The sequence below is a fragment of the Microcaecilia unicolor genome, chromosome 12, assembly GCF_901765095.1.
Source record: "Microcaecilia unicolor chromosome 12, aMicUni1.1, whole genome shotgun sequence".
In the NCBI taxonomy this organism is placed as follows: Eukaryota; Metazoa; Chordata; class Amphibia; order Gymnophiona; family Siphonopidae; genus Microcaecilia; species Microcaecilia unicolor.
In genome coordinates this window covers 36,273,746-36,375,731 of record NC_044042.1, presented here as the reverse complement: position 1 = coordinate 36,375,731, position 101,986 = coordinate 36,273,746, and the positions used below count along the sequence as shown (strand labels likewise).

The following is a 101,986-nucleotide window of genomic DNA, read 5'->3' as shown; positions in this document are numbered from 1 at the left end:
AGAATCAAATTAACTTTGAAACGTATAGTGTGCCTGCTGATGCACTTAAGGACACAATAGCTTTCTTACCTATGTGTAACTACGAAGACCACATTCCTTACACACTACATTTCCAGACCTACTGTGTCTCTAACCTGGGCCATTTTAAATGAAAGCAGTAAACTATCATTGTTACACACAAATATACATACTGATATGCAACGCTCCTGCAGTTTTAAATCTGATGTCTATAAAGATTATATATATATATATTCACCCCCTGTTAACTATTGTTTAATCACTGACCTCAGAGGTGCCACTCACTGAATCAAACTTCTAATCAGAAAAATTTATGCACTCATTGTTCTGTGATATAGTTTCTGATTTGTAATAGTTTTAATAATTTTACATTTTCTATTCCATTTTTCTTTTCTTTACTTTATAATCCACAATTTATCATTGCCGTTATTCATTAATGCCATTTTACACAAAAATACTCATCTTTAGATGAATGTCAGGTCTCTCAGTCAGGGGATTCTGTAGTCCAACACAGGCTATATTTCGCCTTAGGCTGTTTCAATTAACTCCCCCTGAAATAACAACAATAGGGTTAAATACTGATTAGAAATTTGATTCAGTGAGTGGCACCACTGAGGTCAGTGATTAAACAATAGTTAACAGGGGGTGAATATATATATATATTGCATGATTAAGACCTCCAGACAGAGACTAGTGGCACGTGTGAAGTCTATAAAGATTCAACATTTACCAGACGAAAAGCTGCTTCCTATCTAGTTTTGTTTCCGTGGGGCCTTTCAAGTAATGAAAGGCATAAATACAGCACAACTTTTATGCCACCATGATATCAATTACAAAAGAGCAGACCACACAAATGATCTTATTACAGGAGCATTATTAAGATCACTGGGTTGTCCTAATTTCGTGCAAAAGCTTGACTTGTATTTAATTACTATACTCCTTAGTGGAGCTGAAGGCCTAAGGGACAGCCAGAGACCAGCTGCCAACAAATGATCCCCTTACATCCCCAAAGGCATTATTTGTTTTATGCAATTTGTTCATGATTTCAAAAGTAAATCAGTGGAACAGGACCTACTCATGATGCCCTGATCCAGCCAATTGCACTGCTTGGGATCAAACTGAATATTTTGGGGCAGATTTACTAAATGCCTTTGTAAACCTGAGTCAGTTTTGACTTATACCACTGCATAATTTTCTCCCTTCAGATGCATTCAACGTGAGTAAAACACAGACAGGGTGAAGAATAAAATCAGAAATGCTTCAATGCGTTGGTGCTGATATGCAAGAATAAAATGTTTAAGAACAAAACATAGCTCATAGTTATTTTAAGAAAAGTTGTTTTGTTTCTCTGGAAATGAGATTCAGCTGAAAGTGAGCCTTTTGCTCCCCAATGGATAGTGCTGGGTAGACTTATACGGTCTGTGCCAGAGCCAGTGGTAGGAGGAGGGGCTGGTGGTTAGGAGGCGGGGATAGTGCTGGGCAGACTTACACGCAGTGTTGCCAGGTGGGCGGTTTTACCGCCCAATTGGGCGGTTTTCCGCGACCCGCCGCGGGAAATTTTTGCCCGCGGCGGGTTGCGGTTTTTTGGGCGGCTTTTTGGGTTTCTGTGCAGTTTTTTGGGCGGCTTTTTGCCTTTTTCGGCCGCGGGGGGGCGGGGTTAGTGACGTTTTTTGGACGGGGTTAGTGACGTTTTGGGCGGGCCGATGACGTGGGAGGCGGGGCCGATGACGTGGGAGGCGGGGCCGATGACGGGGAGGCGGGGCCGATGACGGGGAGGCGGGGCCGGTGACGGCGGGGGTGATGACGCGGGGGTGGGGGTGTCAGGGGCGGGGTTTGTGTTTGGGCGGGTTTTGGGCTGGTTTTTGGGCTGGATTGGGCTAGAAAAAAATTTTCCACCTGGCAACCCTACACGGTCTGTGCCCTGAAAAAGACAGGTACAAATCAAGGTAAGGTATACACAAAAAGTAGCATAGGTTTCTATGGAACTTTGGAAGGCTAAGTGCTTTGAAAATATGCCTGTATGTTACTGAAACATAAGGGATAGAATCAGAGAGAGAAACAAAAGATGCGCAGGAAAGACTCTGCTGTTCCTGGCACCAGCTTTGATTGTATAATCTGGTTAATCAATGGAGACCCTTTATATATGCTGTGCATATCATTCAATTGTTTGTTTGTTTTCTACAACTGTAACTTTTTTTCAGAAATATATTTATATAACTGTACAGTTTAATAAATAGATTGTATATATGGAATGATTTGATATTTTGTCTGTAATTTTATATTCTCATGATTCATTTTTATTTGGATTTTACTCCCACCTTTTCAGTAGAAGCTCAGGTACACTAGGTGCTTCTCTGTCCCAAGAGATTGCAAAGAGTTTGCAATGTAAGGGGCTTTTTTACCAAAACTTAGGGGTCCTTTTACTAAGCCGTGCTAAAAAGTGGCCAGCGCTGCTGTCAGCGTGTGGGTTTCCCACGGCAGTAAAATGGCCACATGCTAATTTCCCCATTAGCATGTGGTCCTTACTGCCATCTATTTAGGAGGCGGTAAGAGCTCCAGCACTACTCCCGCGCTAATCAAGTAGCATGTGGCAATGTGTCCATGCTACCCGATTAATGCAGGCACGCCAACGCTCCACCCCTAGCCAGGCCTCCTGCAGCAAAAAATAAAAAATATTTTTTACTGAAAGGAGTAGCGCATGCTGATGGTGAAACTTCCCATGGTAGTGCTGTTTTACTGTGCGGTAGGCCCGTGTTAGGCCACTGTGCATTCATAACAGGGCCCCTTAGTGTGCACTAAATACTAAGAAGCCCATAGGTATAAAATGGACTTCTTAGCATTTAGCGCATGCTAATTGCATTAGCACACACTACACTTTAATAAAAGGGCCCCTAAGTTTTTATATGGAGGCAATGGAAGATGTGAGCGACTTGTTCAAGATCACGTGGAGGGGCATTGTCGAAAGGGACGTCCAAGTTTTGACTTGAACGCCCTCGCAAAACATCCCGATCCAGGGGCGGGGAAACCCGTATTTTCGAAACAAGATGGACATCCATCTTTCATTTCAAAAATACCGTCAGGGACGTCCAAATCCTTAAATTTGGTCATCCCTAGATTTGGTCGTTGCTGATTTTCGGCGATAATCAAAACCAAGGACGTCCATCTTAGAAACGACCAAATGCAAGCCAGGACATCAACCGGGCACCCTAGGGGGCACTGCAGTGGACTTCATAAATTGCTCCCAGGTATATAGCTCCCTTACCTTGTGTGCTGAGCCCCCCAAAACCCACTACCCCCAACTGTACAACACTACCATAGCCCTTATGGGTGAAGGGGGGGGGGCACCAAGATGTGGGTACAGTGGGTTTCAGGTGGGTTTTGGAGGGCTCGCTGTTTCCTCCACAAACATAACAGGTGGGGGGAGGGATGGTGCTGGGTCCGCCATTCTGAAGTGCACTCACCCATTAAAACTGCTCCAGGGACCTGAGTATGACATCTGGCATAGAGGCTGGCACAAAACAGTTTTAAAGATACGTTTTGAGGGTGGGAGGGGGTTAGTGACCACTGGGGGAGTAAGGGAAGGTCATTCCCAATTCTCTCCAGTGGTCATCTGGTCATGTCGGACACCTTTTTGTGCCTTGGCTGTAAGAAAAACACGACCAGGTAAAGTCGTCCAAGTGTTCATCAGGGACCTCCTTGTTTCTTTCGATTATGGATTGAGGACGTCCAAGTGTTAGGCACGCCCATGTCCCGCCTTCGCTACATCTCCAATATGCCCCCTTGAACTTTGGCATTCCCTGCAACGGAAAGCAGTTGGGGACATCCAAAATTGGCTTTCGATTATACCGATTTGGACGACCCTGTGAGAAGGACGCCCATCTTCCGATTTATGTTGAAAGATGGGCGTCCTTCTCTTTCGAAAATGAGCCCTATAGTGGAATTAGAAAAGGTACAGAGAAGGGCGACGAAAATGATAGAGGATGGGACGACTTCCCTAAGGCTGAAGCATCTAGGGCTCTTCAGCTTGGAGAAGAGACGGCTGAGGGGAGATATGATAGAGGTCTATAAATTAATGAGTGGAGTGGAACGGGTAGACATGAATCGTTTGCTTACTCTTTCCAAAAATACTAGGACTAGGGGGCATGTGATGAAGCTATAAAGTAGTAAATTTAATACAAATTGGAGAAAAAGTTTCTTCACTCAACGTATAATTAAACTCTGGAATTTGTTGCCAGAGAATGTGGTAAAGGCAGTTAGCTTAGCTGGGTTTAAAAAGGGTCTGGACGGCTTCCTAAAGGAAAGGTCCATAGACCATTATTACTACTACTACTACTACTACTATTTAGCATTTCTATAGCGCTACAAGGTGTACGCAGCGCTGCACAAACATAGAAGAAAGACAGTCCCTGCTCAAAGAGCTTACAATCTAATAGACAAAAAAATAAATAAAGTAAGCAAATCAAATCAATTAATGTGAACGGGAAGGAAGAGAGGAGGGTAGGTGGAGGCGAGTGGTTACAAGTGGTTACGAGTCAAAAGCAATGTTAAAGAGGTGGGCTTTCAGTCTAGATTTAAAGGTGGCCAAGGATGGGGCAAGACGTAGGGGCTCAGGAAGTTTATTCCAGGCGTAGGATGCAGTGAGACAGAAGGCGCGAAGTCTGGAGTTGGCAGTAGTGGAGAAGGGAAATGATAAGAAGGATTTATCCATGGAGCGGAGTGCACGGGAAGGGGTGTAGGGAAGGATGAGTGTGGAGAGATACTGGGGAGCAGCAGAGTGAGTATATTTATAGGTTAGTAGAAGAATTTTGAACAGGATGCGAAAACGGATAGGGAGCCGGAGAGGGGTAGTATGAGTAAAGCGACCCTGGCGGAAGACGAGACGGGCAGCAGAGTTTTGAACCGACTGGAGGGGGGAGAGGTGACTAAGTGGGAGGCCAGCAAGAAGCAGATTGCAGTAGTCTAAATGAGAAGTGACAAGGGTGTGGATGAGGGTTTTGGTAGAGTGCTTGGAAAGAAAGGGGCGGATTTTACGGATGTTGTAAAGAAAGAAACGACAGGTCTTAGCAATCTGCTGGATATGAGCAGAGAAGGAGAGAGAAGAGTCAAAGATGACCCCAAGGTTTCGAGCTGAGGAGACAGGGAGAATGAGAGAGCCATCAACAGAAATAGAAAACGGGGGGAGCGGGGAGGTGGGTTTGGGGGGGAAAATGAGAAGCACGGTTTTGGTCATATTTAATTTCAGGTGGCGTTGAGACATCCAGACAGCAATGTCAGACAAGCACGCTGAAACTTTGGTTTGGATGCAAGGTGAGATATCAGGGGTAGAAAGGTAGATTTGGGAGTCATCAGCATAGAGATGGTAGGAAAAGCCATGGGATGAGATTAATGAACCAAGGGAAAATCCACTGCTTATTTCTGGGATAACCATCATAAAATGTATTGAGCTTTTCTGGGATCTTGCCAGGTATTAGTGACCTGGATTGGCCACTGTTGGAAACAGGATACTGGGCTTGATGGACCTTTGGTCTGTCCCAATGTGGCAATACTTATGTATTTATGACAGGGTAGAGGAAGAGAGGCTGCACCACAGGGGGAGGAAGAGGGGAAATGCAAAACACCCTCTATGCCAGGAGTTCCTAAACGATTACCTGAGAGCCTCAGCAGCGTTTAGAAAGCTAACCTATGCAGAACTTTCCAAATTTATAACCCAGATGCACTGCTAGAACACCTTAATCATTATTCTTGAATTTCACTTGCTACGGTGGTGAATGGGATGGGTCTCTGTATACAACTGTTCTCTTGTTTTAAGCAACAATAACAATTCATCATCATATGTACAGATTACTTTACAGATGGAATCCATGACAAACACAAGCACCCAGTTATAATAGCCCTGATTTATCTATTTCTTTTTGTCTTTACTCCCTTTTTTTTGCAGCAGGCTGTTCTGGAGGAGCATTCCGAGATACCCCCTCAGCACCACAGTAGGTGCGATGGTCTTCCCTCCCTTCCTGAACCTGAGCACACTGCTCCTATAGCATGCCCAGATCCAAACAGCCCTGCTGGACAGGGTTCCAAACACAGATCTGCTATGCCAAAACCCACAACAATCTAGCCAGAGTGAAACCCCCTGACTCTAGCCCCATTTTTATTCAGATCCAAAGGCAGAACAGCCAAGTTGCCTGTGGCAGGACTGAATCCTGAGAAACACAGGTTCAGAGAGATGGCATTTTAGATAGCTGCTATGTTCCTTCAGGTTATAATGTAAGAGAAAAAGTGCAAAAAAAAAAAACCCCATTAGCTTTCAGAGATATTTATTGCCCAGGGAAAAGGTCTGAAAATGAGCCTCAGGCTACACTAAAAGCTGTTGGTACTGAACAGAGGCGTTTTATGTTGAGACTTCGTAATAGGAGGAGCAATTGCAATCAAGAGAGTTTGTGAAACTGTAGTTCTGCTGTGGAAAGTGGTGTGCAAAGGTTGCGGTACATAAGGTCCTAGAGCTTAAAGTTTTTATAATTCAATGCAGTTCAGAGGGGTTAAGACTAAGGGATACGTGTCAACAAGTAAAAAGAAAACCACTGTTTACAGACCTTTAGTCACTGCATTTTTTCTAGCAAAAAAGGTGCTGGTACTCAAAATGCTAGGTCACCTTTCAGGGGTGGGGTGATCACTGAGGGACCCACCCCACAATAGCCAGGCCTCCTGCAACCAGTCAAAGAATCTATGACAAGGCAGAATTGGTGTGTAGAGCCTGAGCTCTTTCATTAAAACTTGGGGTCCACAGGTCAATTTTAGCAGACAATGGAAAAGGTGCCGGTACTCAGTACCCCCTCAAAAAAAGCCCAGCCTTTAGTAGACAGCTTGCATTTTGCCAGAAACATCTGCCACATTCATGACCTTAAAGAATGATGAGCTCTGCACAAAAAAGAACCGAAATTTAACATCCTATATAATAATTTGCACCTCCAACATTCCATAGCTGTCTGGCTGCCTGGGTTCGTAACATCTCATGACGTCAGCCAGCCTCCAGCGTTCCATTCCCCCTCACTGCCCCACCCTCGTGTCAAAACGTAATGATGTCAGAGGGCGGAACAGTGAGAGGGAAGGGAATTCTGGAGGTGAGCTGGCGTCAGGATGTTACCAACGGAAGGGAAGCCAGCCAGAAAACGATGAGGTACAAAGGAAGACAGAATTGCGGCACATCGAGGGGAGGGCAGAGCAGAATCGATGGACATGGATGGGATGGGAGGAGGACAGGAGAGAAGAGAATCGCGGTACACGGATGGGAGGGCAGGGAAGAGGAGAGTCGCTGGACATGGAGGGGAGGGAAGGGAAGAATCGCTGGACATGGAGGGGAGGGCAGGACAGGGGAGAGACAAAAAAATCGCTTACAAGAGAGACTTTCTAGGGCCCGTTTCATTGTTGAGGAAACGGGCTGGGTTCCACTAGTATAAAAATATGTCCTTTCAGGCAGGAGGTGCTCTGTCCATTCCCATTGGCTACACATAAACTGTCTAGATTACACTAGTTACAGCAAACTTAGGCTAACTACAAAAGCTTCCTACAAGCTGGTAAGACTCCAGGGTGAGTGGTTCCGCTGGAGAACCAGCATGCCCTTGCTCAGTCTCCTCACCGTGGTGGCGACAGATATATCATGTTAATCTGTAACTTGACAGGAGATTTTGCACAAGTAAGGCTGAACATCCTTTAACTTTTTATAAAAACCATTGTCCAAATTCCATGCAAATGTATAATCAAACACCATTAGCTGAAACACAGTATTTTTTTTTCAAACCACCACAGTCACCATTATTAATAGAGGGCTTTGGGAAAAGGGACAAGATTCGATATACCGCCTTTCTGTGGTTATAATCAAAGTGGTTTACATATTACATATACTTGCTTTGTGCCTGGGACAATAGAGGGTTAAGTGACTTGCCAAGAGTACGATAATATTAGAGCCTAGCTAAGAAACACATTATTTTGAGTTAGTCTTCTTTCCTTGTGCCTTCACCATCCAGCTGGATAGGCAGTGCCTTAAAAGGTTGAGGATAAAGGATTTAATTTTTTGACATTTATATCCCAAGCAAACTCAGGTTCAATGTGGCTTACATTTGAAAATACAGTGAGACAGAATAATAGAATTCAGTAACATCATGTGAGCAAGTAGATGGATGTGTGTGAAACATTTAACAAAGTTGAGATTACCATATATACCCAACTGGGCATTATAAAGTCTGTCCTGTAATAATAATGCCACATGTTCAGAAATCACAGCCAGTTTATTCAAGCACACAAAATAAAACATGGAAAAGAAAATAAGATGATACCTTTTTTATTGGACATAACTTAATACATTTCTTGATTAGCTTTCGAAGGTTGCCCTTCTTCCTCAGATCGGAAATAAGCAAATGTGCTAGCTGACAGTGTATATAAGTGAAAACATTCAAGCATTACTATGACAGTCTGACAGGGTGGGAGGAGGGGGGTGGGTAGGAAGTATGCATGGGGACATCAAAGCATATCATTGATATTCTAACAGGATGGGTGTGGATAGGTGAGGGGTGGGGTGATCAACAGAGACATACAGCTTTATGGTTTATAATGGGCTAGGAACCCCAGATCCTTGTTAAGTCCTTTCTGTTGGGTGTTAAAATATTCAATCATTCTGACTTCAAAGGTCTTACGTTCTTGTTTGGTTTTAAAGTTACCTTTGAGGATTCTCACTGTGAAATCACTGGTACAGTGTCCTGGTCCTGTAAAATGTTGCCCAACAGGCGTGGGAACCCTGCTGGCACCAGTATTGTTCATATGATGTCTATGTAAATTGAATCTTGTCTTAAGCATCTGGCCTGTTTCTCCAATATAGCACACAGGCATCCATGCACACTTTGCAAAAGTAAACAACAACTTCTACAGGGTACATCCCAAACTTTTGCATTTCTTCATATCTATCTTCCAAAATTATAGACAGCAGATGTACAGATCAATAGGACCCAAAACAGTCCAAAACAAGTTAGAAACAACACAATTTATACCTAGTTGATCAACCACCCTTAGGATTCGCTCTTCTTGGGTTTAAAAAGCAATCAATCAGTACCGCAAATGCGCAGTACAGAGGCTTCCCTCTCTGTCCCGCCCCCCCGCGTCAATACGTGATGACGAGAAGGGACAGAGAGGGAAACTGCGCGAAGGGGAGGAAACTGCGCGAAGGGGAGGGAACCGCTCCCCCACCCCCCCACCCACCCACGAGGTCGCCGCTACCGCTCCCCCGACCCGGAATCGCCGCCCCCCCTCCCCCCCCCGGGCCCTCTTCACTATTGAACTTACATCGGCGAAAACGCAACAGGCAGATCAGCTGAGCTCCCGTCGGTCTTCCTTCCCTGCCTGGGTCCCGCCCTCGTCGACGTTACGTCACACGAGGGCGGGCCCCAGGCAGAGAAGGAAGGCGGACGGTAGCTCTGGTGATCTGCCTGCTGTGTTTTCGCCGATGTAAGTTCCCCGGGCCGGGTGGAGGGGGGGGGAGCGGTAGCGGCGACCTGGGGGGGAAGTAACATCAGGACATTTGGTAATTCTATCACTTAAAGAGTCATGGTGGTTTGTAAGGAAGTAAAGAGAAACCTAAAAGAGTACATGCATTGCTGAGTGATAATGTGTACATTTTCTGTTGATCTTGGCTACCGTAACTAGTCCTGCAGCCTTTGGTCTTGGATTAGCACTGCAAGAATACAGAGGGGAGATTCATGGCTAACTATGTCACTGTGGTTCTTAGTGGAAGTTCAATAGCGAAGAGAGGGCCCGGGCCCGGTGGAAGGGGGGGGGGGGAGCGGTAGTGGTGACCTGGGGGGAGGGGGCGGATTGTCCATCTTTCCTTGTCTACAGCTGTACTGCAGTCTCGGCTTGAGGGCAAGTGTTCAGCTTGTCTTGAAAAGCTTTGCCTTGGACACCTTACATCCCACCTTTTATTGGCCAACCTTCCTTTGCTTGCATATTTTCTTCAGCATGTGGTCCTCCTCCAGTTTAAGACTTATTGTGATGAATGTTCTCTTGAGAGTGGAAAATCAGTGAAAATGGCCTTGGTGCGCTAAGGCCACTTTTTACTGCAGCTTTGTAAAAGGGCCCCTCATATTACATGCCAAAATCAGGTAACTTGGATTACTTGTTGCCTAACTTCCACATAGTTTGCTGCATTTCCCATCATATAGCTATTGCAGTGGTGTACCTAGGTTTTTATCTGTTCCTGGTGGGGCTCACAATAACATATAAAGGAATTAAAGTGGGATTTGTACCTGGGTCCCATTTGCAGTACGCCGCTGGGGGGGGGGGTGCCTGTCTGCTCCGCTCGTTCCGTGCTCCCTCTGCCCCAGAACAGGTTACTTCCTGTTCCGGGTCAGAGGGAGCACGGAACGAGCGAAGCAGACAGGCGCGCGGCACCCCCCCCCCCAGCAGGATTCGCTCTTGGGTTTAAAAAGCAATCAGTACCGCAAATGCGTAGTAGAGAGACTTCCCTCTCTGCAGGTAAAAATGTACCCGGGGGGGGGGGGGGGGGCGCATTGGCGATCCACCCCGGGTTTCAGCCACCCTAGGAACGCCACTGCCCATTTGTTTAACATTCACTGCACTGACCATTAGGCTGCCCCTCTGCTCTGCAGGGACAACTGTGTGGCCTGCTTTTTTGGCGTTCATGTTTTAGAACAACCCTAAGGGATATGTTTTTCTATATTTGTATCTATCTATCTATCTATATAAAATATATGTGTGTGTGTACATTGTAAAGTACAGAATACACATGTAGATTGTTGATCCATGCAAACCATGCCCCCTTGAAATCACTGAATGGTGTGGATCTCCATATGTGTACATTCTTATTTCAGAAAGCCACTGCTTTACAAGTTTGTGTTCTGATTGTAAATGCTGCTATTTACATGTGGAGATACTACTTAAATAATCTCTACACTGTTTTTTTTTTTGTTTTTAAGAAAGAGTACTTTTTTAAAAAATTTTGTTTAGTTTTCACAATATTCTCTTAGAATTAGATGAGCACTGTTTGGGACTCTTTTTACTAAGCTGCATCAAGCAGCTAACGCAGTTTTTATCATGTGGTGGACAGTAAAATGGGCTTGCGGTAAATTGAAGGCAGATGCTGGGCATGACCCCTGCAGCTCAGTTTCCCCCCTCCTGCACATTATCAGCCCTCCTTAGCTTTTATCACATGATAGACAATAACACGGTGCTTGTGTGGTAAATGCAGAGTAGATGCTGGACATACGCTTTGCGTTTACTGTTATGGCTTTGCACTTAACCACACCTTCAATTTGGCTTTTTAACATGCAGTAAGTGCAAAATTAATTGCACTTTAGTAAAATGGCCCTTGTGTTGCTGTTTGTATATTTCATTATTGTTATCCAGAACAGTTCTAGAACTTCTATTGTAGGGTCTCTTTTTGTGATCTCTTCTGGCTGGAACTAGTGCAGAAGCCATGGGTGATCATCTTTACATGACTAAGCTTGATAACGTTTTTCTAAATTATATAAGAGCAATTGTATTAGGAATAAAAACACAATCTGTATTTTTTCTTTTTATCATAGGTGTTGTTGGTAAACCTCTTGGAGTATATGTACTGCCATGAGATATTGTTAAGTCATTCCCTTTGGAAGTGCAATTATCCAGTCATTTACTTCTGCATGTTTGAAACATGAATCAAAGTGGTCTTATGGAAAATGTTCATGACACCAAATTAAAAGGCACTCCCCAAATTAAATTTCTTTTTGACGAAGACGTTCATCTCAGTTTGCACAGTTCACACGATTCTGAGTCAGAAAGCCTTGCTGAAGAAATAAAATACCAGTCTGAACTGCAGCAGTGGATTTCTGAAAATGGGGAGCCAGTGGACCACTCTTCTGATGAGCTTTATGACAGTTTAAATGAAGATGACAATGTTGCTGAACAAGTAAAGGAATCAACGTTAAATGCTCAGAGACATGTGAAGATTTCAGTTGGCACAGATTATGCTGTCCTCCAACAAGCCAGTGACAGAAGAAGGTAAGGCTTGGCAATATATAAGCAAGTGCCATTAATCTACACAACATTGTAACTGGATTTAAAAACACTTTCATTTTAACCACTAGTTTAAAGGGGTACAATAATTTGGAAGGCAACGCATTTGGTCAAAGACATTAACAAAATCTAAACAATAAGAATAAAGGGGGGAAATGATCAAGCTGCTTTAGGGCAATAACCCATGTTATTTGGCCCTTAATGTGACTTTAAGGGCACGGGCATGGACGCAGGTTGTCTTTTCCTATCATAGCGTTGTTTAAGTCACTGCAGGGTATATAGTAATGAGATTCAAAACCTTCAAATGCTCGTTACTGTGTAAATGCTATACTGCGGGATGCAGTGTACACCTGGTGCATACAGCAAGCCATGGTATAGCATGTAAAATAACCCCACCTAAAACTGTGGGGGTATTTTACTTCACAAGAGCATCAGGCCACCATACTGCAGACTAGGGCATCTCTTTCAGATCTTACCTGGCCTTCCTTCGAGCCTATTGACGGATATATCTTCACTTTGCCTGGCTCGATCCAAAAGACTGAAAAGACCAACTGTTCTTATTTAAAACAAATCGAAGAAAATATTTCTTCACACCACGTGTAATTAAACTCTGGAATTTGTTGCCAGTAAAAGCAGTTAGCTTAGCAGGGTTTAAAAAAGGTTTGAATAAATTCCTAAAAGAAAAGTTCATAAGCCACTGGGGAAAATCCATTGCTTATTTTTTAGGATAAGTACCATAAAATGTATTCTACTGTTTTGGGATCTTGCCAGGTACTTGTGACCTGGGTTGACCACTGTTGGAACAGGATGCTGGGCTCGATGGACCTTCGGTCTGTCCCAGTATGGCAAATGCTTACGTTCCTATCTCGGTCTAGAATGGGCATCAGATTTCAGAAGACCTTTAACTCGCTATTCCCTGTAGCAGGAACTTCACTTTGGAACTCCCTTCCCATTGCTGTAAGGTCTGATAACAACTACGTCAGCTTTAGAAAGCGACTAAAAACCTTCCTATTTCCAAAGAACCATACGTAATATACCTTCTGTGTCCTGTCCATGCTTATTCCCACAGCTCCACTGCCTTTCCCTTGATAACCTTCCTCTTAACCACCCAAGAAGTCACATAACCTCAAGCTATATATCTTCATGTAAGCTAATTAATGTGACCCACACAGAACCCTAGGATAGGGATATTAGCAGTATATAAGACCTAATTTGGTTTGATTTAAAGGGCCAATACCTATAAATATTAGTAGTCTCCCGTGCGCCCCCTCCAAACTGAAAGATGTGTTGTGCCCTCCTTCCCCACAACACACAGAAGTCTACCCTGCACCCCAATACCATAAATTTTCCTGGTATCTAGCAGGCGGGAAAGAATGATTTCCAGTTCCTGCCCTAACCTTTGTCAGAATCCAAAGTGTCACCAGCGTTCCCTAGTCTCATGGTCCTACCGCTAGGGGTCATGCCTACATACAAGGCCAAAATAAAATAGTAGCAAACAGCTGCAAAACATTTACAGTGACCTTAATATTTGTCCCTTCTCAATTTGACTCCAGCCTGTTCTCTCTCTCCCTCTTTCACCCTCCCCAGATATTCTTCCTTCCTCTCTACACGCCAGTATTCTGTGTGTCTCTCTGTCTCCTCCCCCTGCACCCCCAGCTATATCTCTTTTTTCCTTTCCGTCTATCCACCTTCCCTTGCCTCCCCTCCAGTATTCTGCCTCTTTCACCCCTCCGTTCCCTCCAGACACTATCTCCCCACAAGGTGCATACACACTCGCCCTCTTTCTTCCTACCCCTCACCCATTCCCATCCCCCGCCTATGGTACACTGTTTCTCTCCCTGCTCTTGTATCCCAAGGTATTCTTGCTCTACTTCCCTTCTTATCCCTCCCGTTCCTTTGGCTTCCATGGCATGCCTGTTCCCATGGCTCTTCGTGTCTGAGCCAGGTTCTTTGGGGTGCTATGGCTTTTTGAATTTAGCTCGCAGCAGCAGTGGAATGCGCTCTGGTGATAGATCCAGCCTTCCCTACCACTATTGTATATATAAAGATAAAAGTTAAAATAAGGTTAACAAACCACATAAACCCAGTGTACACCCTTATGTCAAAATCCCCTCTATGTTTCTCTGTGCAGGTACAAGTACATTTTAAAAATAAATTACACTCTGGAATTTAGGTGCATATATTTATACCCACTCTGATGTGCGCTAATTTCATGGGTTATGCACATGGGAGGGATTCGATATATGGCACTGAAATTGGTGCCGACTAAGCGTATGCTATAATCGTTGCTTAGATTTAGGTGCCGATTATAGAATATGCTTAGTTGATACTTCAGCACCTAAATCTATGCGCATCTGTTTACACCATCGAAAACATGGCGTAAATCCCAGTGCATAGATTGAGGCACCCTGGACCATATTCTATAACGAGGTGTGTAAATTTTGGAACCCCCCCACAATACGCCCATTCCCCTGCCCATAACCATGCCCCTTTTTGCCTGCACGTGTTAGAAGTTCGGCACACATTTTTGCAGAGTACGCTTAGTGAGTTGTGTGCCTAAATTCTAATCAGTGCCAATTAGTGCTAATTATTGCTTGTTAAGTGCTGTTACCAGCTCTCGTTAGCTTGTTAAACTTGTTAAGTTATGCACACTGAATATGGCGCCGATCTCTAGACACACCATATAGAATTCGAGGGATAGGGGACAATTCTATAAGTTGTACCCTCAAGTTAGCTGCCTCGATGCCGAGTGCTCAGTGCCAATTCTATTGATTCTGTACTAGAATACCAGCCAAGTTGGCATCAATGCACCTATATTTAGGCGTGACCACTTATGTCAGATCCATGGCTAGAATAGGTTGGCGTACCTTAGTGCACCATGCAATCCAAATGTGTGTGACTTACAGTGTTCTGTAATTTGGCCACATGTCCGTAGTCCACCCATGCCCCCTCAGACTTATGAGCCACAGCACTTATGCACTACATTATAAATGGTGCTCTGTTTGGTACATTTATGTGCATAAGTGCACATGCCCAGTTGTAGAAGTGTCTTTCTAACACATATTTTATAAAGTGTGGCACTTAGATGCTATTCCTTTCCTAGTTCTTCCCCTGGAAACGCCTCCGTTCTGTCCCAGTAAGCTCATACACATACAGCTCATGCATTGACTGGGATGACTGCCATCTATTGCCTTTGCCCACTGGCTCATGTACTATCACATAACTGAAATAACCTCCAAATTGAGTACATTTCCTTTCACATCACGCTGCCAGTAGTTTAAAATCCGTTTAAACTTGTAGGTTGGGTAGATTGTTTATAGAAATAAATATATAAATTGTAAAATTAACAATGTTGGCAGACCGGATGGCTTTTGCTATTAATTTCTCATTCTTCAAAAAATGTATTCAATTAAGTCTTAATATTGAATGTGCTTTCCTATGTGTATGAGATTTAATATTGTATAGGCTGGGAATAGTTTGTTCTGACAAAAAGATTACATTAAAACCTAATCAATACTAGCATGCAATTCAATTTAACTGCCTACTTTAAATAAAGTGCTGAACAAATCAAGGCTTAATGGTTTATAGCATGTTTTGATTCGCCTGGCTCAACAAGCAAAATGGCCAGTTATTGAATATTTGGTTCTGAATGCAAAGGACATTAATTGTACTGGAAATATGTTCTAATTTTATTCATTTTTTTGACTGAGGGCCATGTTGAATGGGAGGCTCTTCATTAAATGGAAATTCGATTTTGTTTTGTTGGAAGTTATCGTGGAACACACTCCGGTACAGTCCATTAATGAGTGAATATCATATGAGCTGCTCTCCTCATCCATTAAAACCCAGGAATTTGAATAGGTGGTCTCTGCATCTGTTGGCTGTTTGGCGCAGAAGTATTGTAGATGTATTGTCCGTCTAACATTTACATTTTCAGGAAACCTTAGGCTGATTTTATTGTGTCCCAATGATTAGAGATGAATAGGGAACTTTATATTATTCCAGTGTGGTATCCTGATGTGCTAGCGTGGGCGAGTGTTGAAGCACTTGGCACTGGGAGGCCTGTGAAGAATCTTCGCACACAAAAACCCCTTTACTTTGGACATTAACAAAAACAGAGGAGCCACTGCTGAGCAACGAAAGGGTTCCTCATAACTATATAGTGGAGGCATAGTCTTGTTTTGGGCGTTTATCTTTTCCCCATCTCAGGGTTTTTGCCCTCCTGCCTGATGTGCAGTTGATCAAAAGCAAACTTGGGCGCTAGAGGCCATTAGTGCTGGACTAGCGCCCACGTTTGCTTAAGTCCCAGGATCAGAGCCTGCGAGCGATTATAACAACATGCTTGCCGGCTCTGAATGCGACTAGCATGCAAATGCGTGCTAAACAGGGTCATTGGTATTCCTTTCCAATGCTCAACGGGCAGCGTGCTAGACTAGCGCACTGCTACTACTGTAAACCCTACGCCAGCTCGGAGCTGGCATTAGAGTTTACTAAAGCATTTGGGAAGAATGCGGAGCCCTTTCCAGCATTCATTTGCATACTAGCAGGCCCCCCATCATCGCCTACAAATGGCCCGAACCATCGCAAGCCGGCAACACGGGGCTGGGGAGAGGGGGGCTGGAGGTTCGGTGGATCAACAGGCCCCCTAACCCCCTTCACACACCTCAAACTAAAAACCCTGGTGGCCCAGTGCTGTTTTGTTTACATTTAAAATGCATGCATCATCTTGTATAATTCTGAAATATTGAAGTTAAAAAGACACAAAGCAGAGTAGTAGATATTGTATAAAATTGTGATATTTGGCACCTCTCATGGCAGGCATCAAGATGTGGATCGTTATGCAGATCTGAGATATGACCCCAACTGGAAGGCAAAGAACATAGAAGCAACGTCTCCGGATCTTGAAAACTTGAGGCAGCTGGAGCTTGAGAACGGGCTGCAGGACCCATTCCAAAAATTGTCATCTTCCTCTGCTGAGGACGCAATGCCTGAGAAGCTGCAGAGGAGCCAAAAGCAGGCAGGCCAAGGACAAAGAGGAACTGGAAAAGACTTGCTTCCAGCTCCTGGAAGTGGAAACATCAATGTTACAAGTGGGCTAAACCTTCAGCAATTATTGTTTTCACCTCAGACCCTTGAAAATGAGTCCAACTCTAATTTTGACGTTGATGATTCTGATTCCAGCAATCAACTTAATGAAGCCAACCACAGATGTGTTGTGGCACACAGAGACCATAGGAAAGTTCAGAAGTCATTAATTGATTCTCAGCAGGACAAGGTTCCAGATCTGTGTAATAGTGATGATTCTTCTTCTGGGTTAATGTGTGAGCAGGGTAGTCAGTCTACAGAGGGCTCTTTTACACAAGGCAAGCTCGGTGATACAAAGGGTAAGGACCTGAAAAGGGTTTACCACAAACGCAGCATGTCGGAGAAGGACTTTATAGAAAAAAATAAACTTACACTGGGGTTAGCTGCACAGAAACAGAGTTCTTATCTTCAGATGCACAAGACAAAGAACAGAGAAACCAGTCAAGAGCAGGTGGGTATTCTCTCTTTCATTTTTACTTTTTTATTCAGCAACTCCTTTCTGTTACCCTGGGCTTCTAGCTCCTTGATGAGTACCCTGTTTCCCTGAAAGTAAGACATCCCCCGAAAATAAGACCTAGTAGAGGTTTTCCTGAATTGGATCCTGAATTGGAAGGAGAGGTCTGCCCTGCTGCTGCTTGCTGCGAAGGTGAAAGGAGGCATTTAAGGTTAGTTCCGGGAGCGACAGAGGGTGGGTGGAGGGGTGGGGGGGGGGGGGGGGGGCGGCCTTGTCCGGCTCTCGGCGGCCCTGCTTTCAAACAAAAATTTGCTAGGTCTTACTTAGATATAAGGCCTCCCCCGAAAGTAAGACCTAGCAAATTTTTGTTTGAAAGCAGGGCCGCCGAGAGCCGGACAAGGCCGCCCCCCCCCCGCCCTCCACCCACCCTCCGTCGCTCCCGGAACTAACCTTAAATGCCTCCTTTCACCTTCGCAGCAAGCAGCAGCAGGGCAGACCTCTCCTTCCGTGCCCCGCCCTCGCGGACGTTACGTCAGGCGAGGGCAGGACACGGAAGAAGGAGTGGCCTGCCCTGCTGCTGCTTGCTGCGAAGGTGAAAGGAGGCGTTTAAGGTTAGTTCCGGGAGCAACGGAGGGCGGGCCAACCCCGATCCAACCCCGATGTTTCCCCGAAAAATAAGACAGCCCCTGAAAATAAGACCTAGCGCATTTTGGGGGGCAAAAATTAATATAAGACATTGTCTTATTTTGGGGGAAACACGGTACATAAGTAAGTACATACAGTGGGGGGAAATAAGTATTTGATCCCTTGCTGATTTTGTAAGTTTGCCCACTGACAAAGACATGAGCAGCCCATAATTGAAGGGTAGGTTAAGATAGCACATCACAAATTAAATCCGGAAAATCACATTGTGGAAAGTATATGAATTTATTTGCATTCTGCAGAGGGAAATAAGTATTTGATCCCCCACCAACCAGTAAGAGATCTGGCCCCTACAGACCAGGTAGATGCTCCAAATCAACTCGTTACCTGCATGACAGACAGCTGTCGGCAATGGTCACCTGTATGAAAGACACCTGTCCACAGACTCAGTGAATCAGTCAGACTCTAACCTCTACAAAATGGCCAAGAGCAAGGAGCTGTCTAAGGATGTCAGGGACAAGATCATACACCTGCACAAGGCTGGAATGGGCTACAAAACCATCAGTAAGACGCTGGGCGAGAAGGAGACAACTGTTGGTGCCATAGTAAGAAAATGGAAGAAGTACAAAATGACTGTCAATCGACAAAGATCTGGGGCTCCAAGCAAAATCTCACCTCGTGGGGTATCCTTGATCATGAGGAAGGTTAGAAATCAGCCTACAACTACAAGGGGGGAATTTGTCAATGATCTCAAGGCAGCTGGGACCACTGTCACCACGAAAACCATTGGTAACACATTACAACATAACGGATTGCAATCCTGCAGTGCCCGCAAGATCCCCCTGCTCCGGAAGACACATGTGACGGCCCGTCTGAAGTTTGCCAGTGAACACCTGGATGATGCCGAGAGTGATTGGGAGAAGGTGCTGTGGTCAGATGAGACAAAAATTGAGCTCTTTGGCATGAACTCAACTCGCCGTGTTTGGAGGAAGAGAAATGCTGCCTATGACCCAAAGAACACCGTCCCCACTGTCAAGCATGGAGGTGGAAATGTTATGTTTTGGGGGTGTTTCTCTGCTAAGGGCACAGGACTACTTCACCGCATCAATGGGAGAATGGATGGGGCCATGTACCGTACAATTCTGAGTGACAACCTCCTTCCCTCCGCCAGGGCCTTAAAAATGGGTCGTGGCTGGGTCTTCCAGCACGACAATGACCCAAAACATACAGCCAAGGCAACAAAGGAGTGGCTCAGGAAGAAGCACATTAGGGTCATGGAGTGGCCTAGCCAGTCACCAGACCTTAATCCCATTGAAAACTTATGGAGGGAGCTGAAGCTGCGAGTTGCCAAGCGACAGCCCAGAACTCTTAATGATTTAGAGATGATCTGCAAAGAGGAGTGGACCAAAATTCCTCCTGACATGTGTGCAAACCTCATCATCAACTACAGAAGACGTCTGACCGCTGTGCTTGCCAACAAGGGTTTTGCCACCAAGTATTAGGTCTTGTTTGCCAGAGGGATTAAATACTTATTTCCCTCTGCAGAATGCAAATAAATTCATATACTTTCCACAATGTGATTTTCCGGATTTAATTTGTGATGTGCTATCTCTCACTGTTACCAATAACCTACCCTTCAATTATGGGCTGCTCATGTCTTTGTCAGTGGGCAAACTTACAAAATCAGCAAGGGATCAAATACTTATTTCCCCCACTGTAAGTAATGCCACACTGGGAAAAGACCAAGGGTCCATCGAGCCCAGCATCCTGTCCACGACAGCGGCCAATCCAGGCCAAGGGCACCTGGCAAGCTTCCCAAATGTACAAACATTCTATACATGTTATTCCTGGAATTGTGGATTTTTCCCAAGTCCATTTAGTAGTCTAACCCCTTTTTAAACTCTGTCAAGCTAACCGCCTTCACCACGTTCTCCAGCAACGAATTTCAGAGTTTAATTATGCGTTGGGTGAAGAAACATTTTCTCCGATTTGTTTTAAATTTACTACACTGTAGTTTCATCGCATGCCCTCTAGTCCTACTATTTTTGGAAAGCGTGAACAGACGCTTCACATCCACCCGTCCCACTCCACTCATTATTTTATATACTTCTATCATGTCTCCCCTCAGCCGTCTCTTATCCAAGCTGAAAAGCCCTAGCCTTCTTAGTCTTTCTTCATAGGGAAGTTGTCCCATCCCCGTTATCATTTTAGTCGCCCTTCGCTGCACCTTTTCCAATTCTGCTATATCTTTCTTGAGCTGCGGCGACCAGAATTGAACACAATACTCAAGGTGCGGTCGCACCATGGAGCGACATAATGGCATTATGACATCCTCACACCTGTTTTCCATACCTTTCCTAATAATACCCAACATTCTATTCGCTTTCCTAGCCGCAGCAGCACACTGAGCAGAAGGTTTCAGTGTATTATCGACGACGACACCCAGATCCCTTTCTTGGTCCGTAACTCCTAACGTGGAACCTTGCATGATGTAGCTATAATTCGGGTTCTTTTTTCCCACATGCATCACCTTGCACTTGCTCACATTAAACGTCATCTGCCATTTAGCCGCCCAGTCTCCCAGTCTCGTAAGGTCCTTTTGTTATTTTTCACAATCCTGTCGCGAGTTAATGACTTTGAATAACTTTGTGTCATCGGCAAATTTAATTACCTCGCTAGTTACTCCCATCTCTAAATCATTTATAAATATATTAAAAAGCAGCGGTCCTAGCACGGACCCCTGAGGAACCCCACTAACTACCCTTCTCCATTGTGAATACTGCCCATTAACCCCACTCTCTGTTTCCTATCCTTCAACCAGTTTTTAATCCACAATAGGACATTTCCTCCTATCCCATGACCCTCCAATTTCCTCTGTAGCCTTTCATGAGGTACCTTGTCAGACGCCTTTTGAAAATCCAGATACACAATATCAACCGGCTCCCCTTTGTCCACATGTTTGTTTACTCCTTCAAAGAATTGAAGTAAATTGGTCAGGCAAGATTTCCCCACACAAAAGCCATTCAGCTACTGGCGTTTTGATAGCAGCTAGTGGCGTTACAGTGCTATACGTCTTAATTTACACTTACACCAGCTTCATTCCTCTTCATTTAAAAATATTTCTCTTCCCATCTAGCCCAGTCATGGCAGACTACAATGCCCTCTGGACCCTGGCATATGTGCACGCTGAATCTGAATAATTGATTTCATTATTGTTCCCTCTCATATACTGTGAAAACTTCGTTCACATGGTGCATAATTGCTGTTGAGCCAATGGGGCTATGCAATTGTAAATATGATTGACAGAGACAGGAAAATGGAGTACTAGATATAATTGTCTATAAGTTGAGAAATTTTAGCTCTAAAGTCCATCAGAAAAAAGCAGGGTCATCTTATCTATGGGTAATGCCCCGTAGCGCTAAGAAAATTAATTCTCCTCATCCCTGACAGAAGTAGTCTGAAATCTCCCCCTCCACTTTTCTCCCTCTTGCCAGCCCATGGTTTGGCATCTCCGTCTCTCCCCGCCCCCTCTCTTCCATAGAGCAGCACCAGTAGTGCAGCAGTATACTTAGGCTGCCTGGGGTCTGCTCCAGAGTGCTCCCTCTGATCAGTCCCACTCTTGTAGAACCAGGAAGTTGTCAGAGGTAGCGCTCTGGAGCAGACTGCAGGCAGCCTAGATTTATCTGGGGTTGCCATCTAGCTTCCGATTTGCCTGAAAGGGTTGATCCTGTCCTGGGCTTTCCCCAATGCAGGCAGGGTCTTGTAGCCTGGTTTTTATTAGGGAATCCAGTGGAGAAATCGGAACCATAAGTCCCTGCATGCAATGGGGTAAGGCCAGAATTGGATCAACCCCGTCGGGTGAACCTGCATCTAGTTGGCAACCCTAGAAGGTATCATTGTATTGGTGCCCTATGGAAGAGAGGTTTGATGGTTCAAGTGGTGGTGGTGGGGGGAGAGGGTTTGAGGGAGACCAACAAAAATAACTGCTAGCTGTGTGAGAAGCCAGAGACGGAAAAGTGCTCCAGGTGGAGGGGTATGTGCCTAAGGGTTGTAGAGAGAGAAAGATGCTGTGTATAGGTGGGCAGTGAAAAAAAAAAGACATGATATGATGACTGTGTTTTATGGGGTGGGGGTCAACATAGAGATATATTGGGTGTATGTGAGGGAGCATTCTGGCTACAGTGGGGGAAATAAGTATTTGATCCCTTGCTGATTTTGTAAGTTTGCCCACTGACAAAGACATGAGCAGCCCATAATTGAAGGGTAGGTTATTGGTAACAGTGAGAGATAGCACATCACAAATTAAATCCGGAAAATCACATTGTGGAAAGTATATGAATTTATTTGCATTCTGCAGAGGGAAATAAGTATTTGATCCCTCTGGCAAACAAGACCTAATACTTGGTGGCAAAACCCTTGTTGGCAAGCACAGCGGTCATACGTCTTCTGTAGTTGATGATGAGGTTTGCACACATGTCAGGAGGAATTTTGGTCCACTCCTCTTTGCAGATCATCTCTAAATTATTAAGAGTTCTGGACTGTCGCTTGGCAACTCGCAGCTTCAGCTCCCTCCATAAGTTTTCAATGGGATTAAGGTCTGGTGACTGGCTAGGCCACTCCATGACCCTAATGTGCTTCTTCCTGAGCCACTCCTTTGTTGCCTTGGCTGTATGTTTTGGGTCATTGTCGTGCTGGAAGACCCAGCCACGACCCATTTTTAAGGCCCTGGCGGAGGGAAGGAGGTTGTCACTCAGAATTGTACGGTACATGGCCCCATCCATTCTCCCATTGATGCGGTGAAGTAGTCCTGTGCCCTTAGCAGAGAAACACCCCCAAAACATAACATTTCCACCTCCATGCTTGACAGTGGGGACGGTGTTCTTTGGGTCATAGGCAGCATTTCTCTTCCTCCAAACACGGCGAGTTGAGTTCATGCCAAAGAGCTCAATTTTTGTCTCATCTGACCACAGCACCTTCTCCCAATCACTCTCGGCATCATCCAGGTGTTCACTGGCAAACTTCAGACGGGCCGTCACATGTGCCTTCCGGAGCAGGGGGACCTTGCGGGCACTGCAGGATTGCAATCCGTTATGTCGTAATGTGTTACCAATGGTTTTCGTGGTGACAGTGGTCCCAGCTGCCTTGAGATCATTGACAAGTTCCCCCCTTGTAGTTGTAGGCTGATTTCTAACCTTCCTCATGATCAAGGATACCCCACGAGGTGAGATTTTGCGTGGAGCCCCAGATCTTTGTCGATTGACAGTCATTTTGTACTTCTTCCATTTTCTTACTATGGCACCAACAGTTGTCTCCTTCTTGCCCAGCGTCTTACTGATGGTTTTGTAGCCCATTCCAGCCTTGTGCAGGTGTATGATCTTGTCCCTGACATCCTTAGACAGCTCCTTGCTCTTGGCCATTTTGTAGAGGTTAGAGTCTGACTGATTCACTGAGTCTGTGGACAGGTGTCTTTCATACAGGTGACCATTGCCGACAGCTGTCTGTCATGCAGGTAACGAGTTGATTTGGAGCATCTACCTGGTCTGTAGGGGCCAGATCTCTTACTGGTTGGTGGGGGATCAAATACTTATTTCCCTCTGCAGAATGCAAATAAATTCATATACTTTCCACAATGTGATTTTCCGGATTTAATTTGTGATGTGCTATCTCTCACTGTTACCAATAACCTACCCTTCAATTATGGGCTGCTCATGTCTTTGTCAGTGGGCAAACTTACAAAATCAGCAAGGGATCAAATACTTATTTCCCCCACTGTATATGTGGTGAAAAGAATCAGAACATGCTGCCTGTGTTTGGGGAGTGGGAGGGGTGCAGCAAAGAGGGAAATACTTCCTGTGTGTGTTTAGGTGGGCAAAGAGAGTCAGACATGCAGAGTCTGTGTGTATGTGGGGAGTGGGGAGAGGGTGCAGCAGAAACGGCATGCTTGATCTTTGTGGTGGTGGTGGAGGCAGGGAGAAGAATATGCTGGCTGGCTGGGAAGGGGTGTGAGTGAGGCAGGGAGAAGAATATGCTGGCTGGCTGGGAAGGGGTGTGAGTGAGGCAGGGAGAAGGATGTTGTTGGCTGAGTGAGCGAGTGAAGCAGGGAGAAAGACTTGTTGGGGGGGGGGGGAGAGGTCTCTGCAGCAGGTGTGTAGCCACAGGCGGACTGGGTTGGGCCATAGTCCACCCACTTTGGGTTCAGGCCTACCGAGCAACAGCGCACCCTAAACACAAGCCAGCATCTAGTGCACACTCACTTCTCACACTGAGTATGCACAAGAAGAGAGCATGCAAGATGCTGGCACTTCCCACTGAGCCAACCGCAGAGCTCGGCAGCATGGGGGTTCTGTGCCGCTGTTCACTTTTGGAGGACTGGAGGAGGTCGTCAGTTGGTGGGGATTCCTGCAGGCTCAGGTATTTATGATGGGGTCAATATTTAAAGCGATTTAAGCAGCCAGGAGATTCTCCTGCCCACTTAAATTGCTTTGAGCCATTGACCAATATTCAGCAGCACTTAACTGGGCAGTGCTGCTGAATATTGGTACTAACTGAATATTTCGGAACCAGACCACTGAGGGGTGTTCCAGGGGCGGAGTCAAGTAGGAGCTGTGAGTATTCAATGCTGGTGCCCACATAGCTAACTGTGCAAGTAGGACAGCATAAACAGTAGTCCTAACTTTGGCTAGCTGTGTAGTGCTGGCACTGAGTATCAGCCAGCACCCACCAAAATACTGGGTAGCAGCTGGTAGCCTGCAAAGGTATTCTATTCCTCCCACCCCCCCTCCCCTTAAACTTCCGGAAATCACTAAAAAACAACCTGTTTAAAAAGGCATACCCTACCGATCCAACTTAAATGCCTAATCTCTGTAACACAACCAAACTAAAGTACGTAATGGACATACCACAACCCTTCCGTTCTCCGATTCCCTAATGTGGCTGTGCCACATGAACTTGATCTTACCACAATATCACCCTGTATTTGTTCACACCGGAGCCTGCAAAGGCCTCTCCGGTACTATATAAGCCACATTGAGCCTACAAATAGGTGGGAAAATGTGCGATACAAATGTAACAAATAAATAAATACGAAGCACTGACTCCTCTGGAACAATCTCTGATTTTGCTTCCCTAAAATTCTCTCCCTCCCCCTGCACCAAGCACTGATCCCCCTCTCTCCACCCCTCACCTGAAGAGCATTGGGCTCCTCCAATAAGAACCCCATAACCCCCATCCCTTGTAGCCCCCCCCCCCCAGCCTACCTTTAAAATTCCTGGTGGTCTAGTGTTCACAAGGCAGGAGCAATGCCCACTTGCTCCAGCCCATCGTGGCTGTGATGTCAAAATGGCTACCATGACTTCAGCTTTGTTCTCCATTCCTTTTCAAATAATCCCTAATGTTCTATTTGCCTTTTTAGCACTCATGGCACACTGTAGTGAAAAATTCAATGTATTGTCAGCGTTTTATACCTGTACTTGGGGATTATTTTTCCCTATGCGCATCACTTTGCTCTTGTCTATATATTCATGTTTCATCTGCCATTTGATACTCAGTGTCATAGTTTCACAAGCTCCTTGTGCAAATACTAAAAGTCCTTTGCCAGACGGGAAATGATGAAAGCGAGGGTGGGACCCAGCCGATGGAAGCCTGCAGGCAGCAATAATTGAATCACTGCAGGTGCCAGGGCGCCTGTAAGGTACACCAGGAAGGGATGGGGTTCAGCGACGGGCGGGCAGATGCCGGGAGGAGGAGAGATGTTGATGTGGGGTGCCACAATTGGGTGGGCCTGAGCTAAGAATGGGTGGGCCTGTTCCCACCCAGGCCCACCCATAACTACGCCACTGATCTCGCCTAAGGGTTTGTCGAGCACCTTCTGAAAATCCAAATACACTGTATAAACCTAGTCAGGTTCAGTTTTCTTTCTTTATTTATAGTGGGGTCTATATTCAAGTGATTTGACTGGCAGGAAAGGCTCTTGCCCGTTAAATTGCGCTGACTGTGCTCTAAGCCAGATATTCAGCAGCACATACTTGGATAGTGCTGCTGAATATTCGTGCAGACTGCTGCTGCGAGAAGTATCTAGTTTGCGCTGGTGCGGTCTGGGGGTGAAACTGGGAGTTGCATGTGCACCGCTGATATTCAGCACTGGTACACAATATCTATCCGGTTAACTTAGAACAGCAAAAAGGTTAATTGGGTATTTATTCAGGTACCACTGCTGAATATCGGCATTACCTGGGCAACTCCTGGCAGGCCACTGAGATAGTGGTGATACTTGGATAGGGCACTGAATATACGAAAGAAATGCTGACCGCCGGCAGCTGAATATTTTCCCAAGTGTTGTAATCTGCTTAATCTCCAAGGCATAAGGGGAGATGTTTAAAACATGCATATTAAAAACAGAACATACAAAGACATAACACAATAAAAAAAAATCTTATTCTGTTCCAAATGCATTTCTAATTAAATAGGCTTTCAAAAGTCTTTGATAGTCAAAAATATCAGTGTTAGTCTTCAACGCAAGGTGAAGCATTTTTTTTTTAAATTATTTATTTATAATTTTTTTAAGTTACAATCCAAGCAAACACGCTTGTACAGAAAGTAGTTAAATACAGATTCAATTAAAGCAAATATAGTAACATTAGCTGGGGAGTAAATACAGATCAAACAGATTCATCCCCCTATTTATATTTAAACCACTAAAGTCCACAAATACGATTCAAGATTTACAGATTTGGAGACTTAAAGGTCAATTGACATCATTATTAAAGGAAAAGCAAAGCGAAAAAATGTGAAGCGGCAAGAAATATTACTTTTCAGGACGCTTAGGTTTCTCTTTCAGTTCTCTTGGATAACAAAAAATCAGTGAGATGTTTAGGTTCAAAAAATATATACTGAAGCATTTTATAATTGTGGTGCACAAAAGAGGAATGTTCTGGAGAGAATAATTTGCAATTTACTTATTTTCAAAGAAAGTAAAGCTAGTGGGCCTGATGTTCAAAAACAAGTTGGGGTCCTAAATTAGGGAGCTCCTTGTGACTCTGGGCAAGTCACTTAACCATCCATTGCCCCAGGTACAAATAAGTACCTGTATATACTATGTAAACCGCTTTGAATGTAGTTGCAAAAACCACCGAAAGGCGGTATATCAAGTCCCATTCCCCCCCTATGTACTGAAATGAGCATAACTCTCATATGGGCCCTTTTACTAAACTGCATTAAACGCTAATGCATGCTTAATTTAGGGGGATAAAAAAGGCTTACTGCAAAATGCATTAAAGCGTTTTGCAGTAATTTGCCTGGCAGCACATGTTAATCATGCACCATTTATTTTTAAGAGGGGACGTGCCATTGGCAGGAAGCATCTGGCTGATGTGTTCTGATTAGCTCAAGTGAACTAGAATAATACAGACTTAACATGGGAGCTGCACATTAAGGTATGCCCAGGGAAGGCCGCCAGAGGCTCGGGGGATGGGGCGGCCAGCCTTTACTGCAGTACCCGTTGCCACGGTACTGCACTGCGGGAATGGGGACAACAGCAAATATTCTGCATGACAGATGTAAATTCTGCACGACTGGCAAATTCTGTGCTGCGTAGTCATGCAGAATTCTGGCAGGAATAATTATTGCATATATTTCCCCCTCATTCTAGTAAAGGAGTATTAGAAATTACCAAGAATTAAAAACCTACTTTTTCAAGAAATTTTATGGTTAATTGTATATGCTACTGATGTTCTGTACTGCTATGTAATTGTAAAACACTAATTAAAGTACCTAACGTGGTATTTTAGGTTATGGGGTGAGGAGTGGGCAGAGAGTGATATTTGCAGTTAATGCAAGTGTTGGTAGTATGCATTAACCGCAGTGCGGCTGATAATGTGGAATAGTTAACCGCACTCCAGAGATGTTGGTGACTGCGTTCTGTGTTAGAGGCCTTGCTATTAACATGCAGTAATGACTGTTGCCTCACGTTTGCAGAATAATTGCCTTCTTTCAAGTGCTGGGTACACCTCCAGCACTTACACCAGATGTTTCTTATATTTACAAGAAGAGAATAACTTTTACAGAAACTGTGCGTGTGATTATAGCTAAAGTTTGTTGACGTGCACAATTGAGATGACTAAGGACCCTGTTTACTAAGCCGTGCTGTAGGCGCCTTAACACTAGAGCCAACCATAGGAATATATGGGTGTCTCTAGCTTTAGCGCGTGCTAAAATCTCTAGTGCACCTTAGTGAACAGGGCCCTAAACGTGAGCGAGTATATTGTGAATTCACAAAAAAAAAATGGGCATGCAAGTGGCAGATGAAGTTCAATGTTGACAAGTGCAAAGTGATGCATGTGGGTAAGAGGAACCCGAATTACAGCTGTGTCATGTAAGGTTCCACGTTAGGAGTCACGGAAATAGAAAGGGATCTGGGAGTCATCTTTGATATGACGTTAAAAACTTCTCAGTGTGCTGCGGCGGCTAAGAAAGCGCACAGAATGTTGAGTATTATTAGGAAAGGGATGGAAAACAAACACGAGGATGTTATAATGCCGTTGTATCGCTCCATGGTGCGACCGCAGCTCGAGTATTGTGTCCAGTTCTGGTCGCCACATCTCAAAAAAGATATAAAGGAATTAGTGAAGTTGCAGAGAAGGGCGATGAAAATGATAAAGGAAATGGAACGACTTCCCTATGAGGAAAGGCTGAGAAGGTTAGGGCTCTTCAGCTTGGAGAAAAGGCGGCTGAGGGATGATATGATAGCAGTCTACAAGATAATGAGCGGATTAGAGCGGACAGATGTGAAGCATTTGTTTACACTTTCAAACAACAAAACCAGGGGACACAAGATGAAGCTAGAATATGGTAGATTTAAAACAAATAGGAGAAAGTTTTTCTTTACTCAGCGTGTAGTTAGACTCTGGAACTCGTTGCCGGAGAATGTAGTGACAGCAGCTGGCCTTACGGAATTTAAAGGGGGTTTGGACAGATTCCTGAGGGAAAAGTCCATTGAACATTATTAATTTATTTGGGGGGGGGGGGGTTGCCGGGTTCTTGAAGCCTGGATTGGCCGCTGTCGGAGACAGGATGCTGGGCTTGATGGACCCTTGGTCTTTTCCCAGTATGGCGGTGCTTATGTACTTATGTATGAACAAAAAACCAAAACATTTCAGAATATGGGTCAGTTTCTAAGTGAGGGCTATAATTCTTTCTGTAACAGTGCTCTTATACAATTATCCTATATGCTTAGGCCAGATTTCCCCTTGGCCATAGTGGGTACCTACCTAAAGGTGTTCAAAAGGGAGTGGGTCTAAAGGGAGAGAGAGCTTCTTGGATGGAAGAGGAAGCACCTACAGAATGCGGTGCATAACCCATATCCCCAGTTTGTCAGTGGTAATCCCCTCCTTCTATGGCTCTTCTTGCCCCATCCTAAGGGCAAATGAACGATAAATCCAGTTGTGAGTATACTGCCAGCTTACAAAGACTTAAAAAATTGCATGTATACAAATCACAGTGAAAAATTATAGCACTCTACAAAAAAAAAAGTTATTTGAGATCTGGAATTTGGAGGAATGCTTGAAGATAGTGATTTGCTCACCTCTATGATGAGCAAATCCACCTTCCCTGGGTTTAGCCTTTCAGAGGAAGGCTGCCGCCTTCCCTGTTGTTTTATGAACACGTTTATAAAAATTATTCTCAAAAACACCATGTGCACTTTATAAAATTGCTGTGTACAAGTGCGAAGAATTTACTTGTGCAGATATATTCCTGATCTGGAAATGCAAATTTGGCATATTTGTTTATAAAATCACCACCACTTTTTTGGACTCACCACATAGTGAGTACCTTCAAACTATGTGATACTGTATTTTCTAAAAGACTGAGCCCTTTGCTTAAACTTCTATAAAATATTTGCCAGTTTACTGCAAACTGATGTAGGCACCCTTTTTTGGTACTCAGCCTACTTATCTTCAAAATGAATAAAAGTGAGTTTCCAATTGAGACAGACGACTATGTTGTGAAACTCCAGTCAAGTCAGACAAGCGTAAGGATAGCAATTGATGTACTGCATTTTCAATATTCAGAAGTATTTTTTGTTTTTCTGGGACTGTGACTAATATACTTGTTTCTTTTCCTTAAAGAGCGGTGCGTCCATCTGAGGCCATTTTTTGTGGAAGTGTTTTAGTTAACGTGTGCTCCGCCAGGGTGGCATAGCTGGAATGTGGATTCATTATGGATTAATCTTTTCTTTTTTACATTGGTGTAGTACATTACAGATCACTTTGAAAAAGACTAGGTTAAAATGCAGATGCTGCTGACACCTCCAGTGAATCTGATCCCCAGCTGAAAAAATAAATTTGTACACTAGAGGACAGTGTAGTATCAAAGGCGCCAGAATAAGAGCTTCACAGTACTAAAGATGTTCAGAAAATGTAACTTCAAAATACCTCGAGGTCAATAATGAGTGAATGTAAAATGTGTAACCTGTGAACATATGTATATAAAAATTAGGCATTAAAATTTCAAATGTCAGAGAGTGTGGTAGCCGTGTTAGTCCACTCTTAAGGTTATCAATAGAAATCAAACAAAATAAAACATGGAAAAGAAAATAAGATGATACCTTTTTTATTGGACATAACTTAATACATTTCTTGATTAGCTGGTGCCAGCAGGGTTCCCACGCCTGTTGGTCAACATTTTACAGGACCAGGACACTGTACCAGTGATTTCACAGTGAGAATCCTCAAAGGTAACTTTAAAACCATACAAGAACGTTAGACCTTTGAAGTCAGAATGATTGAATATTTTAACACCCAACAGAAAGGACTTAACAAGGACCTGGGGTTCCTAGCCCATTATAAACCATAAAGCTGTATGTCTCTGTTGATCACCCCACCCCTCACCTATCCACACCCATCCTGTTAGAATATCAATGATATGCTTTGATGTCCTCATGCATACCTCCTACCCACCCCCATCCTCCCACCCTGTCAGACTGTCATAGTAATGCTTGAAGGTTTTCACTTATATACTCTGAGGCATATTTTCAAAGCACTTAGCCTTCCAAAGTTCCATAGGTTTCTATGGAACTTTGGAAGGCTAAGTGCTTTGAAAATATGCCTCACTGTCAGCTAGCACATTTGCTTATTTCCGATCTGACGAAGAAGGGCAACCTTCGAAAGCTAATCAAGAAATGTATTAAGTTATGTCCAATAAAAAAGGTATCATCTTATTTACTTTTCCATGTTTTATTTTGTTTGATTTCTATTGAAATGTCAGAGAGGAAACTAGATTAAATTTTAGGAAAAAAAATCATGTGAACATCTGGTTTACCAGGAATTAATTAAGGGGCTCTGTTACTAAGTTGCGTTAAGCGCTAATACACTCTCGTTGCACTTGAAAATGACTTACTGTGGGACACACTTAGGCGTCCTGTGGTATGTTCCAAATCTGGATGCCCTAATCGGGGCACTAATAATTTCTTACACAGATTTTGTTGGAGGGGGTGTGATAGGGGTTAGAGAGTGGGCGTCCTTGTGCTAATCAGTTTGTGCAGGATTAACTTGTGAGCCCTTCGCAAACCACAAAATAGGTGTCAGTAGGTGCTCGTGGTAATTTTTTTTTTTTAATGGCCACACACTAATGGCAACATTAGCATATACTAAACAACTACTTGTAGGGTGAGATTCCCAATAATCAATATAGTAACAAAAATATAGGGGATTCTCTCTTATAATGGTAAGCAAACTGGAGAGGATTAAGTTTAGTTTAAATCTGTTTATTGACGTATTATATGAAACATATATACATAATGTCCGGCAGATAACCTTACTAATACAACAGACAACTTGTAATCCGTCCACATACATCAAATCATTTTCTTCTTTTATCCCTAGACACCCCCTCCCCCCACCCTCCCTTACTTGTAGTTTAAAGTTCAACAGTTTTTATTGATGACACTTCAAAGAAAACACTGTTAACCTGGTGCGTATACAGAAATTCAGAATATATAAACAAACTCTGTTTTAACCGCCTGATGCAACTCGTTATCAAATTTTTTACATGTTATTTCTATCCCTCCCCCCCTCTAAGTGTTGGTCAACATGTGTGTGCTTTGACTTTCCATGTTAAGCTAGCTCCCTCCCGTCCCGGAGGAGGTCCTGGGTCTTATACTCTGATGACCCCCTCCCCCGTTCTGGAAGGTAATACTCTTATTATGCCGACTTAGTCTACTATACCAAGCTACCAAGTGTTATGATTTGTTCTGTTTACCATGTTTGTTCTTTAGGCATAGCTTCTAATCCGCCTTGACCGTTCTCCCATACACTTTGAAATTTAATAACCCCACCTGCTCCCTTTACCCACCCACTCCCCCCAACCTAATATTCAAAGAACGAGAGAAAAAAAAAAAAAACACAGGATATGGCCGCTTATAGTCGGTTCAGAATAAAACTTCTCGCCCTGGGTGCCAGGGACTGGATATAAGGTTCCCAGATCCTCAAGAATGCCTTCTTTACTTTAGGGGAGGATCCCACCTCTCTCCTCTCCATCATCAGCAGTTCATATAAACTATTTCTCCAATGCCAGTACTCCGGCGGGTCAGGGTGCACCCAAGCCTGCAACATCAGTTTCTTACCTACTAAACTGGCTTTCCTGATGAACTGCCGGGCTCCCCCCGTGTGCAAGACAAAGAACTCATACTGATCCAAAAGGAGACCCTGCGGAGTAAGCGGAACCTTGCTCTTTAGTATCAACTCTAGAAATCCCACAATTTGCCTCCAATAGTTCTGGATCTTGTAACATTCCCAAAGGTAATGATATAATGTGCCTTCCCTCTGCCCACACTTAGAGCACAAAGGATCAATTCCTCCTCCGAATTTGGATACCTGATGCTTTGACATGTATGCCCTATATAAAATCCTGTATTGACATTCCCTCATGGCCGCATTTCTCGATAGTGTAGGAATCCTAGCCGATAACTTCTGAAAGTCTAGCTTCAGGTTTGGACGCTTTAGATCATGAGCCCATTTCCCTAAAATATGGCCTGTATCTCTACCCCTGCTCGTCTCCCCCAATGCTTTTTGTAATCCAGAGACCGATAAACGCCCCCCTCGCGTGAAACTAAAGAATGCCCTTATTTGGCGACCATGTCCACTACTCAATTTCCCTTGTTCTAGAGATCTGACATAATGTGCTATCTGGTAATACGCAAATTGATGATTTTGAGTAATACCTACCCCCAGAGCTCCAAGCTGCATTAATCGTCCCTTAGAATCTAGTACATGTTCTAGTCTGGTGATCCCCATCGTTGCCCACCTACAAAGTACTTTATTCTCCGTACCTGGTAAAAACTGTGGGTTGCCCTGCAAAGGTAGATCTGTTACGTCCGCCGCTAGCCCCCAGATCTCATTTAACTCTCTCCACATTTGTCTCAGAGGTCTTACCAATATGCTATTGCTTACCCATGACGGGAGTTGTCGGCTCGGGCATTGTAACATGAAATATAAGTGGTATGGTTTGAAACATTCCTGCTCCAAACTACGGGGGGTGTAGTCTTGCCTATCTAATAACCAATCACCCAGGTGCCGGAGTAGACTAGCCTGATTGTAGCGGCGGAGGTTTGGTAATCCAATGCCTCCCTCTCTCCATGACCCCATCATTAACTTCAAAGGGAGTTTTGGCTTTGACCCTCTCCAAATAAATTTCCTGACATATTTGAAGATTTGATTTATGTCTTTAGCCCGTAATCGTATAGGGAGTACCTGAAATAAATATAACCATCGTGGAAATTCCACCATACGAAACAGATGCACTCTCCCATGCAGATTAAGTGGCAGGGCTCCCCATCCATCTAATCGGTCCTTCAAAGCTGCAATCCTATTACCAATATTCGTCAGATGTATTTCCGATGTTTTTTTGGGAATCTGTACTCCTAAGTATTGGAGTGACTCTGATGCCCATCGTAGTGGGAACTCTGCTCCCCACATCTGCCTCACATTATTGTCTGTGGCTAGCGCTAATGATTTTGAATAGTTTATTTTAAAACCGGCAAAATCCCCATATTCCCTAAAGAGTTCTAATAAGGCTTCCAATGAGCTTTTTGGTTGTGTTAGATGGACCAACAGATCATCTGCAAAAGCAGATATCTTAAACCCTTCAGGTCCCCAATTTACCCCCTCTATTTCTGGGTGGTCCATAATTTCCCTGATCAATGGGTCTAAGACCAAGACGAATAGTAGGGGCGAGAGAGGACACCCCTGTCTCGTACCCCTCCTGATCGGGAATAAGGGTGACCGTTCCCCATTGATCCATAAATATGCCTGAGGGTTTACATATAGTGCTCCTATCGCATCCTGGAAAGCCCCTTCAATGCCCATCTTTGTCAGTACCGCAAATAGAAAGCCCCACACCACCCTATCAAAGGCCTTCTCTGCGTCAAAACTGACAACCAGAGAAGGCCTTTTCTGTCTTTCCACTGTCTCCAAGGATGCCAACAGAGCCCTCACATTCTTTGCCACTGCTCTCCCTTGCACAAACCCAGCTTGAGGGGGTGCTATTAACCAAGGCAAAAGCTTTGCCAGTCGATTTGCCAGGATCTTCGCATATAGTTTAAGATCACTATTTAATAGGGAGATTGGTCTGTAGGAACTTACTTCAGTGTCTTCCTTCCCAGGCTTTCGTAATAATATAATTTTTGCTATGTTAAGGGAGTCTGGCATTGTCCCAGTTGAGATCATGTGGTTATATAAATCCAACAGAGGAGGTGTGACCTGCTCTTGTAGGATCTTATAGAATGCTATACTAAATCCGTCTGGCCCTGGAGCCTTGTGCAAATCACTTTGCTGTAGGGCCAACATCAATTCCCCTTCCTCAATAGGATTGTTCAGAGTCTCCCTCTGCTCCTCAGTGATCTTGGGCAAATTTTGGTTTATTAAATATAGGTTACTGTCTTCTACAATATCAGTAGGTTTTGCATATAGAGCCATAAAGAAATCCCTAAATCTCCCTATAATACCTCCGGTTTCCTTTATGAGATTCCCTCCTCCATCCTTCACTTGTAAGATCCTTGATGGCCCTTTCTTCCCTTGCACTAACCTGCCCAATAGTGCGCCTGCTTTATTTCCATATTGAAATAGTTGGTGTTTATAGTACATTTGCGTTTTTTGTGCTCTTTGGTGAAGGAGCTCGTTTAGGTTTTTCTGAGTTATGAGCAGCTCCTTCTTGTTCTCGTCCGTTACTTCCTCCCCTAATCTCTTCCTTCTCACCCGAGCCTCTCTTTCCAAGCGGAGGATCTCTTTATCTCTCATTCTCCTAGCTCTAGCTCTGTAAGCTATCACCTCCCCCCTCATTACTGCTTTGGCTGTTTCCCAGTATAGTGCCACCTCATGTCTGTGACCTCCGTTAAATTGCTGGAATTCCTGCCATTTTTCACTGATAAAGGGCTTAAAATTTGGGTCTCTATACAGTTCAAACGGGAATCTCCACCCTCCCCTCCCAAGCCCTCTTCCAGAAACCTGTAGTTCAAACCATACCATCGCATGGTCCGAAATCTCGCATGGACCTATCTCTGCTTTTGGCACTTGGGAAAACAGTGCTGGGGATATGAGAAAATAATCTATACGGGATTGAGTCAAGTGCGCTCTGGAGGTATGTGTGTAGTCCCTCTGCGAAGGATGCAATATTCTCCACACATCTATCAAGTTGAGGGCTGAGCAGAGGAAAGGCACACCTCTTGATTGAAATCTATGCTGTGGACCCAATTTGCCACATCTATCTATCTCAGGATCTATTACCATATTGAAATCCCCTCCGAGTATAACATTGCCCCCCTGGTAGGAGCCCAGCAGTTCCAATAATTTGTTGTAAAATTTCTTGTCATATACATTGGGTGCATATATATTGCACAGAATATATGAAGATGTGCCTATTTCTACTTCCATTATCACTATTCGGCCTCCTTCATCTCGTTTTATTATTTTAGTTCGCAGCTGCAGGCCCCTCCGAATTAATATCAACACTCCTCCTTTTTTCCCCTGTGCTGGCGAGCCTACTGCCTGTTCTACCCAACCCTTCTGAAATTTACTGTGCTCTTTATTGGAGAGGTGGGTCTCCTGGAGGAATGCTATGTCGGCTTTGTGTCTCTGCAAAGCCTGCAGTACTTTAGTACGTTTCACCGGCGAGGAGATCCCCCCCACATTCCAGGATATCAACCTAATTGGGTTCAGCCTCTTGTTTTACAACCATTACAGTGTCTGATAACTTTCGCATTCTGAAGAGCGCCCCCCAGCCCCTGGGCACCCTCCTTTCTTTGATCTGCAGTTGCGAGCCATATGCGACTGTCCAAACCAACAGGGATGAAATAAAGAAAAGAGAAAAAAAAAAAAAAAACCTTTGCTCCCATAACTCCTTTCCATAGTTCCCCTTTCCCCCTCCCCACCATTCCCCTTTCCCCCCTCCCACCACCTCTAAACTCCTTCCTTTCCTGTCCTGTTGTTCTCGCTAGAGAACGAGTCACGCCCCCCCCTTTTCCCCCCAGCGCTGACCTCCAGATTTTTTTATATTTCACCCCTTGTTAATTATGAGCTTCTAACTTTTGTACAGTCCTGCTTCCTAGTATATATAGTATTGGCCTTAAATTTACATCTTTTCTATTTAAACTTAGACACAGCCTTTGATACAGGAAACTTTAGTGTAGATCCCTCCATGGGCCTAGAAAGTACCTGCATTTATTCAAGAATTCTACCTTTCTGTACAGTCCTTCTTTTACAGTCCTGTCAGCATTGTGGAGAGGATTAAGTTTTAAAAGGAGGAAAGTGCCTCAAGAAGCTCCCCGTTGTATTTTATATATTATAGGAGTAGGACTTCTTCATCGTAGGCAAAAAAAAAACCTCCATTTCATTTATTTAACTATAGGCAGCCAGCTTTAGTTCAGTGCAGTATACTTAAATGCCTCTGTAGCCACCATCAGTGGTTTTTGAACGGATTAGAAATTTTCCTGGCCTGTGATCCTGACGCAGCCCTAGCAAAACGATGGCCAAATGTTGGTCACAATCGGTGATATTGAGCAGGTTCGGAAAACGATGAGAGACTGTGCAGCAAAGCTAAGGTTTTTTTTTGTTTTGTTTTGTTTTTTTGTTCCAAAGCATTTAGATATTCTTCATTGAACTAAAGCTGGCTGCCTATAGTTAAATGAAACGGAGGCTTTTTGCCTATGATGAAGTCCTGTTCCTATATTATATAAATTACAACGGGGAGCTTCTTGAGACTTTTTTGTCCTTTTATAACTCAATCCTCTCCAGTTTGCTTACTATTATAAGAGAGAATCCCCTTTATTTTTGTTGCAACATTAGCATATAGCCATTAATAGAAAAATAGAAAATCGGCCATTTTCTGGCTGTGGTAAAAATGGCCTTAACGCTGGGGAAAAATCTGCATAAGGGCACACTAACACCACTTTTTACCGCAGCTTAGTAAAAGGACCCCTAGGAAAGCAAAATATGCAGTTTGAGTCATCTGCCTCTCAAAATGCTCCAGGCAATGGTAGGATAATTCACACCCAGTTCAGCATTACTAACAATGACCACTATCTTAATTTACTGGTAATATATTTTACTTTGCAGCAGAGGAGTATAAAAAAAAGCACCTATTGATTATAACCTCAGCAGATCTGAGTGTTTAAAAATAATAACCTCTACACACTCATCCACTTTGGTTTACAGAATGTCACCTTTAAGTGGCTATAGCAGTCAATAGGTAATATATATGAGAATCCATATCTTCAAATGAGTTTGACCCACCCTCTCAAAATCATAATGAATGACTTAGTAGGGTTTTTTTGGTCTGTTGTTTGGAGATAAATTCCTTTGATTTTACACTATTTAGGGCCTATTCATCAAGGTCTTGCCTATAAACACAAAATAAGAGAAAAGCCTTAGTGAGTCAGGCCCTTAGTTTAAGCATCCTTGACCTGGGCTTTCATGTTTATGTATTCCCTGCAGCAGGTTGTGGGACCTTGTATTATATAATTATTCAAAGATATTGTTCTACATAAGCTTCTGAGGCCACATGGGCTACGTGAGAAGAGAGGAACTATGTGGTCTCTTAAGTTTATATACATCTTTGAATAATTAGTGTGTTGAGCCAATAAAAGGGTTCACATCCTGCAGAGAATCCAGCTCCCTCCAGAAGCAATAGAACTCTGCATTATATGTTTCTGTGCAATTACTTACTCCCTGTCCAAGATGTTTATAAAATCATAATCATAATCAGGCAGGGTTTAATAGTCTCAGTGTATAAGTAATAATTCTTCCTCCCTCCTTCTTTGTGGGCAACCGCTGAGCAAGTTAGAATGGCTCCTGGCACATATTGATTCACGCATTGTCTGAACTCTGAAAGGTAATTTGAAATCATGGTGTGCTAACACTGGTTGAGCTGTTAGGACGTGTTTCAGTTCTAGAAAAGACCCTCGCCATTCCTCGAGCCTCTCTCACTGCGTGGAGGTTCACTTTTCAGATGACAAATTATAATAATTCAGCAAACTGTGGAATGAGTTGAGGATGCCAATCTTGAGTACTAGCTACGCTGAATCTTTTGAGGCAATATTCTGGGGTCATAAGCTCCGTTTGATGCGGAGACTAGAAGACCACAGTAATAATATGTAAGTTTATGGAAGTGCTTCTTCACTTTAAGCCAATGAACAATAACGTTCCAATTTAACTGGCTTTTAATAGTAATAGTGGAGGAGTGGCCTAGTGGTTAGGGTGGTGGACTTTGGTCCTGGGGAACTGAGGAACTGAGTTCAATTCCCACTTCAGGCACAGGCAGCTCCTTGTGACTCTGGGCAAGTCAATTAACCCTCCATTGCCCCATGTAAGCCGCATTGAGCCTGCCATGAGTGGGAAAGTGCGGGGTACAAATGTAACAAAAATAAAATAGATACTATTGGAGATTCTACATGGAATGTTGTTACTGTTGGAGATTCTACATGGAATGTTGCTATTCCACTAGCAACCTTCCATGTAGAAGGCTGTGCAGACTTCTGTTTCTGTGAGTCTGACGTCCTGCACGTATGTGCAGGACCTCAGACTCACAGAAGCAGAAGCCTGCGCGGCCACATTGGTGATCTGCAAGGGCCGACCGACTTCTACATGGAATGTTCCTAGGAATAGCAACATTCCATGTAGAATCTCAAATAGCACCAATAGTGGAGGAGTGGCCTAGTGGTTAGGGTGGCGGACTTTGGTCCTGGGGAACTGAGGAACTGAGTTCAATTCCCACTTCAGGCACAGGCAGCTCCTTGTGACTCTGGGCAAGTCACTTAACCCTCCATTGCCCCATGTAAGCCGCATTGAGCCTGCCATGAGTGGGAAAGCGTGGGGTACAAATATAACAAATATCACTCTATATAAAAGGCAACACCAACGTTCTATGAAGCCTCCAGTCGGAAGTGTGAAGGGGGAGAGATATCCGGTTTCCTATGAGTGTCTGCCCCGCCCTCTCTGTAACACAGTCAGTGAAGGAAAACAGCAGAGCACGAAATCAAATCGCTGGCTCTGTAACAGTGAAGGACTCGGAGGGGGGAGGGGAGGAGGCCAGAGGGCAGGGACACACACACTCCCACATGCACACAGAAGAAAACATTGCTAGCCCCCGTTTCATTTGCATCAGAAACGGGGCTTTTTTACTAGTATATATATATATAGCAAACCAGTATAGAAGCCAATGCAGTAGTGGCTAACAATAACCTTAAAATATGTGCAAAATAAATTAATCTTTAATTTTCTGTGAAATGCCCTCGCATAGTAGATTCAAACACAAAGGTATAGATTCTATATATTGTGCCTAAAAAAAGTGGCGCTGAAATACAATACGCATAGGCGTGTTCTAAACGTATGCCTAAATTTAGGCGTACTTTATAGAATAAACCTAAGTTGCTGTGTGACTTATAGAATACGCCGATTGCCTGTCCACGTGACTAAATTTTAGTTGCAGGCAGTTATGCCAAGTAAAACCTCTGGTGCTTAAATTATGCGTGAACCGAGTGTATTGTATAATGCTCATAGAGTTTAGAAATTCCCATGACCTGCCCATTCCACGTCCAGGGCCATGCCCCCTTTTCAACTATGTGATTTAGAATTTACGCGCATTATAAAATACACTTAGACTGTTCTGTGCATAAATTCTAGTTCATGTCAATTAGTGTCAATTGCTTAAGTGGCCATTATCAGCAGTGATTGGCTTATTAAGTAATTAAGTTGCAAGCGTAAATCCAGAATATGACTGGATTGCGTGTGCAACTTAGGGCACGCTATATAGAATCCGGGGGATAGCGTCTAAAGGTTAGACACCTTGAGGTGAGCATAATTTTATCTCTTTTATCGGGTCATTTCAGTGATAACATTGCATTGAAAATTCATTTAATATGCAATAAGTAAGCATGCCTATGTAATTACATAGGAAATAGAGAGTGGGGTTAAATGGGAGGTATTCACAATGGAGAAGGGTAGTTAGTGGGGTTCCTCAGGGGTCTGTGCTAGGACCGCTGCTTTTTAATATATTTATAAATGATTTAGTGATGGGAGTAACTAGCGAGGTAATTAAATTTGCTGATGACACAAAGTTATTCGAAGTCGTTAACTCGCGACAGGATTGTGAAAAATTACAGAAGGACCTTACGAGACTGGGAGACTGGGCAGCTAAATGGCAGATAACGTTTAATGTGAGCAAGTGCAAGGTAATGCATGTGGGAAAAAAGAACCCTAATTATAGCTACGTCATGCAAGGTTACACATTAGGAGTTACGGACCAAGAAAGGGATCTGGGTGTCGTCGTCGTCGATAATACACTGAAACCTTCTGCTCAGTGTGCTGCTGCGGCTCGGAAAGCGAATAGAATGTTGGGTATTATTAGGAAAGGTATGGAAAACAGGTGTGAGGATGTCATAATGCCGTTATATCGCTCCATGGTGCGACCGCACCTCGAGTATTGTGTTCAATTCTGGTCGCCGCATCTCAAGAAAGATATAGTAGAATTGGAAAAGGTGTAGCGAAGGGCGACGAAAATGATAGCGGGGATGGGACGACTTCCCTATGAAGAGACTAAGGAGGCTAAGGCTTTTCAGCTTGGAGATCAGAGGGGAGACATGATAGAGGTATATAAAATAATGAGTGGAGTGGAACAGGTGGATGTGAAGCGTCTGTTCACACTTTCCAAAAATACTAGGACTAGGGGGCATGCAATGAAACTACAGTGTAGTAAATTTAAAGCAAATTGGAGAAAATGTTTCTTCACCCAATGCGTAATTAAACTCTGGAATTCGTTGCCGGAGAATGTGGTGAAGGTGGTTAGCTTGGCAGAGTTTAAAAAAGGGTTAGACGGTTTCCTAAAGGACAAGTCCATAAACCGCTACTAAATGGACTTGGGAAAAATCCACAATTCCGTGAATAACATGTATAGAATGTTTGTACGTTTGGGAAGCTTGCCAGGTGCCCTTGGCCTGGATTGGCCGCTGTCGTGGACAGGATGCTGGGCTCGATGGACCCTTGGTCTTTTCCCAGTGTGGCATTACTTATGTGCTTATGTAAAAATAAGTTAAAAAAAAAACCTATCACTTATCATCATAGTGCTGTCCATGTCATGCTACTTGTGCAGCTGAAACAACTTTCATATAAACAAGCTCCAATGAGGCCTCCTCCAATTTCAGGCTGTCTCCAGATGCCCCTTACATAAACTCTTTACACATACCCAACCACGGGCAAAGTGAGGACTGCCATTTCTGTGGCGGTACTTACCTGGTTAGCTATGCGACGAGCACCTGCATTAATTTCGCTGGTGCCTGGATAACTGCTAGCAGCTCCCTGTCTCTGCACACAGACTGCCTTTGGCGCTAAATGAACAGTGGTTCGGCAGTCAAAGAGGATATTCTGCTGTGCTGTGTGGTTAAATGCTCCTGAACATCAGGGGATGGCCCACTGATAGTGGGCAAGAGCATCTCTTGCCCAGTTAAACCCCTTTGAAAATCTACCACCTAGAATTTCTATAGTTTGAAGATCTTCTACTGTAATTGACTGCCCCCCTCCACTTTGTTTGCAGAAGGAATATGATAAATTCTGACCACCGCTAGAATAGATTTTGAGGGACCATTTAAAATCTTTCTGAAAGATATCCTTAGGAAACACAGGTGGCAGTCTAGGAATATTAATTGGATGCAGATGACAACTTCCAGAAACATTTTCAAAATACTCCAGTTTAGAGTGTAAAGCCAGATTGTCCTTCACCAATACAGTCTCCAAAGTTTGAAGTCTCCCTAAACTGCCCTCCATCTTCTCCACCATTCTGTCAAATTGTGTAATATCTGTGACATTCTTATTCATTTAGGCTTCAAGCTCCTTGATATTTTGAGCAGGTTTATGAAATGGGGAACTAATGCTTTCCCTAGGTCAGAGAAGTCTCCCAAATAGTCTCCAATGTAAATATCTGTGGCCCGAGTAAGAGCAAAGAGAGAGAACTGAGGCAAACATGTACTTCAGCTCCCCTTAGCAGGAGTTATTAGCGACTGGACAGATAGACCCCCCCCCCCCCCCCCCCCCCCACTGCAGCTTGAACTGTGCCCTCACTCTACGCAGTTTCCCCTTTGACTGTTGGAAACCCAGCTCCTTGGGTCCCCTTTGTATCATACCATCAATGACAGGCAGTGCCAGAGCAGCAGGGGCAGTCAAAAAGCCTTCCATTGATGGCTGCTGCAGAGGAGCCTTCAGTTCTGGACTCACTCCTGTCTCCAACGGGAACTCCATGGATACACATCGGAGCTGCCTTGTGCACCATGATGCTGTTCAAAATTATCCATCAGGTCACTTGGAGGTAAGGCTGAGGGTTCTGAGGAAACTTCCATTTGACCATTACCTAAGAAAAGATAAAATACAGCATTTTGGCTTGTTTCACGGAGTTACTGCTATCTTGGATCCCTCCTCCTCTGGAAAACCCAGGTGTCGATCATTTTGCATTTCAGATGGTTTTGAACCTCAGAGTTGACACAGTTCTCATTCAAGTTCTCCAAAGCCCAGGCCCAAACAAGAAATTATCCAACAATTATTCATGTTCTGAAGCAGATGTCAAATCCTGATGGGGAAATGTTCTTGGATATACATGTATTGTTTTTTTCTAAAATATGGAACACACGTATACTTTTGAAGAATCGGCCAAATCATATGTACCCTTATTTGGCAGCTTAACTCCTCTGCATTCAGAACCTTTTGTTAAATAGGTGGTGAATTGGGCATGTCGCCACCTGGATGGCTCAGTTCCTGCCTTGATGCCCTATGTAAAATGGAGCTTTTGGGTTCTTCAATCTAGGCCAATGGGTAGCAAGCCTAAAGTTAGCCTGATTTTCTGAGCTACAGTATGAGAAGAGTTCATAAGTAAATCAGGCCCAGAATGTGTATCCCATTTCGAGTTTCTGTTTAAATGATTTTTGGTCAATATAAAATCACTGTTGCTGCTGCCATATTTTCCTTGCTTGGCAGTAGGAGAATGGTCCAGTAACCTAGTGAGCAGGTCTTCTATAACAGTGTTTCCCAAGTCGGTCCTGAAGTACCCTCTTGCCAGTCAGCTTTTCAGGCTATCCACAATGAATATGGGTGAGTGATTTGCTTACACTGCCTTCATTGTTTGCAAACCTCTTTCATGCATATTCGTTGTGGATATCCTGAAAACCTAACTGCAAGGAGGTACTCCAGGTCCGACTTGGGAAACACTGTTCTATAATATCAATGTAATTTAGGTTCTTCAGAAGATACGTCCAAAGTGTTTGACTGCTAGTATTCAGACACACTACAGCACAGGTTCCTATCAAGAGAAAAGCAAAAAATGTTTTCATTGTCTAGCCATGCAACTTGCTCGTTAAGACAATGAGAATGGCAGAGACAGCTGTTCACAGAGTAGTAATTCATTGCTCTCGACTTTTTAGCCACTGAAGTCCCTTTCAGGAATCTGATGTTTCTTCCTCTTGTCATAGAACTCGGTATAGGTGCTGTATATCTTTGTGGTGCCTACCACATACTTCAAGGTGTCAAAAACCAAGGTGTGAGTGACTGCATAAATGAATAAACTATAAATATATCTTTTTGATGGACTCTCATTCTACTGTAGTGAAGATCCAAAGTGAACTAAATAGGGAAAGGGAAATGGGACGTGATATACCGCCTTTCTGAGGTTTTTGCAACTACATCCAAAGTGGTTTACACATATTCAGGTACTTATTTTGTACCAGGGGCAATGGAGGGTTAAGTGACTTGCCCAGAGTCACAAGGAGCTGCAGTGGGAATCGAACTCAGTTCCCCAGGATCAAAGTCCACTGCACTAACCGCTAGGCTACTCCTCCACTCAAGGCCCTACAATTTAGTGCTATTCCGCAGGCTAAGAAAAAAGACAAAACTTCACAAAAAAACAAGTTGCCTTCCATGTCTGTTTAGAATTTCTAAGCTTAGCCCTCTCTTCCTTTCATGATGTAGTCTCTAGACATATGGAAGACCATTTTCAAATTCCATTTACCTATGTAAAGGGGTTATTCAAAAATTACTCACCTGTTCAAGTACCTGCATTTTGAAAGCTTCCCTGAGAAAATACATGCATGTGTTTTTGTTCAAGGCGGTAGGGTTTTACTAAATCAAGAGGTAAGCATCAATTACTTTATCGCAGCTTGAGCAATGCCTGCTTTATTCACACCCATGCAAATGTTGATTTGGATGTTAGATTTAAGGGTATAGTTCTCATTGTGGGCTAATATTAAGATGTATTGGGCCTTATTCTCTAAAGGTTATGCTGCTAAATTTACGCTCCTAAATTACAAGCATACTCTATGCTCTAAAACAGATTATGCTTCTATTTTAGGAGCATAACCTTTAGAGAATAAGGCCCATTTTTTAAAAAATCACACGCACACATAAAGAAATACCCTTACTAGGCATTTCTTGGCTTTGATTTGTTCATTTAATTATTCTGCATGGTCACAATTAAGTGTTACAGCAGATTACATTAAAATAACAATATCAGTTGATCCTGCTTCTGACACTGTTGTGGTCAAAATGGCGGAATCCTGCCCCACATGATGCATCCTTCAGTTTTTCCCTTCTATGGTAGACTGACCTTGCCCAGTGCATCCCAGGATACCCATAGGTACTCCCAAAATATTTTTTTACATATTCCCAAACATTCTCTGTCAACCCTTCTCCCCCAACCTCATTGTGAGACTATGCTGAAATAGGAAACCAAAACAACTCTAAATCCCTCATCCCTGCATCTTCATCTCATCCGCGCATTGAGATTTCAGAGCTTTGCCTGTCTCTTGGGTCCTGCACGTGGAACGGGGAGCATTTCTGAAAATGTTATCCTAGAGGATCTGGATTTCAGCTTTCTACCTAGGAGCCTAAATTTGGCTTCCAGAACTTCCCCCCCAAATTTTCCTATGTCATTGGTACCCTTATGTACTAAGGCAGCCAGCTTTTCCCCAGCACTATCTAAAATCCTATCTAGGTGATGCATGAGGTCCCATTAAACCATGTTTTGTCTATGTGTTCTGTACTTTTATTCTTTATAATAGTTTCCACTATTTTGCTCAGCACTGAAGTCAGGCTTACTGGTCTGTAATTTGGATTAAGCCAAAAGAGGTCTTGCCTCACCAATTTGCTTCATTTCTTTGAAGGTGTAAATAAACATGCCAATAAAGGTGAACTGGTTGATGTAGTTTGTCTAGAATTTCAGAAAGCTTTTGACAAATTACCTCATGTGAGACTCGAGAAAATTAAGGAATCATGGGATAGCAGGCAATGTCCTTCTGTGAATTAAGAATTGGTTATTGGACTGAAAACAGAGGGTAGGATTAAATGGCCATTTTTGTGAATGGAGGAGGGTGAATAGTGGAGTGCCACAGGGATCTGTACTGGGACCAGTGCTAACATATTTACAAATGATCTGGAAATGGGAATGAAGATTGAGGTGATTAAATTTGCAGATGACACAAAACTATACAAAGTTGACAAAACGCATGCGAATTGTGAAAAATTGCAGGAAGACCTTAGGAAACTGGAAGACTGGGTATCCAGATAGCAGATGAAATTTAATGTGGAGAAATGCAAAGTGATGCACTTTGGGAGGAATAATCTGAATCATAGTTACCTGATGCTAGGGTTCACTTTAGGAGAAAAATAACTAGTTATCTTTGTAGACAATTCACTAAAATCGTTTGCCCAGTATGCAGCGACGGCCCAAAGAACAAACAGGATGCTAGGAATTTTTAGGAGAAGAATGGAAAATAAGACCAAAAATATTATAATGCCTCTGTATCTCTCCATGGTGCGACCTCACCTTCAGTATTGTGTTCCGTTCTGGTCGCCGTATCTCCAAAAAGATATAGCGGAATTAGAAAAGGTTCAAAGAACAGCAACCAAAATGATAGAAGGGATGTAGCTGCTCTCATATGAGGAAAGGACCTATTCTGTAAGTTTATTTATTTTATTTATTTGTTACATTTGTGTCCCACATTTTCCCACCAATGTTTAGGCTCAATGCGGCTTACATAGTACCGGAGAGGCCTTTGCAGGCTCCAGTGTGAATAAATACGGGGTCATGTGGTAAGATCAATTTCATGTGGCACAGTCACATTAGGGAGTCGGAGAACGGAAGAGTTGTGTTATGTCCATTACGTGCTTTAGTTTGGTTGTGTTGCAGAGATTAGGCATTTAAGTTGGATCGGTAGGGTATGCCTTTTTAAACAGGTTAGTTTTTAGTGATTTCCGGAAGTTTAGGTGGTCGTACGTCGTTTTCAAGGCTTTTGGTAGTGCATTCCACAGTTGTGTGCTTATGTAGGAAAAACTAGATGCGTAAGTTGTTTTGTATTTTAAGTCCTTTGCAGCTTGGGTAGTGCAGATTTAGATAAGATCGTGTTGATTCGGAAGTTATGTACGTTCCAGCCATATTTATGTGTACATTGTTATGCTACATTGTTATGCCAGGTCTATGCTTGCTAATACCAGGTTATGCTAGTATTCTGTAACACCTGGGTGCCCAGGTAGTGTTACAGATACACTCATATCACTCGTTATCGGGGCATCTAACTGAAAGTGTTCTGTTATTGAATTGCCCCCATTTTTCTTCACGCCACATTTTGGCAGAAAAATGTTCTATATCTTTGTGTATATGTGGGGGTTTCCAAGTTATTTTGCCTGTATGTATTTGCCAATCTTACCTAACATTCTATCAAACATCAACTTTTTTCAGTGCTGCCTGATGAGTTTCTTTGAGAGAGACAGAAGTAGCTGCCCAATCTAGCTCAGCTGTACTCAATACGAGTTGCTTTACTACCTCCAAACCCTCACTTCAAAGCGAGGAACATAATGTACAATTTTTTAATGGCTCTAGACCAAGGCACTCAGACTTTCTGTGCAGTGCGCCTTGCCTCCGTGTAAACACCTAATCAAGATTGCCTGCGCTTCAACAATGGCAGCCAAATGCAATTCGAGAACCCACAAGCCTTTGAAGTCCTTGCTGCAAAGGCCGGTTTTCTAGTCCAGGATAATGACATGTCATGATTGCTGTCTTTGTTGTATCTTTTCAGTAGAGAAGCAATTATAGGCCTCAATTTAACAGAATAGACATTACACAGCTTATGATGCTCAAAATGCAATTTCATTTGATCATTTTCTCAATTTGATTGGTATTAATAGAATAGTTCACAAAAAATGCTGGCAGAGGTTGTGTTCTGTTCCACTTTCAAAGAGATAATGTAGAAGTATGCTTTACCTGCTCAGTAAAGCAGCAATACAGTTGAATCAGGGAGTTCTCACCAAAACAACAGAAGAATGAAAGGCAGTGCATTTCGGTGTCCCCTAAAAAAAGACAATAACAGGCAGGACTTCTTAATCTGCATGCTTGTATGGAAAGCGAATACCATCATTACCTGCTGGACCAATATAAATATTGCCATCGAAAGACAATTTTAAAGATATCTCAGGAGTATAGTTGAGACTTCCTTTTGCCACACTGAAATCACTTTTGTTATATTGGTCATTTCGATGCAGGCTATAACATACTGTGGTCTCTTTTTTGTTATTGTAGAGGTATATTAAAGTAGATCCCTTTTATTGTGAGATATTGCACTAAATATCCCTTGTGCAATACGCACAGAACTAAACAGACCTTTTGTGAATTGTTTTAGTTATTAATGTGATAATAACTTGTGTCATTGCTACATATGTTCCAAAATGTTTAATTTAATGAGAAAAGGCATAACAACCCCTAACGGTTTCAGGCAAGTCACAATAGAGGGTTAAACAGAAGTTTTTGGACAAATATTTTGGGTAGTTTATTTTTAAAAATGTATATACAGCTCAGTCCTAAGTTCTAGGCGGTTTACAGAATGAAGGGCATTGCACTTAGTTTCTCGTTCCATTATCCGCACCATCACAGGTGTTTCATCTCCAACGCATTGCATATACGCTTACTGTATGCCATTGACTCTGTATGACCTGTGGCAAGTTACTACTGCACCATGTCGGGTGTTATATGTGGGTTTTACAGTGTGTTAATATGGATGTGCATTGAACTCTTAATGCAGCAATTCATATTGGGCGGGCAAAGTAGTACACCTTATGGTTAATGCTGATATAGTTAACACGTATTAACTTCTTATGTGCTGTTGTGCTTTTACATTCATATAGGAACGCCCCTGTTCTGCCCATGACCCTCTCCTTTCTGTTGCCCCCTTTTTCAGATCGTGTGTAAAGTTTAATTCAATTTAATTAGGTGCTGGTTAAAAAGCCAGTTATTGGCACTAATTAGTATGTTATCGGATTAAATTGTATGTGCAAATTGGGCACATGCCCAAATCTGCGTGCGCAATTTTTGTCGACTTTTACAGAATTAGAGGGTAAGGGCTTAATGCCCTGTAGTAAATTGACGCCAATCTTGTCACTACCGGTAAGGAATGCTGGAGCACTTACCGAAGGGGCTATAAGTTCTTTAAGATTCTTCCCTCGTTTTACCAATACTACCACTCAGGGGTGAAGTTATCAACGCAGGCTACTATTCAGATGTGTTATTTTTTCACTATCCCATGCTATTTTAGCACAGGTCTCATTTTATGCAGTGAGACCTAGGTACTAATAACTGGGGTTAACAGTAAAATAACACACCTTAACTGTAGCTAGTGATAACTTCTTATCTCAGATGGGTGAATCTTACAGGACAGACTATTTTATTGTTTTTTTCTTTCCTACCCACACCTTATACACCTCTCCCTCGGTATAACGCAGTACTTGGGAACCATTGCAAGTACCGCCTAATAACAAAGGTCGCATTTTAATGAAAGGCCTCCCTCTCCTTCTCTGCGCATATCCAGCAGATTGCCAAGACCTGTCGCTTCTTCCTCTATAACATTAGCAAAATTCACCCTTTCCTCTCTGAACACACCACCCGTACTCTCATCCACTCTTTCATTACCTCTCGCCTTGACTACTGCAACGTACTCCTCACTGGCCTCCCACTTTGCCATCTATCCTCCCTTCAGTCCGTTCAGAACTCTGCTGCACGTCTTATCTTCCGCCTGGACCGATATACTCATATCACCCCTCTCCTCAAGTCACTTCACTGGCTTCCGATCAGGTACCGCACACAGTTCAAGCTTCTCCTATTAACCTACAAATGCACTCGATCTGCAGCCCCTCCTTACCTCTCTACCCTCATCTCCCCTTATGTTCCTACCCATAACCTCCGCTGTCAAGACAAATCCCTCCTTTCGGTACCCTTCTCCACCACCGCCAACTCCAGGCTCCGCCCATACGCCAGGCCCCCTCCCTGCCCATCTTCAAAGCCTTGCTCAAAGCCCACGTCTTCAATGTCGCCTTTGGCACCTAACCACCATACCTCTATTCAGGAAATCTAGACTGCCCCCACTTGACCCTTGACATTTCGCCCATTAGATTGTAAGCTCTTTTGAGCGGGGACTGTCCTTTTGTTAAACTGTACAGCGCTGCGTAACCCTAGTAGCGCTCTAGAAATGTTAAGTAGTAGTAGTAGTAGTTGCATACGTGTATATATTAGGCTGCCAATACCCGATCAAATAAAAACTCAATTTTAGACTAACAAGAGCAGAAACCAAATGCTTGAACTGAGTACCACAAAAATATGGAGGCATGTACCCTTATTAAAGTTTGGTTTATTTCTAGAGGCAATAAACACTAAAAGATATCTTTGCTGTGACCTTTGAAATACTGGCTAATATATTTAATCAAGGTGTTTTTGTTATTTTTGTAATAGATAGCTTCCAGTGCTGAAGCTGTTGCTGATCCCCTTCCCCAGAATGTGAAAGAAGATGAGCAAAGTGTGATGGATCCTGAAACCAAGTGGAAACAGAAAGCTCAAAGACTAAAGGTTATATTATGCATCTAATCTACATGTAACTTTTTCAGTATTGCAGTACATAAGAAAAATTCTCAAATTTGTCTTCTGTTGAAAGTGTTCATTCCTTTTCTTTTTCAGATTACTTAAAATGGGCTGATATGTGATCTGACTATGCCAAATAATAATGCTAACATCACAGAATAACTGGGTTGCTTACTTTTTAGCAGTTAATTTCTAACTTATACCTGAAGAAACAGCATTCTCAGCTGTACCTGAAGTACATTATTGCCTTCCCTCCCTTTTCCCCTAAATAATACATAAAAGCTAGAAAATGAACATGCTTTTATACTTATTTTCCAAAGGTATTTTTTTTCTTTTAATTTAGGACCACAAGAACACAAATTTCCAATCGGATCGGACAAGGTCAGACCACATTCAGCAGAGCAGGTCTTCCAAACTCAAAGGTGGACATCATCTAGCAGGAAGACAAATGCAGAGCATTCCAAGTCAGAAGCATCTTCTTGGAAACATAATGGAATCTGAAAACTCCGATAGGAAACCTGAAATTTCTGAAGAGCCAGAGCTTGCAGCAGATGACAGCGGGACCTCTTGTTATTTGCGGAATGGCAATGTGTCTGTACATCCAGTAAGGCCAGCCATCAAACCCAATCCTCCAACAGCACACTGGAATTCTGATTTAAAACCTTTAGCAAATATAAATTCTTCAATAATTCAGAATCGCAAGCAAGCCACTATCAACTTTGTTTCTCCTACGAGTCTTCCTGAAGAGGGATATATTCTATCGCAGGCACTTATTGGCAGACACCTTGAAGATTACCAACGCTTACCATCATACCCTTCCGAAGATGTGTACAGTTATTCAAATCCTCTTGTTGCTGAAAGATATGTTCTGCTCAATCAAAGCAAGGCTTTGGCCACTCTTGGTGCTCATGTCCGTGAATTTCCAACTGAAAGTCATATGAAGGGTGTGTCTACAGGGAACATCCACCATGGCAGTGCTGACCCATGGTAAGAAGACCGTTTCAGAATGTAGTTAATTTTCTTCATGCACAAGCATACAAGAGTTGGAGTAGGAAATTGGTGAATAACATAAATTAAATATTGTGACTTGCCATGGGGTATAATTTCCTATAGGCATTTGGAAATTTGTATAAATTCTTTGGAGGTTAGCTTAATAATAACAGGCTTTTAGTTATAGTTTGCAAGTTTATAAATAAGTTATGATATGCTCTACTTTATACATATTTGTTTGTGAGCATCCCACCACTTCGTTGTGTTTTTGGTTTGTGAAGTTAGAGATTGTACTTAATTACTTAAAAATGGTACCTCGATCAAGTACGGAGCATAAACCAACAAAGCAAGGTGAGGTAGCGGATTCCGTTTCTAGCTATTTCGTAATATTTGGGTTTGTTTTCTTTTTCCATCACTATGGAGTAGTTATGATCACAATGGAACAGTCCAAGGCAGCAATTCTCAAAAGATTTTACCTGTGGATACTGACCAGCGCTGAATATTTGTGTATAATCTGGCCAGTATTGATGATATTCAAACTGGTACCCAGATAACTAATCAGATAAAGTTAGAACAGCCTTTTTGCTATCCTGACTTTACTACTACTACTATTTAGCATTTCTATAGCGCTACAAGGCGTACGCAGCGCTGCACAAACATAGAAGAAAGACAGTCCCTGCTCAAAGAGCTTACAATCCAGGTTTATCCCTGATTAGCACACCGAATTTCACCACTAACTGAATAACTAAAAACTCCACCCAGGTTCCACCTGCAGGCTATCCTTGGTACTACTTGGGCAATTAAAAAGAGATTTGTAGAGATTTGAAAATCCTGTTATGGCCCTAGTGAGCTGTACTTAATCTGGGTAAGAGTTGCTGCTACCCATATAATTGCCATTGAATATTGGGCCATTAGTTACCTGGGTAGGATCAGGCTTTGAAAATTGCCCCCCTCCCTTTTTTACCCATGCCCAAAGGGGCAGGAAGAACTAGATCTAGCAGACAACATGCAGAATTTTTATTTGGGAGGGGGGCATTTACTAACAGCAAGCTAGAACACCATTAGCATGTGTTATGTTCCACTGGGCTCATATTAAATCCTGTAAGGAGATTGGAGGGCTTGTCCCACAAAATTTCCCTTTGAAAATGCAGAGCTGGCCAGTGCCATGAGTATTTCAGCACCTGTGGGGCACTGCACTTATTGTATAACAACTGCAAAGCCCACACCAAAGGCTCATTTACTAATGGCATGATGAGCTAATGCTGTTTACATAAGTACATAAGCACTGCAATACTGGGAAAAGACCAAGGGCCCATCAAACCCAGCATCCTGTCTCCGACATCGGCCAAGCCAGTCAACCCCCCGGCAACCCCCCCCCCCCCCCCCCCAAGCCAGGCTTCAAGAACCCGCACCCCCCCCCCCCCCCCCCAAAAAAAAATTTTTTTTTAATAATGGTCAATGGACTTTTCCCTCAGGAATCTGTCCAAACCCCCTTTAAATTCCGTAAGGCCAGCTGTTGTCACTACATTCTCTGGCAACGAGCTAATGCTGTTTATACATGTTATTTGAGCTCTTCTGCAGATAACACACCTTAATAGCGTAGTGCACACTGTTAGTAAATTGACTTAATTACCTTTGGTACTGAAATAGTTTTTTTTTTTTCACATTTGTGTTCATAGGACCTTTTGTGTTTTCATTATTGTTTCATCAAATTCTGTTTCTGTGCTTACATCAATACTGTTCGCATCCTTTTTTTTTTAAAAGGCAGTTCCTGTCTCCGTCTTTCAACCACATCCTGACATCTTCTTCCACCATGCAAGTTATGCAAACAACGGGGCAATCATTTTATCAGGTACCTCCACTAGCAGATTTTCCCCATAGTGAGAACCTACTTCCAATCCTGTATTGCCACCCATTTGCCCAGGGTGGAGAGTGGGACTCCACATTATATGGGGAGAGGAGCAGTGAGAGAAGCCAAGCGACAATAAGCCGCAGTAATTCAGAAGGCTACCTGCTACAAATGGGCACACAAAAGCAACAGAAAGATAAAAGTACTAGCAAGGTAAGACGGGAGCTTAATATGTGTGAATTTGGAAATTCTGCTCTTCTGTTACTTCAGCTTAGGCACCAAATGTAGGTGCTTAATTGGTGCCTAACTTTCAGCACATTCTCCCTAATTCTATAAAAGTCGCCTAAAATGTGAGCGCGCAATTTGGGCACACGTTCAATTCTCATGCAATTTAATTGAATAACGAGCCAATTGGTGCCAGTAATTGGATTTTTAACAAGCATTATTGGCAAATTCGATTTAATTGGTATTTAGGTGTGATCTAAAAAGGAGTGTGTGGAAATGGGAGATGCAGGGGTGTAACGGGCATTCCTAAATTAACACACGTTATAGAATAACAGGGATACACGCTAATGTAGGCACATACATTGTACCATATTTCAGTTGGGCATAAGAGCTGTTCTATAAACCATGCCTAACTTTAAGCTCGGCTTATAGAATAGTGCTTTTTTGGCACCATATATAGAATGTAACCCATTATGTAGAATTAGGAGGATAATGGGTGCAATAGATGGCTTTTTAAAGTGCTGCAGTCAGTGTTTAAAAACCCACTGGCAGGGCCGCCGAGAGGGGGGGCTGGGGGGAAAATTCCTGGGCCTGGTGCCAGCAAGTTTTTCCTGCTTCTGGGTCTGTTCCTGCTCCTGTGTGCCAGGAGGACCCGAATGATTGTATTAACATGATAACCTCGGTGATGCGGGTATCGCGTTAATGCAATCATCCAGGTCCTGCACACAGGAGCAGAAGACAAAATGAGGGAGGAGCAGTCAGATACAGGAAGGTAAGGGGGGCGGGTGGGGACAGAACCTGAATGTTGGGGGGGTGCCCCGGTGTGGAGCATGGTGCGGTGGTCCAGGTGGCTGGGGGGGGGGGGGGGGAGGGCAGGCACGTGAAGGTCCTGCCATAGGCCCGGCTGAGTCTCTCGGTGGCCCTATCCATTGGCATCCATGGCTGATTATTGGGCCAATTATTTTCAAAGAACACTGTTTCTACAGAAAAAGATATAAGTGCTTGTTGGGTGCTTTATGCTTGTGACAAGATTCAGTGAAAGTAGACATAGATTTTGTTCCAGTAGGTGCAATTTGAAAACTACCTCCTTAATATCTTCACAATCCTCATAGGCCCAAAGTTTTCCCTTTTTGTATCCAGTGTTACATCGACAATGAAGGAAACCCATACCACGTATATCCTTAATTCTTTGTCTCCCTTTATATTCTTGCAGCCAGTATGATTATACTTCTGGTGCTTTGAATTATAATGAAGAGTAACTTTGCACAATTACGCTTACAGCCGTTGTACTAAATGAGACTCAGATTTGCAGTGGTTGTAAAAGAAAGTATTTTTCAAGGTATTTTCAAATTAGTTCTATTAGCTGCCAGTGTCTGCAGGGAGATGAGAAAATCTGTTACATTTTATAATGACTAGATCCACAAAAATGAGTTCATTTAGCCAAATTTGTTTTGGACGAAAAAAAAGTGCATAGCTGGTATAAAATTAATCATAGCTGCCTGAGCGGCTACAAATCAGATCTATAGAGTTCTTCCTCATTTCGTGCTTTTTTTAATAAATATTCAGCCTTACATTCTAAGGGCCTGTGGGCACAGGGGGAGTCATAAGAATTAGCACAATTTTCTCCAGGTTACTATCCCATGGAATCAAATCAATATCTAGGTAAAAACAGTTTTAAATATCTCTTGGTTCTTGGGTAAGTTTAAATTGTACATAATTAATTGGTTAAAGGAGGCTTCTGTGCATGCACTAAAGATCATTACCTCTGTTTAGTTTCCTCACTATAGGAAAGCCAATGTGCTAGTTAATGCTCTTTAAACAAAGAGGAGACCTTACATTATTTATGCAGTGGCTCTGAGAAGTTGCCACAAGACACAGTCTATCACTTAAGTTTCTGAATCAGCATGGGTAAGGGATGCGAACAGGGAGAATAACACGGCTACTAGTTATAAAGGGATACCACAGCGAGCAACGAGACAGAAATTTTACTGGCAGCACAGAGACAAGGGAGAGAAAGGTCAAGTCAGAAAGCAAACAGGTAGTATGCAGGGTATCTTCAAGGTGGTCTCTTGTGTTCCTTTATCTTCCTGTCTCTTCCCTTAGCAGCAGTATGTGTAGAAAGATTTTGTAATGTATCCCAAAGGGACTGGTCATCCTCACAGCTCATTGATACAAACTAATGAATCCACCTGATCGCTAGCAGTAAGTGTCAGGTGGGGCTAGGATCACGGCAGAGCTGTGACAGTCGAGCTGCATTAGTGAAGCGTTATTAGCCCCTTAACCCGACTTAAAGGACGCTAACACAGGTGTCGAGTCTTAATGCACTGATATTTTGGTCACGGTGGGTTATGTAGCAAATAAGAAACAAAACATACAAATGTGTGTAAAGCAGCTCATTATTATGTAAAAACCATACTTGACTTGTGAATACTGTGTGACACAGCAAATTGTGTTATGGCCATAAAATGGTGATAAAATGGCCCCATCCCAAAGCTCCCCACCCAATCACAGTCCCATCCTTCAGAATATTCCTCCACTCCCCAAGAGAACCCCCCCCTGCATTATCGAGGGCCTACTGACCGTGCACCTGGTGGGCCAGTGAGTCCTAGGCAGGAGCGATTCCCAGTTACTCCTGCCCTGCTGGCACTGTCTCCAAAGTGACATCCTCAGCACTCTATTTACCATATAAACTACTATCAAGATCATAACTGCATTACTTGGAATTGCATTTCAAGAAAAAAAAAAAGCAAACAGTATCCCCGCTCTCCCGACTACTTTACAATTTCATGTGGTCTAGTGGTGTAGTCAGGGCAGGAGTGATTCCCAGTTACTCTTGCCCATGTCGGTTCTATTCTCAAAATGGCTGCTATGACCTGTTGAGGCGGCAGTCTTACAAAATTGCTACTAGAGGTCATGGCAGCCACTTTGAGAGCAGAGCCAGCATGGACAGGAATGACTGTGGATTACTCCTGCCCTATCTATACCCCTAGACTGCCAAAGAATGTAAGATAGGCCCAAGGAGAGCACCTAGAGTTGGGCAGAGGGAGGGAGGGAGACAGGATAAAAACACAAATTTTCGTCTTTAGCTTTGGCCGAAACCATAGTCGTAGCTTTTTGATCGAAACCAAAACTGGGGAGAAAAAGGACTTCGGTTGGCCTATAGTGCTTTTGGGGGTGGGAGATGGAGGGTTGTGATTGGAGAGAAGTTTGATGAGGGGTGAGTTGTGATTGGAGGAAAGGGGGAGTATTATGAGGGCTTGTGGTCAGGGGAAGGGGGAGTGCAATCGGAGGTGGTTGGATGGCACTTTGGTCACTTTAAGCTCTGGTCTGCAAGCATCAGGCCATGGCTTTGAGGCTGGATGCACCCAGGCCACTGGAATAATGCTGCTTGGGAGGTGGCTCATAAGCAGGGTTATTCATTTACCATGCGAATCAGCAACCTGCAGTATTGAGATACCACAGGTTGCTGACTCTGGTGGTAAACCAAGATGCAGTAAAAGCGTGTTTTACTACACCTTGATAACTTCCCTCCGTCCCTTACGCAGGTAGAGATATTGGAAATGTTTGGGTTTTTTTCCTTTTATAAGAAGTACATTATAATGTAGTATTTTTGATTCAATCCACTGAGGCTTCCTTGGGGGTAAGTTAGGTTTAGAGTCAGCAGTGGTAACATAATGTTACTGTTGAAAGTTAGGTGATTTGGAATGTCAGGCAGCTGGAAAGAGTTTGAAAATTAACAATGTATTTTAATATTTATTAACTAGTCAAAAATGCCCGTGTTCTGACACAAATGAAACAGGCGCTAGCAAGGTTTTCCTCGGAGTGTGTATGTTTGAGAGAGTGTATGTGAGAGTGACTGTGAGAGAGAGAGATGAATGTGCGAGTGTGTGTGTGTGTGACAGAGAGAGAGTGAGTCTGGGTACGAGTGTGTGTGTGAGAATGAGAGTGTGTGCAAGTGCGTATGTGAGACACTGAGTCTGAGAGAGAGTGTTCACACAGATACAGTGTGTGTGAGAGAGAGAGTGTGTGTGAGATACAGACTCTCTGTGACACACAGAGAGTGAATGTGATACAGTGTGAGTGTGTGAGAGACAGTGTGTGAGAGTGAGAGAGAGAAAGACACTGAGTGTGTGAGAGAGAGAGGGTGTGTGTGTGTGACAGATACCTCCCCCCTCCCTCTCTCCCTCCTCTCTCCTTCCTTCTCTCTCTGGTGTCAGTCCCTCCCTGTCTCTCTCCCTCCCTCTCTCTCTCTCCCTCTCTCTCTCTCTCTCTTTCTCTCTCTCTCTCTGGTGCCATGCCCCCCTCCCTCCCTCTCTCTGTCTCTCTGGTGCCATGGAGAACGAATTGTGAGGGTGTACTTGGCTCCGCGCGGGTGGTTGTTGTGGTGTCTCGCGTGGCAAGAATGAGGGCTGGACCCGTGGAGAGTGGCGCTGGCGGCGGGAAGAGTCTGCCTCAATGCCGCGTCGATCAGCTGATCAGCGCTGGTGGAGAGTGAGTTGCAGGTGGGCATCGAAAAAGGAGACCCCACGGAGAGGCAGCTGAGCGTTACTGTGCAGGACGCTGAGCTCTGGCAGTGCTTCAAGGAACTGACCAATTCTATTTAATAGAATGCACCTCCAACATTCTGAAGCCGAGAAACCTCGTGTGGTTGGTCACTTCTGCTTGTGACGAACCCGGAAGTACAGATGGATACAGAGAGCACGGATGCTTCAGGCTTCACTTTCTCGGTTTCAGAATGGTGGAGGTGCTTTTTATTATATAGGATAGTTTTTCAAAGTTAGTTTTATTAGAGTCTGGAAAGTTTATTGGGTTAGAGTTTCCTTGTTCCTGAATCAATTTTTAAGAGTTAAAAAAATATAAAAGATATATTATAGGACCAAAGGCATGAAGAGCGTTTTTTAATTCATTTTAATGGTGAGATGGACTGGAAGATCTCATCTTAATCATCAGGTAAAAAAGACCAACCCTCTCCTTTTACAAAGCCGCGCTAGCTGCTGCCAACACAGCCCATTCAAAGTGAATGGGCTGTGTTGGCTTTGCCGCGCGGCTTTGTAAAAGTGGTGGTGGGGAGGCAGTTATTACGATTTGCATCTTTAAATACCAGCATTTACATGTGTATCACGGCATTTACGTGTGCATATAGTAAGAGGGTGTGGCTTCAGGTGTTTGGGTGGGACCAGGGTAGGGCCAAAAAATAAATGTATTCCTTATTTCAGAAGAGGAAAACACTTCTAAGATTTGCAGCTTTCCCCTAGGGTCGTCTAGATTTGCAAAAGTGCTCACTTTGGGCAGCACTGTAAAGGAGAAATTAAGGTTTTCACCCCCCCCCCCCCCCCCCCCCCCCCCCCCCCCCCCCCCCCCCCCCCCCCCCCCCCCCCCCCCCCACATACACACACTTGAAATCAATAGTGGGGAATGATTGTGAGCTGTACCTAATTGGGAAAATTTAGATATGTAGGTTTCCAAAATGGTGGACATGTGGAAGTGTCACATGTTTATGAAATATCAACATACACGTGTAAGTGCCAACACTTAGATGTAATATTGCCAATCTGCATCCATTGAAGTGTAAGACATTGACCCATTGCACAATGAGTGCTACCGGCACATCCACGTTCATTTCTGTATATATTCTAGAAAAGGTCAATAAAGAGGCGCTAAGTGTCTTGCAGCAGTAGAAAGGAAAAAAAAAAAAAGCAGACACTGAAAGTCCAGAAAAGTCTTTTATTCACACAATCCTGACGTGGCCACATTTTGCCAATTAGGCTGCATCAGGGGTAAAAACATGAAACAACTAACCAGGGACACATAAGACTTAGCCCTGGTAGCAAACCTGAGTATCCAAGATGACTTGCTTACTCACAGGTGTAGAGCAGCAGGGTTCCCTTATATTCTAGAAAAGGCAGATCTAGGATACATGTCCCAACCTGGACATCTCAATTCCTATTTATGGGATCATTTACTAAGGTGCGCTGAAAATGGCCTGCGGTAGTGTGGGCGCGTGTTTTGGGCATGCGCAGAATCATTTATCCAGCGCACCTGCAATAAATGCCTTTTTAAAATTTTTGCAGAAAATGGACATGGGGCAAAATGAAAAATTGCCCAGCGCGTCCATTTTGGGTTTGAGGACCTTATAAAAAACCACAGCCATTGACCTAGAGGTAAAAGTCTCACGCGGTAACCAGGCGGTAATGAAACCTACGTGCATCAAATGCCACTTGCGCGCGTCCAATAGGCCTGTCCAAACTCTAAAAATTATTTTTCAAATGCATGCCAAAATGAAATTAACCACAAGAAAGGGCCACGTGGTAGCAGGGCGGTAGCTCATTTTGGCATGCGTTGAGCGTGCATAGACGCTTACACACTTAGTAAAAGGGCCCCCATGTGTTCTGTCTAAAAATGCGATTTCACATATGGTTGTTTGAAGAATACGATTTATGATGGGCAGATATATGAAGTCTAATAAGCTTTTATGAACATTTTTACAGATTTATATCTCCATTATGTACTGTTATATGTTGAATCTTTTTTTGATTAGGTAATGTAATCATTTGATTAATTATTATTTATGTTTTCTTATGTATGTCAGTTGATTTTAGCATAATTCTGTTTTTTATTCTCCGATGCAGCCTCAGTGTGAAACATGGCCATGTTGGGTGTTGTAGAAATAATTCTGGATTCTGATTGTAATATTAATGGACTATTATGAATTATTAACACTGTGATTTTACTTTCATACTGCTTTATCCTTTGTAAAATCTTGCCTCTGTTTGTCTCCTTCAGCATTCAGGGTCCCTTTTACATAGCTGGGGTAAAAGGGGCCCTGTGGTCGCGAGACCACAGCAGGTAAAAAGCTGCCTCCTCTTCTTCTTTTTTTTTTTTTTTAACGAAAAGGAAATGGCCATGCTGTAAGTGAATCACTTGCTGCGTAGCCATTTTGCCAGGGAAGCCCTTACCTCCACCCATTTAGGAGGCGGTAAAGGCTCCTGCGTTTACCCAGCGGTAACCGGATAGCACACGAGGCTCCCAGTAACCACCGGGTAAGTCCCTGGCTTTATTTAAAAAAAAAAATAATAATAATAAAGTATTCTTTCAGCGCCGGAGATGGCATGTGTTAGGGGCAGGCACTATACTGCTGGTAGTGCCGGATTGGCGCAGAGAAAAGCGGCGATACGGGCCCCTCAGGGAGCCTTTTGTAAAATGCACTGCAGGCTATAAATGCTCTGACTTAGGCGTCCCTTTTCCATTCTAGATGACCAATACAAGATAAAGCTTCCCGTGCTTTCCTGCAGCCAGCCACGTTTGCAAAGGGGAACCACATGTGGAGTTTCCCTTTGGAAATGAGCTTGTAGTTTCCTGTGAGCCAGCAGAAAACAAGGTCTTATGAAATTTCCCCTTTTATTCTCTAAAGGGCCCTTTTACTAAAGCTTGGCATGCACCAATGGAATTAACCTGTACTAAATGCTAAGAAGCCCATAGGTATAAAATGGGCTTTTTAACATTTAGTGCAGGCTAAGCTTTAGTAAAAGGGCCCCAAAGACAGGTATCTGTCATATTTTTCAGGTTTAATCAAAAACTTGTGGGAAGACTGGTCTCCAGGAACCCTTGATTGTTAGAGCGTTACTGTGCGTGTGTGTTAAGCAGAATTCTCTGTGCTTTATTTTAAGATTGAATCTTAAATTTGAAGATATTGAAAACTGAGTTTGAAAATGTACAAGAGTCTTTAGCTATTCCTTGATAAAGTGATGTAGAAGAAAGCTATTTGTATGGGACAGCAGGGTAGCCAGCACAATCCCAAGGAAAGCATTAACCTTGTCATGCCCATTTGCAGACCAGGCCAATCCTTTATTCATGTTTCAAAGAAATAAAACAAAGGCATCAAACCAAAGTACTCAAGACATAAGAGGCCTGTGTGGATAATGACATAATCTTTCCTCTGCTTGTTATTGTCTTTGTGTATATCAAACCTTTTTTTTTGGCCTGCCTGATGTTTGCGTGTCAGTAACCAATTTAACATAGCCTAAAATGTGATTGAATTGTTTGTGAAATGTCTTTCTTACACCATGACAAATGAAATTTCCACAGGTTGGCTAGAAGTCCCAGTATAGACGTTCTAAGCTGGCATATTTACTATGTGGATTTTCATGGCCGAAAGGCTTGTGTATTGCTGCTTGACTTCCTCTAAGAAGCTTGATTTGGATTAGTTCACTGTTTGCCTGGCAGATTTCTTCTCCAGAGTCCTTAGTAATTTTCTCACAGTTGTACGTCTAAAGAATTTCTTGTAGAAAAGGTGGAAATAAGGGTCAGCAAACAAAAATGTCATACTTGTTTTATTGGACTTACATAAAATATTTGTAACGACCTTTCATGAATTTTTGTTTCTTCATCTGGGTAAGCCTTGAAAGCTAGATACAGATATATTGAGTTAGTTACATAAGTACATAAGTAATGCCATACTGGGAAAAGACCAAGGGTCCATTGAGCCCAGCATCCTGTCCACCTCAGCGGCCAATCCAGGCCAAGGGCACCTGGCAAGCTTCCCAAACGTACAAACATTCTATACATGTTATTCCTGGAATTCTGGATTTTTCCCAAGTCCATTTAGTAGCGGTTTATGGACTTGTCCTTTAGAAAACCGTCCAACCCCTTTTTAAACTCTGCTAAGCTAACCACCTTCACCACTTTCTCCGGCAACGAATTCCAGAGTTTAATTATACGTTGGGTGAAGAAAACTTTTCTCTGATTTGTTTTAAATTTACTACACTGTAGTTTCATCACATGCCCTCTAGTCCTAGTATTTTTGGAAAGCGTGAACAGACGCTTCACATCCACCTGTTCCACTCCACTCTGTAGAAGGGTAGTACCTACAACTTGTTTGTGGTCCTTATTTTCATATATCCAAGTGGACTAATACAGCAACTGTCTCTCTTTGCATGGAAAATGGGCACACTTAGGCTTCATGGTGTGTTAAAACAATTTTGCGTCAACCCAAATTCTTCCGATACGCAGAGAAATGCATTGTACATGGTGGGCACAAGGTTTTTTAACTTATGATAAAATTAATGGCTCCAGTAACGGAGCAGGGTTTCCCAAGCATCTGGGAGTCCCTTTTACCAAGCTGCGGCAAAAGGGGGCTGGCGCTGGCATTGGCGTGTGTTTTACATATTCGCTGAGTCCCCCTTTTATAGCAGCTGATCAAAGGGAAGTCTCACCTTCCTGCAGGAAATGGCTGTGCGGCAAGTAAAGTGCTTGCTCTTTGGCCGTTTCGGGGGGGGGGGGGGGGGGAACCCTTATCGCCACCCATTGAGATGATGGTAAGGGCTCCCGCATTAACCCTGCAGTAACCGGGAAGTGTGCAGCACTGACGATTACCACCGGGTACACTCCGGCGCTACAAAAATAAGCACATTTTTGTAGCGCCGGAAATGACGGCACATTAGGGGTGGGAAGTACCGCAGTACTTCCTGCATAGCAGACGGTAAGCCCGTGTTGGGCTTACCGCCGCTTAGTAAAAGGAGCCCTGTGTGTTTGAGACTTTTCCTCATATGTTTTAATACCATAAGTTAACATCATTTAAGTGCTCTTGGCTCATTGGTATTCTGTAGTGTTTGACTTACATTTGAACTTGAGTGGTGTCGCCACATTTTTGTGTTCTGAATTGTTTCATGTATTAATGTTGCCATTAGTGCATGTCCACTAAAAATTGTTAGCACGTGAACACTTACTGACGTGTCACATGCTTATCCTGCGTTAATCAGTTAGCGTGTGGCAATGTAGCTGTGATAACTGATTAGCACAGAAACGCCCACTCACTGCCCTCAGACACGCACCCTCCATGAAAAAAATGTGAAATATTTTTAACACACGGTCAGCGCGTGCTGATTGGGAACATTATACACAGGACATCTGAGTGCGTTCAGCAGTAAACCCTTGTAAGCTGCAGTAAAGGGCTTCTATATAATGTGTCTACTTTAACGTTCAATTAAGTGTCCCTTTTTGTAGCTTTAGAATATGTCGCTTTGGTGTTTTTTCCATGTTGATACATTTCTTGGATAAAATAGTGTACTTGCTGTGTTAGTCCACTGAAACGCTGACTTTGCGTGAACCTGGTAAAAGGAGTGGTAGTTCCCAAAAGCTAATCAAGAAAAGTATTAAGTTAATCCAATAAAAATATTACTTTAAATATTATTTTATTGACCTTTTATTTGGGGCAGATTTTTTTTTTTTTAAACGAAAACCTATTTTGGAACTCTGTGACCTTTGGAGCTGAATGTTGCTGTTGATTTTTTTATCCAGAATAATTCACCTACAGTATGATGATTTGCTTCAGAATGCTATATTTAGATGTTGTACAGGATCTAATTTTATAGTGCATTGTTTAAATGAAATTATGGGTTATTTTATTTAAGTCTAAGTACAATAGAGTAACTCCACTTTTGAAGTATTTACATTGGCTCGCTGTAGCCGCTTGTATTAAGTTCAAAATGTTATGTTGTGTGTTTTAATTATTATATGGAAGCTATCCTGCTTGCAGTGTATCCTGGAAGAAGGTCAGATTTGGTCTTTTTTTTCTAAATGGTCTATTCATGTGAATAAGTTCAAACTTCCTGCCACCTCTTTTACGTGTTTGGTTTCAACCCAAAAGAAGATCCTTAGTTCAGGTTTTCCAGGTTTATGGAACTTACTACCTATGAATATCAAGTTAGAACAAAACTGCATCAAATTTTAAGTCTTTGAAAACTTAAGCATCTACAATAGATCTTAAATTATGTTCTATTGATTTGGTTGCTGTAAATTGTACATTGAGTTCTTTTTGTGTAAACTGTCCTGAGCTAAGGGTTGAGATTTATAGAAAAATCCTGTTTATTGTTATTATTATTATTACACTTAGACCTGATTTGCTTTTCCTTCTAGATCATTAGGCTGAAAGGTTATGTGAACCAGGAAGTGAAACTTGGTGGTCTGGGGCCTGACTATGAGGCCATCAAAGACAAAGTAAGTGCCAAAAATGTATGGCATTTGTTATAGAGTAAGTACTTTTATGCAAAACGGACAGTTGAAAATAGGCATATAGAAGTGCATCAGGTCATCTGGAGCTATTTTTAAATTGGAACCAAAAGGCAGGAAGATTTTTGTAGCTTTAGAATAGGCAGGGGTGAGGACAACCTGGCTGGGGGAGGAACTTAGAGTGTTGGTGGTAGTAGTGGAGATATTGGATTCAAAACCTCTTTGAAGCTCTAGGGGTGAAGGATAAAAGAAGGATCAGGCTTGGATTTAGCAATAGGCAATATAGACAACTGTCTCTGGTGCCAAATTTTGACAGGCACTGGAGTGTTGCTGTTGCATGCATGCCTTAATCTGAGGCTACCGTGGTTGATCTTCAGTGACAACAGCAGTAAGGCAGTTTCTATTGCAGAGTGCAGAATGGGGTCTGGGAACCCATGGGTGCTGAGAGAGCCTGTGGCGCCATGCTTTCTGTACTTGCACAGGCTTCCTGTTCCTATTAAAAAAAACCTGTATGTGCAGGGGGCAGGCCCTCTTGCCATCTGAGAGCTTGAAGGCCCTGTGCTGAGTTCTGCGATAGAAATTGCTTTATCACTCAGGATCAGTTGTATGGTGAGGGGCTCTGTCTGATTGGGAGAGAGGAGGATCATGATCAGGCATTCTGGAATGGGGAACGTAGAATTTCTCCCTTCTTGCTTATACACAGCCTCATTTGAAATCCAGCCTTGGGGTTGGGAGAGTAGAGGGTGGTGGTGGGGGGTTATTATAGTTGCTCGTTGTTGTTATTGTTTTCTATTTGTGATTTATAAACAACAGTTGCACAGCATATTGTTCCTTTTTATACTTTAATAAAAAGATTTCAATATAAAATTATGAGGCTTCTTCAGATGAGGACAGAGCCCGTGGGGATAGAGATGGGGTCCATGAGGGTGGGGTGGGAACGGAGACAGAACCCGCAGGGACGGGGCAGGGATGGGGACAAACTTTGTCCCTTGTCATTCTCTAGTTTACATTACTGTGACAAACAGTTCTGCAGGCCCAATAATTAGTATATGTAGATTAGTAATAATAATTTTGTAATATGTCATAGAAAATACTTTTACACTAATAAAAGATAAAGGTTTAAGTGGACTTAAACTGGGCAAAGCTGATGAATATTGGCTTTGATCACTGTATCACTGTCTGGTTAGTGCTGGGGAGATCTGTGGGTGGCGCTTGGGCAGAGCCAGCACTTACCCAGTTAGTGGCGATATTTAGTCCACTAATTGCTTAGGTAAGGGCATAAATTTAGGATAGCAAAAAGGCTGCCCTATCTTTTTATCTGGAAGCTAACCAGGCACTGGTCTGAATTCGGCCATTGCTTGGTTAACTTCCAGTTATCCGTACTGATGTGGATATTGATATTCAGTGTTGGCGCCTGGATGTGGGCCGGCATTGAATATCTGGGCTTAATGCTGCCTGCAGCTGTTAGCAACTTTAAAAATGTTGACCGCCGCAGGCTGAATATCAAGCCCAAAATATTTAAAACTTGGCATAGTTAATATTTAAATAAAAAGTATTTTGTCTATTTTTTTTTTAGTCAGAACAATTAAAGCATCAAAAGGAATATGCAAAAAGAGTTCATGAGCACAATAAAAGGAATTTGCTATACACGTCAAAACCTCCAGCCAAGTCAGCTACGCAGAATGAAAAGAAATCTTCAGTATCCAGACTCAAGGTACCATACAAGGTTTCAGAAGATCTGTACATGCCATTTTGATTTCTTGATGTTAACCTGTAGGAAAAGAAAAAAATATGGGCGCATATTAAGGGTGGGGTGCTAGATTAGTTCAGATCATTGGGTTGTGCTTTACAACCAGCAGAAGAAGGCAGAGAACACTGAGGTGTCCCCCAGTTTTTGTACTTCTGGAACAAGTAAAAAATCGATTTACTTCTCATTCTACATCAGTCAGGATTTTGTAGACCTCAATCACATCTCCCCTCATCTGTCTCTTTTCTAAGCTGAAGAGCCCTAACCTCTTTAGCCTTTCCTCATACGAGAGGAGTTCCATCCCCTTTATCGATTCGGTTGCTCTTCATTGAACCTTTTCTATTTCTGCTATATCTTTTTTGAGATACGGCAAGCAGAACTGAACGCAGTACTCAAGGTGAGGTCATATCATGGAATGATACAAAGGCATTATAGTATTTTCGGTCTTATTCACCATCCCTTTCCTAATAATTCCTAGCCTGTTTGCTTTTTTGACTGCCGCCTCACACTCAGCAGAAAATTTCAGCGTATTATCTACAATGACACCTAGATCTTTTTCTTGAGTACTGACCCCCCCCACCCCGCAGGTAACTATGATTCGGATTATTCTTTCCAATGTGCATCACCTTGCATTTGTTCACATTAAATTTCATCTGCCATTTGGATGCCCAGTCTTCCAATTTCCTTAAGGTCTTCCTGCAATGTTTCACAGTCCGCACGTGTTTTAACAACCTTGAATAGTTAATTTAATCGCCTCACTCATCGTTCCGAAATGAAGAAATTTGGTGTGGCGAGACTTCCCTTGGCTGAACCCATGTCTACTCTGTCCCATTAAAACATGTTTGTCTATGGTGTTCTGTAATTATATTCTTTATATTAGTTTCTGCTATTTTGCCGGCACCAGCATCGGGCTTACTGGTCTGTAATTTCCCAGATCACCCCTAGAACCCTTTTTAAAAATTGGCGTCATATTGGCCACCCTCCAATCTTCAGGTACTATGGAAAATTTTAACAAGAGGTTACATATTACTAAGCAGATCAGCAATTTCATGCTTGAGTTCTTTGAGCACCCTTGGATGTATGCCAACCGGTCCAGGTGATTTACTACTCTTTAATTTGTCAATTTGGCTCAGTGCAGGTTCACCGAGATTTCTTTCAGTTTCTTCGCATCATCATCTTTGAAAACCATTTCCAGTACAGGCAGATCTCTTACATCTTCTTCCGTAAAGACCAAAGCAAAGAACTCATTCAGTTTCTGTGCTATGGCCTTCATGTTCTAATGGTCCCACGGATTCCCTCGCAGGCTTTCTGCTTCTGGTTACCTGAAAAAGTTGTTACTGTGAGTTTTAGCCTCTGCAGCAAGTTTCTCTTTATATTCTCTTTTAGCCTTCTTTATTAATGCTTTGTATCTGTCTTACCAGTTCTTATTTTGCTTCTTATTTTCTTCATTTGGATCCTTTTTCCATTCTTTGAAGGACAATTTTTTGGCTGTAATAGCCTCTTTTACTTCACCTTTTAACCATGCTGGCTGTCATTTTCTCTTCTTTCCACCTTTGCAAATGCGTGGAATGCTTCTGGACTGGGCTTCCAAGATTACCACCTGATTTAGGGACCCTTTTACTAAGTCGCGTAAACATCTTCGCACGCCCACTGTGCGCCAGAATGGACTTACCACCCGATTACCACGTGGCTCTTGTGGTAATTTCATTTATGGCGCGCGTCCAAAAATATTTTTTATTTTCGGCAGCGCGTAACGGACGCATGCAGGTCATTACCGGCCGGATTTTTTACCGCTAGGTCAATGGCTAGCGGTAAGGTCTCAGACCCAAAATGGACGCATGGCAATTTTGATTTTGCGGCACGTCCGTTTTCGACAAAAAAAGGCCTTTTTTACAGGCGCACTAAAAAATGGATTGACGCATGCCCAAAACCCACGCCTACAGTACCGCGAGCCATTTTTCAACGCACTTTTGTAAAAGGACCCGTTAGTGTCCTAAGCTTAGCAGCCAATCCTTTTAGTTTCTTTTTAACCATTTTCCTCATTTTATTATAGTCACCCTTTTGAAAATTAAATGCAGCTACAGTAGATTTATTTTGTGGGTTCATACAAATAGAGAGGGTAATACAGCATACACAGAAAGTATACAAACAAAAGAAGCAACACTGGGCCTTCAAGACTGGGACAATTAACGTTCTTTATTGATGACCCGACACGGGCCGTGTTTCGGCACTAAACAGCACCTGCCTCAGGGGTCAAGAAGGGACACAGTAAGATGTACGTGACTTTCGCTTTGATGCACACGAGAGGGCTCTATATAGAGCTGCACTTTCGCAACTGCGGCGAATGGCGATTTTTTTATAGTATACGCTGGGGCATCGAATTCACTTCACGTACATCTTACTGTGTCCATCAATAAAGAACGTTAATTGTCCCAGTCTTGAAGACCCAGTGTTGCTTCTTTTGGTTGTATACTTTTGTGGGTTCATCCCAGATCGTAGCTCAAACTAGATCATGTTATGATCACTGTTTCTCAGAGAACCCAACACCGCCACCTCTCGCACTATACCCTGCACACCACCAAGGACCAGATCCAAAATGGCTCCCCCTCTTGTCGGTTCCTGGACCAGTTGCTCCAAGAAGCAGTCGTTTATTACATCTAAAAATGTTATCTCCCTGGCACTCCTTGATGTAATATTTATCCAGTCAATATCGGGATAATTGAAATCACCCATTATTATAGCATTGCCCAATTTGCCAGCTTTCCTAATCTCTATAAACATTTCTTCATCCGTCTGTTCATTCCCAGTGGATGGTAGTACAGCCCTAAAAGAATACTTCTTCCCTTCACACATGGAATTTCTATCCATAATGATTCCACGCTGCTATCTTTTCATGTGGAGTGTTTATTTTATTTGACTCAATTCCCTCTTTAATATATAGCACAACCCCCCCTCCAATTTGATTCTCTCTATCATTGCAATATACTTTGTACCCTGTTAACACAGTATCCCATTGATTGTCCTCTTTCCACCAAGTCTCTGAGATGCCTATTATATCTACCACATCATTTAATGCTATATACTCTAACTCTCCCATTTTATTTTTTAGGCTTCTAGCATTTGTATACAGGCACTTCAAATTTTTTTTTTCCTTTGATCTACAAGCTGCTTAGAAGTAGAAGGGGATAATGTGCATCTTTTATCCTGCTCTCTCATTAAGCATATCTGCCTTACTTTCAAAATTGGTAAAACCTCTCTACTGGGATTCCCTAAATGTCCTCTTTCAATAGTATCATTCAAGGATACTCCATACTGAACCATAAGCTCCTGGGCGACTGTCAGCCTTCTCCTCCATTCTAGTTTAAAAGCTGCTCTGTCTCCTTTTTAAAAGTTAGCGCCAACAGCCTGGTTCCATCCCGGTTAAGGTGGATCCATCCTTTCAGAGCAGTCTCCTCCTTTCACAGAATGTTGCCCAGTTTCTAACAAATCTATATCCCTCATACCTGCACCATCTTCTCAACCACACATTGAGACTTCAGAGCTCTTCCTGCCTTTTGGGTCCTGAATGTTCAACGGGGAACATCTTTGGACTTCAGCTTTCTACCTAAGAGCCTAAATTTGGCTTCTACAACCTCCTTCCCACATTTTCCTAAGTCATTGGTACCCTCTCCTCAAGTCGCTTCACTGGCTCCCTATCCGTTTTCGCATCCTGTTCAAACTTCTTCTACTAACCTATAACTGTACTCACTCTGCTGCTCCCCAGTATCTCTCCACACTCGTCCTTCCCTACACCCCTTCCCGTGCACTCCGCTCCATGGATAAATCCTTCTTATCTGTTCCCTTCTCCACTACTGCCAACTCCAGACTTCGCGCCTTCTGTCTCGGTGCACCCTACGCCTGGAATAAACTTCCTGAGCCCATATGTCTTGCCCCATCCTTGGCCACCTTTAAATCTAGACTGAAAGCCCACCTCTTTAACATTGCTTTTGATTTGTAACCACTTGTAACCACTCGCCTCCACCTACCTTCCTCTCCTCCTTCCTGTACACATTAATTGATTTGATTTGCTTACTTTATTTTTTGTCTATAGATTGTAAGCTCTTTGAGCAGGGACTGTCTTTCTTCTGTGTTTGCAGCGCTGCGTACGCCTTGTAGCGCTATAGAAATGCTAAATAGTAGTAGTAGTAGTAGTAGTCTTCCCCAGCACTATCTAAGATCCTGTCTAGGTGACACATGAAGTCTGCCACCTTCGCACCAGGCAGGCAAGTGACCAGGCGATCCTCACGTCCAACAACCACCCAGCTATCTACATGCCTAGTGATCAAATCACCACCTACAACAGCTGTCCTACCTAACCCTTCCTGCCTAGGCAGAAGTTCTCGGAGACATATTCTCAGTGCGAGAGGATAGTGCATCCCCTGGTGGGCAGGACCTGGCTATAGGAGTACCTCCTACTCCACCAAGGTGATGCTCTCCTTCTAGGAGACCTCCCTCCTTCAAGGCAGCACAGGGGCTGCCAGACTGGAGGTGGGACTTCTCTACAACATCCCTATAGGTCTCATCTATGTACCTCTCTGTCTTCCTCAGCTCCTCCAAGTCTGCTACTGTAACCTTAAGAGAATGGACCTGTTCTTTGAAGCTAGGAGCTCTTTGAATCGGGCACACATATATAACTGATTACCAACTGGGAGATAATCATATATGTGGCACTCAATGCAAAAGATTGGATAGCACCCCTCTCGCTGTCTCCTTCTTAGTATTTTTGAGTTTTTCAGTAGTTTAAAACTTGCTAAGGTATTAAGGATAGTAGTCTAATATTTAAAAAACTCTTTAGCTTATATGGTATAATGTGTGATTTATTTAGTGTTTACTTCTTAGAAAGTAATGAAATGTAACTAAAATTCTATAAGAGCACTCCTCCCTTTGTTATCCTAATTAGAATAACTAACTTTAAATGAAGAGTTGTGCTAGGGGTGGGCGAGAGGGATTGAAAACTAAACTAGTCCAACAAGTTCTAGGTCTGGTGGACTCTTATCCAGGCCCAGAAAGCTAAATATACAGAATGAGTGTAAGTACTAATCAACAGTTCAGTGTCCAACTTTGCACATTGTGGAACATAACAGTCCAGAATGGTTCCCAAATTTGTTGAAACCTGCGCCAGCAACCAAGGTGATCCCAGCCTGCCTTATGATGTTCCAAAATCATGAAAGCAAACACTAAGTTCAGGCATTGTGTCCCATCAGGAGGATCTGATTTCAACCAATGAAGAAGAATGACCCTACGAGCCAGCAAAAAATGATAATGCAGCAATATGCGCTTCATTTTGTTGGGGTGAACAGGAAGACCTGTATAATCATATCAAATAGATACACTTGAGGATGTGGAGACAAATGAAAATGAAAAATAGGATGTACCTTGGATTGAACCACCATCCAAAATTGTACAACAGTTCTGCAAGAAACAAAACATGTGCCCAAGGGTGGTCTCAGGCTCCTGATACTTAGAACATTGACGATGTTGAGCAATGCCCATCTGCTGAGCATGCTTGGGGGAGATGTACGCTCAAAATAAAAATTTATATTGCTGTTCTCGATTGTAATATCTCTAATCTCTTGACCCAAGTCTGCTGTCCAAGCAGCTGTTGCTTTAGAGAAGTCCAAGGGTGGCAAGTCCACTGTGAGAACTTTATAGCAAAAGGAGACACTGACAGTAGTAGGTCTATTTAACGAAAACTGTTCTTCCAAAGTCTCTTGCTGCTCCTCCCCAAGCGACTCAGCCAGAAGGGTCAAAAGATAATGTTGCAGCTGCATCTATGCAAATCGATCTGTGGACGGTAGTTCACTTGTTTAGATGGGAAGATCTTCCTTCTCTTATTTCTCAGGTGATATCCTTCTTGAAGAGGGCGGAGGTGCTGTTGGAGAAGTCTTGGGATGGGGAAGCTCTGAGAAGGGTTTTGAGGTTCTTTCCACTGAGGTTTTTTCCACTTCTTAAGGCCCTCTAGTGGATGGTGATGGAGGAACAGGATATCAAGGGTGTCAATGCAGCATTGAAAGTCTTGAGGTTTTGCATGGCAACTCTGTGGTTGGTGATTGTGGCAGTCAGGCAAGGGGAGTTCCTTTTTCTCTTTGGATCTAGTGGAGACATACCATCATATCCTGATTTGATTGGACCAGCAATGGTTTCTGAGGGTCTGTGCATTAGGGAAATATTTCCAATTCAGGCTGATGCCTTTTCGGTTGGCTACAGTCCACGAACTGTTTTGAAGATAGTTGTGGCAGCCTTTCTTTACAGGGAAGCTATTCGAGTCAATCCTTACCTGGAGAAAATCCCAATACCTTGAGAAAAACCCAGGTATTGTGAATGAAGGCTTATAGCACCATAGCCTAACAGAATCCAGTTTTGATTGAGCTTGAAGCTCAGTGGAGCAGGAGGGAACTGCCAGACCAAAGAGAAAAGCTTTGCTTTACCTTTTATATAAAAAATTTAATCTTGTCAGTGTATTCTTCAAGGCTAGCTAGTTCTTAGCTAGGACACAAATTGCTTATAGTATCCTTAATGTATTTTCTTTCCTTAAATGTAGTAGGTTGACAAATTGATAGTTATATAGCCAGTCAGTGCACCTGCAATGCCATATAGCCATACTTGTTTGATCCATTGGCCTCTTTCCAGATCAGATAAGTGCTCCACAAGTGCTCCGTTTGGCTGTTTTTTGTTGCTTTGAGTTTAGAGTCTTTCAAAGCGTCAAAGCACCCCCAGAACTTGAAAAGCTCTATAAAGAGGACCTTCTCAAAGAACCTGCCCTTCCCCCAACATAAGGAGACCAGATGGCTCCATAAACACTGGGGCATTTTTATCCTCTCCTGCTTTCTTTTGTTGGTGGTTTGTGTGTCTATGTTTTAAAAAAATAATAATTCCCCCTCGTAAAGCCTTCTGGGCTTTGTGATTTTGCTGTTTCCCTAGAAGAAATGCAGACCTAACAGTCCCACAGTGCTTTGACATAAAGATTAAATAAACCAAGATTGGATGAAAACATCCCCTTCATAGATTTATGGTTATCCTGATTTAGAACTGATGTTCATGCTATAGATTTAATTTCTGAAATTTGTTTCTACTACAAACTACTAGTTTTTAAACCAGATTTCTTCACTCTATAACAACTCATGAATGAGTTTGTGACACGTGCTTTAAAAATCTGCATCGTTGATTGAATGAAGACACTTCATCATGTTGCGAGTTGTTACATACTGATGTGTATTCTGTGTAAGCAAAATTTCAAATGAAATGAAACAAAATAAATGTTTCACGGACGACAAGCAGTTCATTTCATTAAAGTACATGGATAATGTTGTCCTGATGGCATGAACACAAAATTCAGTTTCCAGAGCTTTCTAGGAAGTCCTCAGTCTCTATTTAGCATGCACAACAGTTCTCATGCCTTAGTTCATGTTCCCCAGTATGCATTTAACACACTTTTCTGCATGGCTGTTTCTTGGTTGAGTTTGTCAAGTGTGTGATAGTGCTCCCTTCTATAAACTCCTTATGGTTGGATCTTGACTTCTGTCCCTCTTCCCAGTGATGAGACCTAAAGTACAGGCACAGTTTCTCTTTATTTCCACTCAAAGTCCATTATTTACAGGATACAACTCATTTCTACAGTGTAAGCCACTAAGAAATCCCAAGCATACATTTTTGCTAGCCAACATAACTCTGTAGAGAGTAAATAATTCCTGCTTCTAGATGTTGGCAATGGCCAGTTGCTCATGCTTCTTAAATACACATTTCCTACCAGCCCTTTGGCTCCCAGGCTATTTGATTGGGACTGTGTCTTTTTAAAAGCATCCCACCTCCTTTTTCTCTTTGTCTCTTTCTTTGCCAGATGACTGTTTTTCTCTTCTCTTTATTTTTCTATGAACGTTCTTCTGGTTCTCCAAGCCAGATTACTTTAAGAACTGCACTTCTCAGGAATCTGTGATCAAGGCAGTTAACATGGCTGGATTAAAAAGGGTTTAGACCTGTTCCTAGTGGGAAGATCCATAAACCATTTATTTTTAGTTATGTAGAATTGGGAAAGTTACCTGTTTGGGATCCCCTTGGATAGACCACTCCTGGAGATAGGATGCTCTGACCCAGTATGGTACATCCTATAATCTTATGTTAAGCTTTGCTTGTTACATCATCTCCTCGCTAATTTAAAGTACCTCCAGTGTATAGATAAAGCTTTTTATCCATGAAAAAAGTGCTTTTTGAAAATTACCTACCCTTCTTGCAGGTTAGTGTATACACATTTTCCACATCAAATGCATTTTTACCCACATTAAGTGGAGGCATTCCTGGATGCAGGTTTAGGACAGAAAATTCAACAATGCACATTGTTTTGCGTTTTCAAAACGATGTATTTTATTTTGTAGGAAAAACGTATTCACAGAAAAAGCTGGTACAAATATCTGTGGTACTTTTACCCTAGGCAGTTTTCAAAGGGAAAATATGCAGAGCCTTCACATTGAAGCACCCATGGACCCTGCAAGCATCTGCATAATTTTGAAAATTTCTTTCATGGAAGGTAGTTTTATAAAAGGCCACTCTCTTGTTTGTTAGATTTGCACATAAATTATGTCTGTCTTTTTTTTTTTTTTTAAATAAAAGTAACTTATTTACCTTTATTTAAAAAAAACCCTTTAGAAAGCTCCCACATACAATTACACCTGCTCTTAGGCCTGCAGAATTTTCCTGGGTTTTTAATGTGCTTATGTACAGGCATTTATGCATGTATGTCGGATAAACATTGAAAACCCAATTTTACAAAGCTGGGATTTATAAGCGTAAATGTGCAATACATCCTTATGTCTAGGTGACATGCTGCTAGGGCCCCGCATCTCTGGCATGTCTGTCCTCCTGTCTCGGAACACCTCCCTGCTCCGTACCTTAATGTGCATCCACATTTCAGTACAGAGCATCAGGCAGCGGCAGAAATTTTCATAACCCGTCAGCTGCCAAGCCCAGAGCCTCCTCGCTGCTATGTCCCGCCCTCTTTTAATCTCACTTCCTGCTTTCACAAGAGCGGAATGCAGGAGCTGCCGCTGTCTGCCACTTCTCCTGAAACATGGTGGATGCACATCAAGGTACGGGGTGAGGTGGAGTTCCGAGAGCTCTAAACCTCTTTTAAAACTCTTCTAAATTATAGCTTATGGTGGCAGGTGCGGGCGGGAGGTGGGGGTCATGGGCGGGACTGCATGGGCATGGGTGGGGGGGGGTTGGGCCAGGGGCCCCACTGAACTGGTGTGCACATGGCCCTGCAATTGCTGAGACTGGCCCTATATAGAATTACCCTTAAGATGCATAGCCACAAATGTTTTACCAACAGAAATGTTTTGAAAATCATTCTCATAATTAAGACAATGCAAAATTGCCAGCAGACTTGCTTTGTTTAAAAAAAGAAAACTATGGGCCCTGTCTACTAAGGTTCGCTAAAACTTAGTACGCACTAACCGTGTAGACACCCATAGAAATGTTATGGGCATCTGTGATTAATGCGCGCTATTCTTAGAGTGAGCTAAAACCGCTAACGTGCCTCTAGCGCGGCTTAGCAAACAGGGCCTTTTATGTATGACTCAAAAAGTAAAAGCATCAAACAATGCAATACTTACCCTGTGTTCCAAAGGCAATTTTATCTTCAAAGTCATGAAATGCATAAAACTTCTACCCTTTGTGGGATAGTTTTTGCTTTCCATTTCAATCATGTTTCAATCTTGGTCTTCTAGGCTCTGGAGTATGCTAAGAAAATCCCTAAGCCAAAACCACATTCATCTGCTAACCCCTCGGTTCAAGAAATACAAGAAGAACATTTTATGATGTTTGCTTTGGAAGAGAAGCTGCCTCCAATTACCTTGCTGGAGGAGCTGCAATATCGGCATGAGAAGGAGAAAGAAGCGGTGGCAGCTTTAAGAATGCTTCACATCTTATAGTAAATGAAGGTGGCTACAGATGTGCCCTGCAAGTCAGCACGTACAATGGAAATATTCAGTGGAATAGCCATTACCTTCTGAAGGCTATTTGATGGCTGATATGAAATGAGCCAGTAGTTCAGTCTAGGTCCCAAGAGACCAAAGTAGTTGACATTATTTCGTTATCTTGTTGGCCACCTCAGCTGATAGGCCAGGCTTTGGATGACTATGGAGATGGAATTAGCCTCTCACTTCCCTGGAGCAAGGTTGAGGCGTAGTTGCACTTGTGCAGCTGATGACAAGTCAGTGTGATGAGGCCTGTTCTGTGGATAAATGGAGGGTTACATTTTCCAGCCTGTTAATCCAGCATCCTCCCACCTTTCAAACCAATCAGTAAAGCCATATTTATTTATATATTTATTTTTAGAACTGTATAAACCACACAATCTACACTTCTTGGCAATAACAATACAACATACATAATTAACTACACCACTTAAAGTGACATACAATAAAAACAGTATATTATTGCATCACAATTTCTCGATTTGTAAATGCTGTTCCAGCTCCATTTTTTCACCGATATTTTTCCCACAAATGTCTTTATTTTTCCATATTTTTTAAACTTAATCTGACTCAAAACTTTTATTCCAATTTATTTCTTCTTTTTGAAGCCCTTTTACTAAAGCGCAGTAGGCCTAACGTGGCCTACTATGCCTTAAAAGAGCATTACTGTGGGATGTGCTGAGGCGTCCTACAGTGGTGTTTCGCTTAGCGGGCACTACTCACTTGCTGAAAAATAATTTAGATTTTTTTCAGCACGGGAGGTGTGGTCATGGGCGGAGAGTAGGCATGCCTGCACTAATTGGGTAGAGTGCGCACATTATCGCGTGCTACCCGATTAGCACAGAAGCCCTTATCACCTCCTAAATTAGGTGGTGGTAAGGGCTCCTGTAGTAATGGCCACACCCTAATGGGGAAATTTAGAGCTTCTTTTACAAAGCCGCGCTAGCGATTCCTGTGTCAGTAAATGAGAGAAAGCCCATTCGATTCCTGTGGGCTTCCTCTCATTTGCCGCATGGGAATCTGTAGCGCAGCTTTGTAAAAGAACCCCTAAGCTCATGGCCGTTACAAAAAAAAAATCACAAATGCGGCCATTTTACTGGTACACTGAAGATGACTACAGCGCTTAGGAAACCCACTCGAGCGCTAAAGGTAACACAGGAAGTAAAAGGATCCTCTATGATTGCTCCATGGCTAGGGATGTTTAAGCACATCAGCCACTGCATCCAAACAAAAATATTTTGTTTTATTCTTTACACTTTATTTTTGTTGAGGCATTCTTTACCATGACTCCTGCCTGTCTCATTCATGTAAATTTGTTATTCCTTTGTAAGTACAGGTTATACTAAAATTTCATGTCTGTTTGTATCTTTAAAAGAGAAAGGAGACCAGTAATATTTAAATTTAAAAATGCCTCATGCTTGCTTGCCTATGTTGTGACTATTTTGTTTGTAAGTTGTTTGAACTAGGTCTCTTTTAAAAGATTTTCTTTTTACATTGCTTAGCATATATTTAAAAATATGATTTTATATAAATGTCTTGCGGGCTTATTTACTAAACTGCATTAGCTGTTAACATAGCAATTAACACATGTGTGAGTAGTCAATGCACAGCCATTTCTGAAATGGGGTGGAGAACAGATAGGGAATGGATGGACTTGTCTTCTAGTTAATGTGCAGGAAGTTACCATATGTTAACTGTTAATGTGGCACAGTTAACACACCTAAATAGGTGTACTTAACTGCATTGCATTATCTACTATTCATGAATGCAAGATAAAGAACTTTTCTTTGTGTGAATTGCATGGCAAAATGTTGGGAGCATCACTAACTATTAACATGGAGGTTTTGCAGTTACTGAGCTTCAATTACAGCTTCTAACCTAGGTAACTAAAAAAAAAATCTTACCACACTTTAGTAAATAGACCTTAGTGTGTTTTACTCAAAAATATTTATTAGTTTTTATTTTAGCTATACATTAGGTTTAAAGATGTGCCTTTTTCATCTGTATGATTTTATTTTGTTAGTTGTCTTCCAAATCTGTTAAATGCAGTGAAATAAAGGTTACAACAATTAGTCACTTATGAAATACAATAGCGTAGTTTGTAATGATGAATAATAAAAATATACTAGGCAGTATTCAGACCATAGTGATCAATGGGTTTAAAGCCACTGACAGCCACTTACTGAAATAGACCCGGATATTCAATGCCGAACCATGTTCTGACATTGAGTCAGCAGAAGTTATGGGGGTGCCAGCCAGTACTTAGTTCTGATACCCACATACCGAACTGGGGAAAGGTAGGACTGCTTTTTGTGTGGTCATGTTTGTCCAGTTAAGTATGCAGGCACCGGCACTGAATATTGCTGAAGCCCGCAGATCAAGTCTGATCTGACTCCGACTGGATCACTCCGGCACTTATCGGACAGTGCCATGGCAGTCATCAGCCCAATGATCAGGGTTTAAGCGGGCAGAAGCCTCCATAAATTCAAGAATGACTATGGGGATAATTTTATAACTGCATGTGTGCAGAAGAGACTATTCCTGGGATTGTATATATCACGCCTTAATTTCCGTGCGAAATCAAAGCGTATTCTATAACGATGTGCATAACTTAATTGGTAAACTAGCTAATTGGCACTGTCAATTGGCATTAATTAAAATTTACGTGCACAACTCGCTAAGCGTATTCTGTAGCATGGTGTGCTTAAATTCTAAGTTGCATAACTGAAAGGGGGCGGGGCATGGGCATTTCTAATATTTATGCACATTTTTATAGAATACACCCAGGCCTGTGCCTGATTTAGGCATTGGGATTTACGCCAAGTAAAACATGGCCTAAATGGCCTCGACTGAGTTTGGTCACGTAGAGAGACACTCGGTGTATTCTATATACCGTGCGAAAATGTAAACCTATTCTATAAAATATAGAGTACACCTAGGTGTATTTTTTCCATGCAGAATTTTCAGGTGCCATATATAGAATCTAGCCCTATGTCCATACTTTTCCCTGTGTGGGCATTAGCAAATTTTAGAATTTTGAAAATTAGCTCATGGAGGGTTTGTTTGTTTGTTTGTTTTGAAGATCTTCATCAGATTTACATAAAAGTAAATATAAAGCAATACAGAAAAACCTAAAGGTACTCTTCCTATCACATTCCTTACAGAATCAAATAAGATTAACGTGCTTAAAATTTAATTTCAAAACAAGGAATTGTCATGCTGTGATAACTGAGGCTAAACAGGCCAACACACTATTAGAACCAAATGCCAGTTCAAAGAGCTGAAGTAAGAAGAAGCAGAAAGTCTGTCCATACAACTATTCCATAAGAATAAGTTTAGAAATATCAGGGATGGTTGGGTTAAACTTATAAAGAACGAAAAAGAGGAAGTGGTCTGTGACACCATCGTAGGTTGAAGTGGTCTGTGACACCATCATAAGTTACCTTGAGAGCAGATTTATATGCTTGTTCATGTCTTTTTCCTCCTAATGGCTTCTCTGGAAAGATGCTATTTGTCATTATAAATTGTAATTTAAAAAACTTAGTATGCATGGTGCTACATGTATGTAAGGAATACAGAAGCAGGGATGACTCTAGGCATACTGGTGCCCTGTATGGACACTGAATTTGGTGCATTTTTTATGAAAAATACCAACGTCATTTGTGTCACCATCCTTGGCCTCTTACCCCATTCCTTCAATCCTTACCTAGTCTCTCTCTTAAAATTTAGGTTTGTCACCTCTGGGCACTATGGGGGTTGTGACTTCCCCCTCCCTTCCCAGAAATGTTTGACAACATCAGCCTCCGATATAAACCCAGCACTTTGAGTTCAGTAGCATTCTCTATGTCCACAGAAACTTCCCCAGAGCAGAACTAGGAGGTTCCCCTTACTTAACTTCTTGCCGTCCCTTGCTGTTCCCCCCCCCCCCCCCCCCCCAGTTGATCCTTATTCTCTGTCCCATCCTTGCATTGGTATGATGATATTTCTCTGTTGTTAGCCACATAGAGCCTGCTATGTTGGGATTATGTGGGATATAAATGTTCTCAATAAATATATAAAAAAAAGAATATTCCTTTGTGTTATCTTCATAACAATAATACAAGCACCCTCCAATAACAGATGAAACATGTTCTGCAAAAATCAATCACTTAGAACCTAGAGAGCAATGTAAATAGCTCTAATTCTTAGTACTCAAAGAACAATGATCTTTCTTATGAAAATACAGCACAATCTAAGTTATATATAGATTTTCAGCAGTGGTATTTTTATGTAGTAATGAAGTAGTGGCTGAAAGTCTGCACTACTCCATGCTATGACTTTCCATTTTCTTCCAGAAGAAAAGAAGAGCTAATGTCTTACAAACAGATGACAGGAACAGTTTTACTTGAAACCCCCCCCCCCCCCCCCCCCGAGAGTAAAACCCTGTTTCACATATATTTTCAGCTCTTTACCTTTCCAGCCTTTGACCTTACACATTAGGAGAGAGCCCTTCAAGCCTAAAGCCTTAACCATACAGACCCAGAGTTCTACAGACTTTATACTGTGGTACCCTTGCTGGTACAATAGGTCAAGGAATGATCCAGGAGTATACAGGTGACAGAAGCCACTTAAGCATCTGCCCGGTTGGGTGGCCAAGGGAATGGGGAACCCTTTGCATCCTTTATGAGAGAATAAGGAGAAAGAAGAGACTAGACTACATGTGTTTTTTTCCAGGAAGGTGACCTGGAGTGTTCTCATTGACTTTTGTAGTCCAGGAACATCTACTGAGCTGATGTAAGTTTTACCATCTAAGCCTACAGGGTTCCTGAAGATTCAAGTACACCTCGGCTGATCCAGATTTCAAGGATATGCATCAGAGTCTGAATCCCTGAGTCTCTTGGCAGCAGTAACCCGAATTGTAAGTGTAACTTGTGAACTGTACTGGTCTGCAGCAAGCAATGGTAGGCATATAGAGAGGAGAATGGACTTTATCTGGGATTTGAAGTAGGAGTGGAGTGTAAAGCACCAGAGACTTGTAAATAATTCAGTTGCTACTTGTTGCCTTTGCCAAATGCTTGCTTCTGCCACATTATTATTGTTTTTGCCAAGGAACTGATTTCAGTAAACAGTTGCTTCAGAATAGCAGCCTTGGAGTTGCCTGAATTATTGTGTGAGTGGAGAGAAGGAAAAGAGTATGAGAAGCTGCTTACAGACTCTCAGAGGATTCTGGTCCTGACCCTGGTCCCAACCAAGTAAATACTGTTTCTCTAAGGACAAGCAGGATGTAATGATGAAGCCCGGCACAGGAAAGCTCTCCAACACCCTTTCTAAAAGCTTTTGGAAGTGGCTCACTGGGCATGTGTGCACCTTCCTGCCCGCCATGATCATGCGAGACCAGCCTTCATTTTTTCATGGAGCAGTTAGGACATATTTGTCAAGTTCTCACACAGCTCGAGTCTTTTGCCATTTGTTCATCACAGTTCATTAGTGTACTCCGCTGCTGTCAGTATGTAAGTTGTTCATGCAAGGCCACTTTCCTTGTAATCCCTTTTTAATTTCCTCAGTTATTTTTATTTTATCTTTTTTTGGCACTTTTAAGTTTACTTCATTTTCTACAGCCCAGTAGACCCTCTTAGGCCTTGGTCACCTGGCGAGTAGTTTCACCGTCGAACTGTTTACTTTTGCTTTGCTATTTTTCCTGATATAACCTACAGGACTCCTACTGGTTTCAAAAACTGTACCGAGTGTAACAGGTGCCGTCCATGCCTGGGGCCCAGGCATAACATAGTAACATAGTAGATGACGGCAGAAAAAGACCTGCATGGTCCATCTAGTCTGCCCAACAAGATAAATTCATATGTGCTACTTTTTGTGTATACCTTACCTTGATTTGTATCTGTCATTTTCAGGGCACAGACCGTATGAGTCTGCCCAGCATTATCCCCGCCTCCAGGGCCGTGCCTAGGGTCTCTGGCGCCCCCCCTGCATACTATCAGTTGGCGCGTGCACGCCCCCCCCCCCCCCCGGACCTGCTGGCTCCAAGGCGCGTGAAGAGCTGGGCGGTGCCAAAGAGCCGAGCGCTGCTCCCCCAAGCTGCCGTCTGGGGCGCGATGGAGGAAATGGCTGGGTTTGGCCTGAGCCTCCTCCGCTCCATCCCCAATTCCCTGGCGCTTTAAATTTACCTCTCTCTGCCTCCGGCTTCGACATCTGCGCAGCATCAGTGAAAGTGCTGCCTGTCTGACATCTCTCCACCAGCCTTCCCTTCGCTCGTTCGTTCCCTCTGTGTCCCGCCTTCTTCTGACGTCATTTCCTTGAGGGCAGGACACAGAGGGAACGAACGAGCGAAGGGAAGGCTGGTGGAGAGACGTCAGACAGGCAGTGCCTCCACTGATGCGCAGATGTCGGAGGCGGAGTGAGGTAAATTTAAAGCACCGGGGAATCGGGGATGGAGCGGAGGAGTAAGATTTTTTTTTTAAATACAGCTCAACGGCGCAGCACCCTTGAAGGCAGGCGCCCCCCTGCGGCGCTTACCGCGCTTACTGTGTTGGCACTGCCCTGCCCGCCTCCCAACCACCGGTTCTGGCACAGACCGTATAAGTCTGCCCAGCACTATCCCCACCTCCCACCACCCAATCTCGGCTAAGCTGAGGATCCATTCCCTCGGAACAGGATTCCTTTATGTTTATCCCATGCATGTTTGAATTCCGCATGATTCCTCTTCTTGTAAGCTCCTTGCAAATCATGCCTAATCACGATTTCTCTTGTAAACATTTTGCTGTTTCTCAAAACCTTTGATGCTTGGCTGAGCTGCAGCCCGCTGCTCAGTGGCCGCATCTTAGGGAGGCTAGTACATGTTAGTCATAGAGGAGCCAGAGCACCCCTCTCCATGCTGAAAGCACCTCATGAACTTTCCCTCAAAGCAGTGACTGCCCCTGTTGAACTGCAGCTCCTGGCACTCCCCAAGATGAATGTCTCCCTCTTACTGTCAAAAAATCCAATTGAAAGTGTGCTGACCCCAACCCAAGCTCTCCCCTAAGGTAGTAACCCTTTTCCAGGTCCCCCTCCCATCCTCCTAAAAGCCTTTCAAGGCCTAACTTTCATGAAACCCCTGGTTTCTAATAGTGCAGACAGGAACGATGCCCATTTGCTCCTGCCCTCACTACGGCCTTCTTCCAAAATGGCACTGGGAACTCCTAGTGGTAGCTTCTCAGTACTACTGTTAAGCATACAGAAACATGACCTCTAGAAGTAGTACCTTGAGACTACTACTAGGATTCACCAGAGCTATTTTGGAAGAAGGTGAGATTTGGATGTTGGCAGGGAGAGCGAGGCCTTGTGTCAGTGCATCTGTGGCTACAGTACTAGTAGAATGACTGAAGTTAGTACCTCATTCTAAGGTGACAGAAAGTGCAACCGTGCTATTTGATAGTATCAAGGTTTTAAATTACAGGCAGGAGTGACTAGGGATCTCGCTTGCCCTCACCACAAAATCCATAGTTTCTAGTGAAAGGTTGGTTGTGGGGGGGGGGGGGGGGGGGCTTGGTTTGAGGGATGGCACACTTTCAATTGGGGTTCAGTCAGCAGGGAAGCCCAATTATCAATGTCTGATATTTTACCTTTGGCCTCCTAATACATCAAAAAACATTTTGCCTTGCAACATCATATAATTTCACAAACAGTATATAAAGATGTTGAGCCCTACAATCAAAATTCATATTTAAGGCAAATAGAATAACAACAAGCATTGTACTCTTGGAGGGGAGGGGAGGGGAGTTTTCTAGCTGATTAGGGCAATAACTCACATTAACTCCTTAATTTAAGACACAGAATAACAACAGGCATTGTACTCTTGGAGGGGAGGAGAGTTGTTAAGCTGATTAGGGCAATAACTCACATTATTAACTCCTTAGCCCAACTTAAAGAGCTGTAACATAGGTTGTCTTGCCCAAATGCAGCGATACTTCGGTCATCGCGGTTACACAGTAATGAGATGCAAAGCATGAAAATGAACATAAAAGCGCAGCTCATTGCTATGTAAAAACCAGAATGCAAGTTGTGGTGAACAGCAGGTGCACATCGCAAGTGGCATTCTGGCCATAAGTGATGGTAAAATAACCCAAGCCAAACTTTTGAATTATTTTACTGTGCCGGGAGCCTTGGTCCTCAAAGCTGTAGTTTGATGTGCCTGGGCCAGAACTTAAAGGAGCTGGTGCCCTAAGAGTGCCATTTTGGAGATGGTGCTGGTAGGGCAGGAGTGACTGCAGATCATTCCTGCCCTAGGACTACTGGACCACCAGATATAGGGCCAGTAGGTCCTGTATGATTGTAGGGGAAGACCTTTCGGGGTGAAGGGGATATGATTGGGGGAGTGAGTAGTGTGATCAGAAGAATGAGGGTGACGATGGAGGGGGAGTAGAAGAACGTGATCAGGGGATTGGATAGTGTGATCGGAGGGGGTGGTTTGATCAGGGGTTGGGTAATGTGATTGGGGGGGGGGGGGGATAGTGTGATTGGAGAGGAGAAATAGCACCAGCCTCTTTGAGCTCCAGCTTCAGAGCATCAGGCTGTAGCTTTGAAATTTGATTCTCTCAGGTTGCTGGAATAACACTGCTTGGTGATGGAGCGGGTAGTGGCAGGAGTGATTGGGGATTGCTGCTGCCAGGATACCCCACTGGACCACAAGGAATCATAAGGTAGGCTCTAGGGGGGACTACTGGTGGGTAGGTGAGATGTTTGGGAGGGGGTGGCTGATCTTGGGATTTAAGAGAGGTCTGATATTAAGAGGCAAGGATGGGGGTGGTGGTGGAAGAAAATGACATCTACTTAGGTGGGTTCCAGCTGATATCAGCTGGGGGGGGGGGGTGCTGTTGCCAGGGTGTACCTGGGGGGAGCATTGGCATAACAGGACTCAACATAGGATGTAACGCTGCCTCTTAGGCAGGCACTGAGACATGGCTTGGGGCAGGTCTACATCCTGACATCTGGGTTTCCTACTCATTCCCTGTGTGAAGTCGGTAGTGCATGTCTATATTGTAATCCTAAACACTCCCTTCTCCAAGGACAAGTAGGCCTCACAGTTGGGTGACCTCATCAGACAGAGCCCGGAATGGATACTGACTAACGGTATTAACAGAGAGCTTTGTAGCAGCATCTCACCACACATGCACTGGTGCCTTCCTGCCCAACGCATAAAAACCTTGATACTATCAAATAGCATGATTGCACTTTCTGTCACCTTAGAATGAGGTATTAACTTCAGTCATGCTACTAGTACTGTAGCCACAGATGCACTGTCACAAGGCCTTGTTCTCCCTGCCAACATCCAAATCTCCCCCTCCAACACTTCTGACATCATGTGCCAACTCTCCCAACACACCTGATGTCATCTCCTGACCCCTGACACCCTGAATTGACCAAATCTCCCAACATCCTCAACACTCCCGATATGGCCTTGAAATCCCCCAACACCCCTTATGCAAACTTTCAACCCCACAGATCCCATAACTCATGCCCCACCCTCATGTGTCAAAGTTAGCCCACCCCACATCCCTGATACCCACCTAGAGGTACTCTCTGATGGTGTAGTATGCTGGGATGGGAGTTGTCCCCTCTGCTCCATCTGGCTCCAGGGATCAAAATAACACCATGACCCCTAGTGGTACTATTGCTAGGCAGCATTCTTATATTTCTCCGAGGACAAGCAGGCTGCTTGTTCTCACTGATGGGTGACGTCCACGGCAGCCCCTCCAATCGGAATCTTCACTAGCAAAGTCCTTTGCTAGCTCTCGCGCGCCCGCGCGGCCGTCTTCCCGCCCGAAACCGGCTCGAGCCGGCCAGTCTTCTTTCGTCCGCACTCGGTACGGCTGTGTTTTGCCGTGTCGAGCCCCGGAGAGTCGACCTCGCGCGTCCGTTATCTTAATCGACGTGTTTTTCTTCGGAAAAGTTCTCTTTTCGTTCGGAAAGTGCTCCGAAAACCCCCTTGGGTTTCGTTTGCCCCTTCCCGTATTTCCAGTTTTGCCCCGGTAAGTTTTCTTTCGTCGTCGGGGTAGGCCTCTTTTCGGCCTCGGTCGAGATTTTTCTCCCTTAAAGTTTTGGTGCTCAAATTCGTCATTTCGGATTTTGATTTCGCCGGCGTGATTTTTCCGCCCATGACATCGAAGCCTTCCAGCGGCTTCAAGAAGTGCACCCAGTGCGCCCGGGTAATCTCGCTCACTGATAGGCACTCTTCGTGTCTTCAGTGTCTGGGGGCCGAGCACCGTCCTCAGAACTGTAGTCTGTGTTCCCTGTTACAAAGGCGAACTCAGATAGCGAGATTGGCCCAGTGGAACGTTTTGTTCTCGGGTCTTTCGTCGGCATCGGCACCGGGGTCATCGAGTGCATCGACGTCATCAGCGTCCAGACCTTCATCCTCGGCCGCCAGTGCATCGAGGCATCGGCCCTTTGCATCGGCGCCGAGACATCGGATAGCTGCATCGACGTCGGTGGTACCGGGACCTCGTCTCCTGATGTCGTCGGACGGTGGTGCATCGTCAGGAGTGCAGGTGAGGGCTGTCCATTCCCCTGCTGGTGGCGGTGAGCCTTCGGGTGGGTCTCCCCCTACCCTGAGGGCTCCTGCGGTACAGCCCCCCCAGGATCGACCTGCTTCTACCTCGGCCCCGAGGAAGCGACGGATGGATTCTACGTCCTCCTCATCGGTGCCGGGGAGCTCCGGTGACATGCTTCGGAAGAAATCGAAGAAGCATCGACACCGGTCTCCTCCCCGCGTCGGCACCGAGAGCTCTGGGTCGCCGAGGGAGTCGGCACCCAGCAGGCATCGGCACCGAGAGGACCGCTCACCCTCTGTTCAGGAGGTGTCGGTGCGCTCCACTCTGGACAGCCCGGAACAGCCTCCACGCCTGGAACAGGTTCTGACGTCGACGCCTGCATCGGCCTCCATGCCTTTCTCTGCAGCCGCTCTGAACGAGAGCCTCCGGGCCGTTCTCCCAGAGATTCTGGGAGAGCTGTTGCGCCCTACCCCTCCGGTACCGGCGGTGCTTGCGCCTCCGGTACCGTCGAGCGTGGCGCCGGCTGGCCCATCGCCCGAGGTGAGGTCCCCGACGTCGGTACCGCGTGTGGTGCCAACTGCGGCCACCTCCCAGGAAGGCTCCCCGACTACGTCGGCGGAGGGAGCTTCGCCGATGCAGGCGAGGGAGTCTACCTCTCGACGCCCCCATCGTGGACGTGGCTCCACGGAGTCGAGCCGGGCGAGGTTGCAGACACAGGTCCGTGAACTTGTGTCTGACACCGAGGGTGAGGCCTCGTGGGAAGAGGAAGAAGACCCCAGATATTTCTCTGACGAGGAGTCTGAGGGTCTTCCTTCCGATCCCACTCCCTCTCCTGAGAGACAGCTTTCTCCTCCCGAGAGTCTGTCTTTTGCTTCCTTTGTCCGGGAGATGTCTACGGCCATCCCCTTCCCGGTGGTTGTGGAGGACGAGCCCAGGGCTGAAATGTTTGAGCTCCTGGACTATCCTTCTCCACCTAAGGAAGCGTCCACTGTTCCCTTGCACCATGTCCTGAAAAAGACATTGCTTGCGAACTGGACCAAGCCACTAAGTAATCCCCACATCCCCAAGAAGATCGAGTCCCAGTACCGGATCCATGGGGACCCAGAGCTGATGCGCACTCAGTTGCCTCACGACTCTGGAGTTGTGGATCTGGCCCTAAAGAAGGCTAAGAGTTCTAGGGAGCATGCTTCGGCGCCCCCGGGCAAAGACTCTAGAACCTTAGACTCCTTTGGGAGGAAGGCCTACCATTCCTCTATGCTCGTGGCCAAAATCCAGTCTTACCAGCTCTACACGAGCATACACATGCGGAACAATGTGTGGCAGTTGGCGGGCTTGGTTGATGCTCTTCCCCCTGAGCAAGCCAAGCCTTTTCAGGAGGTGGTCAGGCAGCTGAAGGCGTGCAGAAAATTCCTGGCCAGAGGGGTGTATGACACCTTTGATGTTGCGTCCAGGGCCGCTGCTCAAGGTGTGGTGATGCGCAGGCTCTCATGGCTGCGTGCCTCCGACCTAGAGAATAGACTCCAGCAGCGGATTGCGGACTCGCCTTGCCGTGCGGACAATATTTTTGGAGAGAAGGTCGAGCAGGTGGTAGAGCATCTCCACCAGCGGGATACCGCATTCGACAAGTTCTCCTGCCGGCAGCCTTCAGCATCTACCTCTACAGGTAGAAGATTTTTTTGGGGAAGGAGGACTGTTCCCTACTCTTCTGGCAAGCGTAGGTACAATCCTCCTTCTCGACAGCCTGCGGCCCAGGCTAAGCCCCAGCGCGCTCGCTCTCGTCAGCAGCGTGCGCCTCAGCAAGGCCCCGCGGCTCCCCAGCAAAAGCAAGGGGCGAGCTTTTGACTGGCTCCAGCAGAGCATAGCCGACATACAAGTGTCAGTGCCGGGCGACCTGCCGGTCGGGGGGAGGTTGAAAGCTTTTCACCAAAGGTGGCCTCTCATAACCTCCGATCAGTGGGTTCTCCAAATAGTCCGGCAAGGATACACCCTCAATTTGGCCTCAAAACCTCCAAATTGTCCACCGGGAGCTCAGTCTTACAGCTTCCAGCACAAGCAGGTACTTGCAGAGGAACTCTCCGCCCTTCTCAGCGCCAATGCGGTCGAGCCCGTGCCATCCGGGCAAGAAGGGCTGGGATTCTATTCCAGGTACTTCCTTGTGGAAAAGAAAACAGGGGGGATGCGTCCCATCCTAGACCTAAGGGCCCTGAACAAATATCTGGTCAAAGAAAAGTTCAGGATGCTTTCCCTGGGCACCCTACTTCCCATGATTCAGGAAAACGATTGGCTATGCTCTCTGGACTTGAAGGATGCCTACACACACATCCCGATACTGCCAGCTCACAGACAGTATCTGCGATTTCAGCTGGGCACACGTCACTTCCAGTACTGTGTGCTACCCTTTGGGCTCGCCTCTGCGCCCAGGGTGTTCACAAAGTGCTTGGCTGTAGTAGCAGCAGCACTTCGCAGGCTGGGGGTGCACGTGTTCCCATATCTCGACGATTGGCTGGTGAAGAACACGTCCGAGGCAGGAGCCCTGCAGTCCATGCAGATGACTATTCGCCTCCTGGAGCTGCTGGGGTTTGTGATAAATTACCCAAAGTCCCACCTTCTCCCGGCGCAGAGACTCGAATTCATAGGAGCTCTGCTGGATTCTCGGACGGCTCGCACCTATCTCCCAGAGGCGAGAGCCAACAACTTGTTGTCCCTTGTCTCGCGGGTGCGAGCGTCTCAGCAGATCACAAATCGGCAGATGTTGAGATTGCTGGGCCACATGGCCTCCACAGTTCATGTGACTCCCATGGCCCGCCTTCACATGAGATCTGCTCAATGGACCCTAGCTTCCCAGTGGTTTCAGGCTGCTGGGGATCTAGAAGACGTGATCCACCTGTCCACGAGTTTTCTCGAATCCCTGTATTGGTGGACGATTTGGTCCAATTTGACTCTGGGACGTCCTTTCCAAATTCCTCAGCCACAAAAAGTGCTGACCACGGATGCGTCTCTCCTGGGATGGGGAGCTCATGTCGATGGGCTTCACACCCAAGGAAGCTGGTCCCTCCAGGAACGCGATCTACAGATCAATCTTCTGGAGTTGCGAGCGATCTGGAACGCTCTGAAGGCTTTCAGAGATCGGCTGTCCCACCAAATTATCCAAATTCAGACAGACAACCAGGTTGCCATGTACTATGTCAACAAGCAGGGGGGCACCGGATCTCGCCCCCTGTGTCAGGAAGCCGTCAGCATGTGGCTCTGGGCTCGCCGTTACGGCATGTGGCTCCAAGCCACATATCTGGCAGGCGTAAACAACAGTCTGGCCGACAGACTGAGCAGGATTATGCAACCTCACGAGTGGTCGCTCAACTCCCGAGTGGTGCGCCAGATCTTCCAAGCGTGGGGCACCCCCTTGGTGGATCTCTTCGCATCTCGAGCAAACCACAAAGTCCCTCACTTCTGTTCCAGGCTTCAGGCCCCCGGCAGACTGGCATCGGATGCCTTCTTCCTGGATTGGGGGGAGGGCCTGCTGTATGCTTATCCTCCCATTCCTCTGGTGGGGAAGACTTTGTTGAAACTCAAGCAAGACCGAGGCACCATGATTCTGATTGCTCCTTTTTGGCCGCGTCAGATCTGGTTCCCTCTTCTTCTGGAGTTATCCTCCGAAGAACCGTGGAGATTGGAGTGTTTTCCGACCCTCATCACGCAGGACGAAGGGGCTCTTCTGCATCCCAGCCTCCGGTCCCTGGCTCTCACGGCCTGGATGTTGAGAGCGTAGACTTTGCCTCTTTGGGTCTGTCAGAGGGTGTCTCCCGCATCTTGCTTGCTTCCAGGAAAGATTCCACTAAGAGGAGTTACTTCTTTCTATGGAGGAGGTTTGCCGTCTGGTGTGACAGCAAGGCCCTAGATCCTCGCTCTTGTCCTACACAGATCCTGCTTGAATACCTTCTGCACTTGTCTGAGTCTGGTCTCAAGATCAACTCTGTAAGGGTTCACCTTAGTGCGATTAGTGCATACCATTACCGTGTGGAAGGTAAGCCGATCTCAGGACAGCCTTTGGTTGTTCGCTTCATGAGAGGTTTGCTTTTGTCAAAGCCCCCTGTCAAGCCTCCGACAGTGTCATGGGATCTCAATGTCGTTCTCACCCAGCTGATGAAACCTCCTTTTGAGCCACTGAATTCCTGCCATCTGAAGTACTTGACCTGGAAGGTCATTTTCTTGGTGGCAGTTACTTCAGCTCGTAGAGTCAGTGAGCTTCAGGCCCTGGTAGCCCAGGCCCCCTACACCAAATTTCATCATAACAGAGTAGTCCTCCGCACTCACCCTAAGTTCTTGCCAAAGGTCGTGTCGGAGTTCCATCTGAACCAGTCAATTGTCTTGCCAACATTCTTTCCCCGTCCTCATTCCTGCCCTGCTGAACGTCAGCTGCACACATTGGACTGCAAGAGAGCATTGGCCTTCTACCTGGAGCGGACACAGCCCAACAGACAGTCCGCCCAATTGTTTGTTTCTTTTGATCCCAATAGGAGGGGAGTGGCTGTGGGGAAACGCACCATATCCAATTGGCTAGCAGATTGCATTTCCTTCACTTACGCCCAGGCGGGACTGGCTCTTGAGGGTCATGTCACGGCTCGTAATGTTAGAGCCATGGCTGCGTCGGTAGCCCACTTGAAGTCAGCCTCCATTGAAGAAATTTGCAAAGCTGCGACGTGGTCATCTGTCCACACATTCACATCTCATTACTGCCTGCAGCAGGATACCCGACGCGACAGTCGGTTCGGGCAGTCAGTTCTTCAGAACCTGTTTGGGCTTTAGGATCCAACTCCACCCCCCGAGGGCCCTGTTTGTTCTGTTCCAGGCTACACTCTCAGTTAGTTGGTAAATTTTTTAGGTCAATCTCAGTTATGTCCTCGCCGTTGCGAGGCCCAATTGACCATGGTTGTTGTTTTGAGTGAGCCTGGGGGCTAGGGATACCCCATCAGTGAGAACAAGCAGCCTGCTTGTCCTCGGAGAAAGCGAATGCTACATACCTGTAGAAGGTATTCTCCGAGGACAGCAGGCTGATTGTTCTCACAAACCCGCCCGCCTCCCCTTTGGAGTTGAGTCTTCCCTTGTATCTCTTTTGCTACATACGAGACTGGCCGGCTCGAACCGGTTTCGGGCGGGAAGACGGCCGCGCATGCGCGCGAAAGCTAGCAAAGGACTTTGCTAGTGAAGATTCCGATTGGAGGGGCTGCCGTGGACGTCACCCATCAGTGAGAACAATCAGCCTGCTGTCCTCGGAGAATACCTTCTACAGGTATGTAGCATTCGCTGGATGGATCATTATATGGAAGGATGTCCCCTAGTGCTTGTACTGCAAGACTACTACTAGAGGTCATGGTGACCATTTTGATCCCCAGAGCTGGATGTGGTGAGCATGGGGGGGGGGGGGGACCACTCCCATCCTAGTCTACTACATAATTAGGGAGTGCCTTCAGGTAAATCCTGGGGATAGTGGGCGATGGGCTTACTTTGACACATGTAGATGAAGCGTGGGCCAGGGGAGGGGCTTATCACTTTATTGGGTTTGGAGGCATTATAAGTTCATATCAGGGGTGTCGGAGGTCACATTGGGGGTATTGGGATATGACAGGGGTGTTGGGAAGGTTTTTGGATGGGGGGAATCAGATGATAGGGGGGATGTGTATGGGGAGAGCACCACCATGACAGATTTGTTTTCATTCTTTATGCTTGGACCAGCACCATGTTATCTGTTGTGGCAAATAATGCAGGCATCCATACTGTCTGCCAAGTGCCAAGTGGTATGGATCTGCCCTGTGCAGTAAAAGTAGGGCAGATGCTGAGCATGACCCCATCATTTAATGCACCGGCTTTGCACTGACTACACGTTAATTTTTGCTGTTAACATACAGTAAATGCAAAACCCTACCACACTTTAATAAAAGGGCTTGTAAGTCATCAACTATAGCTTCACTTACAGTTTGGCTACATATGACTTTGCGTACAACAGTAGAACTGAAGAAATAATAAGTAGGACTAAGTAATATATAATCTTCCCACTGCTGTTGACTCAATAATTAAAGCACACTTCACAAAGTGGCAGTCAGAATTTAGCCTCACCTAAAATCATTACCGTGAGGGAATGAAAGGGAGATCCCAGTGGGCAGTAAGCTTCTAGTGAGTTCATCTTACTGTGAAATATAGCTATGCCAGAAAAAAAAAAGTACACTTCCAATATGTTCATGACACAAGCCATCATAATAAAAATACCCAGTTTGAATCTATGGAAATAGCTAAATAATATTATGTCAGACAAAATTAAATTGGTTGACTAATTGTTTGCAGTTGTTACTGGCCTGATGTTTAAAATGCCTTTACTGTCACAGTATATCATTTTAGAGACAAATGGGAGTCCAGCAGGTTGGCAATAATTTTAGTAATAAGTTGAAAATCATTGTTAATCTCTTGACTGTGGGAGACAGGATTTCCCAGGGTTAATGCAAAATGCATTAGCAATTAATGACCGGAGTTCTAGATGCAGTCGTGCCAAATGGTAAGTAGTCTGAATTGAGGTCTGCGTGAAGAACAACTTCAGGCTTGGGTTGTGCAGTATGTTATTTTTTGACACAAAGGAGGATGAAAAAAAAAAAACCCTGCAGAGTCCTGGTTGCTAGAAAGACGTTACCAGTGTAATTCAGCAGAGAATCCCTGGGCCCAACAGCACTCTAGACTTGCTAAGAACTTTCAAGAGTTTAGCGTATTATTCAGGGCCATTAGCTTTGTGCTTTCTTGGTAAAGTTCAAGCATGATGACCATTATTGTATTTCAAATTTTAAAATAGTGCACTTTAGCATGCCTGAGCCAGACCCTTTTAATTTGAGTTAATATATTTGTATTTTATGTCTGTGGTTTGTGAAGAGCCCAGGGACAGGGGAAGGAGGAACTGTAGGGAAAAGAGCTGGGGAGGACTACTTTACCCTAACCCCCCAGGAGACTATAGGACTCGCAGGACCTGGCCTAGATTGCTCTCTCCTCCTGGGAGGAGCAGATTCTCCCTTTCCCCTGAGAGGCAAGAAGATTACAGTTCCCAGCAGCCCCAGGATAGGGCACCTGACCCGGCTAGGAAGAGTCTCCAGCACTACAATTCCCAGGCTGCTAAGGTGGGGGAGGGTGATTGGCTGGGAAGGTCTAATCAGGAAGATAGGGGACAGCTGGATGAGAGGCAAAGGGGGAACCCATGGACTGGCAACCTTTAGAGGGAAGACAGGGGCTTCCTCGGGGAGAAACTGTGGAGGAGGAACCTATGGATGTCTCAGCCCTGGCCCAGGTGAAAGGGGAACAGTTGAAAAGGGCTCTTTGCAGCCTTGCTCTCAAGCTTGGTGCAAGGAGGGAGAAGATTTCTGGGGAAGGAGGAAAGAACCGGATAAAAGGCTCAGCCCTGACCCATGTGGGAGGATACCGGGAGTTAGTGCTGGTAGAGATATGGGAGGGGGTCCCTTCAGCCTCTGCTAATACATTTAAGTAGGGGTGAAGGTATTAAGGGCTGAAGCTAAAGACAGAAGAACTGTTTTGCATATAAATGAGCTTTATCACCAGATGAACTGTGTTCTGGGAATTGAATGAGCTTTGGGCTCATGGGGGCCTGTTTCAGTGCAGTAGTGACTGTGAGGGATAACTACAGGAACCCGCTTTGTTTATGTGGAACCCTATATTAAGGACTGTGGAGTCAAATACAGGAACTTGCTTTTCACCCGCTGCAGTAAAGCGGCCCCATAAGTGTTCTAGGCATGTAACAAGGGCCCTGTATTAGGCAAGTGATTCAGAAAAAGGCATTTTACAGATGTTTTTTTTACTTAAGTTATTTGTTGGAAACCTGTGCTAAAGAGCTTTTTGATGGTGTTAGTTAAGCAGAACGCATGTCAAGACACTGCTGAAGCATTCTGAAGAGGAAATATATGGAATGTAATGAGGTGGGTGGATGAATGAGTAAAGACTGAATTTTAATTTATTGGAAAGTGGAAAGTCAATGTGAAAGTAATATATAACCTCAACTTAGGCATTTTCAATAAAGTCTATTATTTCAACACATAAAGAGCTCCATTGGGACAACCAGGTTGGGATGTTCACAGTTCCAAGGTTTTAGACAAATAGGGCTGTGAAGCTAAAAATCAATTTCCCAAAATAAACACTTCACTACATAGATAGAAAACATCACATTCAAAAGTGCAATTGTGCAAATAGAATTAATCAAAGTAGGAAAAAGCCTTAGACCCCCCCCTAGAGACTTGAATTTTTACTCATAAATGGGATAGGGTAATTCATTTTATGGGCTGAAAAAAACCCCCTTCAAATACATTATCCCATAATAATATTTAATTAATCAGATGAAACTGTTTGAATTGTACTTTTTAAAAAAAAAAAATTTCAAAAAATCATAACTTATCTGAGCAAATGCCATGGAGTTCAGTGGACCAGCGGCATTTGCTCAGGTATAAGATTTGTTCAAAAATTTCAAAAAAATATAATTCAAACAGTTTGTCCCGATTCATTAAATATTATTATGGGATTTATTTAGATTGGACGATTTTCAGCACAATTTCACCGGCCAGGAACAGCTCCTGACCGGTTAAATAGCACTTAGGGGTACTTTTACTAAGGCATGCAGGCGTCTATGCCCATCCAACATGCGTCAATGTGGAACCACTGCCCGGCTAATTCCATTTTTTTATACGTGTCCGATACACGCGGCAGAAAATATTTTTTAAATTTTCTACCGTATGGCTCTAACTGGGCGGAAATCGGCAGTGTCTATGCGCTGATGATTACTGCCCAGTAAACATGTGAGACCTTACCACTAAGTCAATGGGTGGTGGTAAGGTCTCAGGCCCAAAATGGACATGGGCCAATTTTTATTTCACCGCATGTCCATTTTTGGCCAGAAAAAGGCCTTTTTTGCAGGCACGCTGAAAAATGGACCTGTGTGTGTCCAATACACGCGCCTACAACAGTGCAGGCCATTTTTCAGCGTACCTTAGTAAAAGGACCCCTTAACCGGCTAAGCGCTAATAGCATGAGATAGCCAGTTATCTCTGCTGAATATTAGCACTTAACACCAGGGGCATAGCCAGACCTCGGCGGGAGGGGGGCCAGAGCCCGAGGTGGGGGGGCACTGTTTAGATGCCGACCCCCTGCCACCTTGGACCCCCCCGCCATGTTGGACCGCCAACACCGCTGCCACCACAAATACCCGTCGCCACCGCCGCCAGGTACCTTGTTTGCTGGCGGGGTCCCCAACTCCCACCCGCCAAAGAGTCTTCTTTAGCACCAGTTGACTCTGGTACCTTCACTGTGTGATGATCTGTTTCGAACTCCTGACATCCTGCACCGTGCATGTCCTGTATGTAGCCCTGTGTAGGACGTAAGGTGTCAGAAACAGATTATCACACAACAAAGGTGCCGGAGTCAACCGGCGCTGAAGAAGATTCTTCGGCTGGCGAGGGTTGGGGACCCCCGCTGGCAAACAAGGTACCTGATGCGGGGCGGGGTCGGCGGCTGAGGGGGGGTCGAATGTAGAGGGACTAGAGCTTAATCTGTGGGGGCCCACGCCCCTGCTTAACGCATAGCATCTAACTGGCTATATTCCGTGATATAACCAGTTAGCAGCGAATAGTCAATGCTTTGCTGGCTAAGTTTAGCAGACAAAGCGGACCACCTAACTAGCAGTCCTATCTTTGGCCACTATAAACTTAACTGGGCAGCGCTGAACATTAACTTGGTTGGTTAAGTTTAAACTAGCCAAAAAAAGAAACAGGTTTTTAACATCGGTCGCCAGAAATGGCCCGGCATTGAATATCTGGCTCGTCGCCGATTGCGGGATTTAGCCAGCCGGCCTCCCACAGGATGAATATCGCCTGGAGAGGCTTTACTATGTATGATGATGCTGGGAAATACTCATGTATTTCCCTATACCTTCAGCAAGAGTATCCATTATATAAAAAAAAGAGCCACATCATTCAGTGATTACGCGTGTAAGTGCCCATTTGAACAGCTTCCATATATAAATGCTGGCTATTATATTGTAGGAGCCGTAGCCCAGAAAATTATATGTATAAGTGCAGCCAATTAAGGAACATAGCCCCAAAAGGCAGATGTTTACATTTTAAAAGGAATATTAAGTACCAGGGGGCTCAGCACAATTGCCCCCTCAATCAGTCATTTCACGTCCTGGCCAAAATGAGCACTTTGAAATTTATGCACAGCTTAGAGGAGGTTCAAAAACTGATGTGGGAGTTTTTAAAATGTATACTTCCTGTAAATCTGTGCAGCGCAAGGCATCTAAGATCAGCATTTACAGGGATGTGCAATCTGCATGTGTAAATGGCACTATTTATGTATGTAGATGCAGCACAAGGGCTTTTAAAATGATTTCCAACATATTAGGATTTCTATTACTGTTCTCTGTTTCGAGGCTTAAGGTAAAAGCCGATTGGCATCATTTATCTAAGTCAGGGATTTTTCAAACCAGTCCTTGGGACCCACCCAGCCAATCTGGTTTTCAGGATATCCACAGCAGTGGCGTAGCTACGTGGGGCCTGAGGGGGCCCGGGGCCCCGTAGATTTGGCCCTGGCCCCCTGCCCCACGATCCCCTTCAACCCCCCTCCCGCCACCAACTCTCCCCCGTCATCGCCACCCGCCCCGTCGCCGCAAATGATACCTTTTTTGAAGAGAGACTTCCTTCCGCGCTCGAGTAGCACCTTTCTTCAACGAAGTTCCGGCGATCAGCTGTTTCGATGCCGGCGACGGCGGGGGAGAGCTGGTGGCGGGAGGGGGGTTGAAGGGGATCGTGGGCAGGCCGGCAGAGGGGGTCCGATGTGGTGGCGGCGGCGGCTCGGGGGGGGGGCGGCGGTGGGGGGGCAGCTAAACAGTGCCCCCCACCTCGGGCTCTGGCCCCCCCTCCTAGCGAGGTCTGGCTACGCCCCTGTGCATATGCATGAGATAGATTTGCATACAATGGAGATAGTGCATTTATATTTATCTCGTGCATATTCATGGTAGATATCCTGACAACCTGACTGGCTCGGTGTGTCCTGAGGACTGGGTTGACAACCCCTGATCTAAGTGTATTTGTGGGACAATCTCACATCCACTTAAGCTTCTTCATATTGTGATAAAAAGACATTTCTTGTCAGAAGCTATATTACAATATCATCCTATATAATAATTCTCACCTCCAACGTTCTGAATTGCCTGGGACTGTGGCTCATTCCGAGTTGGTCTGATAGGCTCCATAGATAAGGCTGACATCACCGTAGCCATTATGATGTCAACTTCAGAACCCGGGGGAAAAAAAACATGCCTCAGAGCTGATCCATGTCCAGAGGAGGATCGATGGACATGGGTGGCTGCAGGGGGGCAGGGAGTTGCTGGACATAGGTGGCTGGAGGGGGGGCAGGGGAGAGAGGAGGGTCGCTGGGCATGGGTGGCAGGAGGGGGGCAGGGGAGAGAGGAGGGTCACTGGACATGGGTGGATGCAGTGGGCTCAGGGGAGAGGAGGGTCACTGGACATGGGTGGCTGCAGGGGAAGAGGAGGGTCACTGGACATGTGTGGCTGCAGTGGGCTCAGGGGAGAGGAGGGTCACTGGACATGGGTGGCTGCAGGGGGAGAGGAAGGTCGCTGGACATGGGTGGCTGCAGGGGAGCCGAGGAAAACCTTGCTAGCGCCTGTTTCATTTGTGTCAGAAACTGGCCTTTTTTTTTACTAGTTTTACAATATTTGTTATTTTGAAGGAGAAGTGCCACGAGCTTATACTAATAATGTGTGTTAAAGATGGTAATACAAGCACAATTAAGCAATCAAAAGAAAAAAATATTTCATTTTTAGGATTTGCAAGCTGAAGTGTCATCAGTGATCAATGAGTCAACTTATTTTCTATTTCAGAATAATTTACTTGAAAAAAAAGCCTCTTACATTTAATTATATATTTACTAGTCATTAAGCCCGTTAAAACGGGCGAGATTTCCAGCTACCCTCCTCACCGCTGCTCCCTCCCTCCTCCGCGCCGGGCCCCCTGCACTGACCTGACAGCGCCTCTCACCTCCATGTGAAAGCGCTGCAGGCAGCAGCAGATCACTCTGCTGCTGCCTGCAGCGCTTCCACATGGAGGTGAGAGGCGCTGTCAGGTCAGTGCAGGGGGCCCGATATGGAGGGGGGCGGCAGCAGCGGCGGTGATGGGGGGGAGGGTGGAGGTTGGTGCGCGTGATGTCGTTTCCAGGTGGCAGTGGCAGCGTCAGACAGGCCGACTCCGTCTCCCTCTCTGTTCCGCCCTCTGACATCATCACGTCTTGACGCGAGGGCGAGCAGAGAGGGAAGTCTCTACTGCACATTTGCAGGTGAGTCGGTCACTTGCCATTTATATGTTTGATCTGTTTACATTATTAATGCAGTTATAAATCACGACACTGAAATACAAGAAACATTTCAAGAAAACAAGTCTAAACAAGGTCATCACATATCCTCCTAAATTAAAGTCTACAATAATTGGAAACCACCCAGGAGCACTCTGGTGCAAGTGGCAATATATCCAGATAGGAACCTTCTTTGTGTCAAAAAAGGCTCTCTATATGGAATTGCCTTCAAAATACTGCTTATAAAATTATCCACTGCATGCAAGTGTGTTGTGACAAGAATGTGCAGATTTTGAGCAGAGTTGCAATTTATATCTTTATAAGATATGCATAACCACAGATAGTAAATGGAGACACACTTTTATAGAATTGGCATCTATCTGTATAGCTGCAGTGATAGATTTACAGGGATAGCCTTAATAATCAGCAAGATCACATGTATGCTGGAACTTCTACTATTAACTATGTATAAAGGCAACTTTCTATTTCTATTTGAAGTGACTTCGTATAAGCATTAAATGCACAAGTTCTGGAATTTATTCTGTGTTACAGTGGCCCCGGTTTTCTGTTATTTAGGGACATGAGGCCTGTTTTCTGGCCCAACTGCATGCCCAGATGGCTTTCTGTCCTCAATGCTGAAGGAGATTGTGATGAAACAGCAGGATTGGCCAATGGCCTTTGCATTTAATTGGTAATAGGAAGGATGCTAGAGATATGGAGTAATAATAAAGTTCTTAGAACCTGTTGGACAGTCAGTGTATTGAGACTGAACAGTTGGGGCAAGTGGTTGACTCATGGAAGCTGGGATCTGAAATAGCTGGGGCTGTAAGAGATCCGATAGCCTGGTTCTAACACTAGTCTGATGCTCTGCTGTTCCTCTTTTTGTTTATTTATATCAGTTTTGAATATTGTGGTTTTACCGTTTGGGTACTACTTCCTATTTAATTGTTATATTAAAAAGCTAGAGATGTGGAGTAGGACAGATGGTGCAGCTTCTTAAATGAAGAAAGTGATCAAACTGACAATTCATTTTAGGCCCTATTTACCTTTTTTAAGGGGCCCTTTTACTAAGCTGAGATAAAAAGTGGCCTGCGCTACTTTTGGCATGTGGCTTTCCCACACACTGAGGCTACTTTTAGCAGTAAAATGACCGCAGTTCGTATTTCTCCTTTTATTGGCAACACGCTATTGTCCCAATTAAAGTGTGGCCATTACCGCGTGAGCACTTACCGACACTTATTGTGTAGGTGGTAAGGCATCATGTGCTAACTCTAGGCTAATCGATAGCGTGCAGTGATTTGCTGATTAGCACACGGCATGCCTACTCTCTGCTCCAAACATGCCTCCCCCCCCATACTATAAAATATTGTATATTTTGTAGCGTGGGATTGGTGTGCGCCAATCCCAAAACTACCATGGGACACTTGCATGTGTCCCGCAGTAGTGCCTTTTTATTTTTATTTTTTTGCACACATCACAAAAATAATTTATTTCATGAATTTGTGACTCACCAGGTTCAAAGCGAGGCACAACGAACACTCTTTTTTAGCGTGCGGTACTTAGTACAGCTTTGTAAAAGGGCCCCTATATTTCTCATAGGTAAAACAGAGAATTTAATTGCTGTTGATACTACTTGGATTTTGCCTTGCAGACTCCAGTCTCGGCACATCAACAACCTTTAATTAGCAATTGCAATCATCTGAGGTATACCCCTAGGTACCAGCCTTGAAGAACTGGATAAACTACTTGCAAAAACAAATGAGCAGTACCAGTGCATTTTTTCTAGCAAAAAAGGTGCCGGTACTCAAATGCCAGGCCACTCTTCAGGAGTGGGGTGATCACTGAGGGACTCGCTCCCACAATAGCCAGGCCCCCCTCAACCAGTCACAGAATCTATGACAAGGCAGAATTGGTGTGTAGAGCCTGAGCTCTTTCATTAAAACTTGGAGATAAAACTTGGGGACCATGGGTCAATTTTGGCAGACAATGGAAAAGGTGCCGGTACTCAGTACCCCCTCAAAAAAAAGCCCTGAGCCGTACACACAGCTAAGATCCTTTTATTTCACAGGGCACCAGACTATTATTGCCCCCTTTTTGAATACATGATTCAGGTATATTTCATTTTTATAACCACTGTCTCATTTATCGTCTTAAATCAGGGATAAGTAAACATTTCTCTACCAGGCTTGCAGTAGGGGGAGGGGTACATCATGGTGGTGTCATGGCTGATGGCGGGGGGGGGGGGGGGTTGCTGACATTAGTTGGTTTTATTTGTTTTGTTTTGGAGCTCAGGACAAGTTATATCAGTTATTTTCCTGCTCTAAATTGTGCCTGATGCAATGGAGAGTGAAGTGACTTGTCCAAGGTTACAGGGAGTGTCAGTAGGAGAAGTAGGATTTGATCCCTAGCTTCCCTAATTCTCAAAAAGTTTTAAGCGAAACTATTATTATTGTTACTCCCTGTTTGTCACTATTAGGTCACCTTTGCAAATTAAGATATTTTAAAACAAGGTGCATTACAGGAAATTCACCTTGCTTCAAATGCCTTTTACTAAGCTACACTAGGGGTTT

The 101,986-nt window shown here is 44.1% G+C and overlaps 1 protein-coding gene across 2 annotated transcripts; it reads left to right on the top strand.

Annotated features, from left to right (window-relative positions):
* The first annotated feature begins 9,433 nt into the window (after positions 1–9,433).
* On the top strand, positions 9,434–81,578 carry JHY (junctional cadherin complex regulator). 2 transcript variants are annotated; one of them, XM_030221424.1, is made up of 10 exons: positions 9,434–9,510; positions 11,607–12,060; positions 16,894–17,611; positions 50,546–50,659; positions 51,015–51,658; positions 53,426–53,723; positions 64,650–64,730; positions 66,319–66,456; positions 76,248–76,491; positions 81,289–81,578. In XM_030221424.1, exons 2-9 carry the CDS (start codon positions 11,714–11,716, stop codon positions 76,449–76,451), a joined length of 2,544 nt encoding a protein of 847 aa, XP_030077284.1. In that variant the 5' UTR covers positions 9,434–9,510; positions 11,607–11,713; the 3' UTR covers positions 76,452–76,491; positions 81,289–81,578. The 2 variants fall into 2 exon arrangements, with proteins under 2 accessions (XP_030077284.1, XP_030077283.1); XM_030221423.1 differs by lacking the exon at positions 81,289–81,578 and having other exon boundaries at positions 76,248–77,479.
* Positions 81,579–101,986: the final 20,408 nt, after the last annotated feature.

What these genes read in the sequence shown, in the direction of transcription:
- JHY (XM_030221424.1), top strand. Translation starts at nt 11,714, where the DNA reads ATGAATCAAAGTGGTCTTATGGAAAATGTTCATGACACCAAATTAAAA. An exon ending in CAAGCCAGTGACAGAAGAAG is followed by an intron (nt 12,061 to 16,893) that starts GTAAGGCTTGGC and finishes CTCTCATGGCAG; the next exon opens with GCATCAAGATGTGGATCGTT. An exon ending in ATGAGGCCATCAAAGACAAA is followed by an intron (nt 64,731 to 66,318) that starts GTAAGTGCCAAA and finishes TTTTTTTTTTAG; the next exon opens with TCAGAACAATTAAAGCATCA.